General features: G+C 37.4%; 6 protein-coding genes, 1 long non-coding RNA gene and 1 other non-coding gene across 15 annotated transcripts; 4 read left to right on the forward strand and 4 right to left on the reverse strand.

Annotated features, from left to right (window-relative positions):
- Positions 1 to 4404: 4404 nt before the first annotated feature.
- On the reverse strand, positions 4405 to 4511 carry LOC127133889 (small nucleolar RNA R71). The gene has a single exon (XR_007807693.1). It is a non-coding gene; the product is annotated as a small nucleolar RNA R71 (small nucleolar RNA).
- Positions 4512 to 20715: 16204 nt separating this feature from the next.
- LOC127127722 (uncharacterized) lies at positions 20716 to 22799 on the forward strand. Of its 2 annotated transcripts, none has more exons than XR_007805436.1 (3): positions 20716 to 20931; positions 21585 to 21776; positions 21873 to 22799. It is a non-coding gene; the product is annotated as an uncharacterized LOC127127722 (long non-coding RNA). The 2 variants fall into 2 exon arrangements; XR_007805435.1 differs by having other exon boundaries at positions 20726 to 20931; positions 21928 to 22799.
- A 3681-nt stretch (positions 22800 to 26480) lies between these two features.
- On the reverse strand, positions 26481 to 27292 carry LOC127131301 (uncharacterized). The gene is made up of 2 exons (XM_051060230.1): positions 26610 to 27292; positions 26481 to 26502 (listed from the first exon to the last, which is right to left on the reverse strand). The coding sequence occupies exons 1-2, from the start codon at positions 27290 to 27292 to the stop codon at positions 26481 to 26483; spliced, it is 705 nt and encodes a 234-aa protein (XP_050916187.1).
- A 9654-nt stretch (positions 27293 to 36946) lies between these two features.
- Positions 36947 to 64271, reverse strand: LOC127127723 (uncharacterized). 5 transcript variants are annotated; one of them, XM_051056984.1, is made up of 4 exons: positions 63996 to 64271; positions 63557 to 63637; positions 63342 to 63419; positions 37643 to 47304 (listed from the first exon to the last, which is right to left on the reverse strand). In XM_051056984.1, exon 4 carries the CDS (start codon positions 39111 to 39113, stop codon positions 37785 to 37787), a length of 1329 nt encoding a protein of 442 aa, XP_050912941.1. In that variant the 5' UTR covers positions 39114 to 47304; positions 63342 to 63419; positions 63557 to 63637; positions 63996 to 64271; the 3' UTR covers positions 37643 to 37784. The 5 variants fall into 5 exon arrangements, 4 of the variants coding, with proteins under 4 accessions (XP_050912941.1, XP_050912940.1, XP_050912942.1 ...); XR_007805438.1 differs by lacking the exon at positions 37643 to 47304 and adding an exon at positions 36947 to 37584 and having other exon boundaries at positions 63342 to 63637; XM_051056983.1 differs by lacking the exon at positions 63342 to 63419.
- Positions 64272 to 66015: 1744 nt separating this feature from the next.
- On the reverse strand, positions 66016 to 70347 carry LOC127127724 (uncharacterized). 2 transcript variants are annotated; one of them, XM_051056988.1, is made up of 5 exons: positions 70160 to 70347; positions 68136 to 68354; positions 67981 to 68034; positions 67666 to 67717; positions 66016 to 66430 (listed from the first exon to the last, which is right to left on the reverse strand). In XM_051056988.1, exons 2-5 carry the CDS (start codon positions 68219 to 68221, stop codon positions 66245 to 66247), a joined length of 378 nt encoding a protein of 125 aa, XP_050912945.1. In that variant the 5' UTR covers positions 68222 to 68354; positions 70160 to 70347; the 3' UTR covers positions 66016 to 66244. The 2 variants fall into 2 exon arrangements, with proteins under 2 accessions (XP_050912945.1, XP_050912944.1); XM_051056987.1 differs by having other exon boundaries at positions 68136 to 68313; positions 70160 to 70344.
- Positions 70348 to 88776: 18429 nt separating this feature from the next.
- Positions 88777 to 89429, forward strand: LOC127127725 (uncharacterized). Its single transcript, XM_051056989.1, has 2 exons — positions 88777 to 89098; positions 89188 to 89429. The coding sequence occupies exons 1-2, from the start codon at positions 88796 to 88798 to the stop codon at positions 89326 to 89328; spliced, it is 444 nt and encodes a 147-aa protein (XP_050912946.1). The 5' UTR covers positions 88777 to 88795; the 3' UTR covers positions 89329 to 89429.
- Positions 89430 to 91807: 2378 nt separating this feature from the next.
- On the forward strand, positions 91808 to 93825 carry LOC127127727 (uncharacterized). Of its 2 annotated transcripts, none has more exons than XM_051056990.1 (3): positions 91808 to 92060; positions 93256 to 93459; positions 93557 to 93825. In XM_051056990.1, the coding sequence occupies exons 2-3, from the start codon at positions 93262 to 93264 to the stop codon at positions 93611 to 93613; spliced, it is 255 nt and encodes an 84-aa protein (XP_050912947.1). In that variant the 5' UTR covers positions 91808 to 92060; positions 93256 to 93261; the 3' UTR covers positions 93614 to 93825. The 2 variants fall into 2 exon arrangements, with proteins under 2 accessions (XP_050912947.1, XP_050912948.1); XM_051056991.1 differs by having other exon boundaries at positions 91899 to 92060; positions 93251 to 93459.
- A 3785-nt stretch (positions 93826 to 97610) lies between these two features.
- On the forward strand, positions 97611 to 100489 carry LOC127127728 (uncharacterized). Its single transcript, XM_051056992.1, has 6 exons — positions 97611 to 97989; positions 98325 to 98564; positions 98751 to 98862; positions 98976 to 99150; positions 99512 to 99752; positions 99987 to 100489. Exons 1-6 carry the CDS (start codon positions 97806 to 97808, stop codon positions 100265 to 100267), a joined length of 1233 nt encoding a protein of 410 aa, XP_050912949.1. The 5' UTR covers positions 97611 to 97805; the 3' UTR covers positions 100268 to 100489.
- Positions 100490 to 144179: the final 43690 nt, after the last annotated feature.

The raw sequence follows: 144179 nt of genomic DNA on the forward strand, positions 1-144179 counted from the left end.
AAGTGTTTTGAAGCATTTGATTAAAAAAAAGGATAAATAATGACCTAAGTAAAAGTTTATTATGAAAGTGGTTATAAGAAGGAGAGAGAGATAGAATCCTAAGGTTTAAATTGAGGGGAACCTAAGATTGTATCTAGAAGTTTTTGGATTAAGGGGAAGCAAAGTTGTATAGAATGCAGATGAACACACACATGCAAAATGACAAAAATGCCTTTCCCTTGGATATAAACAATAACAAGGTTGAACATGCATTAACATTAAGGCATAAAATATGGCTGAATACAATGGAATTTGGAAGTTTGAGGTTTGGAGAATTTGCTACAATGGAGTTTTTGTGTCAATTCTGGTGTATTGAGTTATGACGATTGTCTCTCTATTTATAGAGGATCCATATGGTTCATGTAACTTGCAGAAATCAATCTTAGTTCAATTGGAATGCTAGTTTGGTGACTTGGTTTCATTTTGCACAAAAAATCATAATGGATCATGATGAAAAGGTGGAGTGAAAGAAGGAGTTTAGAGGTACTTTTAGGATGTTGCTTCTGGTTTAGAGGTTAAGTGTGATCAGAAGAAACAAGTTAGAAGTTCAATGCAAGAGTGGTTGGAAAAGTTGGCCTTTATCAAAATGGATATGAAGCTTTTTGCAAAACCTTCCAAATATGGCATCAAGACTTGGTTAATGACTCAATCCCTTGTGTAATGCATCAAAGGTTTGTGTAATCTTCTGATTAAGGTGAGATTTAGAAGCAAGATACCCTGTAAAGCAAGATCATGTAGCTTTGGCTCAACGTTACATGATGAATTTGTCATGAAAATGACCCAAAACTCAGATTTGGAGATCCAACTTCAACTCTTCGAAACTCCTAGCTCAAATATGATAATTTCACGATCTTGGACATTTTGGAAAGCTAAGACCATCCTATATAACTTTCATGTTATGAGTTTTACTTGAATCAACGTGTATCATGGTGAAAAGTGATGATCAAGTAAGCCACTTTTTGAAGGCAGATTTGGTTGAAGATTTTTCTAAGTGTTTTAAGTTCATGGTACCAACTTCATGGCTTCATAACTTGAAATCCTTACATTTTTTGGGAATTAATCATCAAGAACAAAGTTTAAGTATAAAGTAAGACCTTTAATATGATCATTCGAGCAAAGAAAATGGTGGCCTGGATCACAAGTTATGGCCTTGGAAAGATGGGTACTTGAACATGTATTTTTTCATAACCAAATCTTGCCCCTTTTGCAAGTAACCTCAAATTTCTGGTTTACTCTTGATCAAATGCATCCATCAAAAATATTTTAATTATCCTTGAGTTGAGAAGTCCATGGTTGACCAAAAATGTCAAAAGTAAAACTTTGACTTTGCCTCAATTGACTTTGTATCAGATGAATCTAATTCTTGCAATCTTTAATGAATGAGATCTCTTAGGCATATTGGATGATGTGAATGAATCACTTATGATGTATTTGAAGTATTTGAACCATACTTCAAGCTTTGGGATCATGCGTTGGCTAAAAAGTCAACTAGTTGACTTTGGGTCAAAACCCTTGCTGAGGGTATCAGATGAACTCTGGCCTTGATAAATTTGAGATGGAATGATCTTGAAATTGATTCTTATTGGTGGAAGTCACTTGATTACTTGGGAAGGATGAGGGGTTTGAAATGTTAAAACTCATGCCAAGTCTTGATTGATCAATCTTTGAAAGCTCTTGGTGCAAAACCTTAGCTTAAGACAAACAAAGTAGAAAATCTTTTTGTATTTTCAATAGGTTAGTAGTGCAAAGATGCTAGATGTCATGCAAATGATACAAATGATGGTGGCATCTTAGGGTTGAAAATTAGGGTATGACAGATGCCCCTATTTAAGTTTCTTCAATCTGGAGATAGGAATATTGGAATTTTCATCTCGACGTGATTAAAGAGATTTAAATACAAACATGCACGGTTTTTGGCCCTAAGAGGCCACCAAATGCTTATGATATGATATGCATGCAGGACTCAGGAATTCTGTGAGGAACAATGTCACAGGGGAGTAATACTAGTTGATAAAACATATAGGGATAAAGGAACACCACTATGGGGACAGACAAAAGGAAATTCCACCGAGGAAAAGATTACAACTTCAGTTTGCAAATTCCAATGGATCCGGGCTCCCTGGGGAATAGATCATTCCAAATGATCATGACTTCAACTGAAGAAATATCTTTGCAACAGGTTTCTCAAAGGTAGAGATGACAATCTGTTCAAATAACGAGTTCTAAATTTCGCAACAGGTTTCTCAAAGCTAGAGATAACCTTCTGTTCAAATAACGAGTCTAAATAAGCTTACTGATCACACTGAATCATACCGCGTTTTTGACTCGGATTTCACATGTTTATTAGGTCTTTATTATCATTTTGCTTGTGTTATGCTCTCTTTTATGTTGTTTTCATATATTTAGCTCTTTCGGGACCTTTATAGAAGAAACGAAGCAAAAAGACCAAAAATTAGGGTTTTTCGGCAAATATTGTACACATGGCATTATGCATGGCGGCCGCTATAGGAGAAGTCATGACACACCAGCCCTCAACCAGGAGGAAACCACCACGATCCCATGAACTTTCCCATTCACACACATGGCGGGCGCCACCTTTTCATTTCACGTTCCCACTAAGGAGAAGTTGAAGGGCATCATGGTCTTTGCATGATGCTGAGTTCCTTTATAAATAGGTCGTTCTAGTTCATTTCCAAATCATCCAACTTAGTTTACAACACTAAGACTATATTATCATTTGTAAAAGCGGTAATCCGTCACATAGAGGGGTTATCCCACCGTAGTGTAATTGAGTTGGAGCACTTTGATTTTGCAGTCGTCTTTATCTTCAAAGTCAATGGTTTATCTTCCTTGTACCAGATTCAAAGCCTCTGTTTGGAGCAAGTTCTAATTTAATCGCTTTTATTTATTTTACTTGTCATGCTTTACTTTATTTAATTACTTGTCCTACTTTACTTTATTTAATTTCTTGCCACACTTTACTTTATTTAATTTCTTGTCATGCTTTACTTTATTTAATTCCTTGTCATTGTCTTTATTTTATTTAAACTTCCCGCCATTATCTTTACTGCTCGTTTTAATTGTTCTACACGCTTTACTTGTTTTTCACGCCTTGCATTCTAAACTTCTTTTCATCATGTTCAAAATCGTTGTATTTGTTTGTATTACCATGTCTGGTTAAATCTTTCAAAGGTTAGAATGTAAGGATCGCGGTTAAAAAGATGTTTCACATATTGCATCTGTAGAAATGCTTTAAAGGCTGTTTTGATTTTTAATTCGAGTTTCTTGAAACAAACTTGGTTAGTTTTAACTACTCAAGGAGTGTGAAAGTGTCCAGGCTTAGTTAACTAGGAATATTTATCACTTTAAGGAAAAACGACTTTTAAAACTATTTTCGGACGCGTTGATAGATTTAAAATCAGGAAACTCCTTAGGTAAATTTTCCAAATCAAAATTACTTTTCAACTAGGTTTTTTAGTCTCATTTCTTAAAAATAAGTTTACTACTTTAGCGTTCTGTGCACCTTTTATAAGTGACAATAAAAGGCCTTAATTTAAGGGTAAACTCGGTTCTGAATACGCGAAAGCGACAATTCCTGTTAAATGGGTTCTTTTCAAGAGTAGAAAATATTACCCCATAAGTAGTTTTATTTAGACAATTGAAACATCGTTTAACTGACGTGAATTACATTCAAGCCTATTTTATCTACACTATATTTTCCTTTATTTACTGTTATTTTGCGACATCAATATCTCTCTTGTACCGCTTTAGATAAACATCGTAACAATAGAAATCAATAGATTGACAATTTGGTCTCTGTGGGATCGATATTCTTTTATATTACTCTGACGTGTTACACCGTCTAGACTAAGGCATTATCAGCCGGTAAATGCGAAGAACCCGTAGTACCGGAAATTTAGTAGATCCTTTAGCGGAACCCGAACGTTACACTCGTACACGCCTCTTACTCGTCTGAATTAAGAAAGCTATGGCCGAGAATCGCGATTGGAGACCTCTTAAGGAATTTGCCCAACCCTCTGATAAGGAACCTAGTTCTAGTATAGTAAACCCCCTCATTCCTGCATTTCGAACTAAAACCATCTTTACTACAATTAGTGCAACAGAACCAATTCAGGGTCTTGCTACTGAGAACCCAAATCAACATTTAAAAGTATTTATCCAACTGGCCGACACTTTTAAGTCCAACGGTGCTTCACCTGATGCGATTCGTTTAAGATTATTTCCTTTCTCCCTCAGAGATAGAGCACGTTCATGGTTGGATTCACTTCCAGCTAACTCAATAACTACCTGTGAAGACCTTAGAAGAGTATTCCTTGCTAGATATTTCCACCTAGTAAGACTACTGTTCTTCAAAACCAAATAACTAGATTTACTCAAAACCAAGGAGAATCACTTTTTGAAGCTTGGGAGAGATACAAAGAGCTATTAAGAGTCTGTCCACCCCATGGCCTAGAACAACGGCTGATCGTTCATACCTTCTACAATGGACTCCATTATAACACAAAGATGAGCATCGATGGTGCCGCTGGTGGCGCGTTGATGAACAAACCTTACCCTGAAGCTTGTGACCTAATTGAGGATATGGCCCAAAACCATTACCAATGGGGAACTGAACGAGCATTAGTAGAGAAAAAGGAGACCCAAGGTGGAATACATGAGGTAAGCTCTATGGACATGATGCAGGCGAAAATGGACGCTTTATCCCTTAAGGTCAAACATATTTCTACAAACATTAACACCACAACGGTAGTCCACACAGAGTGTGAACTTTGTGGATCTAAAGGACACGAATCGCCGGAATGTAACCTTTTGAACGACCTGAACATCGACCAAGTGAATTACGCCCAAGGTAACCCATTTTCAAACACTTACAATCCTGGATGGAAGAATCACCCGAATTTTTCCTATAAAAACCGGAACCCTATCCAAAATTATGCACCTCAGAGACCACAAGGTTATCAAGCCTAAAAACCAAATCAACCTATGCAAGTTGTGCCCCAGAAGTCTAACCTTGAGAAGATCATGGAGAACTTTATATCAGGCCAGACTCAGCAAAATAAAGAATTCCTAAACCAGAACATTCACGTAAACAAATTGATAACGCAATTAGGGACCAAGGTTGATCAGATAATCACTCACAATAAGATGCTTGAAACCCAGATCTCACAGGTAGCACAAAACCAAGCCCCACAAACTACACCTGGAGGTGAATTCCCTGGACAACCTCAACTCAACCCTCGAGGGCAAGCTAACGCTATCTCATTACGAAGTGGGACCGCTTACGAAGGGCCTCATAACCCAGCAATGAGCGAGTCCAAAGCTTCTAAAGAAAATATACTTACAAACCAAGGAGAAGAACCAGTGGAACTCGAAAAACAAACCGACCAAGAAGGAGAAGCCAAGGATAAAACTTACAAACCACCAATCCCATATCCGCAAAGACTTAAACAACACAAAATCAACAACCAATATCAAAATTTTATAAAAGTAATAGAGAAGCTTCATGTAGAGATTCCTTTCACCGAAGCCATCACCCAAATTCCATCTTACGCCAAATTTCTTAAAGACATCTTAACCAACAAGCGTAGGCTTGACGATCCCAAAACCTTGGAATGCAACTTTATTTCTTAGAATAAACTTTCTAAGAAGGAGAAAGACCCTGGGAGTTTTTCTATACCTTGCATTTTAGGGAGTCATGTGATCGACAAAGCTTTCCTAGACTTAGGCGCTAGTGTGAGTTTAATGCTCTTATCTGTGTGTAAAAGGTTAAACTTAGGAGAATTACAACCAACTAAGATGTCCCTCAAATTAGCCGATAGATCTGTTAAGTATCCTGTAGGCATATTAGAGGACATCCCCGTTAGGATCGGTCAACTTTATATCCCGACAGACTTTGTGGTCATGGATATCAAGGAAGACGACGATATCCCTATCATTTTAGGTAGACCATTTTTATCAACAACCGAAGCTATAATAGATGTTAAAAAAGGAAAATTAACTTTCGAAGTAGGAGATGAGAAGATAAAGTTTATTCTTTCAAAGTTCCTGATGGCACCAATCATAGGAGACGTATGTTACGCGATTGATATCATAGATGAATGCATAAGGGAATTTGATCAAGAAGGACCTACGATCAAACCATTTTCAAACCCGAATGAAAAGGATGACGAGCTAGAGGAATTGGAACCTCACCCTAACGAATGTTTGGATCTTACTCCAGCCCTTTCACCAAACTCTCAAAAACCAGCTCAAGAACTTAAGGAATTGCCCAAGAACCTAAGATATGACTTTTTGGATAAAGAAATGAACCGCCCAGTAATAGTTAGTGCCACCTTAAACCAAGACGAGACAAACTGACTCTTGAATGTTTTAAGAAGATACCCCTCTACCTTAGGAAATAACATCTCCGATTTAAAAGGTATAAGCCCATCCGTGTGTATGCACGGGATCTCAATAGAGGAGGATTCAAAACCTTCCAGAGAACATCAGAGAAGGATCAACCCTGTAATGAGTGAGGTGGTAAAGAAGGAAGTCCTTAAATTGCTAGAAGTTGGTATAATCTATCAAATCTCTGATAGTAAATGGGTAAGTCCTGTACATGTGGTACCTAAAAAGGGAGACATCATAGTCGTGCAGAACAAGAAGGGAGATCATGTAGCAAAACGTATAGAAGGCGGATGGCGTATGTGCATAGACTATAGGAAACTCAATAAGGCAACTTGGAAAGACCATTTCCCCATTCCATTCATAGATCAAATGCTTGAGCGTCTTGCTAGACACTCTTACTTTTGTTATCTGGATGGATATTCTGGATTTTTCCAAATACCCATACACCCCGAGGATCAAGAGAAAACAACCTTCACCTGTCCTTACGGGACGTTTGCTTACAGACGAGTGTCGTTTGGACTCTGTAATGCGCCAACTACTTTCCAACGTTGTATGATGTCAATCTTCGCAAATTATCTCGAAGGAATTATGGAAGTATTTATGGATGATTTCTCGGTATGTGGGTTCAACTTTCAGAATTTCCTCATTAATCTTGAGAAAATCCTAGAGAGATGTGTAGAAGTTATCCTTGTGTTAAATTGGGAGAAGTGCCACTTTATGGTTAAAGAAGGCATAGTGTTAGGACATATAATATCTGAAAGAGGCATTGAGGTCGACAAAGCAAAGATAGAAGTTATAGAAAACCTTAACCCTCCTAAGACAGTTAGAGAAGTCCGTAGTTTTCTTGGACACGCCGGTTTCTACCGACGCTTCATCAAAGATTTCTCTAAAATAACAAAACCCCTGACCGACCTTCTGATGGTTATGTTGAATTCATTTTCAATGAAAACTGTATCGAAGCCTTTAATCATTTAAAACAAGCGCTAATTTCAGCACCCATTTTACAAACTCCGGATTGGACTCAACCCTTTGAAATAATGTGTGATGCTAGCGATTTCGTTATAGGAGCTGTTTTAGGACAAAGTAAAGATAAGAAATACATGTAATATATTACGCTAGTAGAACCCTAGATGCCGCTCAACTAAATTATACAACAACAGAGAAGGAACTCCTAGCTATAGTTTTTGCAATTGATAAATTTAGGTCTTATCTTATCAGATCTAAGATTATAGTCTATACAGACCATGCAACTATCTGTTACCTTCTAAGCAAAAAGGATGTGAAACCTAGGTTACTCAGATGGATCCTTTTGCTACAAGATTTCGACTTAGACATTCGAGATAAAAAAGGAACAGAAAACGTAGTTGCTGACCATCTTTCCAGACTAGAGTATTTGAAGCCAGACCATTTACCTATAAATGATGATTTCACCTATGACAGATTGATAGCCAAGTTAGATACCGTTCCTCTTGAACCTGATAGAGACAACTTTGGGACAGTTTCAGAAATTAGCAGAGTACCATGGCACGCTGATTTTGTGAATTATCTAGCCGCTGATATCATACCACCTGACCTCAATTATCAACAAAAGAAGAAGTTCTTTAAATACGTAAGATTTTTCTATTGGGACGAACCACTCCTTTTCAAAAGAGGAACAAATAACATCTTTCGACGTTGCGTCCCAGAAGAAGAAGTTAGAAATATCATAGAGCATTGTCATTCTTCACCTTATGGTGGACATTCAAGCACATCCAAGACATACACTAAGATCCTTCAAGTTGGTCTTTATTGGCCAACACTATGGCGTGATGTCCATACTTATATTGTCCAATGAGACCGGTGCCAGCACGCTGGAGACATCTCAAGACGCGACAAAATGCCTTTGAAGAACATCCAAGAAGTGGAATTATTTGATGTTTGGGGTATTGATTTCATGGGACCTTTTCCATCTTCGATGGGAAACAAGTATATTTTGGTAGTCGTCGACTATGTGTCCAAATGGATAGAAGTTATAGCCGCACCTACCAACGACACAGGAGTAGTCACCAAGATGTTTAAAAATAATATTTTCCCCAGATTTGGAGTGCCACGACTTGTCATAAGTGATGGTGGATCACATTTTATATCCAGGATATTCGATAAACTCTTAAGAAAGTATGGAGTAAAACACAACGTAGCAACACCATATCATCCCCAGACTAATGGTCAAGTGGAAGTATCTAACAGAGAGATTAAGCAAATCTTGGAAAAAACTGTTTCAATATCCAGAAAAGATTGGTCTGAAAAGCTAACAGAAGCATTGTGGGCTTACAGAATTGCTTACAAAACCCCTATTGGAACTACACCATACCAGTTAGTCTATAGAAAGTCATGCCACTTACCTTTTAAACTTAAGCACAAAGCATATTGGGTCATCAAGACCCTGAATTTGGATTACCTAGCATCTGGCGAGAAGCGAATCCTCGATATCCACAAATTGGAGGAACTCCGCCAGAACTCTTACGAGAATGCCATTATATACAAAGAAAGAACTAAAGCATGGCATGACAAAAGGAATGTGAAAAAGGACTTTAATATAGGCGACTCTGTTCTCCTTTTCAATTCCAGATTACGACTTTTTCCAGGTAAGCTGCGTTCGAGATGGACAGACCCCTTTAAGGTTTCCAAAATCCTAAAATCTGGAGCATTTGAAATCCAGAACAATTCCTGTAATCCGTTTGTGGTAAATGGACAAAGACTGAAGCAATATCAAGGAGGTGACATCCCCACAGAATGCCCTGGCCATACTCTGATCGACCCTCCGATTCCTACCTCTGATATATAAAGTTCGAATCGTCAAGCTAACGACGTTAAACAAGCGCTGCATGGGAGGCAACCCATGATTTCTTTTCCTTTGCTTTACTTTTACTATTTCAATTTATATTTTCATTTGTTATATATATATATATATATATATATATATATATATATATATATATATATATATATATATATATATATATATATATATATATATATATATATATATATATATATATATATATATATATATATATATATATATATATATATATATTTATGTTTAGACTAACATTTACAATATTTGCGATTTCAGATGTCCTCTGTTTTTAACCTAACTTTTCAGGATGGAGAATTTCGACACTATGCCAATGATCTTTCGTGACCTAGTATAGGAGCAACGCTACTCAATGCTTTCCCAGCGTCCAATGCTGCCCACCAGATATCCTGATTCAAGCTGCATGGAAGCATTAGGCATTGAGCCTAGTGTCAGGCATTTATGCAATCAGTTGCAATGGGATGAGTATATTGATGCGATGCACGTGACTTACAAGAACCTCACTTTGGAGTTCTTGAGCTCGCTGAACTACAAGCCCTATGTTGGTCACGCTTGTGATGGTGGCTACATTAATTTCAGGTTATTTGGGACAGAATACACCTTCAACCACAAGCATTTCGGTGACTTACTTGGATTTCAGACTACTTATGATGCCTCATATGAGCTCCCCATGAGCTATTTCCTAAGTAGAGACGTTGAGAAGTTCTGGAGTGACATTGCATGTGGAGGTAGCCCTGACCCTTCCACCTAAATCTCTAACAAGATCCATAATCCTGCTTTCAGATATTTTCAGATGATTATCGCCCACACCTTCCTGGGGAAGAGTGACACTGATACACATGTAAGTGCTGAAGAGATTTTCTTCATGTACTGTACCACTCAGTCACGCCCAGTAGATTGCGGAGCTTTTTTGATCGAGAGTCTCTATCTTAATGCTCGCTCCGCTGTGAGCCCTATACATACATGTTGGAAGCACGATGACTCATATAGCCTCCGCCCTAGGACTTGATAGAAGGCTTTTTCATCTAACATCTTACTGCAATTATACTTTGATGGATATTGACTTCTGTCTAGATCGTGGCCTCGTGAGGAGATCTTCCTTCCACCCGGATCAATACAGGCTCTTGATCGAGGGTGAGACTATCCATTACTTTACTTTACCAAACCCTCAGGTAACTTGTGTTTATAATCAGGCCAATTGGGCCTATGCCATAGAAGGCCAAGGCGAGAGAGTAGATGAGCAGAGAATCCCACCTAAAGCAGAGCATCATCCAGCACCTACCAGAATCAAAGTCCTCACCAATAATCCAAATCTTCAGTGTCCAAGCATGCATTCTGAGCTTGTTAAGCTTCGTATGGAGATAGCCCAGCTCCACCAGGAGCTCGCTGACGTTGCTTTGCAGGTCGAAGTGTCAGATGCCACACATGCCACTAAAGTTGATATACTGAACAATGAGATCGCCGACCTTTGACACCAGATCGCAGAGCTCCGAGGATACGAAGTCGAGGAGACTTCATTATTCCCTGAGCATCGATGACATCACCGACCGAGAGATGCCGTTTGATTTACCTATTTCCCATTGTTTATTATTTATGCTTATTTTTATTTTTCCTTTTGACTTTATGCTTGCTTTTTCTTTCCTAGGATCTCTCGACCCATGACTTATTACTAAACTATTCATATATATATATATATATATATATATATATATATATATATATATATATATATATATATATATATATATATATATATATATATATATATATATATATATATATTCTTCCATTTTATTTTATTTTATTCTACTTTACTATTTTTTTTATTTTTTTTTGTCAAGCTTAATAAAGAAACAGCATACCATGGAAGCCTATGTACACCCCTTTTTTTGCAAAATGAAGATAAAAGTTGTGGCCCAAGAAGCAATGAACAAATCCGGTCCAAACACCAATTCCGAAGCCATGGCGGGCGCCATGAGGTTTGAACATTTAACGGGACAGAATCCCTAATTTCACCATTTTCACCTTCTTCAACCTCTCAAAACCCATTTTCTCCTCCTTCCAACTCCACCAAAGTCCACGAAAAATCCCAACTTCCTCATTTTAACTCCAAGCCATTACCATTTCCAAACTTCACTCATCCATTTCTCTACCAAAAACCCACTAAAACTCCATTTTTCACTTTCTTTCCATAAACACCCATTTTTCTCTTCACTCACCATCAATGGCCGGAATGGAGTTCAACAATATCATTCTTTGCGGAGGAAAACCCGGAGAGCGTCATAACAAAATTTTACAAAAATTGCAATCACGGGAAATTCTCGCTACCAGGTATGTAGACGGAGATTGTTTGTATACTTTAGGGACATACCATAGTGTTTTTCATATGCTTGATACTTTAGGATTACATGATATTTTTGCTAATAAAGCACCCACCTATGATAGGCTGACTAGGGAATTTTTGAGTTCCCTAATTTACACTATTTATCCTGGCATTGCTAGCACGGTTGGTACCGTATGTTTTAGAATGTTTAATATTGAATATGAGTACACTACTGATGCTTTAGCAAGTTTGTTAGAAATGCCTTACGGAGAGGGTGCCATTTGTGAGACACCCTTAGATGCTGAATGGGCACTTGAAGCATTTACTTTTTGGAATAGATTATCAAATGTGTCTGTCACTTCCTTTAAAGGAATTTTAGCTTCCAATATTCATAACCCGGCCATCCGTATTTTTCGATATCTTTTGGCATATACTATTTTCGGTTGGGAGAATTCTAATAAAGTAAATGCTCGTGAGTTGCTATTTTTACAGGGTTGCCTTACTAATCGAAGGATCAATCCTATTCCTTTTATGCTTACACATATGTCCATCATTCTTAAAAAGGGAGGAACCATTTCTTTTGGTGGTTTAATTACTTCTATTGCTAGAGCGTTAAATCTCAACGCTAAGTTAGCCACCTTAGAACCACTCCCTCACCGCACCATTAACTTAAATTTTTTTAAGGATATGAAATTATGCAAGGTGCGGCGAGCAAGTGGTTATAACCTCATGATCCATGATGTAGCTATACCTAGTGTTGTTTTACCTTGCTCTCAGCGTACACATGTGCGACATGCAAGGAACTGGACGTATGATCTTGATGCTCTACCTTTTACCGGTCCTTTGCCACTTAATGTTCCTATGGACAATGGGCAAGGGACCAATGATGAGTATGACCGGCGCGACCATTCACCTGCTCATGATATTCCTACTGCATCACCTTCACACACTGCACCTTCTTCTTCTGACCATTTTGCAGGTACCACTCCTGGTTTTTACATCACTGAGGAGACGTGGCGTAAGCACCTGGCTCGAGAGGAAAGGTGTGACGCCTTTCTGAATACCATAAACCAATAATTGACAGATAATATGAGTTTTATGGTAGCCTCCCAGCAACGTAGTGAGAAAGCACATCGGACTATCACTGAGTCCTTACTTGCGATCACTAATGAGCAGCATCGCCAGCAACAGGCTACTGAGCGTCACTTCGCACTTATCAAGGCCAACCAGGGGTCTCTCTTAGGTCGCTCTAGGCAGCTGCAGGAAGGACTTAGTACTCGTAGCATGCGTCGTTGACCCAGGCATCCTGACCAGGACGGTGACGGTGACGGTACCGGTGATCACCCATAGTTCTCTCTCTCTCTTCCAGTACCCTATCTCATATCGAAACATTGAGGACAATGTTCGGTTTAAGTGTGGGAGGAGATTTTTATCGCTTTCCTTTATTTTTAGTATGTTTTGTGTGTTTTAGTTGTTTGTTTTTTCTTTTAATAAATAACATGTGTTTGACGAGTCATCTGTGTAGTGTATCCGTACTTTTCCCATTTCTTTAACCTTACCAAAAAAAATATTGTGAGCAAAGAAAACAGTGCATCTTGAATATTCAGGCTATAAGACAGGTTTATGACGGGATGTAAAAGACTTGGGAAAACTTTTTCTAAAAATCGATATTGTCTTAACACCATAGGCTTCATGATTATAAGAGTCGATCCCGATACCCCATATGTTGTGGCCCTAATTTTTGTTCCAAATAAGTCCTTAAGTAGTTTATCCTTGCAGTCAGCTCCGACTTAAGCATGCTCTACGTAGGGGACCGATGAAAATATGTGAATGATCACAAAAATTCCTGCTTTGTTCTCTAGTTATATGAAAATTCGGGCTAGGTGACTCTCACACGGTCATTTAACCCAGCAAAATAAAGACATTTGCGAAACATGCAGAAGAAAAAATATATATATATATAATAATATGCCTATTGTTGGTTGGTTCAGAGGTATCTGGTGCTGAACTTGGTAGGGTGGATTACGATCCAATCCCCCACAACTACAAATTGGGTTAAATAAAGGGGTTACACCAACTTATATACCAGAGCCTCATGCTTAAGATCATAATCACTAACCGGTCACCTTACTATGAGTATGTACGAATAATGGGCTTAATGTGATTGCACCTGAATGAAAAGGACTTGAAAAAGATGAAAAGAAGGCCTGCGTATGGTGGGGTGATGTGGATTAATTTGTATGGGAACGAAGCCTATGACCGCATTTGTGGGAAGTGTCACTACAATATCTTTAGTTCGATTCGTTAGTACCTATCGATACATTCCTTTAATTAACTCTGGTTGATATTGTTTTTCTTGCATGAGCTATAAGGAGTTTTGCTTGAGGACAAACAAAGGTTTAAGTGTGGGAGAATTTGATCACACTGAATCACATCGCGTTTTTGACTCGGATTTCACATGTTTATTAGGTCTTTATTATCATTTTGCTTGTGTTATGCTCTCTTTTATGTTGTTTGCATATATTTAGCTCTTTCGGGAACTTTTTAGAAGAAACAAAGCAAAAAGACCAAAAATTAGGGTTTTTCGGAAAATATTGTACACATGGCGTTATACATGGTGGCCGCTATAGGAGAAGTCATGACACATCAGCCCTCAACCAGGAGGAAACCGCCACGATCCCATGAACTTTCCCATTCACACACATGGCGGGCGCCACCTTTGCATTTCACGTTCCCACTAAGGAGAAGTTGAAGGGCATCATGGTCTTTGCATGCTGCTGAGTTCCTCTATAAATAGGTCATTCTAGTTCATTTCCAAATCATCCAACTTAGTTTACAACACTAAGACTATATTATCATCTGTAAAAGGAGTAATCCGTCACATAGAGGGGTTATCCCACCGTAGTGTAATTGAGTTGGAGCACTTTGATTTTGCAGTAGTCTTTATCTTCAAAGTCAAAGGTTATCTTCCTTGTACCAGATTTAAAGCCTCCGTTTGGAGCAGGTTCTAATTTAATCGCTTTTATTTATTTTACTTGTCATGCTTTAATTTATTTAATTACTTGTCATGCTTTACTTTATTTAATTTCTTGTCACGCTTTACTTTATTTAATTTCTTGTCATGCTTTACTTTATTTAATTCCTTGTCATTGTCTTTATTTTATTTAAAGTTCCCGCCATTATCTTTACTGCTCGTTTTAATTGTTCTACACGCTTTACTTGTTTTTCACGCCTTACATTCTAAACTTCTTTTCATCATGTTCAACATCGTTGTATTTGTTTGTATTACCATGTCTGGCTAAATCTTTCAAAGGTTAGAATGTAAGGATCGCGGTTAAAAAGACGTTTCACATATTGCATCTGTAGAAATGCTTTAAAGACTGTTTTGATTTTTAATTCAAGTTTTCTGAAACAAACTTGGTTAGTTTTAACTACTCAAGGAGTGCGAAAGCATCCTAGCTTAGTTAATTAGGATTTTTTATCACTTTAAGGAAAAACGACTTTTAAAACTGTTTTCAGACGCGTTGATAGATTTAAAATTAGGAAACTCCTTAGGTAAACTTTCCAAATCAAAATTACTTTTCAACTAAGTTTTTTAGTCTCATTTCTTAAAAATAAGTTTAATACTTTAGCGTTCTGTGCACCTTTTATAAGTGATAATAAAAGGCCTTAATTTAAGGGTAAACTCGGTTCTGAATACGCGAAAGCGACAGTTCCTGTTAAATGGATTCTTTTCAAGAGTAGAAAATATTGCCCCATAAGCAGTTCTATTTAGACAATTGAAACATTGTTTAACTGACGTGAATTACATTCAAGCCTATTTTATCTGCACCATATTTTCCTTTATTTACTGTTATTTTGCGACATCAATATCTCTCTTGTACCGCCTTAGATAAACATCATAACAATAGAAATCGATAGATTGATGATTTGGTCTCTGTGGGATCGATATTCTTTTATATTACTCTGACGTGATTCGTGCACTCGCGAAAAGCGATCACTTACATGATCAAAACATGATTCATCTTCTTCTTTACTTAAGTATTCCACTTAGAAAAGGAAAAATAAACTTATCTGCGATTCGGGTCATAAGCCAGCGAATGGGCCTTGGTTTCTTCTTTAACCAAGTCTTTCTCTTGGAAAGGATCAATGAACAAGCTCCTAAAAAGGTGACCACTTGTTGGGGAAAGAGAAGTAACTTCACCAGGTATCTTCGAAGGATGCGGGTCAGTTAATCTTATAAAAATCTGGAATTCTCAAATAAGAGAAAATCACAATAAGGGTCTTCAATAGACTTCCACCGTGATTTACTGGGGAAATTACCATTGGTTGTGACTAACACCTCACTGGTGATATAAGTCCTTGTAACAGAATACCTCACCGGGGATATAAAGTCATGTGATAAAAGAAAGGTGCTTGTAGTAGTCTTCAACAAACTTCTCTAACGAAATTTTGTAGGGAGATGGCCATTTGTTGGAAATAACGTTTGATATGTTGATAACTTCATTGGGGATAAACAAACTTCTCAAAAAGAGGCTGCCATTTGTTATCCAGAATGGGAGTCAATAAGCTTCTCGAGAAAAGATAGCTACTTATTGGGGATCAGAGATCATGAAACAGGCTTCTCAAATAAAGAGACATCTACCTGTTGGAAGTCTTCATCAAACTTCTCTAGAGAGAAAAACCATCTGATGGAAGAAAACTTCTATATTGATAATTCCTTCAAGATAGACAAGCTTCTCAAAAGAGATAACCACTTGTGTTCACACTGGTCAAAAGGATATGTCTTCACTGGCGATAATGAAAAATGATTATCCTGGGGAGACAGTGCAAAATAAATGCACTCTCGGTCTAGGTTTAACAACCTAGAGAGATTCACCATTGATTTCCAAATATTTGGATCACTCCAGGAACAACTTGAGAGGAAAAGAAATCAAGCAATACTCTACCAATGGGGAATGAAGCTCAATTGGGATTTTTATCCTATCCAAAGATGGAAAAGGACAACTAAAGCAACCATCTTCCACGAGGAATGAACTCAATGGGGAATTAGAAAGGATGTAAACTCTCTACTTAAGGTTGACGACTCCTATGGGGAAGGAAACATAACACCCAAGGATGAACATATTCAAAGAAATTGAGGTAAATGTCATCAAGGAATGCAAAAATGGATGTGAATTTGGTTATTCATGATATATGCATGTACGTATATATGCATGTATGCACGTTATGTTTATGCTGACAAAAACAGACAAAACAGACACGTTGGGGACATAATATGTTTCATAGCTCAACATGAGCTTGGCTAATCTCATTAAGGTGGAGAACATCACTGGAGATGAGTTAAAGGTTATCAAAGGAAAAAGTCTCGTCACGAGGTCCAATTCTCTCTAGGGAGAGGAAAATGCTTCGTTTGGGGATGAAATGTGAACCTTTGATGGAGCAAAGATCTTGCTACTGGGTTCCAATTTCTCTGGAGAAAAAGACTTCAGTCAGGAGAAAAAAAATGTAGACTCTACCAATGGCGGGTCTAGATTGGTCAAGAAAACCTTCAAAATGATTCTTCTGGGTACATCATCAAAATTTGCAGCTTCCACCGGGGATAATGAAGATCTTTGAAAAAGCTTGACTATTTATTTTAAAACTTGACAGAAAATCCAAGCTTAGCATTTGTTGGGGAACATTGAGTTCCAACACTTCACAACCTACTCGCCGCTTGGGGATTTAACTATGGACGTTCAGTTTTTTTTGCATTCACAAATCAAAACAAAATCTTATTTTGAAAAAACAAAATTTTCAAATATTCATTTCAAGAATTTTTATCAAAGTAAGGATTACCAATAAATGGGTAAGTCTCGAATTTTATTGATAGAATGGTGATCCGCAAATGGCGTGATCCCATTGTCGCTTACGCAAAAAATACAAAGTCGCCATCAGTTTTTATTTATTCCAAAGGAAAGGGAAAATATCGAGAAAACCCCAAAGAATGGTCATCGCAACCACGAACAGGTTCGGAAGTCGGTTATGCAAGGGGAATGTATCGAATGCTTGCTTGCCAAAGGTTTGCGGAGTGAAGGTAGATTTTAAATTAGTGTGCTCGCCAAGGAATGGATCCTCGTGCCTATGTATGCCCACTTGTTGAAGTGAGAAATCAGAGCCTTCGTAGTTCGTGGTTTTGAAATTGTTTGCTTGTTTTGTTGAATTTATTACCTTGAAGAAGGGTTTTCGATGGTGTCGCCCTAAGGCTCAAACAAAAGGTTTGAATGCGTTGGATTGTTTTTAGGTTTTGAGAAAGTATTATTGATTTCGGATTGCACTAAAGACTATGGATAAAGATGAGTACTTCGAACTATCAAGTCAAACGTCCTGTGTTCGAAGTATTCAGAATGAGTGTGGGAAAGCTCCAGTCTCATCCCTTCTTTATCGCTTAAGGCTCGTGACGTACGATATTAATCGCCATTTATTATGTTTTTGAGTTTGATTTAGAAAAAACCGCTTGACGTTGGATCAAAGGTTTGTTTATTGAATTAGACTTGAAAAAGAGACCGCTTGACGTTAGATCAAGGGTTTGATTATCGATTTTGAATTGGTGAACGTTCCTAATTCCTAAGGAGTAGCTAACAAGCAATAAAAGAAAGCAAGTAAATGCGTACATCGGAAAGGGGAGGGGGTACATGTAAAGTACAAGGGAGTGCAGGAAATAAAATGTCTCATTGTCAGGTAGCCCAAGAGAAAGCCGTGTGTGTGCAATTGTGTCCTAAACTAGAAAGCACATAAAAGATTACAATTTATCTTAATTCTTGAATGCTCCTTCCATGTTTGGGTTGAATATTTGTCCAATGTCTTTTGCAAGGGTCCTAACAACAATCTTTAAGTCCGTTACATGTTTGAGAATTATCTTTTTTATTTTTAAAGTTTTATCCATTTTAAGTCATTTTTGGATGAGATGAATGAAGAATGTACAATGATGTAGCAAAAATAATATAAAATAAAAATAAAAGTGCATAAGGTAAATGACAAAAAATAAAATGTTAGGAGCGGAAATTAAAATGCAAAAAGTAAAAGTTAGAAATTAGATGCGGAATTGTAAAGAATTAGATGTTAGGATGCGGAAATTAAAGGTTAGAGGTTAGATGTTAAATATTAACACAAAGTAAAATAATATTCAATATCAATATCAAAATCTAAATCAAATTCTAAAAATCAAAACAATCATCAAATTATTAAAATCAAATGGAATTCTAGGATTAAAACAAATATCAAAAAAAATCCACAACAATTATCAAGAACTAAATTCTAAAACAATTATCACAAATCACATTAAAATTCCAAAACAATTCTAAAGTATTAAACAATTAACAAACCAAAATCAAGGTGAAAATTAATTCAAATCTAACAAGTCCTAAATTAATGCTAATCTTAATTCTAAAAAATTAATCCTAATATTAATCTAATCATTCACAATTAACCAAAACAGCAGTCAATAATTTCAAAAAGAACAGAAAGGGCCTCACTGCAGATCAGGCCCAAGCCACAGGGGGTGGTGCTGGATGGAGTGTGCAAAACACCAAAACCATGGGCCTAGGATCAGGTTGATCCAACAAAGGAGATCCAAGGTCTCTCTCACGTGCCAGATCACCCGTTCACTTTTAAACCTTCCCTCCAAACTACTCTTACTAGCGACCAAGCATCCTCCGTGCCGGAGCTCATCGTCGGCGGCGGCGGAGCTCCCCACACCAAAACCAACTGCCAAACTGACCGCCACCACCTTAACATCCTAAATCCAGCGTCCAACCGACATTATCCTAAACAATCTAACCAAAATCAAGCTCTGAGATAACAAAAACCTAGAATAACTTTCAGAAATTAAATGAACCACGACGAATATAAATAGCAGGCAGGTTAGGGTTTCAGTTCCTCTAATCTAATACTACCTTATGGTAACCAGTAGGGGTGTGCAAAATAACCAATAACCATGAACCAAATTCTTATCCAAATTGATCCAAATTTTAAAATCCAATCCAAAATTATATTTTGAAATTGGTGATCCATTTATCAAATTGAAAAAAAACCGGTAACCATTATTACAAACCGGTTCAAGTAAACGGTTACCATTTTTCAATAATCATTTCAAATTAACCCAAAACACAAATTTCAGAATCCCTAATTCTCAAAAATCCAATTTTTTTTCATTTTTTTTTCTCTTCATCATTCTTCAAATTCCAAACTCATCAAAACCTGCATCGTATTGTAAATGGTATTGAAAGTTGTGATGTTTGCTTTCATGTTGGTGTTCTTTAACAATGTTCAAGTCAAATTCTGTGAGTAGTAAATTCGTAATTTTGTAATTGTGTGTTGTATTATGGAGTTATTTTTTTTCCATTTTCTTAGCTTTAATTGGTTGTGAATTGTTTCTATTGATTTCTGTTTTTAAAGATTTGTATAGAAAATATAGTATTAGTATACAATTTGTTTTTCAATGTTTTTTTCCTGTATATTTGGATATTTGCAAAGAAAACAAACTGAAAACAAGTTGGCAATTTCGTCCCTATTTATTTGTGAGTTTGAAAAAAGTCATCGAAAATTTTATTATTTTAATTTCTCCTTACAACTAGTCAGTTATTTTTATGACGTGGCAATTACTTTACTTTTTTATTATTGTAAAATTAAATGTGGCATTGTTGATCATTATCCTCTTAAATAAAATTGAGAAGCTGCAAAAAAAACTACGGTTAATAAAACTGCATCGTATAATTTTTTAAACCTGATTTATTTTTATAATTTTTTTAAATTGTTTTTTTTTACAAAATTATTTTTTTTATAAAACTGTTTTTCTAAAGAAAATAAAAAACTGGTTTGAAAAATATCGATTTAAAACTCTTTTTTTAAAATTGATTTTTTTTCTATCTTATAGGTAATTACTTAATTTTGATTTTTCAAATTGAAATTTAAAAATAGTGATTGATTTCAAGAGCGATTGGATAGAGTTAATAAGTTGTTGGAATGAAAATTAAATTTAAGGGAAATTTGGTTTTAAAATTGATCCAAACAAAAATTAATTTTTTTTAGTACAAACCGGTTATTAACCAAACCGATCCAAACATAAACCGATTTTAAAAATATAAACCGGTTTTATCAAAGTGGTTTTAAAAACCAAACTGATCCATATATTTGGTTCAATTTGGTTATGGTTTTGAACCATGCACACCCCTAGTAACCAGACCAAAGCATAACCAGAGAGTTCAAACTGAATACCTGCCGGAGACGGTGTCGGAGATGGCGACAGTGATGACGACGGTCACAGGTACACCTCTTATCCACTTCCTCGTGCTTCTCTTCTTCTTCTATTACTTTTGAAGCCTGCCTCCGTTCAATATCCAAAGCGTGAGAGTGATGGTGGCAGTCGAGTGTTGAAGCTTTCCACAGTGGTTTAGCTCAGCCGAGTAGAGCTTCGAGTGATGAAGCTCCCACAATAATGGAATGAGCGTATACTGAAGGTTAGTGGAAGAATGCAAAATTCGTTTGGATCAGAGAAAACTCGGGGAAGGCTCATGATTGACAATGATTGCTCTTCTTATAGTGTGATCCAAGAGGGTATTTTAGGGAATCGAATCTGAGTTGTTAGATCTTCATTCGTCCAGCTGGAAATTTAGTGAATTCATGAAATGAGAATGTGAGTTTTAATTAGGAATTAGGTCACATGGGATTTAGAAAAATGAATAGCACGTGCTTTTATTCTCTAATTCATTTGCTGCAGACTCCTCAATCCAACTTTGAATATCTAAACTGACTTGCATTGGGTGGCTTGCTTCTTTGGAAATGAACTGATGTGATTATGTTACTGTCATGAACTAAAGTTATCGGATTTGTTTGGCTCTGTTATATTATGTGCAGGAATCGTGAAGTGTCATAAACGGTTTTTTGGACTGATGTTGAACTCTTGTTATTTACTTGTAGGTTATGAGGTTGTTACGGCGAGTTGTTCGTCGTCGCGTGAGGCGGAGTTTGGCTAGGAAAAACGGTTGGACCTTTGGTATAATCGAACGGCGGTGGAGGCTCATTAGTGCAGAAACTTTTGTGATTATTCTCACTTGTCGGCTTGGATGCAGCTGTTAATCTCGGTTCGGCTTGGTTGTCGTTTGTCTTTTGGTAAGTGTAACTTGTTGTTCACCTTTGGAAGTTTTGTTGTGAGATGTTTTGAGGCATTTCTGTTAGATCATGATTTTTATATATTTTTTGATTCAGTTGCCACGTTTGATTTTAAGTTCCTCCTTGCCGTTTTGGATTTCTGGTGTAACAGCTGATTTTTGGAAGTTCGCTACAAGTCGCGTTTTTGCTTGTGAGTCATAGCAGCTTGGCTTGTAGCTGCTTGTTGTAGATGTCGCGGCTTGTGGCCCGCGTTTTGTTTGCTTTTGGTTCCACCAAGTTTTGCTCGCACAACTTCGGATTGTGAGGGCTGTTATTTGGCCTTGCAGCAGCTTGTCGTTTTGGACTTACCAGATGCGGTTCTGTTCGTTTTCGCAGCGTTTTCGTATTGGCAGCTTTCCATTGCTTTTCTCTTTTGCAGCTTGTTTTGCTTGTTTCTCATGGGTAGTGTGTGTTCACATTTCCTTTTTTTGATTTGCAGATGGTTGCATTGCAGGTTTTGGAGGTGGCGCTGCATACCGTTGTAGCTACGTTTTGAATTAGTTTAGCAGCTGTTACTTTGGTTGGCTGTGGTGTTTTGCTGCTTTTGGCCCTAGCAGCTTACGGTAGCAGCTTGCACAGTTGGGAACTTTGTGCTACTTTTGGATGTCGTGCTTTGAGTTGTTGTTGACAACTATCGTTTTGGTGCCTTTGGAGCTTGGCGCCGCAGCTTTTATCGTCATGTTAGTTTGTAACGCATGAGCTACAACAGCTTTCCAATTTCCCTTTTATTTTGTCATGATGTATGACCAAAACCTCTTAGTATTTTCGCTAAGCAGACACAAAGTGAAACAGTGTTTAGGATTGATTAATTGGCCAAAGTGAATATTGAGGCAAAGGATGTACATCCATATTAGCAATAGTAAAATACTTAAACCCAAGCTCTCAAAGTTCAGTAACAATAATGAAGTCCAGGCTAGTTTCCCAAAACTTCCAGATTATTGCTTTCTATCCGTTGTAACATAACACCCTGCTCCATGCCCTCGTCTGGAATGTTACCATTTTGTGTTAAATATTTTCATACATACACGACATACATTTATTACTCACCAGTTACGCTTTGAGCCAGACGGATTTCCTTATGCCAACTGGATATGGATTATGAATGGATTTGGTTGGTAAAAAACGGTTATGGATTTGGTAAAAGTGGATTTTGGATTATGGACATTAAATGGATAGTTGTTAAAAAAATGGTTAAATGGATATTAAAATTAAATTGGATTTTGGATATTTGAACTTGGTTAATTTGGGTTTTTTAGAATTTGGATATGAAATTGACATTGGTTATTATGGATTTTCTAAATGGATTCGAAAATGGATTAAATGCATAATTGGGATTAACAAAAAGAAAATGTCAAAATTTATTTATAAGTAAAATAATATTTTCTAAACTTTAGTCGGCTAAAGATAATGATGAAATGGTTATGAGATCGAAATAATTCTCAAAAGTCGATTTGAATCTCAATGACCAAGCTTTGAATTAAAATTCAATTTGAACCTTTAAAATCCACCCAAACTTCCTGAATTAAATCGAAATCGATGAAATGACTATAGATCATGTGATTAAGGATTCTGAGGTTGATGGTTGACTTTGGTCAAGTGGTTGACCAAAAAGTCAACATAGACAAAATGCATATCTTCTCATGGACAAACAAAAATGGACCACAACATCCTGAACCATCGACTTGTGCCAATGCCATAAACTTTAATCCAAAACCCCGATTTTATCAACCACAAACCCTGAATCCATAATACATGTCAGCAGATGTTAATCATGAATGAATGAATGCACATGAATGAGTATGAATGAGGTCAGACGGTTATCGAGTTACACTCAGATGAAAAAGCGAAAAGTGTTGGTGTAAGCCCTAGAGGCCAATACTTTTGGTACTTGTATCGAATTATTTATTAATAATAAAAGGCTTTTTCTTTATTACGGTTGTTTAATAAAGTCCCTAAAATAGCTAGTCCGTTTAATGCATCAAGTGTGACTTGATCATGAGACCACATTAAACATAAGGACATTATTCTTAAAGTATCTGTAGTCGAGCTTTATTGTGAAGTGGGATAACATTAAAGCATTGAGACTATTATGTTTGTAGACTGATGATCACATCTCATGGATCATGGATAAAGAGTTATCAAGTCTTAAACATAGGTATGAATATTAAGAGTAATATTTATACCGGATTGACCCGCTATGAGAATACTATATAGAAAGTTATGCAAAGTGTCATAAGTTATTCTCATGGTGATAATGGTGTATGTCACTCTTCGACCTGAAACCACTATGGACCCTAGATGTAGAGTCGAGTGCTTTGTTGCTGATCTAACGTTGTCCGTAACTGGATAACCATAAAGACAGTTGATGGGTACTCCACGAAGCATGCTGAGGGACATGAGTGACCTAGATGGAATTTGCCCATCCTGCGTAACAGGATAAATGTCTATGGGCCCAATATTGAACTGGACAAGGATGACACGGTCTATACCTTGTGTTCAATATAGACATAAGGGCAAAAGGGTAATTATACACATAATTATTATCACAGGAGGTTTTGTCAGATCACATGACATTTTTGTGTCTTGGGTAGCAGTGATGTGCTGCTAGATACCGCTCACTATTTATTATGTTAAATGTGTGATTTAATATAATTGTCAACGTCGCGAAAACCTACAGGGTCACACACAAAGGATGGATTGATGAGAAATAGAGTAACTAAGGAACACCGTAAGGTACGGTGCACTTAAGTGGAAGACGAAATATGGTAAGGTACCAAATACTTAAGTGATTTTGGCATATTATGAGATATGGGCCAAAATACACTTAAGTGAGCTTTTTAGCTTGAAGTCCGCACAAGTGGTTCTATAAATAGAACCCTTGGGTAGAAGCATTGTCACTCAGACTAACACTCAAGTGAAGACTTGGAATTTCGTTTCCCCCTCTTCTCACTCAAAGCATTCATTCATAACAGCTAGCACTACGATTGAAGGAATACATTCGTGTGGACTGAGTAGAGACGTTGTCATCGTTCAACGTTCGTGATCGCCACAAGAGGTAACGATTTTATCACTGATCATGCCCATTCGTAAGGATCACTAAATGGAGAAATTTTTAAATTCCGTTGCGCCTTGAATGGCAATTCTCCTTCAAAAAGGAGGGCAAATTTTGGGATATGACACCCATGGATATTTACAAAGTTAGAAAAATGGTAATATGGGAAAAGGCTACATTAAAATACAATGAAACTATTCTCCCTAACAAATTTGAATTCCACATGTATTTGGGCTTCTGATAAGATCCAATTGAGAGCTTTGACAGGCATGCGTTTCTTCAAGTGATCCAATCTGATTTGATGTAGTTACTTGTCATAATCCTTTGTTTTGCCTAGATTGCCTTTTCAGGTTTTCAATCTACCAGGATAATCATTTTCTATTTATGTCTCTAATTTTTGTCTGGACCGCCATTTCGGGTTTTCAGTCCACCGAGACGCTCATTTTTGCCTAAGCCGCCTTTTGGGTTTTCGACTTAGCGAGCTATTCTTTTATTTTTCTAGGCGAAGTATTTCTTGACTGCGTCAGTATTCACAGGACGTGGGAGCTCCTCACCATCCATATTTGTAAGAATCAAGCCCCCCCCCCCAAGAGAAGGCTTTCTTGACAACATATGGGCTATCATAATTAGGAGTCCACTTGCCCCTAGAATCAGATATGAAAGATTGGATATTTTTAAGCACAAGGTCACCTTCTCTGAATACGCGAGGTAGAACCTTCTCGTCGAATGCTTTCTTCATTCTCTGCTGATATAACTGACCATGGCATAAAGTTGTCATCCTCTTTTCTTCAATCAAATTCGGTTGGTCATACCTGCTTTGACACCATTCAGCTTCGGATAACTTAGCTTCCATCAAGACACGCATTAACAAGATCTCTACTTCTATTGGGAGCACTGCTTCCATGCCATAGACAAGAGAAAATGGGGTTGCCCCCGTTGAAGTGTGGACGGACGTACGATATCCATGCAGAGCAAAAGGGAGCATCTCATGCCAGTCCTTATATGTCACTACCATCTTCTGAATGATCTTCTTGATGTTCTTGTTTGCAGCTTCAACAGCACCGTTCATCTTAGGCCTGTAAGGAGAGGAATTATGATGTTCAATCTTGAACTCTTCACACTTTTCCTTCATTATTTTATTGTTCAGGTTTGAACCATTATCAGTGATGATTCTGCTTGGCACACCATAACGGCAAATAAGTTGATTCTTGATAAATCTAACTACCACCTATTTGGTCACATTTGCGTATGAGGTTGCTTCAACGCACTTTGTGAAATAATCAATAGCCACCAGAATGAAACGATGTCCGTTGGAAGCTTTGGGTTCAATCATACCAATCATGTTGATGCCCCACATAGAGAAAGGTCATGGAGAAGAGAGAACGTTGAGGAGAGCCGGAGGTACATGTATCTTGTCAACATAAATCGGGCATTTGTGACACTTCTTCACATACTTGCAACAGTCAGCTTCCATTGTCAGCCAATAGTAACCTGCTCTTAACATTTTTTTAGCCATTGCATGTCCGTTGGAGTGAGTACCAAAGGAACCTTCATGAACTTCTCGCATCAACAGGTCTGTTTCGTGTCTATCCACGCATCTGAGCAGAACCATGTCAAAGTTTCTCTTGTATAGCACTTCTTCATTCAGAAAGAAGTTATTAGCCAGTCTTCTCAAGGTCTTCTTATCTTTGTTTGATGCCCATGTCAAAGTTTCTCTTGTATAACACTCGATGTCATGGTACCATGGCTTGTCATCAGGGACTTCTTCCATTGCAAATACATGAGCAGGTCTATCAAGACGTATAACATCGATCTTAGGCACATCATTCCAACGATTCACAATGATCATGGAAGCCAAAGTTGCCAAGGCATCTGCCATCTGATTTTCCTCATGAGGGATGTGATGAAATTCAATATTGTTGAAGAAAGTAGATAACCTCCTTGCATAGTCTTTGTATGGGATTAGGCCGGGATGACGAGTTTCCCATTCTCCTTTAATTTGATTGACAACTAGAGCTGAGTCTCCATAAACATCGAGATTTTTTATTCTAAGATCAATGGCTTCTCCTAGACCCATGATGCAGGCTTCGTATTCCGCCATGTTGTCCGTGCACTTGAATGTTAATCTTGCAGTAAAAGGGATATGTGAGCCATGAGGAGTGATGATTATTGCCCCAATACCAATACCATAAGCATTAACTGCTCCATCAAATATTAAACCCCATTGAGAACCTAGCTCTGGCCCTTCATTTGGCAGTGGTTCATTGCAATCTTTGGCTTTTAAGTACATCACATCTTCATCTGGAAATTCAAAATTTATAGACTCATAATCGTCGATTGGCTGATGAGCTAAATGATCGTCCAAGACACTTCCTTTGATAGCTTTCAGGGTGTGATACTTAATGTCATATTCGGACAAGAGCATCTGCCAACGAGCAATTCTTCCGGTCAATGCAGGTTTTTCAAAGATATACTTAATCGGATCCATCTTGGATATCAACCAAGTTGTATGATTCATCATATGTTGACGGAGACGCTTGGCAACCCAAGCCAGAGCACAACAAGTTTTCTCTAGCATGGAATATCGGGATTCGCAGTCGGCGAATTTCTTGCTCAAATAATAGATGGCATACTCTTTTCTTTCTATTTCATCCTGTTGACCCAAGATACAGCCCATAGATTCTTCTAGTACAGTCAGATACATAATCAATGGTCTTCCCTCAACTGGAGGGGACAAGATAGGAGGTTCTAGCAAATACTCTTTGATACTGTCGAAGGCTTTTTGACAATCATCCGTCCAACCACAACCCTGGTCCTTTCGGAGGAGCTTAAAAATGGGAGCACAAGTAGCAGTCATATGAGATATAAACCTCGAAATGTAGTTCAAACGTCCAAGGAATCCCCTCACCTGCTTTTCTGTTTGAGGTGCTGGCATTTCCTAAATGGCTTTAACCTTGTCGGGATCAACTTCAATACCCTTTTGACTGACGATGAAGCCTAAAAGCTTTCCTGAATGAACCCCGAAGGTGCATTTGTTTGGGTTCAAGCGAAGTTTGTATTTTCTCAGACGATGAAACAGTTTCGAAAGATACTCAACATGATCTTCCTCAGTCTTTGATTTTGCTATCATATCATCTACATAGACTTCAATCTCTTTATGCATCATGTCATGAAAAAGAGTAGTCATAGCTCGTTGATAGGTGGCACCAGCATTCTTCAAGCCGAAAGGCATTACTTTGTAGCAAAATGTGCCCCAAGGTGTAATAAAAGTTGTTTTTTCCATATCTTCGGGCGCCATTTTGATTTGATTGTAACCGGAAAATCCATCCATGAAAGAGAAGACCTTGAACTTGGCGGTGCTGTCGACCAACATGTCAATATGTGCAGAGGAAAGTCATCCTTAGGACTGGCTTTGTTTAGATCTCTATAGTCAACGCACATGTGAACCTTTCTGTCCTTCTTGGGAACTAGCACAATGTTCGCCAACCACTATGGATATTCTTATGTGACAAAGAAACCTGCATCAATCTGCTTTTGCACTTCCTCTTCGATTTTGATCGCCATGTCCAATCGAGTTCTTCTTAACTTTTGCTTGATCGGTGGGCACTCTGGCCTCAATGGTAAACGATGCTCCACAATATCGGTATCCAACCCTGGCATGTCTTGGTATGACCAAGCAAACACATCAGTATATTCTCGGAGAAGCTCTATCATCCTCTCTTTGACCTTTGGCGCGAGCAGTGCTCCAATTTTGACTTCTCTTCTATCCTCTTCAGACCCTAAGTTGATTACTTCCATAGGCTCTTTGAATGGCTGAATGGTATTTTCTTCATTTTCGAGCAGTCTAGAGATTTCATCTGGAATGTTTTCCTTTTCTTCTTCTTCTGCTTCGTACGCATGGAATTCAAAGTTGCAAGAGGGCATATGATCATTGGTTTTAATGGATATGTCATGAATTAATCTGCACATGTGATTTTATGCTTGTCTTAGAAACAGATAAAAGTGTGAAGTCATGTGTAACTATCTGGAAGTGTTTATTTGTTTTTTATTTATTATTTTTAGATTACCATTTTTCCAGAAAAAAAATAGCAAAATAATAAAAACGACAATATGGAAATAAAATAACATTTTCATTTATTTAATTCTTGAAACATAAGCCCAAACATTGTCACTTTCGCCTTAGGCATAACGAAAGGATTTTTTTTGAAAAAAAAACAGACAACAAAATACTACTTTGAAATGTGAACAACAACAGGAACATCAACAGAGGTCCAGTTTTGGTGAATTACTCCGTGAGCTATGAAATCGGTCGGAACATCTTTAGGATTGTCTTCCACAATGGCATTGGCTTCAGGTGCTTCGTCTTCTGACCCCAGGATGTATTCAACTTCTCTATGATGAGGGAAGTAGAAAGGCACATATTCATCTACTACCTCAAGATCATATTCGAGATCGTCGCAGTATGGTTCCCATGCTGAATCATCATCCTTAATGACGACACTAACTTCTGGCAAAATGGGATTGATGAACCCTCCACTATGGAAAGTTTCTTTGATTGAACGAACAGATCTACTTCTTTCTGCAATCTTCTTGGAAGTAGGAGAAAAGCCTAAACCCTTTCGGTGTTTGTTTTCTGAGAGATCCAAAATTGTTCCCCAACCATCGGTTATACCATCATTTACTAGCCGTTGTGCATCCTTGAATGAAGAGATTGATACTCCTCTCTTGATATCTTTGTCAATCAAAGAAAGGGCTTGAAATTGAGTTCCAACATCTTCTTCAGGTTCAAGATAAGAGAAAGATGATAAGTGACTCACAACTAGTGTTTTCTCCCCACAGACTGTCACTAGCTTCCCGTTCTTCACAAATTTAAGCTTCTGATGCAGAGTGGAAGTGATTACCCCAGCTTCATGGATCTAAGGCCGACCCAATAAACAACTATACACAGCTTCTATGTCCATCACCTGGAATGTTATCTGGAAAGTATGAGGTCCGATGATCATAGGAAGGTTAACTTCTCCAATGACTGTTTTTCTGGAACCATCAAAAGCTTTGACAATAATCCCGCTACTCGACATAGGAGCACCTTGAAAAGAAAGTCTAGAAAGTGTCGACTTCGGCATGACATTGAGAGACGAGCTTGTATCCACTAACACACTTGACAAAGAGTCATTCATACAGTTGATTGAGATATTTAGTGCCATGTTATGATTTCTTCCTTCTTCGGGGAGCTCTTCATTACTGAAACTCAAGTTGTTGTAGACCGTGATGTTAGCGACGATACCATCAAATTGTCCAACCGTCACATCATGGTCTACATAAGCTTGTTCTAAGACTTTCTGCAAAGCTTCACGGTGAGCCTCAGAGTTCATCAACAAAGATAACGCAGATATCTTGGAAGGTGTATGTAGTAATTGTTCCACCATATTGTATTCACTTTTCCTGATGAGCTTCAACACCTCATCATCATCATTTTTCGGATTCATGTTATCAGATTGGCCAACCGGTTCAAAAGGGACCTTAACATGAGCCTGCTTTCCTGCTGCGACATCCTCGGTCCTTTTTGCAAATATACGTCCACTCCTTGTGACTCTGCTTACATCAACGGCGTTAACAATGGAGGGTAGAGGAACATCCTTTCCATTCTCAGTCATTATAGCATTGTACTTGTAAGGAACAACTTTATTACATTGGTAGGGAACTGGTGTAACACCTCAAAATTTGCCCTCCTCTCTTGGGACTAGCATAACATATTACATATCATTGTTAGGTCATTAGGCATTGCATATTGCATATTATGTGGTTACATTGTGCAAGTCATCCTCACAAGTCTTGATCAGAAGATAGGAGGTCATGTGCAAGCTAGGGTTTCATTGGACTGGTCATTAATCATCTGAGGATGTGGAGGTCCAAATTAGGGTTTTGTGATTCTCAAGGAGATTGGTCCTTATCTTGTTTGAAATGATTCATCATCATCATCATGGTTTGTCATCATCAAGTGTTTGATCAAGATTCCTTGAGATTAGGGTTTTGACCACTGGTCAACCCTAATCAGTTGCATTGGGCCAATCAGGGCATGGCAAGGAGATGGGGTCTATGATGGATATGGGGATCATTATTTGGTTTTATGGAGATTATTAAGGCTAGGGTTCGTCCTTGAGCCATTTCATCAGAGGATTGGAGCTCAATTTGATCAATGCATTGCCAAATTCATCTATCAGTTGAAAAAGTCAAATGTGGTCAACTGTGCTTGATTTTATGGATTTGGAGGTGGGAGAGAGTTGGATACACTTCCTTCATGTTGGAACAAGTGTTATTTGACATGTCAAAGCTCAAGAATGAAGAAAATAAAGTCAGAACAAAAATTGCCAAAAATAGAAAATGACTTATAATGGAAGTTTCCAAAAATGGAAAGTTTTTGACCTCAAAATTACATGTCCAAGGAAGCTTCAAACGAAAATTTGTTCAACATGAAAGTTGTAGATCTTGGTCTCACCTTTCCAAAAAGTCCAAGAACTTGAAAATCCCATGTATGGTTGGCAAGTTATGGTCCATTCAATTTCAAAAATGACCCATAATCAAAGTGGCATAACTTTCACATGGAGTGTCCAAATGGGATGATCTTTTTATGAGCAAACTCCATTTAACATGTACTTTCATGGTGCATAATTGGAATTCATCAAAAATGGTCAATGCAAAAAGTCAATTTTCAAGTGTACAATTAAAAATCCAAGGGCAAAATGGTCCAAGTTGAGAAATAATGGGAATTTTGGCATGGGGATTTTTGCAACACCTCACAAATGCAAATTAGAAATGGGTTGAATCGTCATAAACTTCCAAGGTCCAATATTCGGTTAGGCCATTTTTAAACTTGCACTTAAAATACATTTTGTGGCATAGCATAGTGAAATTGAAAAATACAAAACCAATTGCCATGAGACAAGTTGCAACACATCACAAATGGAATTTGGAGGATGTGTGAGCTGTCATACAGCTGTCATGAGCCCTTATGTGAAATGACATTTTTGCCCTTGAATTGAAATTGCACATTATGCTAATTACATTGCATTTGGTTAATTAGTGATTAACAAGGTGATTAGAGCTGGAGTATTTAATCCTAATCATAACTGAATTGCACACACAATCACAAATCTCCAGAAATTCTAACTGATTTTCCCTCCAATTCTCCAAATTCATCAAGAACATTCAAGAACCAAATTCAACAAAACTCCTTCAATTCTTCATCAATTCGAGTGATTCTTCTTGCTGCCTCTTCCATGGATCATGCTCTTGGACTGTTTTGAGGAATCATCACCATAACCTTGCAAATTCGCCACTGTTCATATCTTGTTCATCAAAGGCACTTTGCAATTTCTTCCAATAGAAGCAACATTGGATCAAGCTAAGCATTGAAGTCACCTTCCTATACTTCCTTCTTCATCTGTTTGGAGGAATCGCGCGCAAAAGCTCAAGGAATCCACACTGTCTTCAATTTAAGGTGCCAAATCGAATCTCATCATTTCTTTAATTGAGATATGCGTTTTGTAGTGTGTTTAATGTAGATGAATGTGATGCTTGTGGTTTGCAAAATGATTGAGTGAGGTGAGAGAAATCTCGATTCAAAGTTTGATGTTCATTCCTTTTCATGCTCGATTCGTGATGTATGGTAGGATTTAGGGAAAATCGTTAGCATATTAGTGATGTACGTTGGAAGAGGAAGAGAACGGTATATCATTTGCGTGTTTTGGTCGAGTTTCGCTCGTAACGAATTTTGCTGTTGAAGAACATGAAGAACGCAGGTTGCTGTTTGAATTTCCGTCCAATTCCGTGTGTTTGATCTTCCTGGCTCAGTTTCTTTTCAAATTCGGTGTTTCCCGCCAGGATGGGCAAATCGCGTGTGGACAGCGCATTAAGCAATGCTACGTCGTTTCTGGCCAGGCGAAGATAATTACGAGACTGCCATTAGCTGATTAATTAAATCATTTTAATTCATTAACATCTTAAATAATTATTCAACAAAATTAACAAACTTAAAAAATCATAGAAAATTAATTATTAATCCAAAAATAGTGAGGTTTTTTTTGATAGATCCCAAATTCTCTCTAGTTTTTTATAGGCATGGTAACATAAGTTGTGCATGGAGAAATGTTGACCTGGCCTATTGATCTTTGACTTGTGTGCCTATTTTGTATGTTTTGCCAAATTCAACATGAAATGCTCATACTTGTAAAGAAATGATTGAAAATTTGTGTGCTTATTCTGGACATGTTGATGGTGATTTCCATGTAAAGTTTATGATTTTTGGATATCTGATGATTGAGATATGATTTTTTGAATCTAGGTGTGACAATTTGTGTCACACCTAGCTAGGTCAACTTCATGAATTTATTTGCATGACCTATGATTGTTGGATTGGATTGAAATTTTGCATGTATGATCATTGATGTGTCAAGATAACATGTGATTTTTGCTGGGATTTTTGGTTGCATTTTCAAATTGATTGATAATTTTCTTCACTGTGTGTTCATTGTGAAACATTGTGTGACACATGTTTGTATATCTTTTGTGAAATTCTCATATGGTTTTGGATGAATGTGAAATTTGGTATGTTGATTGTAGACACATTGTGGGACATCATGCTTTTGGTCCCATGCATTTCTTAATTGTTGTCACTGTTTTATGAATTATTGAAGTGAATGCTTGTGTTGATGCTATGAATTGGCTTGAATAATTGTGTCTGGATTTCTTGATTTTCATTGACCTAGTTCCTTTTGTCCAATTGAGCTGAAAATTTACATGCTATACATTGATTGTGTCCTGTTTTGGTGTGAATTATTTGAGGATTTTTGGAATTGTTTTGGTATGCTTTTGAGTGAGATAGTTCTGTTTGGTCAATTGAAGTTGCAAATTGCATGATTGATGTTAAATTGTGCATGAAATGATATTGGTGAATGATATGAGCATGGGACCAATTGCATTTGCTTTTGAATTGTTTTAATGTGATTTTGGTTGAATATTACTTGCTGTTTAGATTTTTTTATCCCTTTTGGACCCTAGGCTTGGCCTAGTGGTCTAGTTTCTCACTTTTGGTTTGGATTTTCAGGATGAAACGCACAATGCTTAAGGAGATTGCTTCAAGGCAATTTGAATTGAGTTTGGTTGATGTTGTCTACTAACATGACTTTGTTTTGTAGGGATTGATGCTTGAGCTTGAGCTTATAGCTTGCACTTGTGTGCATTAACTTGTGTTGCGTTGTACATATTAACTGATTAACAATTTGCTGTTTACTGTTTGTCTGTCTGAGTACTGATGATACTTGATTGATTTCAGGTACATTTAGTCGCTTACAGTTCTTTAAGAACTTGCTTGCTGCTGCTTGGTTTTTAAACCACTTGAGGTAGGACTTCTATTCTTCATGTAGTCTGGAAGACCTGGCCTTGGCCAGGCAACTGTCTGAAGTCCTCCTTAAGAGGCGATGTTTGTGGTTGTTTACATTTGTGCCAAGCAGGTAAAGACCTCTATGAGGCAATTGGTGGATCAAAGGGATATGCAATCTATCCCCCACTATTCTGTGAGTCGTCCCTCTGCTCACACGGCTGTGTGTTGATGCATTGGGACACAAACCCATGATCTTGTGCTGTTGCACAATCGAGTCAGAGTCTTTGAGCGTAGAAGGGTCCCTCCATTCTGGACCCACGCTCCTTTGTCTGAAGCTCTCCCTGGTCAGGGATAAGAGCTGTGAAGTCTAATCTTCACTCACCTTTCATCTGCTTCACCTTAGCCTCGCAATGGCAAGGTTAAGAGCGAGTACTACTGTCATACGGTGAACTGGACTTTTTTGTGGTTTTAATCGCAATGTCGCGGTTAGCAAGAGTCGCCACCGACTTTTCTTTTATCCAATAAGGAAAGGTGGAAAAGAACAGGAAAGACCTTAATTTAGATTTTGGGTTCGGGAGGTACATTATACAAAGGGAAGGTGTTAGCACCCTTTGTATCCATGGTTATCCATGGGCTCTTAATTGCTCGATCACTTATATTATTTTTGTCTGAAAAAAGTGTTTGTGAATTGTTTAGAAAAATTGTTTTTTTGAAAAGAGAATTTAACTTTGTAATGATTCTTGTATGAATGTATACAAAGTGATTATCTCGTTTAGTTTTGAAAATTGTTTAGAAAAATATAACTCGGTAATGATTCTAGTATGAATGTATACCAAGTGGTGATTTTCTGAAGATATTTTGAAAGGTGTGAGGTGTGAAAAAAATGTTTTAGGTTGTGAGCCAGCAATTAAGAGTTATGCCGACCCAAGGTCTTTATGAGTATTTCCTATCCTTATGAGGGTAAAACTGTCCTTATTATTGAGAAATAAGTAGTTTTATCCTTTGGATGTAAAAGGGTCATCGTAGGGTCATCGATTGGTCATTGAAGGCAACAATTACGAGGATACCTTAGCATTCGAAGGGACTATCATCTTTTAACCGTAGGCAACATCGGAGGGTCATCGAGGGACAAAGTTGTATATTCGAAGGCAACATCCGAGGGACTATAATTTATTTTATGATGATTTAACCGAAGGGTCTTTGCTAAGGGTATCCCCACGTTCGCGGGACATGACCGTAATATCGTAATCGTAAGGCAACAAAGAGAGGTCCAAGATCACTTATTCAAAGGCAAAGTTTTACAATTAATTATATAATTAGGATGAAACTCCACATTAAAATTATTAAAAATAATATATTAAAAAATTAATACATTAGAAATTAATACATTAAAAATTAATTTAGGGTGAAACTCCACAAGGGTATCCCACAAATAAAGTGGAATACCTAGCCAATAACCTTTTCCTGGGATATGTGAACCTTTTCGAAACTCAAAAAGAAACATGTCAGAATACCAAATCAGGGTGCAATCGAAGATTACACCGGAAAAATATCGCAACAGTAAATAGGATAGGATGAATAATGCATGGCTATGATAAAACATAAAAAAAACAGACTAGAAAAATCAGGTATTGTCTCGTTCGCCTCTGCCTCGCCGAGCGAAGGTCAGGCGAACGGCCACGGATTTTGAATTTTGAGAAAAAACAGCCCCATGTTAGGAACCTTGAACTTTATGGCATTTTATCACAGGAACAGCATGGTCAAACATTCAGGGTATTCAGGCATATTTAACTTCACATACGAAAGCAAATTATATATCAACATTTAATCATGATGCATTATATGTGTAGATATGGCCAATTGAAAGTATAAACAATAGAGATACGCAAACCTGTTTGCCAATTCAAGGTTGAAGGGATTGACCACTTGTGGTATCGGAATGAGTTAGGCGGCGGGAATTGGGCGGCGATGGCTTCGGGGCGGATGAGCTGCCTTCAGGGTTTCTTTACTCTGAATTCTCCGAGTTGGCAGGGTTCCTATGCCAAAGTTTCTATCCGTCCTTCTCTGTTCTCTCTCTTTCTTTTTCCTCAAGGTTTTGTTCCAAGGAAACCTCAGAGTGTTTTGCTTCTCTTCCTTCTTTCTCCAGTGAATCTCCCAGTGTAAACTCCCAGTCTAACTCCAAGTCCTTTCCTCTACTGAAACTTCAGTATTTATAGACTAATTTCGTGGGTAATGGGCTTGGAATGAGGGAGACCCAAGTCCAAAATAATTTGTTATATTTTATTTATTTATTTATTTTAATTATTTAATTAATTAATTAATTAATTAATTAATTAATTAATTAATTAAATTTTTTTTATTTTTTTTCGTTTTTTTTTTTTTTTCAAGTGCCCCAAGAGGCTTCTGACTTCTTTCTTGTCTACTTTTAGTACTCAGATCGACAGTTTCAATTGACTCCTCATGCGGCTGTATAGTCCTTTCTTCTTTCAGTAACAGTCTGGCAAGTTCTTCAGGTACTTCACAATCTTCCTCACTTCCATCTTCGGCTTGGTAGATCGGATTTTCGAAGTCATAATGAACAGTAGCAGAACTATTATCAACAGGATCCAGAGTGGATGTGGATACGCAATTTGTTACGTGAGTGTGTGCAAGAAAGCATAGCTTATTTGAAAAATGACAGGAAAGATAAAGAGCGCAATATTTGAATGCAAAAAGTCCATTGATTTATTGAATATGAATATGCTTATGAGAATGACAAAACATTTAACCAAATTTGATACATTGAATAAACAACAAACAATTACTCCTGACTAAAGGAAGTTGGAATAGTGTCTTCAGCCTTCCAATTATCCAAGTTGCAATCGTTATTCACATCTTCTACAGCATTAACAGTCTTGTCATGATCGGGCATAGGAGCAGTGATGACATTAGGAATATCCAGAGGATCAAATTCAAATTCCCCAGCGTCGATCATATCCTGAATCTTGTTCTTCAGCGACCAGCAATCATTCGTATCATGCCCGGGGCTATCGGAGTGATAGGCACACCTGGCGTTGGGATTATAACGAGGAGAAGTAGTGTTGGGTTTTGCAGGAGGATCTCTGAGGGTAATTAAATTTACTTTTAGCATACCCTGCAGTGCTTGTGCTAAAGTCATATTGATCTTCGTAAATTGCCTTCTTCCCGGGTTAATGTGCCTCACAGATTTCTTGTCCTTTTTCTTCTTGAGCAAGAGAGTCTTCAGTTCCTCCTGCCCCTTGGATAAGTTCAAGATCATCTCCTGGAGTTGAGCATTCTGAGCCTGGAGATCTTTGACAGTTTGTTCGAGGTCCATTTTTCTGTTTGAAGGAAAACCGTGAGAATACTGATCCTTTTAGAGTACCTGTTATGCAATGTCATGTTATGCTATGCAATGTATGAAATGTTTTCAAGGACTTTTGGAATTTAATTTTGCATAAACTACCAAAAAAGAAAGCCACTTTTATTAATAATATTTGATTAATATTCATTATAATAAGAAGTAAAATACAATAAAAGCTTAGGTCTCCCAGGGACGGCTTCTTTTTGGGCGAAGATATGTATTGAGTCTTCGTTCCTCATTAAGCTGGCCGGTGAGCTCTAACACCTTCTTCCTTGTAGCACAGAACTGGGCTTCAAAAGTATCCCTTTCCTCTCTCAACTGGATCCAGAACTTCTTTAACTCTTCAACATCGGTAGGCATATCTGGATAAGGAACGATCTGAGGAGTACCTCCTTCAGCTTCTGGTTCAACAATCAGTGGTCTGACTGCCAGATATGGCATGACAAGTTCACGAGCCCTTGTGCGGACCCATCTGAGATAAGGTTCCATAGGAATAGAGTTTTTCTGTCCTAAAGTACTTCTTTTCACCATGCCCCAAGCTCGCACAAATCTTTGACGGAGACCTTGGGAATCGTTATCATAGTCAAACACCGTGCCTTGTATAATTATTTCATGTGGACCATCTCTTCGAGCACAACCAAACTGACGTAGGGCTAAAGCAGGATTATAAGTAATACCTCCTCTTATCCCCATGAGTGGTACATTAGGGAATTCTCCACAACGGTCAATGATGATATTGTTTTCTTTGAAATGAGGACACCAACGGATGTCTGAGTGGGAGAGCGACATTATCCTTTGAGACCATCTCAAACTTTGCTCATTCTTCAAGACTGACTGAGGAAGGTGCGAAATAAACCACCTGGATAATAAAGGTATGCAGCACATGAGAGTCCCTTGCCTCTTCATAGTACGAGTGTGAAGGGAATGCAGAATGTCGCCGAGCAAGGTAGGCACAGGGTTACGAGCGAGAAATATCTGAATAGCATTCATATCTATGAATTGATCTGGATTAGGGAATAACACCAAACCATAGATTAGTAATGCTAGAATCTCCTCGAAAGCATGGACATTCATGACTTTTAAGAATTCTCGGGCCTTATTCATCAGAAATTTGGCAAGTAAACCCTTAACTCCACTTCTTGTTACCCAATTAGCTTCAATATCTGACTTTGTCATGTGCAAAGCTGCGGCAACTTTTTCGGACCTCGGAATCTTTTCTAAACCACTGAAAGGCATTTGATCAAGAATAGGTATCCCAAGCAGCTGGGAAAATTCTTCTAATGTGGGCACCAACTGATAATCGGGGAATGTGAAGCAATGATGTTCAGGATCGAAGAACTGGAATAGGACTCTCATCATATCTTCTTTGAAACCAGTGGTAACCAAATCGAGGAGAGAACCATGCTTTTTGACGAACTGAGCCTGATCAAGAAGTTCTGACACTAAATCCTTGAGTTGAGGATAGATGACTACAAAATTTATCCGGATAGTCTTCCTGGGAGCCATAGCCTTACAAAATAGAGCCAAGTTAAATCCCTAAGTCCTCGAAGTGATTAGTGCAATGTCATAATGTTATGATGTTATGATGTTATGATGTTATGATGTTATGATATTATGATATTAAACAAATAACAAGCATAAGCAAGTCATACAACAATCATTCCTAGGTTTTAAGGCTTGCATGAGTTCCATAGGTAAGTACCCTCCCCACTGAAGTTTGGTGGGTTCAACCTGTCTTAGAATAGTAACCGGGTTCTAGAAGGATCTCAAATCATTGACATTTCCTTAAGTCCACTTCAGTGCAACACCAAGTGGTTGACCGAAGCTTCCCTAAAGTCCAATCTCAAAGAGTGTAGTATCGAGTCTCAACCAACTCCAGTCGGAACCGAAGCCAGTTATCTCACTACTTTCTAATGGCCAGGATTAGTCAATTAGGGTTCTAAAGGTCTGGTTAATGCTTTTATGACACCACGCGAATGCCAAATATTTCCTCAACTAACATGAGGAACATCAGGACATCCAAAGTGCCACATTAACCGTAGCCATCATTTTGACCATTCCAGTATACGCCGGACAGCCGCGATGATCTCTTGCTACTTACCTAAGGTACACTAGATCCGGGTGTAGGATCTTTCACTCAAGCATAACATACCCAAGCAATCCCTTAAAAATAAATCAGACAAATTGAATAAGTGATCTTGTTTTTAAGGTAACCTCTCTTTTTAAATATTCCCCAGCAGAGTCGCCAGTTCTGTCATACGGTGAACTGGACTTTTTTGTGGTTTTAATCGCAATGTCGCGGTTAGCAAGAGTCGCCACCGACTTTTCTTTTATCCAATAAGGAAAGGTGGAAAAGAACAGGAAAGACCTTAATTTAGATTTTGGGTTCGGGAGGTACATTATACAAAGGGAAGGTGTTAGCACCCTTTGTATCCATGGTTATCCATGGGCTCTTAATTGCTCGATCACTTATATTATTTTTGTCTGAAAAAAGTGTTTGTGAATTGTTTAGAAAAATTGTTTTTTTGAAAAGAGAATTTAACTTTGTAATGATTCTTGTATGAATGTATACAAAGTGATTATCTCGTTTAGTTTTGAAAATTGTTTAGAAAAATATAACTCGGTAATGATTCTAGTATGAATGTATACCAAGTGGTGATTTTCTGAAGATATTTTGAAAGGTGTGAGGTGTGAAAAAAATGTTTTAGGTTGTGAGCCAGCAATTAAGAGTTATGCCGACCCAAGGTCTTTATGAGTATTTCCTATCCTTATGAGGGTAAAACTGTCCTTATTATTGAGAAATAAGTAGTTTTATCCTTTGGATGTAAAAGGGTCATCGTAGGGTCATCGATTGGTCATTGAAGGCAACAATTACGAGGATACCTTAGCATTCGAAGGGACTATCATCTTTTAACCGTAGGCAACATCGGAGGGTCATCGAGGGACAAAGTTGTATATTCGAAGGCAACATCCGAGGGACTATAATTTATTTTATGATGATTTAACCGAAGGGTCTTTGCTAAGGGTATCCCCACGTTCGCGGGACATGACCGTAATATCGTAATCGTAAGACAACAAAGAGAGGTCCAAGATCACTTATTCAAAGGCAAAGTTTTACAATTAATTATATAATTAGGATGAAACTCCACATTAAAATTATTAAAAATAATATATTAAAAAATTAATACATTAGAAATTAATACATTAAAAATTAATTTAGGGTGAAACTCCACAAGGGTATCCCACAAATAAAGTGGAATACCTAGCCAATAACCTTTTCCTGGGATATGTGAACCTTTTCGAAACTCAAAAAGAAACATGTCAGAATACCAAATCAGGGTGCAATCGAAGATTACACCGGAAAAATATCGCAACAGTAAATAGGATAGGATGAATAATGCATGGCTATGATAAAACATAAAAAAAACAGACTAGAAAAATCAGGTATTGTCTCGTTCGCCTCTGCCTCGCCGAGCGAAGGTCAGGCGAACGGCCACGGATTTTGAATTTTGAGAAAAAACAGCCCCATGTTAGGAACCTTGAACTTTATGGCATTTTATCACAGGAACAGCATGGTCAAACATTCAGGGTATTCAGGCATATTTAACTTCACATACGAAAGCAAATTATATATCAACATTTAATCATGATGCATTATATGTGTAGATATGGCCAATTGAAAGTATAAACAATAGAGATACGCAAACCTGTTTGCCAATTCAAGGTTGAAGGGATTGACCACTTGTGGTATCGGAATGAGTTAGGCGGCGGGAATTGGGCGGCGATGGCTTCGGGGCGGATGAGCTGCCTTCAGGGTTTCTTTACTCTGAATTCTCCGAGTTGGCAGGGTTCCTATGCCAAAGTTTCTATCCGTCCTTCTCTGTTCTCTCTCTTTCTTTTTCCTCAAGGTTTTGTTCCAAGGAAACCTCAGAGTGTTTTGCTTCTCTTCCTTCTTTCTCCAGTGAATCTCCCAGTGTAAACTCCCAGTCTAACTCCAAGTCCTTTCCTCTACTGAAACTTCAGTATTTATAGACTAATTTCGTGGGTAATGGGCTTGGAATGAGGGAGACCCAAGTCCAAAATAATTTGTTATATTTTATTTATTTATTTATTTTAATTATTTAATTAATTAATTAATTAATTAATTAATTAATTAATTAATTAATTAAATTTTTTTTTTTTTTTTTCGTTTTTTTTTTTTTTTTTTTCCAGGAAAAAAAGATGGGTAAATTTTGGGGTATGACAGCTGCCCCTGTTCAATATTCTTGAACCGAGAGAGTTAGGATGGCGTGTATGCCATTCGTGGTCTGGAGGTGGAAGATTATTGAACACTAGAATGCCCCAAAAATTTGTACTTGAGAATCGACAGTTGGTCTTGATGGAGATGGGCTTAAAGATGCCATCCGGGAGGTTTGATGACGAAAGCTTCAGATCGAGCCGTACATTAGGCCAATTTGAAGACATGGGTGCCACACTGGGTCGTACATTAGACCGAATAATGAGTCATCCATTAGGCTGCCGACTTCGCTGGGGAGTCGGAGTGTGTCATATGCTGTTGGGGATAAAGGATCAGAATGGACCATACGCTAGATCGTATCTGAGTTGAAGAGAGAGTCGTCCGTTAGGCTGAATCTGATGATGAAAGGGGTAGTCGTACACTAGACTACACTTCAGAAATGTACCGTACACTAGGTAGCATCTGAGTAAGGGAGTAGCCGTATACTAGACTACCATTCAGAAATGTACCTGTCCGAAGGTAGCATCTGGGAAAGGGAGTAGCCGTATACTGGACTACCATCCAGAAATGTACCTGTCCGAAGGTAGCATCTGGGAAAGGGAGTAGCCGTATACTGGACTACCATCCAGAAATGTACCTGTCCGAAGGTAGCATCTGGGAAAGGGAGTAGCCGTATACTGGACTACCATCCAGAAATGTACCTGTCCGAAGGTAGCATCTGAGAAAGGGAGCAGCCGTATACTAGACTACCATTCAGAAATGTACCTGTCCGAAGGTAGCATCTGAGAAAGGGAGTAGCCGTATACTGGACTACCATCCAGAAATGTACCTGTCCGAAGGTAGCATCTGGGAAAGGGAGTAGTCGTGTACTGGACTACCATCCAGAAATGTACCTGTTCGAAGGTAGCATCTGGGAAAGGGAGTAGCCGTATACTAGACTACCATTCAGAAATGTACCTGTCCGAAGGTAGCATCTGAGTAAGGGAGTAGCTGTATACTGGACTACCATCCAGAAATGTACCTGTCCGAAGGTAGCATCTGGGAAAGGGAGTAGCTGTATACTGGACTACCATCCAGAAATGTACCTGTCCGAAGGTAGCATCTGGGAAAGGGAGTAGCCGTATACTGGACTACCATCCAGAAATGTACCTGTCCGAAGGTAGCATCTGGGAAAGGGAGTAGCCGTATACTGGACTACCATCCAGAAATGTACCTGTCCGAAGGTAGCATCTGGGAAAGGGAGTAGCCGTATACTAGACTACCATCCAGAAATGTACCTGTCCGAAGGTAGCATCTGGGAAAGGGAGTAGCCGTATACTGGACTACCATCCAGAAATGTACCTGTCCGAAGGTAGCATCTGGGAAAGGGAGTAGCCGTATACTGGACTACCATCCAGAAATGTACCTGTCCGAAGGTAGCATCTGGGAAAGGGAGTAGCCGTATACTGGACTACCATCCAGAAATGTACCTGTCCGAAGGTAGCATCTGGAAAAGGGAGTAGCCGTATACTGGACTACCATCCAGAAATGTACCTGTCCGAAGGTAGCATCTGGGAAAGGGAGTAGCCGTATACTAGACTACCATTCAGAAATGTACCTGTCCGAAGGTAGCATCTGAGTAAGGGAGTAGTTGTATACTGGACTACCATCCAGAAATGTACCTGTCCGAAGGTAGCATCTGGGAAAGGGAGTAGCCGTATACTGGACTACCATCCAGAAATGTACCTGTCCGAAGGTAGCATCTGGGAAAGGGAGTAGCCGTATACTGGACTACCATCCAGAAATGTACCTGTCCGAAGGTAGCATCTGGGAAAGGGAGTAGCCGTATACTGGACTACCATCCAGAAATGTACCTGTCCGAAGGTAGCATCTGGGAAAGGGAGCAGCCGTATACTGGACTATCATCCAGAAATGTACCTGTCCGAAGGTAGCATCTGGGAAAGGGAGCAGCCGTATACTGGACTATCATCCAGAAATGTACCTGTCCGAAGGTAGCATCTGGTCAGATGAAGGTCTAACTTGGTCGTGCATTAGACTGTACTTGAGTTGAAGAAGGTCAGAATGGATCGTACGCTAGATCGTATCTGAGTTGTTGAGGGTCAGAATGGATCGTATGCTAGATCGTATCTGAGTTGAAGGAGTCATATGTTGAGCTGAATCAGAATGAACCGTATGTTAGGCTGTATCTGTATACGTTGTACTTGCAATAAATGTCTGGGATGGGCTTAAAGATGTCATCGCTAGGAGGATATCGAGGTGTTGTCAAAATGAATGTTCCCATGAATTGCATCTGGAATATGTATCTGAATCTTGTCTGTGATTGATAAAGGCGTCTGCCTGAATGAGCCTTTTACTTTGACTATATCAGGAGGATAATTAACCTGCAAAGAAAAGTTAGCTTTATGCCATGTCATGATTCATGAGATGTTTTATGCTTTCGAAAATAAATGCGAATGTTGTATGCATGCGTATGCTGTGAAATGATGTAATGAATGAGTTATGCGTATGAGAAGTTCTGCTTGGGGACTCTACTGGGGAAAATAAATCCCCATCTACTGATTTGAGACATTTGTGTCGATGACCCTTTCTCGGTTGGGGATGCTTGATTTATGTCTGATGGTGGAAATATTCAGCAGAGTCGGGCTGGAGATGGATGAGATGATCAGCCTGTCTGGCGATGCCGACCTCTGTTGGGGAATAGCTGGCTGTGCCGGGGAATACTGCCAATTTCTTCTGGGAAAAATAGGCTTGCTGGGGAAGAGAATTGGTAGCGGATTCATTGGAAGCATGGTTAGACCTTATCCTCGATCCTGAAGTCTTGTAGTAATTGTTATTGCTATTCTATGCATGTATTTTGGTAAACATTGGTCATATTCAAATGCATATATTAATTCAAATTAAATCAATGGACGTTTACGCAAACAAAACAGAAAAAGAAAAAAAACAAAAGCATCTTTTGAAAGAAGGTTGTATTGATTTTGAAAGAAGGCCTATAAACAGGCAATTTGTGTACAAGGAGACAGAAATCCTAGTAAGAGGAAATTGTCAAAAACAAAGAGAAAGCTATGCAGAAAAAGTCCTATTGATTTTAAGTCTACTACTGCCATTATGTCTTCAAGCATCTCATCCCCTGCTGTCGGATAGAAGTGATTGGCTTGGTCAATCCCTTGAACTTGGATGAAAGTTGACTGAGAACGGGACATAGTCATACGCTTTAATCCCTAATTTTTGCCTGGACCGCCTTTTCAGGTTTTCAGTCCACCAGGATACCCTTTTTTGCCCAAACCACCTTTTCAGGTTTTCGACTTGCCGGGTGTACATTTTTTTTATATATATCCCTAATTTTTGCCCGAACCCTTTCGGTTCGCCGGGATGCCCTTACTTTTGCCTAGATACGTCGATCTAGCGGGTCTTTTTCATGCGTAGTATTTTTTAACTATGTCCGCGTTCACGGGATGCGGGAAATCTTCGTCATCCACTGTAGCAAGTATCATGGCTCCAACAGAGAATACCTTCTTAACTACAAATGGCCCTTTGTACGTGGGAGTCCATTTGCCTCTGGGATCAGTTTGCGGTAGCACGATACGCTTGATTACCAAGTCGCCAATTTGATACACTTGTCGCTTGACCCTTTCGTTGAATGCCTGGGTCATGCGTTTCTGATATATCTGCCTATGACAAACAGCCGCGAGTCTCTTCAATCAAATTTATCTGATCGAGTCGAGTCTGAATCCGTTCCTCTTCATCTAAGCCCGCCTCTTTCATGATTCTTAGCGAGGGAATCTGAACTTCCACTGGTAAGATGGCTTCCATTCCATAGACTAAAGAGAACGGAGCTGCCCCTGTCGAAGTGCGTACTGAAGTGCGATAGTCATGAAAAGCAAATGGTAACATCTCATGCCAGTCTTTGTACATTACTGTCATCTTTTGTATAAGCTTCTGGACATTGTTAGCAGCCTCCACGGCGCCGTTCATCCTTGGCCGGTACGGAGAAGAATTAGAGTGTTTTATTTTGAACCGCGTGCAGAGTTCAGTAACCGTCTTGTTGTTCAAATTAGCACTATTATCAGTGATAACTCTTTCAGGAGACAACAAGTTTCTCGAATAGATATTTGATAGAACCCATCTTAGAAATCAATAAAGTGGTATGATTCAACATGTACTGTCTTAGTCGGCGAGCAGCCCAAGCCAAAGCGCAGCAAGCTTTCTCGAGCTATGAGTATCTTGTTTCACAGTCGGTACCTTTTGCTAAGGCGGTATATGGCATGCTCTTTTCGACCAGACTCGTCATGTTGCCCCAACACACCTCATTGGATTTTCTAACACGGTCAATACATGATTAGAGGTCTTCCTTCAACTGGTGGTGTCAGAATTGGAGGTTCTTGGAGACACTTCTTGATTTTATCAAAAGTTTCCTGACATTCATCATCTCTTGACTGTCCTCAGTAATTTGAAGATAGGTTTGCAAGTAGCAATCAAGTAGGATATAAACCGGGCAATGTAATTCAAGTGCCCCAAGAGGCTTCTGACTTCTTTCTTGTCTACTTTTAGTACTCAGATCGACAGTTTCAATTGACTCCTCATGCGGCTGTATAGTCCTTTCTTCTTTCAGTAACAGTCTGGCAAGTTCTTCAGGTACTTCACAATCTTCCTCACTTCCATCTTCGGCTTGGTAGATCGGATTTTCGAAGTCATAATGAACAGTAGCAGAACTATTATCAACAGGATCCAGAGTGGATGTGGATACGCAATTTGTTACGTGAGTGTGTGCAAGAAAGCATAGCTTATTTGAAAAATGACAGGAAAGATAAAGAGCGCAATATTTGAATGCAAAAAGTCCATTGATTTATTGAATATGAATATGCTTATGAGAATGACAAAACATTTAACCAAATTTGATACATTGAATAAACAACAAACAATTACTCCTGACTAAAGGAAGTTGGAATAGTGTCTTCAGCCTTCCAATTATCCAAGTTGCAATCGTTATTCACATCTTCTACAGCATTAACAGTCTTGTCATGATCGGGCATAGGAGCAGTGATGACATTAGGAATATCCAGAGGATCAAATTCAAATTCCCCAGCGTCGATCATATCCTGAATCTTGTTCTTCAGCGACCAGCAATCATTCGTATCATGCCCGGGGCTATCGGAGTGATAGGCACACCTGGCGTTGGGATTATAACGAGGAGAAGTAGTGTTGGGTTTTGCAGGAGGATCTCTGAGGGTAATTAAATTTACTTTTAGCATACCCTGCAGTGCTTGTGCTAAAGTCATATTGATCTTCGTAAATTGCCTTCTTCCCGGGTTAATGTGCCTCACAGATTTCTTGTCCTTTTTCTTCTTGAGCAAGAGAGTCTTCAGTTCCTCCTGCCCCTTGGATAAGTTCAAGATCATCTCCTGGAGTTGAGCATTCTGAGCCTGGAGATCTTTGACAGTTTGTTCGAGGTCCATTTTTCTGTTTGAAGGAAAACCGTGAGAATACTGATCCTTTTAGAGTACCTGTTATGCAATGTCATGTTATGCTATGCAATGTATGAAATGTTTTCAAGGACTTTTGGAATTTAATTTTGCATAAACTACCAAAAAAGAAAGCCACTTTTATTAATAATATTTGATTAATATTCATTATAATAAGAAGTAAAATACAATAAAAGCTTAGGTCTCCCAGGGACGGCTTCTTTTTGGGCGAAGATATGTATTGAGTCTTCGTTCCTCATTAAGCTGGCCGGTGAGCTCTAACACCTTCTTCCTTGTAGCACAGAACTGGGCTTCAAAAGTATCCCTTTCCTCTCTCAACTGGATCCAGGACTTCTTTAACTCTTCAACATCGGTAGGCATATCTGGATAAGGAACGATCTGAGGAGTACCTCCTTCAGCTTCTGGTTCAACAATCAGTGGTCTGACTGCCAGATATGGCATGACAAGTTCACGAGCCCTTGTGCGGACCCATCTGAGATAAGGTTCCATAGGAATAGAGTTTTTCTGTCCTAAAGTACTTCTTTTCACCATGCCCCAAGCTCGCACAAATCTTTGACGGAGACCTTGGGAATCGTTATCATAGTCAAACACCGTGCCTTGTATAATTATTTCATGTGGACCATCTCTTCGAGCACAACCAAACTGACGTAGGGCTAAAGCAGGATTATAAGTAATACCTCCTCTTATCCCCATGAGTGGTACATTAGGGAATTCTCCACAACGGTCAATGATGATATTGTTTTCTTTGAAATGAGGACACCAACGGATGTCTGAGTGGGAGAGCGACATTATCCTTTGAGACCATCTCAAACTTTGCTCATTCTTCAAGACTGACTGAGGAAGGTGCGAAATAAACCACCTGGATAATAAAGGTATGCAGCACATGAGAGTCCCTTGCCTCTTCATAGTACGAGTGTGAAGGGAATGCAGAATGTCGCCGAGCAAGGTAGGCACAGGGTTACGAGCGAGAAATATCTGAATAGCATTCATATCTATGAATTGATCTGGATTAGGGAATAACACCAAACCATAGATTAGTAATGCTAGAATCTCCTCGAAAGCATGGACATTCATGACTTTTAAGAATTCTCGGGCCTTATTCATCAGAAATTTGGCAAGTAAACCCTTAACTCCACTTCTTGTTACCCAATTAGCTTCAATATCTGACTTTGTCATGTGCAAAGCTGCGGCAACTTTTTCGGACCTCGGAATCTTTTCTAAACCACTGAAAGGCATTTGATCAAGAATAGGTATCCCAAGCAGCTGGGAAAATTCTTCTAATGTGGGCACCAACTGATAATCGGGGAATGTGAAGCAATGATGTTCAGGATCGAAGAACTGGAATAGGACTCTCATCATATCTTCTTTGAAACCAGTGGTAACCAAATCGAGGAGAGAACCATGCTTTTTGACGAACTGAGCCTGATCAGGAAGTTCTGACACTAAATCCTTGAGTTGAGGAGAGATGACTACAAAATTTATCCGGATAGTCTTCCTGGGAGCCATAGCCTTACAAAATAGAGCCAAGTTAAATCCCTAAGTCCTCGAAGTGATTAGTGCAATGTCATAATGTTATGATGTTATGATGTTATGATGTTATGATGTTATGATATTATGATATTAAACAAATAACAAGCATAAGCAAGTCATACAACAATCATTCCTAGGTTTTAAGGCTTGCATGAGTTCCATAGGTAAGTACCCTCCCCACTGAAGTTTGGTGGGTTCAACCTGTCTTAGAATAGTAACCGGGTTCTAGAAGGATCTCAAATCATTGACCTTTCCTTAAGTCCACTTCAGTGCAACACCAAGTGGTTGACCGAAGCTTCCCTAAAGTCCAATCTCAAAGAGTGTAGTATCGAGTCTCAACCAACTCCAGTCGGAACCGAAGCCAGTTATCTCACTACTTTCTAATGGCCAGGATTAGTCAATTAGGGTTCTAAAGGTCTGGTTAATGCTTTTATGACACCACGCGAATGCCAAATATTTCCTCAACTAACATGAGGAACATCAGGACATCCAAAGTGCCACATTAACCGTAGCCATCATTTTGACCATTCCAGTATACGCCGGACAGCCGCGATGATCTCTTGCTACTTACCTAAGGTACACTAGATCCGGGTGTAGGATCTTTCACTCAAGCATAACATACCCAAGCAATCCCTTAAAAATAAATCAGACAAATTGAATAAGTGATCTTGTTTTTAAGGTAACCTCTCTTTTTAAATATTCCCCAGCAGAGTCGCCAGTTCTGTCATACGGTGAACTGGACTTTTTTGTGGTTTTAATCGCAATGTCGCGGTTAGCAAGAGTCGCCACCGACTTTTCTTTTATCCAATAAGGAAAGGTGGAAAAGAACAGGAAAGACCTTAATTTAGATTTTGGGTTCGGGAGGTACATTATACAAAGGGAAGGTGTTAGCACCCTTTGTATCCATGGTTATCCATGGGCTCTTAATTGCTCGATCACTTATATTATTTTTGTCTGAAAAAAGTGTTTGTGAATTGTTTAGAAAAATTGTTTTTTTGAAAAGAGAATTTAACTTTGTAATGATTCTTGTATGAATGTATACAAAGTGATTATCTCGTTTAGTTTTGAAAATTGTTTAGAAAAATATAACTCGGTAATGATTCTAGTATGAATGTATACCAAGTGGTGATTTTCTGAAGATATTTTGAAAGGTGTGAGGTGTGAAAAAAATGTTTTAGGTTGTGAGCCAGCAATTAAGAGTTATGCCGACCCAAGGTCTTTATGAGTATTTCCTATCCTTATGAGGGTAAAACTGTCCTTATTATTGAGAAATAAGTAGTTTTATCCTTTGGATGTAAAAGGGTCATCGTAGGGTCATCGATTGGTCATTGAAGGCAACAATTACGAGGATACCTTAGCATTCGAAGGGACTATCATCTTTTAACCGTAGGCAACATCGGAGGGTCATCGAGGGACAAAGTTGTATATTCGAAGGCAACATCCGAGGGACTATAATTTATTTTATGATGATTTAACCGAAGGGTCTTTGCTAAGGGTATCCCCACGTTCGCGGGACATGACCGTAATATCGTAATCGTAAGGCAACAAAGAGAGGTCCAAGATCACTTATTCAAAGGCAAAGTTTTACAATTAATTATATAATTAGGATGAAACTCCACATTAAAATTATTAAAAATAATATATTAAAAAATTAATACATTAGAAATTAATACATTAAAAATTAATTTAGGGTGAAACTCCACAAGGGTATCCCACAAATAAAGTGGAATACCTAGCCAATAACCTTTTCCTGGGATATGTGAACCTTTTCGAAACTCAAAAAGAAACATGTCAGAATACCAAATCAGGGTGCAATCGAAGATTACACCGGAAAAATATCGCAACAGTAAATAGGATAGGATGAATAATGCATGGCTATGATAAAACATAAAAAAAACAGACTAGAAAAATCAGGTACTGTCTCGTTCGCCTCTGCCTCGCCGAGCGAAGGCCAGGCGAACGGCCACGGATTTTGAATTTTGAGAAAAAACAGCCCCATGTTAGGAACCTTGAACTTTATGGCATTTTATCACAGGAACAGCATGGTCAAACATTCAGGGTATTCAGGCATATTTAACTTCACATACGAAAGCAAATTATATATCAACATTTAATCATGATGCATTATATGTGTAGATATGGCCAATTGAAAGTATAAACAATAGAGATACGCAAACCTGTTTGCCAATTCAAGGTTGAAGGGATTGACCACTTGTGGTATCGGAATGAGTTAGGCGGCGGGAATTGGGCGGCGATGGCTTCGGGGCGGATGAGCTGCCTTCAGGGTTTCTTTACTCTGAATTCTCCGAGTTGGCAGGGTTCATATGCCAAAGTTTCTATCCGTCCTTCTCTGTTCTCTCTCTTTCTTTTTCCTCAAGGTTTTGTTCCAAGGAAACCTCAGAGTGTTTTGCTTCTCTTCCTTCTTTCTCCAGTGAATCTCCCAGTGTAAACTCCCAGTCTAACTCCAAGTCCTTTCCTCTACTGAAACTTCAGTATTTATAGACTAATTTCGTGGGTAATGGGCTTGGAATGAGGGAGACCCAAGTCCAAAATAATTTGTTATATTTTATTTATTTATTTATTTTAATTATTTAATTAATTAATTAATTAATTAATTAATTAAATTTTTTTCTTTTTTTTTTTTTTTTTTTTTTTTTTTTTTTTTTTTTTTTTTTTCAGGAAAAAAAGATGGGTAAATTTTGGGGTATGACAACTACCCATGTACATATGACTTGCTTCGGCAGTCAAACCCATTGTTTGAGCCTCACTTGACTGGTTATAGTGTGTGCTATGTGAATATTTGCTTGAAATGCTTGTTTTGATCTGTATGCTTGTATGCTTGCTTTCTTCCTGGATAGGATTAGCTTGTAGTTGTGCAAGTAGGTAGAAACCTGAACATAGGGTAATGATGCATGACAACACTAGGCTCGAGTCCAGCTCCCTGGTAGTGTGTCTTCCCGTGGTTTCTGGCTAGATTTTCTTTCCCTTGAGGGGGAACTACATCGCCCTGATCCTCGTTCCAGACGAGGTATGTAGGCAGGAGACCGTGCGAGGTCTCTCTGGGCACTTTTTTTTCTTTTTGGGTGTGTTTGCTTGTTATTTTCTGGTGTGTGTTTTGGTTCAGATGCCGATGTAAGTCCATTGATTGGCTTTCGGGCTCCACGTTTGCCTTCTTGTGTGCGTTTTGGTTCGGATGCTGATGTAAGCCCAGTGATTGGCATTCAGGCTCCACGTTTGCCTGTTTGGGTGCGTGTGTTGTTTGGCGTGCGTGAGCCGAACTACAACAGCTCTGATTCTCGTTCCAAACGAGATATGTAGGCATAGGATGCGGTGTCCTATCGAGCTCCCTTCTCTTAACCCCACCTGCGTTCCCTGTGTGTGTGTGATGTTTAGCAACCTTTTCTTTATTTTAGAACGTGGATCTCGTCGAGTACGACGGACGTGAGGGGTGCTAATACCTTCCCCTTGCGTAACCGACTCCCTTACCCTTTCTCTTTGGTCGCGAGACCATTTCCTTTCCAGGTTTCTCTGAGCGTTTCCTTTCCCTATTTTGGGATAAATAACGCGCAGTGGCGGCTCTGTGTTGTTTTTCTGTTTTAGCCCGCCGGTTGTTTTTTTCGCGGATGCGACAGCTGGCGACTCTGCTGGGGACCACGGATGTTGACCTGTGCTGGTCCATCTTCCCTAAGCGAGTCCTTCCTAGCGTTCTGGGATAGTTTAGGTTGCTTGTTTTGCTTGATTTATTGCGTTTATTATTCTAACCAGTGTATATATTTGCATAAATATTTGCATGCATCATACTATCATGTTGCCGTCCTCTGTGCAGGTGGTTCCTCTGTTTGGGGTGGGTGTTCTGAGTGGGGCTAAAACCCAGGCCCGAGTATACACCTAGGATTAGCGTGGTCTCACGTCGCTCACATGCCGGTTGGGCACATTGTTGCGACGTGACATACCACAAGCCGGACGAGGTTCATCTGAGAAGTGCTTTTCCAGTGGGGTTTTCCACTTTGGTTGGGTTATCTCTTTTGAACTATTGACTCCGGTGACCGATCATTTCCTGGATCTTTGGTTCAGACGATCTTAAGGGAGCTACAATGGCACACCCGAAAGGGCAAACCCATTGAGTATCTCTGCCCGATCGTCGAGACTATTATCCGCCTTAGGATGACCTGATTAGAATTTACCTGTGAGGGGAGGGTGGTTCTGTCAGATGCATGTTCAGATGATGGTGACTTTTTTGTTCCGCGGATCAGAATCCTATTTATAAGTCGGATTTATGGTCGTTTATTGCCGAGACGCCGGAGTGTTGTCCGAGGTATTTATCAGTGGGGATCCGTTTATTTCAGGATTCCCCGGGCCGATTCAGAGATCAGGGTTATCTGTTCAGAGATTGTTTGATGATGATGATGATGATGATGGTGTATCTGTCTTCCGTTTATTTCGGAACCTTTGAGTTGGATTTGTGGTTACATATTCCCTCAGATGGTTGTGATCGGTTCAGAGATCAGGGCTGTGATTCAGAGCAACCAATGATCAGATGACTTGGAGGATGGCCCAGTGCATTGCATGCATCTGCATCATTCTCATTTTGCATTCATCTGCATCGAACCTACATCTAGCCATATGGGGAGTATTATGGATTGAGAATCTGGTTGAGAGACATCCGGATGTCAGAATGTTATTGGTGAAATATTATCCGTCTCGATGAAACCAGAATCAAAGGACGGAATCTTCCTCATATGGGTAGATGTTGCATTCATGCATATTAACCCATTTGCTGTTTTGTAGGTGTCAACCGGTGCGCATAGCTTGTTTGCTCAGATATCCTGCTAGGGGCAACAAATCCAAACTGATGGATCTTCCCAACGCCGACATCCTCGAACTGAAAGAGATGGTGAGGGATTTGTTCAGTGTTGTGCAAGGGCTTGCCTTGGGGCAGAAAGCCATGGCCGAGAGATTGGAAAGGATTGAGGGCTGGATGATCAAGGAGAAAGTTCAGGGAAAGGCTCTGTCATCCGAAGTAACAAATCCCTCTGGCTCTGTAGTGAAGAAATCCCTTGACAGTGGTCAGCCCAAGAAGAAGGTTGAATCAGGTGGTGCGCAGACTAAAAGAGAATGCGGTAAGGATCGTTACCACCCTTATGCTGCCACCGTAACCATTCCTGTTGGTGATTCATCTGCACAACAGCGGCAATCACCACCTCAACAGAGGACATAGAGAGTTGTGGGCCAAGTGAGAAGGAGGACGACAAATCGTTATTTCGATAAGCCGCCTGTGACTTACGCCTCTCTGTTTAAGAGGTTGAAGGATCTTGGGTTGGTGCAGCCGAGGATATTGGTTCCAGGGAAACCGGATCAGAGGCCTGCCAGTTACGATGAGAATGTCAGGTGCGAGTTCCATGCTGGGGCACCCGGACATCATGTTGAGGATTGCAAAGCTTTTAAGCATGTGGTCCAGGACTTGGTGGATTCTAAGGCAATCAACTTTGCACCGACGACAGATGATAGTGCTAACCCCGTGACAAGGCATGGTCCTGTAAAAGTGGAGATGATGTCGAAGGACAAGAAAGGGATAGAGGTGATTGAGAAGGATCAGTTAAGAATGCCCATGTCTGTGGTCCCAAAACGCCCGACGAAAAATGGAGCTTTCCCTCGTGTTGATGATTGTTGTGCGGCCATCGCTACAAAGGGGTGTGTAGTAATTGGGGAATCGGTCCAGAGAAAGATGAAAGTAGAAATGGACGATGTAAGGTGTAAAGCACCCAGACTGGCAGGTGAAACCATCAAGGTGAAAAATGTCGTTGGTGTTGAGAAAGAGAAAAAGCCGTTCATTTCTTCTTACAAACAGGCGGTGGAAGTGGTGAGAAATGGAGGGATCCCAGGCTGGGGACAGATCATAGGCATTGTGGTAAAGGCGGATATGTTTGGGATTGGTTATCATCCGGGTCAAGACTCGTCTGAGCAGAACAGAGGACGTCGTCCGTCGTTCACCTTTGTCAGTGCTGGAATGCTAGATTCAGATCACGCCTATACAGTGGGTGAAGAGATTGATAGTGACCGCGAACTGGAATCGTGGATAAAATCGTGCGTACCAGGAAGCTGGAAGGCTTAAAAGATCAACACTGACACTCATCCGGAAGAGTAATGATTTCTGTTTTGATTTTATCTGCATGAAAGCCATGTGTGTTGCCCGACACGTAATGGTTCATTGTAAGGGCCATCTCATGTCTCATTTGCAACATTTCTGCATCATTAATAAATGGATGTTTTTCAGTCAAAAAGCGGTGTTCCCTGTTTTTCATTTATTTTTGCAGTTTAAAAACAAATAAAAATGGCAATGTTTATTTTCATTTTTTTCTTTTTTGATTTGTCTTGTGCCGATATCGAACAATAATTCTCCGGATCTCGTTGATAACAATTTGGTTACACCTCATATGACTTCGACAATCCAATCTATCTTGCTGAAGAAGAAGACGAAGAAGATTGTGATCTGCTGGAATTAGCCAGGTTGTTGAAACAAGAGGAGAAGGTGATTCAGTCGCAGGAAGAGCGAGTTGAGATTGTTAACCTGTACACTGCCGAGGTCAGAAAGGAAATGAAAATTGAGGTCGCTTCAGAGGCAAGTCGAGAGCAGAATGGTAGCCTTGTTGAAAGAGCATGTGGATGCCTTCACCTGGTCGTGTCAGGATATGCCAGGTCAGGTACCAATGTCGCTGCGCGCAAGCTACCATGGGGAGAAGACTGTCCTCTGGAGAAGCAGAATGCCGATGTCACGTATCAGAGTGACTTTGTTTCATGATATGATTCATCATGAAATTGAATGTTATGCTATGACATGATAGCAAAGTCCAAAACAGAAGAGGGGCATCTGGCAGATCTGGCCAAGTCGTTTGACCAGTGGAGATAATTCAAACTGAGGTTGAATTCAGATAAGTGCGCTATTAGAGTGCGATCCGGTAAGATGTTGGGGGTTTATTGTAAATAAAAAAGGAATCGAGGTTGATCCTGCTAAAAAAAAAATGCCTGAACCGAGAACAGAAAAAGAGGTTCGTGGTCTATTAGGTAGATTGAACTACATGTCATGGTTCACATCTCATCTAACAGCCACGTGTGAACCCATATTCAAGTTGGAAAGGAAAAGATCAAACGGTCAGGTGAAATAATGATTGCCAAGGGGCATTGAAAAATAAAAGAATAAGTTGCAGGAACCTCTGATTCTGATACCTCCTGTGGAAGGAGCAATTGTTAATCTGGTACTTGACGACCTTCGAGGGGTCTACGAGGTGTATTGGGTCAGCATGACGAGTCTTGTCGAAAAGAGCATGTAATTTACCTAAGCAAAAAGTTTACCGACTGTGAAACAATACATTCACTGCTCGAGAAAACTTGTTGTACTTTGGCATAGGCTGCTCGCCGACTGAGACAGTGTATGCTGGTTCATAACACTTTGTGGATTTCCGAGATGGATCCGATCAAGTATGGGTGTGAGAATCCAGCATCGACCGGATGGGTTGTGAGGAGCAAAATAATGTTGACTGATTTGTGGTGCTCTCAGAGAGCAATCAAGGTGTATTGTCTGATTACGTCGCTCCGCAACCCATTGAGGATTGTCAACCGATGAAGTTTGAGTTCCCTGATGAGGACATCTCGAGGTGCTCTGATCGAAAGATTGAGAGTAACCGATCCCGGAGGAGGGGCCTGACCCTGAATCCGAACGGATTCTGATGTCTGATGGGGAGGTTAAGGTGAATGAACTTTTGTTGCCCGGATAACGTTTGAATGCACCGATGGTGGCTAAGTATGAAGATCGTATCCTGGGTATCGAACATCGGTGTGTACATCTACTGGGGCAACTCCTTTCTCATTGGTATATGGAATGGAAGCTGTGTTACCTGTTGAGGTTCAGATTCCCTCTTTGAGAGTCCTGATGGACGTGAAATTGCAAGAGGCTGAATGGGTAAGGACCCGGTATGAAGAGCTGAGCCTGATTGAAGAGAAGAGGCTAGCCGCCATCTGTCATGGGCAGTTATACCAGCAGAGAATGAAGCGTGCTTTTGACAGAAAGGTACGACCTCGGGTATATCACGTAGGTGATATGGTGCTGAAAAGGATCCTTCCTCCTCAAAACGATCGTAGGGGCAAATGGACACCGAATTATGAAGGTCCGTTCGTGGTCAAGAAGGTTTTCTCTGACAGAGCCTTGTTGTTAACGACCATGGATGGCGAGGATTTTCCATCCCCTGTGAATGCGGACGCAGTTAAAAAATACTTCGTATAAAGAGACCCGCTGGACGAAAAGAACAAAATAGTCCAGGCAAAAATGGGCATCCTGGCGAACCAAAAACAGAAAGAAAGGTTCGGGCAAAAATTAGGGATAAAAGTGAAAATTGTACACCCGGCAAGTCGAAAACCTGAAAAGGCGACTTGGGCAAAAATGGGTATCCCGGTGGACTGAAAACCCGAAAGGGCGGTCCAGGCAAAAGAGGGATTGAAACGAACAACTGCGTCCAGCATGATCGTTTGTGCTTTGATTAAAGCATCATGGATAATACCCGGTAGGGATCAGTTGGAATTGTCTTGTTCAGAAGGCAGAAAGCACGGAGAGTCTGAGGACATATGGGGTGTAACCGAGTTGGAACTCGATGAGATCGCGGGTTTCACATTGCCATTAGGATAGATTTTTCCTTTTGTGCCATTAGGATAGATTTACCTCTTTTCAGGAATTTACCTCTTTTCATTTGTATTTCTCGAAGTCTGGTACTTTGAATTTATGCGGAATTTGAACATTAGGAACCAAGCAGAGTTCGGAAGCGGTCTTGCCAAAAATATCCTTACCTCGAAGAGCGTTGATTTCCCTTTGCATTTCTAAGAACTGATCTTGAAATCCCTCTAACCTTTCATCTACTCCCACAACTTCGCTTGGAGCAGCGTGAAAAATGTTTTCTTCATTATAAGGAGTTGTATGCACCACATGAGGAGGTACAGACATCACAACAGTCACTACTGGAGTTTCAACGTTTTAAGGGTGGTATCCTGTTGGCATATAACCGTGAGGCATGCCCTAAGGGAAACCAGGTGGCATGTGATATTGTTGATCGTTGACGGCCGCCACTGGAATGGGCGTCGAGACGTTCTCAGAGATTGCTGTTCGTTGCAATGGATCTTGAGAATTGTTCGATGACTGATTCTGAGCAGCCACCAAAGTGTCCATCATAGTAGTAAGTCTTTCTAAACTATCTTTCAAGGTGATTACTTCCTCCCTGAGCTCTTGGTTTTCTTGTTCAAGTTGACTCATCCTTCTCCGGCGACTGGCTCGAGTATTGTATTAGTGATTCAATTTGACTATTGGAGGGAGAAGACACGTGTAAGTTTCTTGAAATGCAGGAACTTGTGCTTGAATGATGCATGATATGCATATGCAAAAGATGATTTTTAATTTTTAAGAAACTCAATAATTTATTGCAAATATTATAGAGATAAAATTTGGTATAAGATGAACAAAAACCTCTTTTTGTTAAACAATTGAGGGATTACAAAGGGTGAAATACAATTTCAACGATCCATACAAGAGGGAAACAACTAAGTCTATGAGTCCTAAGGAATCTCATATGTAGAAGGTCCTGCTGCTGGCTGATGCTTTCTTTTCTACCTCTTAAGCTGAGCATTCTCGATCATAAGCTTGTCGACGATTCCCTTCCAAGCACCTGAGGTGGGAGGTATGATGGAGTATTCATGAAAAGGTTGGACTTTAGAGAGAAGTAAACCTTCTTATTCCTCTTGTTTCTTCACAGCTTGTTGTTCCAAAATCTCAATCAAATCATCCTTCTCCTTTAGTTGCTGCTCCATCTTCATCTTCTTATCATTCAAGACATGGTACTTGCCTTCCCAAGTGTCTCTTTCCAATTTAAACCTATCCAAAATTTCTTGAAACTCTTCCCTATTCTCAATAGGAATGCGACAATTACCTCATCGTCGGATGAGTTTCGTTTATATGCGAAGAAGGTGGAGTTGACGGCATTTACGGGTGACGATCTGGTTGCATGGATCACTCGGGCAAAGACGTACTTTGAGGTACAAAGAAATTCACAGGATGTTCGTATTCAGTTGACAAAATTGAGAATGGAAGGCCCTACTATCCATTGGTTTAACCTATGACATGATTCAATAGAGGAAATTTCATGGAAGAACCTCCATGAGGCGATGGTGTTTTGATTTGGAGGTGGGCGTTTGGAGAATCCTTTTGAGGAATTAAAGGAACTAACAAAATCGGGATCAATAGAGGAATACATTGCTGAATTCGAACTGCATTCTTCACCAGTGTGGTCGTTTTCCAGAGCAACAGTTTCTTGGTTATTTCATTTGTGGTTTACGTCATGATATCCTCTCTCGTGTGCGTACCTTCAAGCCTCGTAACCGTTACCTAGCAATGCAATTGGTCACGATGTTGAAAGTGAATTTGCAGTGGCTTCTGGTCAGGGTTCTGGAGCACGTTACAAACCGAGACATGGCTCCTGGATAAAATCTCAAAAACCTAATTGGGCTTTTCACGAAGGGGAAGGGAACGGGTCTGTAATTCAGACCCAAACTAATAATTATTTGGGCAAAACGTGTACTGGTTCGGGTTATGGATATCAAACCGGGTCAACATCATTTTCTCGCCCAAATTTAAGTGACAATTCACATCGTCAGTCTTGTGGTGTTCGTCATCTACCAAGTGCAGAGGTTAATGAGTGTCGTGCAAAAGGACTTTGTTTTCGTTGTAACGAACGATGGGATCCTCTCCATCAATGTGCAACAAAACAGTTACAATTGATTATCTTGGGGGATGATGAAATTGTCAATGATGAAGGAGAGATTGTGGCGTTGTAGGTTGAGTCGGAAGAAGAGCTCACACAAGAGGAATTAGAATGTAAAACCATGAGACTATTTGGTGTATCCACTAATGCAAACCAGGTCCAGACGATGAAATTGGAGGGAAGTTTACAAGGTGCATCTATTTTGGTTCTTATTGACAGTGGAGCCACACATAATTTCATATTCCCTAAGGTGGTTGAAGCCCTTGGATTTCCTATGGTGCCTTCTAATCCTTAGGGTGTTAACTTAGGAGATGACCATCGTGTCCTAACTAGGGGTAGATGGAATGGAATTCAGATGAGCGTGGGAGTGGTGAAGATTAGTTTTGATGCTTATGTGCTGGAGTTAGGAGGCGTGGATCTGATTTTGGGAGTTGTGTGGCTGAAAGCTTTAGGGAAGGTGACCATGGATTGGAAAGAAATGTTTATGGTGTTTAACCATAAGAGCAGTATGGTGAAATTACTTGGTCAGGTTGTAGATGATAAGACAGCTACTTTTCAAAGCATTATCACTCCTTCTAGAATGATAGCAGGCTGTGAATACCCTACCTTGATGGAGGTGTTAGGGTCACAGGTGTCGCGTGTCTCTGATCAACAGACTAAAGAGTTGGAAGGATTGTTGGAGCATTTTGTTATTGTGTTTAAAGAAATCCAGGGTCTTCCTCCGCCAAGAAACACTAGTCATTCAATTGAACTTTTACAGGGTACTGGTCTGGAAAGTGTGCGGCCTTAAGAATATCCTCATTTGCACAAGGATGAAATTGAAAAACAGATTCCGAGCATATTGCAGCAAAGGGTGGTTAGAAACAACACCAACGCTTTCTCTAGTCTCGTCATTTTGGTCAAGAAGAAGGATCAATCTTGGCATATGTGTGTAAATTACCGTGCACTCAACAAGGTAACAATTCAGGACAAGTACCTTATTCCAATTGTAGATGAATTGTTAGATGAGTTACATGGGTGTAGTTATTTCTCTAAGCTTGATCTTAAATTGGGTTATCATCAAATTCGTATGAAGGAAAAGGATATTCATAAAATTGCTTTTCGGACTCATGAGGGTCACTATAATTTTTTGGTAATGTTGTTTGGCCTCACCAATGCTCCTACAACCTTTCTATCGATGACGAATGCAATTTTCAATCCCTTTCTAAGGAAGTTTGTCCTGGTTTTTTTTATGATATCCTAGTATACGATAGTAGTTGGGTTGGACATTTGCAACACTTGGAGGTGGTTCTTAATATTCGGAAGCAACATCTGTTTGTGGCAAATCGGAAGAAATGTACCTTCGGTCAGCACCAAGTGGAATATTTAATCCATGTCATTTCCAAAGTAGGGGTTGTTGTTGATCCTGCCAAGGTTGTTGTTGGGTTTTGACTTTGAGGTGGTGTACAAGGTAGGAGTAGAAAATAAAGGGGCATATGTGTTATCTCGACAACACGAGGATGTTGAGTTGCAAGCTATTAAATCCTACCCTATTTGGCAGCAAAGCAACCAACTGCAACAAGAAGTATCAAATGATCATTTGCTTTAAAATATTGTGGAAGTTATTCAAAAGGATCATAATGCTTAACCTGGTTTTACTTTATAAGGTAGCATCTTATTCTACAAAAATAGGTTAGTTATACCTACTAACTCACCACTTATTGAGGAGTTACTCAAATATTTTCATTGTTTTCTGTGTGAGGGTCACTCCGGCTACCTACGCACTTATAGGAGAATGACATGAACTTTATATTGGCAAGGGATGATGTGAAGGGTGCAAGATTTTGTGAAAGCTTGTGACACTTGTCAACGACAAAATATGTGGCAACTACTCATAATGGATTACTACAACCTCTTCCTATTCTGATTTTGGTGTGGAGTGAGATATCTATGGATTTCATTACGTGTTTGCCAAAAAGTAATGGATTTAAAGTTATCTTAGTTGTTATGGATCGTCTCTCCAGGTACAACCATTTCATTCCTCTTAAACATCCATTTACTACTCACTCAATAGCTGCTATTTTTATAAAGGAAGTGGTTAGATTGCATGGAATTTCGAAGTCCATTCTTATTGATCGTGACCCCTTGTTTGTGAGTATTTTTTGGAAAGAGTTGTTCAAGTTAGTAAGAACGGTGCTTAAAATGTCCTCGACATACCATCCCCAAACGGATGGCGAAATATAAGTGATTAATCGTTGTTTATAGGCCTATCCACATTGTTTTATTGCAGAACAACCTCAAACATGGGCACACTGGATTCCGTGGGCAGAAGTGTGGTACAATACCACATTACATGTGTCTACATGGTTCACCCCTTTCAAGGTGGTGTATGGCAGAAAGCCTCCGGTGTTGGTACATTTTTTGGAGGGCGAAACTAGAGTAGAAGTTGTAGCGTATGAGTTAAGGGACAGAGATGAGGTGTTGCATCAATTGAAAACTAATTTACTCAAAGCCCAGGAGTATAAAAAATACAAAGCTGACAAGGGACGCATGGCAGTGCAATTTGAGGTTGGTGATTGGGTTTTCCTCAAATTACATCCTCATCGATAACAATCGGTTATGCCAATAATCCATCAAAAACTGGACCCTAGATTTTTTGGACCTTATCAAATCATAAAGAAGATATGGAAGACTGCTTATAAGTTAAAGTTACCACCAACATCTAAAATACATCCAACCTTTCATGTGTCACAATTGAGGAAAGCAATTGGCAATTATACTGCTACAACTCAGCTACCAATCAGTTTAGAGTCAGAAAAGTGGGACATTACTCCAACTAAGGTTTTGTTATGGAGGGACAAGTTTGATGTTGGATAGCATAAGAGAGAATGGTTGATTCAATGGGAAGGGATGGATGTTGGAGATGCTACCTGGAAAGAGAAAATGTTGTTCAAGAGTCAATTCCCTGACCTACGCCTTTAGGACAAGGCTAATGTGGCAGGTGGGGGTGATGATATGAATGGATCGGACCCCACACACTACAAGAAAATTGGTAAATTACAACGGTTCATTTTGGTAGGTTACCACGGTTAGAACCGCCGCAATTTGCATATTTACGACAGTTAAAGCTTTGCCCTATAAACGTGCGTCGCAAGGCTATATTACGACGGTTGTCAAAACCGTCATACCAACCATGGTTATCTCTCACGATGGTTAGGGAACTAACGTAACCTGAATATTGCGACGGTTACCAACCGTCGTGAAATTTCGTTTTGATTTTTGTTTTCATCGTTGATTGTGATGGTTTTAAACTATCTTAAGTGTCACATCCTGACGGTTCAAACCGTCGTAATGATGTTTATTATTAAGATTAAAATCACGGGAAGAAATCATGAAACCAAGTAACTATAGAAGCATAATTTCTTATTCCTCTTTAAGAAAAAAGGCAAAGGAAGAGAATTCCCTTCAATTCTCATCACGCCTCATAGAACATAGTTACCACCAATATTTTGTTCAAAGAACAGTTAGGCAAAGCACAAAATCTTCTCATCACATATCATTAAAGACTAAACACTATCATTTAGGAAATAAACCAAATTCACTATTGTAACGAGATCGCTTGAAGCAAACATGATATTAATGCGAAATCAAAAAAACTACCTACAAACTATAAATTCTCAAGAAGGCAATTAAGCGAGAAATGTATTACCCATCATTGCAAAATCTTCCAAAAGACACGACAAAAACACAAGTCAAACCTTACTGGACCAAAGACGAAGACATACCACTGCCCATGGTTTGAACAAAGTATTAAGATCTTCTAACTAGATATTAGGGTTTTAACCATGGAAAATTCAAAAATCATTCCCATAAAAGTATAAGAAAATAATTATTTATGAACATGTACTCATACTATGAACTTACAGTCTAAAAGTAGGAACTAACTCAAGTCTCTCTTTAAAGCTTGAAGTAAAGATTTCTTCTGAAATCTATCTTGAAAAACCGCTGCAAGAAGAAACATTGGCATGTTAGAATGAACGAGTAGAACAACAACATCCATATAAAAGAAAGAGGTCAGATTGCCTTGGGATGACTCTCATGCTATCATGAATATACGTAATCAATTGATGAATCAAACAATAGGAGTTAACTTCTAGAGAGGAAAACCCTAAATTCTAATGAAACTAAATGTGAAGAAAAATCTAGAGTCTATTTATACATATTGATTTAGCGTGACAGGGACGATTAGTGAAGGTTACAATTTGCAATTTGAGAAGGTTCCTCTAAGAGTTTGTGAAACCCTTTAATGACTTGGGATTGTGAAATCGATGAGATATAAAGAATAGATTTCTGGTTCACTTACCCGATGGAGAGCTACTCGTGTAAAGAAGAGGATTGCGGTTGTTTACGGTGGATTGAGACCAACAAAAGCTATGAATGTATGCACTGGAAAACAAACACTGTGAATCCCCACACTTACCCACCACAACGTCAAAATGGTGAATCCATACACGAAGAATCGATGAACAAAAAAAAGGCTGAGATTCGAGAGTTAGAACAAATCACATTGATGAACCCTAAGTTTGTTGTGTCTCCCTAAGTTTGGTGATTTTTATTAATGGGTAAGGTTAACTTGTGCTTTGGGAGACAAGTTAATAAATTCACAAATAAAAAATTTGTATTAAAAAATTAATAAAATTAACTTGTGCACCGTCATTTAATAGGAATATATCATTTCGCCATATCATATCAATATTTTAAAAATTTCAGTCTGATTTGACCGGATGCATGGTAGTTGATAATATAAAATAAATTTAATATATCATTTTATTTGAAATATTTATATTGTTTTATTATCTTTGAAAAAAATTATTTTAATTTTTTAATTATTGAAATTTTATTTATATTTTAAATTAATTTGTGTAATATAAAAAAAATGTGATTTTAATCAACTTTGTTATAAAGATCTATTTTTAATTTTAAAAAGATAATAATAAAAAATGAGAAAAAAGACTATGCACCGACATTGTAAAATATTTTTATACTGTCAACAATGAGAGACGTGCATCCCGCCAAATCACACATTTAATTTTAAAATACTGCTATGACATGGTAAAACGTTATAATTCTATTGGATGATGGTGTAAAAGAAGTTTACACTGACAGTGAACTACCTTTAATCTCATAAAAAATATTTTAAAATTTCAGTATGTGTTGAAAAGTTTAGAGGGACGACGGTTGGTTCACCGTCGTGACCTTTGATGATTTTTTTTCAGTTTTATTAAGGTTGCAATTTATGTTACTAAGTTTAGGGGGGTGACGGTTGTTGTACCGTCTTAACCTATATTTTAGGGCGGTTTTTGTGACCGTCGTAACCTATATTTAAGGGCGGTTTTTGTGACCGTCGTACATTTGAATTTAGGACGGTTTAATAATAATCGTTGCAATATTTATTATTTTTTTAAAAATATAAGGGCGGTTGTTGTAAGCCATCGTAATTACTGTCTTTACGAGAGTTACGACGATTATCAAGTAATTAAAATCCTAATTTTCTTGCCGTGACAAGTGATGATGGATAATGTTGGGCATAAACAGTGAAGAGTATATTTGAGAAAGAATAAGCCAACTTTAGAATGAGCCACCTCTAGTCCAAGGAAGTACGTCTTGACATTATCATCCAAGATCTTAATTTTCTTAAATTCGTCCAAAGATGTGCCAACTAATATTATATTATCAACATACACAACTAATGCAGTAAACTCATTCTCAGTTTGAAGCATGAAGAGGGAATGGCCTGATGATGATTGGCTGTAGTTTTTTTTAATAGAGAAGTCAATTTCTCATACCATTTTTTACAAGTATGTTTGAGACCATATAAGCTTTTGATAAGTTTACATACTTATTAGACTTGGTACATGTGACACCTTAAGGCATGTCCATGTAAACATATTATTGCAATTTTCCACAGAGAAATGCATTATTATCATCTAGCTAATGCAAGTTCCAATTTTTTATTGAAGCAATTGCAAGAACTCTGAACTGGATAGTTTAGCAATAGGTGAAAAAGTATCAAAGAAATCTAATTCCTCTACTTTGTTATATCCTTTAGCAACTAACTTAGATCTGGTACCATGTTAAGAGTTATGAAAACTAGAACAATCCATAACAAAAATCTTTAACAGAATAGAAAAGAAGTGCAGAATTGATCACTTGCATTAATGGTGAATATCAATCGTCTATTTATACAGGCATCTAATGTTCATGCTAAGAACAATGCACACAAATGCATATGATTCTAAACTGTTAGCTATGTGTCTTAGGATTCAGAATAATTTGACATATTTATAAATTACTTTAAACTAGTTTCAATAAACATTCTAAAATAGCCTATGAAAACATTTTGAACTTTATTATCAAAACTCAACCACATTTTCGCTTTCACCATATAAATGACTTATACATAAGTAATTGAGGATAAATGATTATTGACTAAGTGTTAATTAAGTTGTTTTCAAATGCATCACAAGGCTACTATCATAACTTAAATAAGTTAAGCATTGGTGAAAGAGTAAAACACAAACTGTTCCCGGGAAGCAAATTCTATGTCTTTCATCATTCTTTGCTCTCATCATGGAAGAGGGAAGGACTTTTGTTGAGGATGAAAGCTTTACACTTGTTGATTTTCAAAGATGTCACAAAATCGCGAACACCCTCATCTAGAGCACTCTGCAGCGTCTGCAAGGAAAACGCCTGTGGGTTTTCAGCAGCTTTTATGGCTGATGTAACACCAAGGTTTATCTGCAGAAAAATGTGGGTTGTGTAAGCTAAATGATGGAGTAACAGTTCTACCTAAATCAATGTGCCGTAAGGGTAAAATAGTTGTCAATAGTTAGTTGACTGGGGAAGCATTCTCATATTCTAGTTCATAAATCATCAACACTATAATTTTATTTTGAACTAAAAATAGCTATAGATACCTGTGATGCCTTCTGGTGCTTTCTATCTTAATGCTTGTAGTATTCCCTAATGAATCTATTATTATTGCCTTTACCATTTAAGCTTATCGGCAACCCGTAATTTAGTATTCCATCTAGCCATCTATTACAATAATTTCGAACAATATTCGATCCTCCAACTTAATCAATTCCTAACCGTATCCAAGCTTTGACAAATGACAAAGTCCAAAACAAGCAATAAAGAATATGGTTTCCCTTCCTATAAATATTTTAGCTCAGAAATTAAATATCAACCCATCATAGCCCTATCCATTACATTGTAGTTGTACACAACTTTCACCAACTCTAGACCAAAAGGAGTCAGGTCCCTAAGGTTATTAAGTTATATTATGAAATTTCTAATCATGTATTGATTCTAAAAATTCTTGATGTCCCTTACCATGGCAAATGGCTTCTATTATTTATAGCAACACTCTAAAGAGTCTTACATAACACAACGTGGTATTCACAAAGTTGAGGCATATATACTAGGTATTGCATGATGAATCCATCAGACTCACTGCAAAGTACAATAACACTCCTGTTGAAAGATTTTATATTTGCGAACAGGACCTTCTTTTATAAGGGAACAGAAGGGACACTCCAAACCCACACACAGATAACCTAATTAAACCACAAATAGAGTCAATAAGACATGTACTTACTGCCACCGACTAACAGGTACTCTTACAGTCGTGCAATATCATATAGTGCAAAAATTGTCATAATTTATTTATATACCAATTGAACATGCACATAACTTATTTATATTTAAAAAATGTCATGTTAGTTGTGTCTTTTAAAACAGGGGAAAATCTGAAAACCCATTAAGAATATCAGATATTACTTATAAAAACTTATCACTATAAGGGAGAGATGTAAATATACAAGCTATAAGAAGTACAAATCAAAATGGGCATGCCAAGAACAAAGTATGCAATTAATTGATTGCTACAAAAAAATTATGGAGAAAATTAGTAAAGAGAGTAACAGTGAAAATCAAAGTAACACATCTAACAATGATAAAGTTCATCTTACCGACTGTGAGGTCATCTGCACCAAACTTTTGGCAAGTGGGAGTATGCAAAACCTTTCACAAGGATAACCAAAGTAAAACAATTAGTAAGTTCAAAAGAAAATTTGTTGTTTAGCAGCTTTAGGTTATGCCGCAAAAATGCCAGAGAAAGAAAAGAATTCATATTCTTGTCATTTCTTTAAGAAACAGTCTACCCACTGAACTGCAGATGGCTTAAAAATATGTGATAAAGCTTCTTTTTTTTCTTCTAAGTAACATTGTCTTGTTAATTAATAAACTAGATAAAAAAGATTTAAAAGAACAGGGAAATATCTTACATTCCTCGGCCACCAACAAGTGCTTCCTCTGCTGGATGTTTCCATTCATCAATTCTGTTAGATAGTAAGCAATAGTGAATCACCATAATACTATTTATCAAATATAGTGGCAACAAGATTAATAGATATGACAGAGAGAGTAAGAGAGGGATTACACCCATCCATAGCGTTGGTCAAACAGAAGCCGCTTTGAGGATTGTCTAGAACTTTGAACATTGACTGTGGAACTTGTGGATTCCATCTTTCTTACTTCTTTTCTGTACTGAGTCTATGAAGGGCTTAAAGATAAAATAAACTCTTGCCTTGATAGCCAGAAACAAAGGTCACCTGAACCTGAAAACCATTTAAAACTCATTGCGTTGATTGAGGAAGACCTAGAAAGATTATAAGAGAAGTTATTAAGAAAGATCTCGAGATTAACGATTTGGATAGAAGCATGGTCCAGGATAGAACATTATGTCAAAAGCTGATCCATGTAACCGACCCTACTTAGTGGGATAAGGCTTGGTTGTTGTTTCAAAATAAATGTCAACCTAGTAATATAAAGTCTTAAATGGTACAGAGATTACAACTACAAAAAAGATAAAATACGCAATCTCATTAAAACTATATCAATTTAAAATGTTATTGTGCTAACAATTTTACTGACTCAATCATGTGTAGGGGTGTTCAAAACCAAACCAACCCAATAGAAAACCGCAAACCAAACCAAACCAAACCGAAATCGCATAAAACCGCATTTGATTTGGATTCGTTTGGGTCATTTTTTAACAAAACCGCACGGTTTGGTTTGGTTTGCGGTTTGTATTTTGCAAACCGAACTAAACCAAACCAAACCGCATTATGTTACAACCCAAATTTTACTTATCCCACATCCAACCAAAACATCAAACCTAGTATGCCTTAACCTTACAATTACAAACGATTTTCTCTTACTCACGCTTAGGATTTCAATTTCAACCTTCTTAAATCTCTCATAGTAGTATCACACATTCTTATCGCCTTCTTTTCCATGTTGGTTTCGCCTATTCTACTCTAATAAGTCATCTCTTATGTTCTTTCTTTTTCATCTTTTATGTTACTATTTTCTCTTTTAATTACATTTTTATCGCACCTTTTTTCTCAATCTCGCATCTCTAATGTTCTTTTTTTCATCTTCTCTAATCTCTCATCTCATATGTTTTTTATGATTTAATATAATGTTTTCGATATTATTTTATGCTACTATTTATATATGTTTTTTATTCCACTTTTGTCTAATCTAATTTTTTGTATATTGAATGAAACATTTTTGTCTAAATATGATGAGTTTTGATGTTATTTAGTCATGTATGAATGACTAAATATAAAGCTATATTGTTCTCTATAGGTGTATGTATGGCACAATAAAAATATTATAAAAAACCGAACCAACCCAAACTGCATTGGTTTGGTTTGGTTTGGTTTGATTTTATTTCTAAAAGCCAACCGAACCAAACCAAACCGCATGCTTTTTTCTCTTGCGATTCGGATGATTTTTATCGCCAAAACCGCACAAACCGCACCGCAAACACCTCTAATCATATGTGGTTAGAATACATAACTTTGCTTAAAGTTCTCACCTTACAGTTAAACCTTGACACTATAATTCTTCAAAATGACTCACTTAACCGATAATTTACAGTTAAACCTTGACACAATAATTCTTCAAAATGACTCACTTAACTGATAACTTTGCAAACAAAGCATGGTAAGATGCAAAAAAACTATTCTATATATGAGTTAAGAAGCAACACATTTCAGCTTAGAAACACTATAAGCTATTCATGAATATTTAACATTTAGCACATATCAGTTTCAGCCTCATAAAGAATTCAAACAAACAAGAAAGCAGCAATTGTATCTTTGTCACGCAGGACCTGATTTTTCCATAATTTGGTTCAGTTAATTTTACAAACACCTTACACTCGTTCGTGAAGAAGCCTCACACAAATAAACAAGTTTTTTAGAACAACTATACAAATCAAAGAGTTACTAATCATAAGAGTTTAAAGCTACTAAACATAAGTAATTCTTGTGCATATTTCAATACCATTTCTTTCTGAAAATTTGACATTGACATTTAAGTAAAAAAAAAAAAAAAAGCTACTTCTTGATAAAAGAATTGAGAAAAACGAAAGTTAAGCAGGAAAAATGGTACCTTTGATTAAATAGTAGACGGTTGGTGTACAGATTGAAGGTATGAGAAGAAAGATGTGAGGAAATTGCGCAATGAACTTTTATCTCTCTGTTTCTACTTTCTTGCTTTTTGAACTTTTATTTATTTTTTATTTGGAAAATCAAAAGTGAAGTAACAACTTTATTGTTGTTGTTTATTGTTTATAATGTTTATTTGATAGAGTTGAATGATAGAAGAAAGTTTTGATAGGAGAATATCTTTTAGATAATGATCAAAGAATTGTAGGATTGTCACTTTCTATGTTTTTTTTCTCTTTATAATACTTCAATTAAATTTAGATTTTTTTACCAACTTTGGTTGCATTATTCATATATTTATTTTTCAATATTTTCAATTGTAGTCTAAAAATCATCTCAATAAAATCAAATGAAAAAGTCAAAAATGATTTTAGACCTACTGGAATTGAAATGCATATTTTAATATCTGCAATGTATTCATTAAAGTGAAAGAGATCTTAGTGTAGTTGATGATTTTGTGAATGATATATGATTTTGTGAGTTTATGTATTGGATTGTGTTAGTGTTGAATCAATCTTCCTTGTAAGAGAAAGAGGTTGATGTCAAATATTGGGGTTTCTTTCTTCCATCAATTTTTAAAATATGTGATGATTTTCTATAATAGATTATACGATAACACTTATTCATGTTGTTGTTATTTTGTAGATTGATGTGAGAGAGAGAAAGATATATTTGTAAATATTTAAGGATATCTATGTTGCAAGTAGTGTAAGTAAAATCTTATTTTCACTTTTAAAAATTAGTTGAATAGTTTTATTTTTTATTGTTGATGAAAATATTCTTATTGCTTATAAGTTTTTACTATAGCCTTTTTCTATTTCAAATTTTATTAAATAACCGCATACAATAAACTATTTTACTGTAACAAGTTGAAATTTTGAAATTTATCACAGAGAGAGAGAGAGAGAGGGAGAGAGAGACAGAGATATTACAACAAAATCCTAACCAGAACAAAGAATTAAATTATCCGTAGAAATTCACTCTAAAAACACTAAGGGAAAAAATTATATATATATATATATATATATATATATATATATATATATATATATATATATATATATATATATATATATGTGTGTGTGTGAACATGATTACTTTGTAAACATCTCACCTTCTATGTCTTTTTCTCCTCTCTCTTGTTGATCTTACTAATACATAAGTGAACATGATTATTGTTTGAAGCAGTACTACGAAGATGATTCCATCATGTATTTAAATAAGTAAAGTAATTTTTACAAGGAAAGAGTAATTATTTTTATTTTTTTGCTCTTGGTATATTTTTGGGCAACAACAAAAAAATCCGATCTAACCTCTCAATTTGATTTTTTTAAATAATCATAATTTCTAAATTAAATACTGAAATAAACATTTAAAAAAAACGAAAATAACCATCTTTCCAAACAGATGCGTCAGTTTATCTGACGCATCCATTTAATCCTAAGAGGAGGCGCCAGCTCCCTTGGCGCATTTTACCAAAGCATTGCATGGAGGCGTCGGAGTTGTTGGCGCATGCATGTCTCTTTAGCACATGCGCCATGCATCCGGCACATGCATGTGCTTGTGCGTGTGGCGCCTAACCCTTTGGCGCATGCATTTTCTGTTTCATCTATAAATACTCTGTGCACCTCCCATGTTTTTTCACACAACTTCTTACCCTCCAACCCCATTTTCTTTCATTCTACTTCAATCTCCTTCAATATTTTGTTCTTTAACCATGATTGAATACATTCACAAGAGAAATCTCCTTCAATCTCCAATCCTTCCTTTGTCAAATTGCATCTTAATCGATCCACACGACACGACGAACTTAAACGCATACACGTTTCGGAATGGAAAACTGTCTCCTTCACAGCTTTTCGTATGTTTGAAAACCCTCCAATCTTTTTCAATCTTTCTGAAGATCCTTACTATGAATTGAAAGACAAGGACTGTTTCTATATAGTTGGTTCCTGCAATGGATTAGTCTGCTTGTATGGTGAATCTGATAGAGAGAATTGGCTCCGTATTTGGAACCCCGCCACGAGGACAATATCAGAAAAACTACCATGTTGCGGAATGTTGTGAAGGAGACGGTCTTCCATTCCAAAACGTGTACGCGTTTGAGTTCGTCGTGTCGTGCGGATCGATTAAGATGCAATTTGACAAAGGAAGGTCGGAGATGAGAGAAATTAATGTCTTACTCACACACCTCAATCGAACCACTGATTTGAGTGGAAGAAAGGAAAGCACGTCGACAATGAGGTCGTCGGGGAGATATATCAGTGCGTTGGGAGGATGCTCCTGCTGAAGATTTATGTGGTTTTGTGAGGGTTTTGCAGTTAGAGAATTGTAATAGAAAAGTTGAACCCAGATTATTACTTTTTTGATTCAAGGTTTTTTTGGTTTATAAAGAGAAAGTATAAATCCTAATTTCACACAGTTAAATCAACGGAATACACGATTATTTTCTATTCGATTAATATCCTTTATAAGGAGAAACCATGAACCCTAATTTACAGAAACTTTTGATATTTTCAAAATCGATTAATATCTTTTCTCGGTAAAATCAAATTTTTAAAAAATACATTAAATCAAATTTTTTTAATTTGTACGTTTTTTCATCTTAGTTTATATTTGGTAAATAATACCTACACAACACCATATTCCATATCATGACATTCTAAGTATAAAAAAAATTGATGATGTAGTAACCGCGTAAATTTATTTAAAACGGTCAATTAATATTAATTATATATTTTTTAAAATTAGATTGAAAATTTTAAATTATTTAAATAAAATATAAAATAATATATTTTTATTAAATGATAGTGTAAAACTTTTTTATATTATTATAACTTTATCATTAAACCCAAAAATAAATTGACAAATGTGACAAAATATATAAATTTTAGTGAAAGTGAAGAATTATTTTGAAAATTATAAAATTATGGGTTGAATCATTTTTGGATTTAAAAATTAAATGATTAAAGTAAAATTTGTGCATTTTAAATGATATATAATTTACTACTTGCTAAAATTTGTGGAACCCGCCACGAGGACAATATCAGAAAAACTACCATGTTGCGGAATCGTTTATTAACACCATATTATTTTCATCATTATCAGATTCCTTCTATGAACTACAATGAGATTGATCAAAGAAATCCTTATCAAAGTTATCATTCTAACATTCTTTACAACAGAAAAACCTATCAATTTCAGATAGGGTGGGTTTGTGCATTATCCACAAATCACTTAAAAAATTCAGCTAAAACTGAATTTTTTAAAAGATTATATTACTAAATTATACAAGTTTCGCTTGGATTAAAAGTTTCAAAGGATATTTGTGCCTATTTATCACCTAAACTGCAATGAAAATTTAAAGCAGCATAGTCCTTTAAAATATAGATGCATGTTTTTTAATTTGAAAATAAATTAACTGAGCACTTTGGATTTTGATTTTAATATTTACAACCCACAAAAATGAGATTAATCTTGCAATAAAGCAGTTTAGAACAAAAGCTTTGATCTTCAACATTATATATAAACCTACCACATATTATAACTAGAACATTAGATATACATTTTGTTGATATTTGTAAATATATAGTGTCAAGAATATTTATATATAGAAATAGTCACACATCGATTATATCATGTAATTAGTTATAATCTTTTTATATATAATAAAGTTTTTGTAGTCCTTCTCAAAACACACGATTTATTCAAATGTCTCTTAGTCTCTTGTATCTCAACAAGGTATCTAAAGGGCAATTCTTTCATCGTTGTGCTTTACCCGGTTGATCCACTGTCTTCCGGTGAGAATTTTTTATTTTTTTTGCAAATCGTGTTATCACTCCGGTTTGCCTCCCACTTTCAAAATTCTTCGGTAACCACCTTGTCGCCATTGTCGTCATTATTGTTCCGGCAAACCTTCCGGCAACGTTTTGGAAAACTAATCCCACCATTCGATCCGACCGTCGTCCCTTTTCCGCCGCTGCCCCGCGCATGCCTGTCTGTCTGGCTACCATCCAGTTCAAACAGAGCCTTTTTCACCCGGTTCACGTGATATTTTCTCTCTTCAGATACTCATGGCAACTCCTCATAATTTTACGCCAAACTGCTATGATTTCCTAAGGTGGTATCAGAATTATCAGAACTTAGATTCTAGTGCTTCGATAGCACACACTAATAATTCATCTGCTTGTCTCTCTCAATCATTTTTTCTTGGTGAAGGAGAATTGCGATCCAAAACGCAGCGGAAATTAAAATTTTCTCCTTTAGAGATCCTTACGAATGGTCATGATCAGTGATAGAATATTTACCTCTTGTGACGATTGAAACCTTTGGTGCAGATCTCTTGTGACGATCAAAACCTTTGATGCAGATCCACAGAGCGATCACGAACGTTGAACGATGACAACGTCTCTACTCAATCCACACAAACGGATTCCTTCAATCTCAGTGCTAGCTGGTACAAATGAAGGCTTTGAGTGAGAGAGAGAGAGAGAGAGAGAGAGAGAGAGAGAGAGAGAGAAAGAAAATGAAAATAATGCAACCGCAAAATGAATGCTTCTGCACAAGGGTTCTATTTATAGAACCACTTGTGTGAGCTTCAAGCTAAAAAGCCCACTTAAGTGTATTTGGCCCATATCTTATAATATGCCCAAATCACTTAAGCCCATGGTACCTTACCATATTTCGTATTCTACTTAAGTACACCGTACCTTACGATGTTCTACAACTCACTTAAGTGCACCGTACCTTACGGTGTTCCTTAGTTACTCTATCTCTCATCAATCTGTCCTTTGTGTGTGACCCTGTAGGTTTTCGCGGCATTGACAATTATATTAAATCATGTATTTAACATAATAAACAGTGACCGGTATCTAGCAACACATCACTGTTACCCAAGACACGAAAATGTCATGTGATCTGACAATCCTTCTGTGATAATACTTATATGCATAATTACCCTTTTGTCCTTATGTCTATATTGAACACAAGGCATAGATCGTGTCATCCTTGTCCATTTCAATATTGGGCCCATAGACATTTATCCTGTTACGCAGGATGGGCAAATTCCATCTAGGTCACTCATGTCCCTCAGCATGCTTTGTGGAGTACCCATCAACTGTCTTTATGGTTATCCAGTTACGGACAACGTTTGATCAGCAGTAAAGCACCCGACTCTACATCCAGGGCCCATAGTGGTTTCAGGTCGAAGAGTGGTATACACCATTATCACCATGAGAATAACTTATGACACTTTGCATAACTTTCTACATAGTATTCTCATAGCGGGTCAATCCGGTATAAATATTACTCTTAATATTCATACCTATGTTTAAGACTTGATAACTCCTTATCCATGATTCATGAGATGTGATCATCAGTCTATATACATAATAGTCTTAATGCTTTAATGTTATCCCACTTCACAATAAAGCTCGACTACGGATACTTTAAGAATAGTGTCCTTATGTTTAATGTGATCTCATGATTAAGTCATACTTGATACATTAACCGGACTAGCTATTCTAGGGACTTTATTAAACAAACATAATAAAAAAAAGCCTTTTATTATTAATAAATAATTCGATACAAGTACCAAAAGTATTGGCCTCTAGGGCTTACACCAACACTTGGACCTTGGGTCCTTGATTCTGGTGCATCTGATCATGTTACCGGTAATAAAAATCTTTTTTTTCTCTCTCTACATCTGGTTTCTTACCTACTATAACTTCTATCAATGATTCTCAAACTCGATCCGAAGGGACTGGTACTGTTCAAATTCTATCTTCTCTCTATGTTACTTTTGTCTCTATGTACCTAATTGTCCATTTAATTTACTTTCAGTCAGTCGTTTAATTCGTTCTCTTGATTGTAGTGTCACATTCACTAACAACAATGTTACCCTGCATGATCGAAGTTCGGGACGGGCGATTGGCGTCGGATTTGAGTGTCAAAGCCTTTATTACCTCTTAGTGTCATCTCAGACATGCTCAGTCAAAGACTCTCCACTCACTATCAATTCTCAGTTAGGTCATCCTAGTCTTTCCAAACTACATAAGTTAGTGCCAAATTTATCGAAGGTATATAATTTACATTGTGAGTCATGTCAGTTAGGGAAACACACTCGTGGTCAGTTTCCCAATCAAGTCAATAAACGAGCTTCGTCCCATTTTGCTTTAGTTCACACCGATGTTTGGGGTCCCTCGTGTACCTTCTCTACTCTTGAATCTAGGTATTTTGTCACCTTTATTGATGATTTATCACGTTGCACGTGGTTATTTTTAATGAAGAATAAATTTGAATTATTTTCTAGTTTTGAACAATTCTATCAAGAAATAAGAACTCAATTCGGTGTGTCTATCCGTACCTTAAGAAGTGATAATGTTCGTGAATATTTATCCCAACAATTTCAAAAATTTATGCCACGCAACGGTATTCTCCATAAAACATCTTGCCCTCACACACCTCAACAAAACGGGGTAGCCAAACGCAAAAATTGGCATCTCGTAGAAACCACTATGACCCTCTACTTCTCCATGGTAATGTTCCACTTTGGTTTTGGGGGGATGTTGTGCTAACAACATGTTACCTTATAAATCGAATTCCCTCATCTATCCTTAACAATAAAATCCCTCATTCAATCCTTTTCCCATTTCCCCACTTCACCCAATTCCTCCCCAGGTCTTCAGGTTCACATGTTTTATACACAATCTTTCTCCTGGTCTTGATAAACTATCAGCTTGATCACTAAAGTATGTCTTTATTGGTTATCATCAATCCCAAAAAGGTTATCATTGTTATTCACATACTCTATAATGATACCTCCTATCGACCGATGTTACCTTCTTCGAGTCTGTTCCATATTTCGATTCTAGTCATGTAACTCCAGAGCCCATTCAAGAAAGTACTCTCATACCTTTTGTGGCATTTATTAATGTCCCGCCTACCATTATCCCCCATCAGTCTGTGCTTCATGACCCCCCCCCCCCCCCCCCACTTCTCAACCACTTCAAACATATCAGCGTCGTCACCCAACGCCTGTTGTCATTGTCCCTTAGGTCATACATATCCATGAGGTTATCGCAGACTCTCCTCTAATGCCTCCGCCGTCACCATATCTGATCTGCAACCTGAGTTCGATCTTCTAACTGCCATTCGAAAAGGTATACGTCAAACACGAAATCCTTCTCCATATTATATTGATTTATGTTATCATCGTCTTTCCCTTTTGCAATATACTTGTTTGTCTTCTTTGTCTTCTGTTTCTATTCCTAAAACTCCAGGTGAAACATTATCTCACCCTGAGTGGAGGCAAGCAATGATTAATAAAATGTGTATTCTTCAAAGCAGCCGTACTTGGGAATTGGTTCCTCTACCCCCTGGGAAATCTTTAGTAGGTTGTCGTTGGCTTTGTACAGTGAAGGTTGGTCTATATGGTAAAATTGATCGATTTAAAGCTCGCTTGGTAGCCAAAGGATACACTCATATTATTGGATTGAATTATAGTGATACCTTCTCGTTTGTAGCCAAGATGACATCTGTTAGACTTCTTCTAGCCATTGCAGCCATTTGACATTGGCCTCTTCATCAACTTGACATCAAAAATGCTTTTTTACATGGTGATCTTGAAGAGGAAGTATATATGGAGCAATCACCTGGGTTTGTTGCTCAGGGGGAGTCATTGAATATGGTGTGTAGGTGAAGGAGAATTGCGGTCCAAAACGCAGCGGAAATTAAAAATTTGCTCCTTTAGAGATCCTTACGAATGGTCATGATCAGTGATAGAATATTTACCTCTTGTGACGATTGAAACCTTTGGTGCAGATCTCTTGTGACGATCAAAACCTTTGATGCAAATCCACGAAGCGATCACGAACGTTGAACGATGACAACGTCTCTACTCAGTCCACACGAACGGATTCCTTCAATCTCAGTGCTAGCTGGTACGAGTGAAGGCTTTGAGTGAGAGAGAGAGAGTGAGAAAACGAAAATAATGCAACCGCAAATTTTTGCTTCTGCACAAGGGTTCTATTTATAGAACCACTTGTGTGGGCTTCAAGCTAAAAGCCCACTTAAGTGTATTTTGGCCCATATCTTATAATATGCCCAAAATCACTTAAGCTCATGGTACCTTACCATATTTCGTATTTTACTCAAGTACATCGTACCTTACGATGCTCTATAACTCACTTAAGGGCACCGTACCTTACGGTATTCCTTAGTCACTCTATTTCTCATCAATCCGTCCTTTGTGTGTGACCCTGTAGGTTTTCGTGACGTTGGCAATTATATTAAATCACGTATTTAACATAATAAACAGTGAGCGGTATCTAGCAACACATCACTGCTACCCAAGACACGAAAATGTCATGTGATCTGACAATTCCTTCTGTGATAATACTTATGTGTATAATTACCCTTTTGCCCTTATGTCTATATTGAACACAAGGCATAGACCGTGTCATCCTTGTCCAGTTCAATATTAGGCCCATAGACATTTATCCTGTTATGCAGGATGGGCAAATTCCATCTAGGTCACTCATGTCCCTCAGCATGCTTTGTGGAGTACCCATCAACTGTCTTTATGGTTATCCAGTTACGGACAACGTTGGATCAGCAATAAAGCACTCGACTCTACATCTAGGATCCATAGTGGTTTCAGGTCGAAGAGTGGAATACACTATTATCACCATGAGAATAACTTATGACACCTTGCATAACTTTCTATATAGTATTCTCATAGCGGGTCAATCCGGTATAAATATTACTCCTAATATTCATACATATGTTTAAGACTTGATAACTCTTTATCCATGATCCATGAGATGTGATCATCAGTCTACAAACATAATAGTCTTAATGCTTTAATGTTATCCCACTTCACACTAAAGTTCGACTACGGATACTTTAGGAATAGTGTCCTTATGTTTAATGTGTTCTCATGATTAAGTCACACTTAATACATTAAACGGACTATCTATTCCAGGGACTTTATTAATCAACCATAATAAAGAGAATGCCTTTTATTATTCGATACAAGTACCAAAATGTATTGGCCTCTAGGGCTTACACCAACAGTAGGTTAGATGTAACACCCCTTTTTCTATCCAAATTATTTAGCATACAATCAGAGTAAATAAGCACGCATATAAAGAAAAGGGCGTCACATCAACGTTTTCGAAACTTAAAACTTTCAAAAACCAACAATACACCTGGTCATTCAAAATAACACATTTCACTCATCATGAATATTCAAGCAATATGCGTTCGCAGCGGAAAATAAAGAATACTCATGTATTTCATAAGATGATCCATGTCCCATACCATGATCAAATAAAATAAAACAATTAATGACATAAAGCATATCCAAATAAGATACGAGTTCAATACCACTAATCTACCCAGTGTTACATGACCAGAGCATTGACTCATTACCTAATTTCAAACTAAATACGAGAACTCTCCAACTATTCTTGAGCGAGCTACCGTCCGCCTACTCCAGCAATACTACTCGGTAGTATCTGCACGATACCCATGTAAAGGTAACATTCAAACATAAAGGGTGAGAATTCCAAATCATTATGAATATAGCATAATAAGGCATAATGAATTAAAACACAATTTAAGAATTCATCACACTTGGTATAATCACATCAATAATATTAATCAACAATCATCTCACATATTTCAAACGTACATCACACTCACATCAATACATGCATTCAATGATCACATAACTATAGACGACTCAATGCAAGACAATGTGACTCTATGCATGTGGTACCGCAATGTGAACTCAAAGTTTCACCGCTTTCCGATTCAATATCTAGAATCCAAGCCACGCTTCCGATCCGGACAAGACCAAAGCCCTACGTCTGTTTCCAATGAAGGATCACCGCTTAAAACTACGCCTAATCCCAATTAAGGATTAACGTCTCCTACGTCTGTTTCCAATGAAGGATCACCGCTTAATACTACGCCTAATCCCAATTAAGGATTAACGTCTGCTACGTCTGTTTCCAATGAAGGATCACCGCTTAAATACTACGCCTGATTCCAATTAAGAATCAACGTCTGCTCATGTGAACCCACAGTTTCACCACTTCCACAATGAAGTCAACCATGCTATGAATGAATGCACACATACCAACACATATGCAATTAAGATCTATACCATCTTAACATTCCACATACCACCATAACTCACAATTGGTACATATACACATTCATCACCACACATCATCTATGATTACATATACACATCCATAACCAGAAATCATTCACAATCCAATAATGGTATACATACACATTCATACAATATTTTATTTTCATCATGATAAAATTCATGGCATTTATAAATCACATAATATTTTATAACATGGAACAATAATAATAATCCTTTACGTTATCTTTAGTCATGTTATTTCACAATCAAACATATCAACCATGTTTAACACCCATCAAAATAAAATTCATAGAATTTGTAAGACGCATAATACACTATAATATGATATCATAATAATAGTCTTTTTCATTATCTTACCAATGCATCCGTCCGCATTCAAAACGGAGCTATAATGCCCAATTAATTATTAATCTATCTTAATCAAGATTTAGATTAAGATTTATTCATTGCATAAGTATTCAACAACAATCTCTCTAGCCTAGTGGTAAGGTATGTACAGATTCAGGGAGGTCCTGGGTTCGAACCCTATTTCTCTATTGCTTTCAGTGCCCAAGTGAATTCTAATTCTCACTTCCTTCACTCTTACTATTTATAATAGTATTCTAGTTGGACTTAATTCATGATATCCATCTAATTAACCACTCACTATGCACTCTTACATTAGACAAGTCTAGACAAAGAAAATGTATACGTGTTATTTAAATATAACTCTTTAATCTCAATCACTTGTTTAAATTTAACAACTATAAATATCCATCTCATTCTCTTTATATATATATATATATATATATATATTGTTTTTTTTTAAATTATGTTTTTCAAAAATAATACTAAAATAACTAATATTTTAAAATATTTACCAATTTAATCACTTTTCTAAAAAAATGAACCAAAGCGTCATTTGCATTGGTGCATGCAATGATTATGTTGAACATAGGCGTCCCTTAGAGTGGCGCATGCATGTCTAACACGCCACATGTAATGGCGCATGAATAATCCACTCGGTGGATGCACCAATGCATGTGGCTACTGCTTCTTTGCACGTCTATAAATATAACATCACCCTCCCATAATTTTTCACATATCTTCTTACTATCTTCTTCCATTTTTCTTTAAAATGTCTTCATATATGTGTCCTTATATTCACAAGAGAAATGTCGATTTAATTTTTTCAGCAGTGCAGTCTTCAATGAAGATCCGACTTTGGAATGTAGATACGTTCGAACATCTTAACAGGGTCTTGAACCGTTGGTTAGATGGAGAAATTGCAGATGGTGAAAAGATCAGAAGAATTCAAAGGGTTGATATCACGTTCAACAAAAATGGAGAAGTTCGTTTCTAGGTGAATGTTAAAACTGACAAAGATGTTCACATGATGATGTATAGTTCTTACAAAATTGTTTTGATGGTTGTAATCACATAGTTATTTGTATTTGTTTGTGATGTTATTTTATTGTTGTAGTTGTTTGTCTTGTTGTTTAATTATTATTTAATTGTTGTTTAAATTATTGTTCAATTATTGTTTTCAAGTTATTCTAACTGAATCTTATGATATTTATGAAATGAATGTTGTTTTTAATATAAAGCAAAAGGGTTAGAATAAAAATTATGCTGTTGTGTTTGGTCCAACACTAGGATGGTTTGTACGATTATGACCGGACTGGCGACATGAACTACATAATCTCACCATTTTGTTCTCCGTATCCATTTCAGCTTGAATATGGGTGTTGTTTGGACGACCCTTTTTTTCTTTCTTCTCATTATTTCATTGTGCCAGAGTATGTCTCCTTGATATGCAGGCAAATAATCCTCTTTTGCTACCACCAAAAAGCTAATTTTATAAACATTGCATAGGTTTATTATGACTTTATAAACGACGGATAGTAAGTTAGAAGGATCATGTCATACCTTTTAACATGCCACTATGACATGGGAGCAGGGCATGCGAAAGGCTTGGAACTTTCTACATTCACATCAACCTCTATCTAGTTCCACTCGATAGTGTTCCCTCGACATGCCTTCATTGTGATCCATTGACACAGCAACATTGTATCAACCTTTAGTACGGTTAAACATTGTGACCACATGTGTGTTAGCTTTGGCAGTTTCCTCTTTAATGAATTTCATTGAAGCATCACTGGACAGTTGCCCAGATTGTAACACTGAACTTAATTTGGAATGTATGATCTCAAACAATGCCCCTAACCTAAAATAGGTTGCTCGCACTAAAATGGTTACTGGTAAGTTTTGGATGCCTTTGAAGACAAAGTTCATTGATTCCATGAGATTTGTTGTCATGTGACCTCATCGTTGACAATTATCGTATGCCATAGTCCACTTCTCCAATGGAATATTGTCGATCCACCTTACATCATATGCATTTGACAATTTGTTGTCTTTGCGAGAGTGTTTGAAGGAAGGTTCTGTTAATGCATACCATGCGTTGACAACTTTCTTCCACAACGTTTTATCTTTGATCTCCCACATGAATTTTTTAGCGATATGTCTAATGCAGGAGACATGCGTCGAATAAGGATTTTGTCAGTCGTTATCAATGTTTTTATAGGCACTCGTAATTGATGGGTGTCTGTCTGAGGTCAAACATAAGTTAGGATGAAGAGCAACGTGCAATCAAAGATTTTTTAGGAAAAAATTTCATCCTCCGACAGTCTCCCCTTCAACTAGTGCAAAAATGTTATTGTTGTCATCTTGTGTCACTGCCATGAGTAGTGTTCCTTTATATTTCTCGTACAACCATATACCATCAATTTGTATAATAGGTTTACAGAAAGCAAAACTTTTGATGCATGATTTATATGCCCAGAAGAATCAGTGGAATATGCCATTACCACTAACACAAGCCCCGTCTGGGGTATATGCCGACAACGTTTCCAAATTGACAATAGTTCCTAGAGCATAATGCTTAAGTGCCACCAAGTATTTTGGAAGTTCTTTGTATGACTCCTCCCAATTGCCAAACACTTTTTCAACTGCCTTAGTCCTAGCTATTCATGCCTTCCTGTATGATGGAGTATAATTGTATTGTGTAACGATATGCAAGATTATCATACTCAGCTTTATTTCCTGAAAATACTGGTAATATGGTAAATATTAGGTATTTGTCGTTGTTACAAAACATAAATAAAGTAGGCACATATAGTTTGAGTTCAACTGTTTTGTCCTATCTATATAGTTCGTTGTGTAAAAATGCAAAAAAAAAAACACTTGTACGTTTTATTCTTGCGCCTATTTGCTGCAAGCATGGGATTGGTCGAGAATGTCGTCACTCGCCCCGGTCAACAGAAGCCATTCACATTCCCCTACGCAACAAAGTAAGTTTATCTTAAATCTTATAACTTGTTAGACTTTATACTACAACTGACTGTAACTAATACATTTCCAATCTTTTTGATCTAGGTGGTCAATTCAGGGGATGAACTACAACAGGTGCCCCAAACACGTTGTAGTAGTCTATCACAAAATTTTAGACCATATTGGACCAGACGATGTATTACTACTAAACACCTCTACTTTTGATTTTAAAAAAATTATCAAATTAAATATCCTTTAATCATGTCAATTTCTTATACATTTTATCTAGAGGCCGTATTTGGGTCTTGACCATCAGGTTAACGACGATGACGCTGAAATTTGGACAACAAAAACACCAATCATCATGTTCACCACTGTGGAGATGCACCAGAGTGACCGTGTGAAACTGCAGTTCTGCATGCAACAACAAATTCCAGAATCTTCGACGTGTTTGGGAGATTGACATCAACAAAGAGTCGATGGTTAGTGGAATTATTCTGATTTGAGAGACTTCACTAAAGAGATGTGTCATCATTAGAGGAATAGACGTCAACATATCTTAAATGAACCAATCATACATGGTGCTAGACCAACTCAACATTATATGGCTTGGTTTAGATCGGTTACAACGTCATAGTTTGTGTCTGAGCCAAGGTATTTGATTGATCCATGCTAACGAGCTTCGTCATCACACGCCAACAATAAATCCCTGTCCAACAACCAACCCCACGTCATTACCAAACCCAAGAGCAATGTCCACCCACCCAAATCCAACAACCAACCTCACACCATCACCATACCATATACACCCAACCACCAAACACCCAATCTCGCAACCAATTCATGCCACACACCCAAACTCAAATCCAACGACCAACCATACACAACCACCATATTTGTCTATAGCTTAGATGATTCATACAATTCAACCTCATCCCATAATAGCCCCCTACCAATGAATATCCAAACATCCCACCGCCACAACATCCAAGCATTGTTTGACTTTCTTACGCCACATGAACCATTGCTTCGTTTCTAAAATGATTCAATGTCCTAATTCAGACAACCATATCATCCAAAAACAACCCAACCACAACGACCCAACTACGACAACATGGGCACCAAACTCAATTACGGGAGCACCGTTGGCGGAAACTCTCCTAGCTATTGGGGAGAAATGATGACAAATTTGTCAAATAATGTTGGACTTTCCATCGGAACTTCACATCAGCCACCATTGCATCATGTCAGCACTCAAAGACCTTAAACACCTTAGGGAAATCGTGCGAGACCTCAAAGGCAAGCTAACGCACCAGGATGTCGAACATGGGGCGTTTCAATCTGGCAAGTCATTAACTTTCTTGTCAATTATTGTGTATTTTAGCTTTATATCATAATATTATTAATTATTTTTTATTTATTTTTTTAATTCAATTTTATATAATTATAACATAAATATTTTTTAAAAAATAATAAATAATCAAAGCATGTCCACATGCAATGACACGTGCTCTTAATGTCATAATGCATGCGCCAATTACATTGGCTTGATCTACATGCTATCACCATGTGCATTGGCACCTTGGTGCAAGTACTACATGCATGTGTCATACCAACTGACGAATGCTTTAAAAGGGGTAATTGAAAAGTGGTTAATTTGGTAAATATTTTGAAATATTGGTTATTTTGGATATTTTTGAAAAACTTGATTATTTAAAAAAAAAATTGTTGATATTGTTGTACCCCAAAATTTTCCCTCCACGATCCATCTTTTCATTCAATTCTTAACTTGAGAATAATCTTGCATATCCTCATGCTATATGCATTCACGATCATCGTGGATTCAAAGTTGTTGGCTTGTAGAACTAGGACTTTGGAGTGGATGAAACCCTAAAGGCTTGGCTTAGGTGCACATCTAATGGTAGGGGATGCAAAACCTTAATGACTTGATTTGTGAAACTCAAATTTCCATCATCATACTCCTCAAAGAGGGTCCAAAACCTAATTTGCTAGTGATTTGGGTGTAAAGATGCATGATTCGTTCTTTGGGCCTTATTTGGACTTCTAAAACCCTAGTTGGGGGATCATATGCTAAAGACTTGATTGAGGAGCATCTTACTTCATCCAAAGGCTTTGATTAAAAGATTGTTCTTGAAACCCTAACTTCAGGTACATGAAGGCCCACACAGGTAAGTGATTGATTGAGGCATCTTGGTTGGGGCAAGACCCTAATCTATCTGAGAAAGTTATTGCCCATCACCTTATCCACCATCCACAGTGTCATAGCTTGTGCGAAGTCATTACTGATCATGGTTCATGGATTCATGCTTGCATCATTTCACTGGTCCTTTATGCTTTAGGTCATTCCCGGGTCGTCATTACGGATTCATCCGTGTTTAACCAGGATTCGTGCCAACCTACACAAATTCATACAAAAGAACCTTAGTCCGATACCTACATTTGATTTTGGTCAACTATTGACTTTGTGGTCAAATAGTTGACCAAAGTCAACCCATTTCCATAAGTCATTTCAGACAGTTCTCCTTCAACCATTGAGTTTGTTTTATTTATACGGGCTCCTTAATCCATTGTGTGTTGCTTTTATGTCCATCATGGATTAATTTCAATTGAATTTTAATTTCAAATTAATTTCAATTTTAAATTAATTCTAATTTCAAATGAATTTTGAAATTTTGAATCTGATTTGAATGGATTTTAGTTTCAATTGAATTTTGGAATCTTAAAGTTGATTTTAATTGATTTTAATTTCATTTCAATTTCGGAAGTTTAAATTTGATTTTAATTTCAATTAAATTTTGGATTAGATTTTAATTGATTTTATTGAGATTTTAATTTGTGATTAGATATTATGTCATTAAACCAAATATCCGGTTAATCAATATCCGTTTGTTAAATCCTTAACTCACACTTTTAACAATCAGATCCATTTTCAATAACCGTATCCAAATACATTAACCCCAACATGAGGAAAATTTTACCTTGTACCCCTACGATTAATCCCATACCCCTACAAAAATTTAAAAATTCCCATTTTACCCTTAATTGGTTTTAACCAATTTACCATTTCATTTTTACCATTCAGTTGAAAATTCCAAAAATTACACTTTCACACCCCTCGCACCGGAACACTTGCAAAAAGACTTCCGGTATGTATTTTTCCAAACCGGAAGACTTTTGGGAAGACTTCCGGAACACAAAAAAAAACAAACCGGAACACTTAAGGAAAGAGTTCCGGTTCACATAAAAAAATTTCAAAAAAAATTTGCATACCGGAACTCTTTGGAGAAGAGTTCCGGTTTGCTTTTTTTGTGTACCGGAAGTCTTTCTTTAAGTCTTCCGGTACGTGTTTTTTTTTTTTTTTTTTTTTTTTTTTAATTTTTTTTTTTTATTTTTTTTTTTTTTTTTTTTACAGAAATGGAAAATCTTCCCAAAATATGTGTAGATACTACTGATGCGTTTATGACGACGGAAAGATTTGGTACACGAGAAGAGGTTATCAGATGGATTAAAGAGGTTGGAATCGACAATAAAGTAACTGTTATTATCAGTCGTTCAGATACTGAAACGGGGAAGAGAGGGAGAAGTAACAAAATAATATTTGGCTGTGATAAAGGTGGGAAACACAAGATTAGTGATAGTGGTACCCAAAGTGCGTCCAAGAAATGTGGATGTCCATTTAAAATCAGGTCGACTCCGGCGAAAGATGGATCTGGTTGGAAGATTGATGTAAAATGTGGGTTACATAATCATGGTTTACCTGATAGATTAGAAGGTCATTCGTTTATTGGTAGGTTGACCACAGATGAGAAGCAACATGTCGCTGATTTGGCAAAGAGACATGTAGCACCTAGAAACATTTTGCTTTCCTTGCAAGACAAGTTTCCTGAGAATGTCACTCGTATTACGCAAGTATACAAGCATAAGAGTGTGATAGAAAAAGAGATAAGAGGTCCAAGGAGTGAGATACAACATCTGTTTAAGCTTATTGAGGATGCAGGATATGTGTATTGGAGTAGAAAAAAGGATGACTCGGAAGTGGTGAGAGAGATATTTTGGGCACATCCTGATTCAGTGAAGTTGTTGAATATATTTCCGATTGTGTTAGTTATGGATAGCACCTACAAGACAAACAAATATAGACAACCTTTGTTTGAAATTGTTGGCATGACATCGACTGAGTTGACTTTTGCTGTTGGATTTGCATATATGGAGTCTGAGCAAACAGAGAATTTTTGCTGGGTATTGGAGAAATTAAAAGAGTTGTTTGTGAAGAAAGACATGTGTCCACAAGTGATTTTGACAGATAGAGATCTTGCTTTGATGAAAGCAATTGAAGTTGTGTTTCCCAACTCGATTAATTTGCTATGTAGATTTCACATTAACAAAAACGTTGGTGCCAAATGCAAACAACATGTGGTGAATGACCTGCAAAAGACGATAGACACATTATGGATGGAAGTTGTCTGGGCTAGTGATGAGGTTGAGTATGGTCAGCGGTTGCATCAACTTGAGCAAGCATGTGTTGATTATAGTGGATTTATTAATTATGTGAAAGACACATGGTTGACTCCACATAGGCATAGATTTGTTGGAGCATGGATTAATCGAGTCCTACATTTGGGTAACACAACGACTAATCGGTACGTCTTATAATTTTATATTTGATTTTTTTTTTTTATGTTTTTTGATGTGTTATTTTCAATATCTGATATTTTTAATACTTGATATTTTCAATATCTAATGGTATTTTTTATATCTGATATTTTTAGGGTTGAATCTGCTCATTGGAAGTTAAAGCAGATGTTAGGAAACAGTATAGGTGACATGGTCAAATGTTGGGAAGCCATGAATAACAACTTGAGGTTACAACCATCACAGACTTCGAAGAAGATCAAATTATCAAAGAAGAAGATCAAATTATCAAAGAAGCAACCACAATTCATTGTTCAATTTCCTAATCATATTAGGTCATACATTGAAGATGTAGTTAATGTTGAATCAGATGGTAATTGTGGATTTAGAGTCATTGCATTATTGCATGGATATGGTGAGGATGGTTGGTCAATGGTTCGCAGAGAGTTGGGGTTGGAATTAATAGACAAGGATAGGTCAACTTTGTATGACAAGTTATTTTCTAATCGGTTGTCAGCTGTGAGAGAATCTTTGATGATAGAATCGTTTGGTTCACAGCCACCTGAAAAATGGATGAGTCTACCAGATATGGGTTACTTGATAGCCAATCGTTATAATGTTGTACTTGTCTGTTTAGGCAATCCGTGCATCACTTTCTTTCCGATGACAAGTTCACATTCACCAAATGTCTCTATTTATTGCATTGGTTTTGTTAACCAGAATCATTGGGTTCAGGTATGTATTTTTATGTCTAAATATTTTAATTATTCCAGTTAATATTTTATGTTATATGACTTAATCTTTTAATTATTTTACTTTATCAGGTTAACATGAAAGAGGGGTTTCCATTGCCACCGGTCACATTAGATTGGAAGAAATTTCGTTCTCATATAGCAACTACTTGGATGCTAGGATTTGCAGGACGTATGCAACATTGGCAATTACTTACACCTGTATTAGCATGATTATGTAATCAAAACATAAATATGTAATCAAAACATGAAATCTATATTATTATGTCTATTATATTCAAAGCTTAATACATATAATCAATGTGAACGAGAAATATGCAAAGCTTCAAATAAATCAGAAAACTGTGGATCTTCCTCTTCAGCATTAACCTGTCTCAGATAGCGACGAATCAATGTAGATACACGAGCCCAATCAGGATCAGATGGCCCGGCGTCATATACAGGAACGGGTACCTCTCTAGGAGCGTCACGATGGGGAGGGACCAACCGTGGATGGGAAACACGATAATACCACTCCAGATAACCGTCTACTACCTCAGATGGAGTGGTGGCCACGGAAGATGAACCGATCACATCGACAACACTCTGATGGTAACTGATCCAATCAACATCAATATCCGTCGCCATCATACAATCCAGAGGTGGGGATGGAACATACTGTCTATACCCGAACTGACGTAAACATCTATCAGGCAAGTATGGAACAACTGTTTCACCCCACTTCAAACAGCCCCTATAAAGACATATCTCATCAAATACACGCCATGCTCTATGATCCTCAAATGGTCGCCAGATGACGTCGGTAGGTGTCAGCTCGTCCAAAATAGGTCGTAAATCATCGACCTTCAGGACTCCCTGTCTAGATGACGTCGGTAGGTGTCAGCTCGTCCAAAATAGCTCCGAACATGTGACTGTGCCTGACTCTGTGACACTCCTAGGTAGTCCACAGCAAGTTCAACAGCTAGCTCTTCAGTCACATCCTGAGGACTCCAAAAGATACCCCTAATGGGCAAGTGAAGTAGACATGCGACATCATCTAAAGTAATGCTCATTTCACCAAACGGCATGTGAAATGAAGATGTCTCTAGATGCCATCTTTCCACAAATGCAGAGACAAGATTTGTGTCTATCTTGTTCAGACTCGTTCTCTGCAGTGAAGCTAAACCGGATCTAGATACCCAACTCTCCATCTGTGGTGGAAGAGCCAATGGAACCCTAGAATTCAACTTCAGTCCATGTCCGGCAACCTTCAACTCTTTCTTTGGTCCTCTTTCCTAAAAACAATTAAAACACATATTAGAAAACAAATTATAAAATATTCAACTATTATTCATTTTCAAATATAGTCCGTTTACTTACCTCACCGAACCATATATGTCGAGCAACATGATGCTCGTACTTCACCAAAAGCGATGTATCGTACGGCCCTCCTGGATATCCAGTCGGCTCAGCTGCAGCTGCAGATGAAGATGCACCCCGGTCTAACGTGCGGACTGGAATCCGGCCATCTGCACCTCTTCTTCGAACCACTGCAAAAATAATGTAAAAAAAAATAATTAAAAAAAAAAAAAAAAAAAAAAAAATTACGTACCGGAACACTTCAAAGAAGAGTTCCGGTACACATCATCCAAACCGGAAGACTTGAAGAAAGTGTTCCGGTATATAAGTATACAAACCGGAAGACTTTCTAGAAGACTTCCGGTTCAGTGTCCAAAAAAACAACAAACCGGAACACTTAAGAGAAGTGTTCCGGTATACAATTTTCAAACCGGAAGACTTACTCTTAAGTGTTCCGGTATACAATGCAAAAACGCCAAAAAATTTTCTTCTCCGGAAGTCTTCAACGAAAATGGTAAAAAAATTTTGAAACGGAAAATATACCCTATTTATATGAGGGTATTTTGGTCAAAAAAATTTAAATGTAGGGGTATGGGTACAATTGTAGGGGTATAGGGTAAAATTTTCCAACATGAGAAGCTTAAGCCCGCATCCAATTCCAATTACAAGGTCCATAATCCATAGCTTCACTGGTCCAATTAAAATGAGATCTTTTATATATATATAAATATATATATATATATATATATAAAGTCAGTTGAATAAATCTAGAAGCCTCATTCTAATTTTAAAAATAAATTAAAAAATAATAATTTAAATAATTAAAAATAACATAAAAATATAATTATATATTAATTAAAAATAAATAAATTATAATTATAATTATTTAATTCATTCTATTTTTTTATGTATTAAATTTTTATGATAATATTTTTTTATTTTGTTGAATTTTAATAATATTCTTTAATATCTATTAATATTAATGAAAAAATTACATGTTTTAAATTTTAACCATTATATAAAGGTTGGGCCATATATATATATATATAATTTTAAAATAAATAATACATTTGACAGTATAAATTTATTTTATATTGTCAGTATTATCAACCATACATCCTACCAAATTAAATTAAAAATTTTAAACTATTTATATAATATAATAAAATAATTTATTTCTATTAGACGACATCATCATTAAAATAAGTGATGTCACGTTTAAATTTTTTTTACATTATTACAATAAAATAAAGATGCATGTGACCGAGTCACTTAAGAATATCTTTTTATCTCAACTACTGTCACGTAAAAATCTCCTTGTCACTAGATATGACCGTATATCAAGGAATAATATCAAATATTGTATAAAAAAGGTAATAATATCAAATCTTTATTCAAATTTAAATGATTCCTCTTTATTATAAAAACAAAAATAAAAACAGTATTTAAATTCAGATTTAAGAGACCAAATTGTGTTCCATTCCACGAAATACCACTCTTCTTTTTTTTGTTCTATCAATCCGGATTCCGAACGAATCCTACAATAGTTAATCTAAAATCCTTGCCGTATTTTCCACATCTCACCAAAATCTTTACGCTGATCCAAGGTAAATTCCTCTCAATCAATGTTTGATTTTATATTATTATTTCATCTATTATGCTTCAATTGTTCTAGATTCAAGTTTAATTTTTGTTATTAACTTAACCTCCCTTAAACCCTAACTTTAGTTTTTTTTTAATGCGTTTTTTTTTATAAGAAAACGATGTTAATAGTCATAGTTCTATTCTCTTTTATTTCACCTGTTTTTGTTCTAAATTTTGAATTTTGGGAACCAATATTTGCTTATAGGCATTTAGGTTGGTGGAATGTTTTTTTTTTGTCTGAGGAATATCATTGTCAACTATGTAGCATGTTTTTGTCTTTTGGTAAGTTGATGATTTATCATCTTCCATGGTTACCAGATTTTCCTGCAAAATTTGTTGTGCTAAGGTTAAATTATTTGCCTCCACTTGCCTTTTAGATGTCAAATTTTCCTTTTCTCTCTTGCCATAGAATCTGAAATCATCATTTCTTTCTTGTAATATTCACATTTTTATTCCCACAACAAGATATTTCTCTGTTTCATGGTTATTCCACTTGTTATCAGTGCATAATGAAAGACATCAATTTTGATTATAATGTGTGTAACTTTTTAAATAATAGATGGATAAATAAATGTTAAATAATATCATATCATATATGTAGCAGTGTCGATATCCCATCGGTATCCTATGTTTTTGACATAATTGGGATCGGAGTGTCCGAGTTGTGTCCCGTGTTGGTGTCTGTGTCGCAGTCTATGCTCCATAGTATTAATAAGCAACTATTTTGAGATTGTAAAGCATAATGTTAATGAGGTTACTGAAATATGAAATTTTAAGTTTTCTCTTATACATCTTATGAAGTTATGGGTTTTAATATGACTATATCAGCTTAGGCGCAACCGCCATGATCATTTTCCTGAACAAGATCATGACTTGATTTAGTGTTAATTGCACTGCATATATTTTCATGAAAAGTAACTTTCTTTGGACTAATCGGTAACTATATTAATTGCTGGGATACATATGGGACTGTTAGCTTCCGTTCTAAGATACACTATACTCTTTTATCATTGATTTATTGGTACATAAACGGGTATGTAAGGAATTTTTGAGGCTGTTTGTTTGTTTCTTTTTTGGTGGATGCAAGACCTTTGTTTTACAATGTGCAAACGAGAACTTGATTTTGGTTTATTTACCGTTGATGTTTGGTTAGTGCAGTGAAAGATGGATTCCCTTGATCAAATGATGGAAGATGGTGCTACTTATTCTCAGGCTGAACCACAAAAACCAGTATGGTGTGAGAGAAAACAAGCCGTAGTACAAGAAGAAATATGGAGAATGAATCAATTACCTGCAAAAAGTACCTATGTTGCACATCGTCTAAGGGTTCTTAATAAAATTCTGCAACTTATGTCAGTTCAGGTAAGGCATTCACTCTTTGTATTACTTACTAGATTTTAAAATAATGACTTTCCTTCAAAAGTGATTAATTGTATTACACTGTTACCTTGTATTTCAGAGAACTGTATCTCAAGAGAAGGAGTTGGAGTTGCTTTTTGCTGGTCTGTCATTGTGAAAGAATCATAAAATGCAGGGGATTAGCAGAAGCGTATTAGCAGAAGCGTATTAGCGTACTTCCAATAGTATATTTTCCGGAATTTCGATAGTACTATATTTTAACATATTTGAGAATATAGAATGTGGATCGAGAAACTACCTATGTATATTAAAAGGAGATTCGCGTTGAAGTTATTAGTATTTTCAAGCACCATTGGTGTTTGTTTTGTACTTCTTTCATATCTATATCTATATATATATATATTTGGTCTTTGTGAAAAAAAAACAGTCCTTGTATCTTCTTTTTTAGTTTGGATCCTGGAAAATCAGAAGTTGTCACTTTTGGTCCTTGACGGCTACTGTTATTACAGAAACTTGTATTTTTAGTTGCAGTTTTTTCATTGTTGAACATTTCGACAATCTTTAGCAAATACGCCATTTTGTTGAACATTTAAAAGATACTTTGCAATAGAATTATAAATTTTGTCAACAAAAATTATAAATAAATGTTAACCGTCTCCGCCTGGATTATTGTTATTTGATCAAGACTAAAGAAATCATACTTGAGTTTAAAAAAGAAAATGAGATAATATGTAGAAACATTTGTTGGTTTTGTTAACTAAGATAAGAATTACATAAAATAAGTATCCTGTAAAATATCTAACAAAGAAAACGATTAGGCCTCATTCAAATATTTTGTCTGTCTTTGTGTGATTAATTATGTCTAAACCCATAAGGATATTCCCATATATCATGACTTTTTTTTAACAAAAGTAGTTGCACACAATGTCTTTCTACACAACCTTTTTCGTCAAATTACAATCTCCAATATCATGGAAGAAGTCACAATTGACAAAGATTTGAATGAATGTTAAAATACTCTAATCACAACAAAGCATACCTTATGTCTAACTTATTTATTGACAAATTATTTAAAATTGTTTATATGTTTTTCATGGGGAGATTATTGAACCAAAGGTGATTTAAAGAATTATAAAAAAGGGGGAGATTATTGAACCAAAGGTGATTTAAAGAACAATAACCTCTATTGGTAGAATTTTGATGATAATAATTGTTGTAATTGTATTTATGTGTGACTAATATGATCACACATCTTGTATATTTATATGCAAACGAGATATACATAATAGGTCGTGTTATAGTTTACACTTATGACTAATTGATTAACAATCAATATTAATTGGTTAACATCAATACTAATTGATTATATACGGATTCTCAACACTCCCACTCAAACCAGATCGTATATATTGTATGATCTGAGCTTGCTACAAAAATAATTCACTCGAGAACCCTTGGGAGACTTGGTGAACATATCAGCCAATTGATCTTCAAACTTGATAAATTATCTGGTTATTTCTCCTGACAGTACCTTGTCTCTTACATAGTGACAATCTGTTTCTATGTGATTGGCTCGTTCATTATAAACCGGATAGGATGCAACGTGAAGTGTCGCTTGATTGTTGTTGAAGGTCTCCCAACCTAAGTTCTGAGACCAAATTCTTAAGCCATGCAAGTTCCTTCTATGTTGCTGCCATAACACGATATTCAGCTTCAACACTAGATAGTTCAACTGTACTTTGTTTCTTGCTCCTCCATGAGGTCGTGTTTCCTCCGATAAGAACACAATACCCAGAAGTAGATCTCCCATCTGACGATGATCCTGTCCAATTTGCATCTGAATAACACATGATTTTAGCACCACCTTTATCTTTGTATAATAGGCATCTTCCTGGTGCATTATTTATATATACGAGAATCTAAATAACTGCATTCCAATGAGTATCAGAAGGAGCATTCAGGAATTAACTCATAATGCTCACAACAAAAGTAATATCTGATATGGTGACTGTAAGATAAATGAGTCTACCCACTAAACGTTGATATCTTTTCGGGTCTTGCAACAACCCCCCTGACCCAGAATAAGCTTGATGTTGGAAACCATATGGGTATCAATCAGACGACAGTCAAGCATACCAGTTTTAGTTAGGATGTCTAATGCATACTTACGTTGGTTAATTGCAAATGCCTAATTAGGACTAAACAACTTCAATACCTAAGAAGTATCTGAGTGAACCCAAATATTTTGTTTGAAAGTTTTTGAAATGAGTTTTGAGTCGCTGGATACCCTCTGTATCGTCTCTAATAATAACAATGTCCTCAACATAGACCACAAGAAAGATGCGCTGACCGGTAGAGGAATGAAGGAAGAAAACTGAGTGATATGCTTCACATCTAGTCATACCAAACTGTATCAAGGCAGAACTGAAGCGGCCAAACCAAGCACGTGGAGATTGTTTCATCCCATTAGAGACGATGACGGGGGGATTTACCCGACTTTAAAGATTCTAGCCACCAAAGTATCCAGATTCTCCATAATATACCACCCTTGTTTCGCCACCATAACCATATTGAAAGCTTTGAAAACTCTAAATCCAAGACCACCGTCCTCTTTGGCACAAGTCAATCTATCCTAAGCAAGCCACCTAATTATTTTATTATGATTACCACCCCCTAGCAAAAATAGTTTAACATCTTCTCAATATCATTAGCAATATTATCTGGAATCACAAATACACTCATAATATACGAAGGTATAACTTAAAACATTGATTTAATCTTGATCTCTTTCCCTACTTTAGACAATGACTTTCCTCTCCAAAAATTAATTCTCCTCCAAATTTGATCTTTTATAAACGTAAAAGTATTTTTCTTACTTTTATCAATCATCGATGGCAACCCCAAGTACTTTCCGGTACCTAATACACAACGAACTCCCATTAGACGCGCAAGATCTTACTGGACTGGACCACTAATATTACGACTGAAGAATACTTATGACTTGGACATATTAATTTCCTAGCCTGATGCTTTTGCATACTTATGGAGAATTTTCATGAGATGATTCACTTCAGATAAATTGACCCTGCAAAACAAAAAACAACCGTCAGCAAAAAGTAGATGGGACAACATTGACACCGCTCTACTAATAAGAGTGGAAAGTCCTTCAACAACTAGGATGGAGAGATACGGAGACAAATGATCTCCTTGTCTCAACCCCCCCGGATGAATTGGTCTGACTCTATCCATGTTAACTAGAATATAGTAATTCACCGACGTAACACACATCATCATCCAATGAATTAATCTATCTGCAAATCCCATACGACTTTGGACACTTCCCATAAAACCCCAATTCACTATATCATAAGCTTTGCTTATGTCAATCTTAAGAGCTAATTCCTTACCCTTCGTCCTTCTCTTCAACGCATGTATAGTCTCGATAACTATCATAGCGTTATCAAGAATATATCGACCTTCTAACTGCTCCTCTAACACACACTTAGATAAACATTTTTTCATTCTGTTAGCAAGAAGTTTTGAAACCATCTTCTACACCACATTAAATAATGATATAAATCTCAAATCCTTGATGTTATTAGGATTCTCGCACAATAATATTTTCTTAAAATATTGACATAATTAGTCACTAAGTCCCTTAACTTAACTTATTGTTCCGCTTTAGTCCCTTAAATAAAAAAACGTTACAAATTAGTCTTTTAAGTTCCCTTATGTTACTCTATTTGGTCCTTTCCGTCAATTTGTGAAAAAAAACGTTAAGTTCTGGTGATGTGACATGACAACAAGACCGTCGGTACAAATCTGAACTATCACATATAGTTAAAAATTGATACATTGTTTAAATGATAAAATCAAAATCATCGCAATTTAAACCGTGTATCATTTTTTAATTATATATTTTGATTCGAATTTTAACAAATGACCTTGATACATCAAATCAGAGAATTTAACATTTATTTTTAATAAAAAAATTAATAGACTAAATAAAATAATAAAAATGAAATTAAATAACTAACTTTAAAATTTTTTAATTAAGAACTAAGGCAAAGATTAAATTAAATTAAGGGAGCAAAACATCTATTAACTCTAAAATATTAATATTTATAAAATTATTTGAAAACGCCTCGTAGAATCATCCGGAAAAAGTAATCATAACGCGCCCAAAATGACGCGTATCTAAAGGGGAGAAAAAGTCCATACACAACAACATTCTTCCCTTCTTTCGTCACTCGTCCTCTTCCTCTGCAACCTAACAAAACCCCCCAAATTCATTCTCCCCAACACCATCTCCAAACCCTAATCCGATCACCTCAAAACAAAATCCACCGATGTGGGCTGCTTCGTGCTTGGCGTCATGCTGCGCCGCCTGCGCATGCGACGCTTGCAGGACCGTCGTTTCAGGCATCAGCCGTCGTTCAGCCAGGATCGCTTACTGCGGCCTCTTCGCTCTTTCCCTCTTCGTTGCTTGGATCCTCCGTGAAGTCGCTGCTCCTCTCATGGAATCAATTCCCTGTAACTATTCCCTCCTTCAAACCCTAATTCTTTTTTTTTATCCTTTCTAATTTCGAATTATGAAATAAAATTCTTTATTCTTCAATTGGAGGATTGTATGTAAAACACCTCTTTAAAATTATTAAGCTATCTGTTTAATCTGGAATGTTTAACTTTTTAATTTTTAATTTTTACCTTTTTTTTATTATGAAAATTGTGTTGTTGTAAAATTACCATGTTTCATACGGATAATACACGTACAGTTTTTACAAGTTAATTTAGTGAATTTAGATGAGGATATAATTGGGTTATTATGGACTTGAGGATGAAGCTAATGTATTTGAAAAATGGTGCAGGGATTAATCACTTTAAACAAACTCCGAGCCGTGAGTGGTTTGAGACAGATGCAGTTCTACGTGTTAGCTTTGGAAACTTTCTGTTTTTCACTATTCTGGCTACTATGATGGTTGGTGTTAAAACTCAGAAGGATCCCCGTGATGGCTTGCATCATGGGGGTTGGATGATGAAAATTGTCTGTTGGTGTCTTATGGTTATCTTTACGTTTTTTCTTCCGAATGAGTTCATCAGCTTTTATGGTGAGAATGCTTTTCAGTTTGCATTTTGAAATGGATTCATTTTAGTTTATTGCCATACATATTGAGTTTAATGTTGTTTATACAATCATTGAATTTGATTCAAAAGGAAATAATGTAGAGATGTGTTTTCCTATGCGTTTGACATATAATTTTGTTAACGGGGGGATGAATTTTGTTTATTTGCAGAAACAATATCAAAGTTTGGCTCCGGTTTGTTTCTTCTTGTTCAAGTTGTGCTCTTGTTGGATTTTGTTCACGGATGGAATGACAAATGGGTTGGATTTGATGAACAATTCTGGTCAGTTTTAGGCTTTGCTATATTAATTTACTTCTGTAACATATTTTTGATTACTTTCTATTATATATGTTTTAATGACATTTCAGTATTTAATTGTTTCTTTGTTGAAACAGGTATGTTGCTTTATTTGTTGTTTCACTTGTTTGTTATATTGTCACACTTGTATTTTCGGGAGTTCTCTTTCACTTCTTCACACCATCTGGACAAGACTGCGGAATCAATGTCTTTTTTATTACTATGACCCTGATCCTCGCATTTGTTTTTGCCATAGTAGCTTTGCACCCTGCGGTAAGTTCATTTATTGAATTTCACTGTATCTAACTTCTAAAAATTGTTTTCCTTATTTTTTAGATGTAGAATTTCACCAATGTTGTTTTTATCCTATGAAATTGAATTGTCATTGCTTGGAAGTTATAAATGATACATTTTCCACTTGTTTTAACTTATGCACATCGTGAAAATGTGACTGCATATAGATATTCATCTATAACCTGTTAGTTAGTACCAAATATAGTTTGTATCTGCATTGTCTTGATTATATGTTTCTAATGGAATGTTAAGTTGTTTATTATGATTTATGATAATATATTATATTCTTTTTCTGCTTTAAAAATATAGAGAAGCTTATACTGCACTTATGATTATACAGGTAAATGGAAGCATTTTGCCTGCTTCAGTAATATCATTATACTGCACTTATCTTTGTTATAGTGCACTGGCCAGTGAACCCAGAGATTATGCGTGCAATGGTCTTCACAAACACTCAAAAGCCGTTTCCACTGGCTCTCTTACTTTGGGATTAGTCACAACTGTTCTATCAGTTGTGTATTCTGCTGTTCGTGCTGGATCTTCCGCCACAGTGCTTTCCCCACCAAGTTCTCCCCGTGCTGGTAAATTATCAAAACCCAACGCTTCTTTATATTGTTGAGATATGCTAAATTCACAGGTCTAGACAACTGATATCTGAACTTGAAATCTACGAATATTTTTGTGGTCATGAAGTGTGATCTTTTATTTATTTTAGTGCTATGAAGAAAAATAATGAACTGTCATGTTAATTGATTAGCAAAAATATCGTGCGTGCAAATAATATTAACAAGCTGCCATTTCTTGTTATTCTGCAGGGAAGCCGTTGCTCCCATTGGATGTTAAGGAGGAAGAAAGTAATGAGAAAGCAAAGCCAGTTTCATACTCATATGCCTTCTTCCACTTGATTTTCTCTCTTGCTAGCATGTATTCTGCAATGCTTCTGACAGGTTGGTCTACCTCTGTTGGAGAGAGTGGTAAGTTGGTTGACGTCGGGTGGCCTTCAGTTTGGGTTCGGATTATCACTTGCTGGGCAACTGCTCTGCTATACTTGTGGTCTCTCGTAGCTCCCATCATGTTCCCTGAGAGGGAGTTCTGAGTGGTTTGCTCCTCAATTTCTCATGGTTCTGATGAAGGTTGTGTGTAACCTTAATTACTATGCCTTTGTTTGCAGTTGTGCAGTGTATATCATATAATATGCATCTATATCCACAAACACGCAAAGAAGTTTGTTATGAATGACAATTCCAATTGGCTTGTTTTAATTGTATAGTGAGATTTGTACCCTGAATAAAATATATATGACCATATAGTTTGTGTATGCATCTTCCATTACAGTTTCGATTGCCGATCTTTTTATCAGAATATTGATTTTTTGTGTTGACTTTGAATTTGACTCTTACTGAAAATGCATTTGACAAAATTTTAATTCTATCAATAGTTTAAGTTTTGTATTCCCTAACATTCAATTGATGAAAAAATAAATAAAAACTATATATGAATTTTCCTTATCAATCTATGTATGGATTTTATCTACAATAGTATACTACTCTGCTCATTATTCTAAATAAAAAGAAAGTACATTAAATCTTGATTATGTTTTTAAGCAAAAATCAACTATTTTAAAATCATGTAATGCTATTATTTTATATTTGTTCTTAATTGAATTAAAAGATATTTAATGTAGGTAATTGAGCGAGTTTCTCTACTAAATTTTAAAATAAAAATAAAATAAATTTGAGTTATGCTTAACATGAAAGCTAAATTAATTATGCTTAACATGAAAGCTAAATTAATTATGCTTAATCAAACTTATTAATCATTCTTAAAATAGTTTTATTTATTTATAATAGTGATAGGATGTACTCAATTCCCAATTTGATTATGAGATCCTGGTAGATTTGTTTAAAAGATGTAAAATATTCTGATATTAAAACTTAAAAGGTTACGTTTGTGAAGGTAAAAATGTGAATTTTTTATTAAAATAATCCAGATTTTAATTTTTTTCTCCAAAAAAACCCTGATTTTTTTAAAAAATTCAGTCTACCCAATTTTTAATAGAAGGTGCCAATCCAATTGACGTCTCCTCTGAAACTTAGAGAGGAGGCGCCAATTGAATTGGCTAGGGCACATGGTGCTGCCAATCCAATTGGCGTCCATGTGTAAAGGTTAAAGAGAGACGTCAATTGGATTGACACCTCTATGTGTTTTGTAATTTTTTTTTCAAAAATAGTCTATATGATACATAAAGTCGAAATCAGACCAATTCATATTAATATTAATTTTCGTTTACACAAAAAAGATCAATGTTGATGATCGGGATCACCTAACCGATTTTCGGTCCCACATCCCCTAGCTACCCGAAAATCCACGTTGATGATTCACCCCAGGTGTTTGAGCATCTGAGGGCCCAGGAACATCACTACCAACTACATGAGATTGCTTGTTGAGATAGTAAGACAAATCAGCGTAGCCTTGTGTATGCATCGAAGGTGTACCGCCATAGCTGAGTTTATGATCCATGCCAGAGTAGTTGGGTTGTGTTTGACTTGTTGGTGGGCGATCGGGACGATTGAAGGGAGACATTGGTGTGAATGATTGTCAAGGAAAGGTTGGAAAGATTGTTGTGGTGTTTGGTAGATATATGGTTGTTGAAGGTTTCAGTTTTGAGATGTTTGGGCTTCTTGGCCATGGTAGGAGGAAGGACGATTGATGTTAAATGATCGTTGGGTGTTTTGGCTAAGGCGACTTTGGTAGGGTGATGTGTTGGGTGCGAATCGATGTTGGGTCTCTGGTTGATGATCTAGTTGTTGGTGGTGGTACGAGGTATGCTCTTAGTATTGTGGTTGGGTGTATGGCATGTTAGGGTTGTATGTTTGTGTGTTTGTGGAACGGAATGTTTGACGGATAGGGGGTTGTGTGTAGCCGGTCTGACAATGTTGTTAGGGGTTAGATGTTGAGACGTCTGGTGTGTAAGTTGCATGGCATGGGTCGTATAGGTACATATCCTCGGCGATGAACTCAAAACCAACCGATATGTACCAAGCCATATGAGCACGACTTGGTTTTTCTTCAGTTGGCATCACATCGTCAGTTAAGACATGGTCATGGTGGTGCTTCCATTTACGACACTCAGATCTAGCGAAGCTTCGCCATGGGTTAAAGTTCCATTGGTTGTTAACTTTGCGTAGATGCCATTCTCCTAAGTTTGCTGGGGGATCTGGGATGTGTTGAAGCATACCGAACTGCAATTTCACACGATCACCGTTGTGCATCTCCACAGTGGTGAATCTTATGATCGGTGTGCATGCAGTCCATACGATTGCATCTTCTTCATTGATTTCATGGTCATGATCCAAATTTAGGTATGGACGTCAAATGAATTGAAATGTGAACGTATGTTAGCTTATAAATTTGGTAGAAGAAATTAATAAATTATTACGAAATAATTAGGTTATTATCCATACATCTGTCGGTCGAAGGTGATCCAAGAGATTGTGATACTGGGTAATACAGTGTCTAGGAAATATGTTATAACTCATACCACGTGCCGACCATATGCACCATAAAGGTAAAAATATTAGTTAGAGATAATAATCGATAAAGTAAGTAAATATATACCATTTTAAACAACTTACTTTTGTGCATACAGGAATGTGAAAGGGTTGTTGTTGACAGGCGCTAGGGACGGTAGTCTTGACCAACCCCATGCTTGGAGCAAAATAGCACATCCAGAAAAAGTAGACGTGTCTTTGTGTGATTTTTTACACAAAGAGCTATAAAGATAGGTCAGACAAGCGGATCCCCAACTGTAACTTCTTATTCTATCTACATGTCTTAGTAAAGGTAAATACATAACATGCATACTAGAATCACTACCTTCGGGAAATAAAAAAGAACCAATTAAAAGCATAATGTAACACTTAGTTTTTATTATTCAAGCCTCTTCGGTAGAATGCTCATCTAAATGTAAGCTGTTATAGTATGCCTTAAGGCGTGAAAGGAGTATACCTTGACCTATTGAGTTATCATCTAACAAATCAGCATCCAAGAGGTCCATGCAAATTGAATTCACATAGTTGATTTTACCATTTATAGCTTTACCTTCGATAGGCAGTCCCAGTAGCATGTAGACGTCTTCTAACGTTACGGTACACTCACCGGTTGGAAACCAGAATATGTGTGTCTCGGGACTCCATCTTTCACATAACGCAAGAATGAATTTATTATCCACCAGCCAAGACATTATTTTGCTTATATGTCCAAAATTGGCGAGTTCAACATACGGTTGAATCATCGGGTCCATGTGTACATATTCGTGGATCCGAGTACGGAATCTTGAAACATCCTATAAAAGAAACAACAAAACATGTTACTAAGTTGCTATGTTATTAAAAGGCATTCTAGACAAATAACAAAAGAATTAAACGCTTACGTAAGTTGCTATGTTTGGAACTGTTCCTCTGTGCGTTCGCCCATTGTGAGGATAAACATCTTGTCGGAGATGAAAGAGGTTGGTGCAGATGAAAGAGGTTGTTACAGATGAAAGATTTGACGTTGTTGAGGAAGTATTAGGTGTTGGTGTGAGAGAAATGTGAGAGTCTCTTGCCTATTTATAAGGTGTGACATGCAAAAGTGTGGAAGCTTGAAAAAATGTGATTGCATGTGCTAGCCAAATGAATTGGTGCCCATTGCATTTGCTACATGCTAGCGCCAATCAAATTGGCGCCTCCCTAGGCTCATGCATGATACATCTAGACCTAGCCTGGCGCATGCATGGCTCTGCATGCTTGGTTACGAGGTCTGCATGCAATACATGGTGTCTCCAATTGGACTGACGCCCATGTGCAAGCATTGCAAGAAAGTGCCAATTGGATTGGAGCTAGGGCTTGCATGTGTGACACATGGCTTCCCTCTGGCTTGCATGTTGGACACATCACTTCCTCCTTGCTTGCATGTTTGACACATGATTCTGAGTTTCTTGCATGTTTGACACATCACTTTGGACTTGCTTGCATGTTAGACACATCGCTTACCTATTTAAGTGTCTTACTATCTACATCCAACAATCAACACACATTCATCTACAACAGGAAATTAATTTTCATCTGCACAAGAAATATTACAATGTCATCTTCACTGAAATATGAGTCTGAGTTATACGGGTTTTGTTTTCGAAACACCGATACCATCCGACTTATGATCAAGAGAAATTAAAATTTTTTGCATATGAAAAAACGAATTGAATCCTGCATAGAATCTGGTATTGTGTCAAAGATCACGTATCAAAATCCATTTTTTTAGAACAATCAATGCAATTTTTTCTCGCTAAAGGTACGGGATGATGAAGATGTTGAATATATGTTTGTTAGTCACGAACATTCTGGTTGCCATTGTATTGAGTTGTATATTACTCTTCAACCAAGTATACCATCTCAACAATCTCAAATAACTAATCAGGATGAATTTGATGAATTTGATTCATAATACTCAAATGACGTGGCCCCAGAAGCAGAAACAGAAGTCAACATCGTTGATGAAGAAGAAGAGACCGAGACACAGGTCGATCATATGTTGAACAACAACATTGAAGGTGATGATCAACCAACGCCATTACCTCCAAGTCATGTATACAATCCGTCTCAACATATGACAAACATGGATCTGCATGATGTTGAAACATCCAACAATGTTTTTTATAACCCGTATCCACGATCATAAGGCGAGTTAAAGGTGAGAGACATGTTCCGCACAAAAGAAGAGTGTGTGCGAGCTATAAAAAATTTTCACATGAATAACTATGTTGATTTCGCAGTGAAACACACTGATTCGAGAAGGTATGTCATCGAATGTCGTAACATCCTTTGTAAGTTTCGGTTGACCGTGTCTCACAAAAAGAAAAGCGACTATTGAGAGATAGCTTCAATAGACCCACCTCACAGTTGCATTGCAACTAACGTCGAACAAGATCACCGTAAATTAAGCGCCACATTGATATGTCAAGACATTTTCCGCTTGTTAACAAATACCCATCAGTGAAGGTGTATAATAATATCTCATACTAGAACAAATATAATTATACTCCATATTACAAGAAATCGTGGATTGCAAGGACAAAGGCTGTTGAACAGGTATTCGGCAACTGGGAGGATTCATACAAAGAATTGCCACGGTTTTTATGGGTCCTAAAAACATACGTACCAGGAACTGTTGCAATTATGGAGGCATTGATAGCATTTACGCCAGACAGAACCTGTGTTGTTGGAAATAGAATCTTTCATCGTCTCTTTTGGGCGTTTGACCCGTGCATCAAAGGTTTTGCATTCTACAAACCTATTATTCAAATTGATGGAACATGGTTATACGGAAAATACAAGGGTACTTTGTAGGTGTTTAATTGGCTGCATTGTATGGTAAAACACTAGCTGGATTCTAATGTCTTGACTGATGTCATGACATGCTGTGGAGGTGTTTGTTTGAATGCATTGTATGTTATAATATCTAGCTGTACTCTGATGTTTTGGCTGATGTCATGATATACTTGAGTAGTATACTGCAGGATTAGCTAATACAGGATTTATTGAATGTCAAACTGGATGTTATGACATTCATCCCTGTCAGCAGATATTGAGGAATAGAACAGTTGGTGTTCTGTTAGAACTCAGTATTTATTTTCAGTCTGGTTATCAAGGAAATACCAGACCTGGCATAAGGCCTACTGTCTGAATGTCAAACTGGATGTTATGACATTCATCATTGACAGCATATACTGAGCAATAGGCAGAGTGGTTTTCTGCTACACTTCAGTATGTATCTTAGTCTGTTCTTCAGGAGGATAACAAACCTGACATAAGGCTAATTGTATAAATGTCAAATTGGATGTCTTGACATTTATTAATGTACGCTGATACTGAGGTGTGGACAGATTGGTCCTGTATAGTTCAGCAAATTTGTACAGTTTGTTTTAAGGAAAAACAGACTTAGCATATGGTCCTTGATTTGGATGTCAAACTGAATGTTGTGACATTCATTCCTGACAGCGTATGCTATATTGTAGGTTGTTTAGTTTTTCTGTTTCAACATTTTTCTCAGGCTATTCTTCAGGGATTCAACAACTGAGAGAAAATCCAGGAAACCAACAACCAAGCTACAATTAATGAACCTAACAAATAGCCTATTTGTTAGTAACCTAGATGTGGAATTTAGGGGAACTCGCGTGACCTTAATTTCAGGAAAATACAAGTACAAGGCCCAAGTGCTGCAATATAAAAGGATGGCAATCCTTCATTCAGAACTAGGGATTTTAGGCGTGAAGATTTAGTGTGTCCATCATACTTCACTGCTGTATTTTTGTGTGTCTTGTATTAGACGTATCTTGTAAGCCAAGCTATTATCACGTAGATGATTGCATTGGTATAGGGTGTTCATTGAGTTGTAAGTGTTGTGTCACTCTAAGCTTTTAAGCGTGAGTGCTGTGTATCTTGATTAAAGCTGTTAAGCACAATCAAGAGTTGTTTGAAGTGTGACTTAATAATTGTCTTTAATATTGATTAAAGGTAGTAATCACTGAGGTGATTGAGGGGGAGTGAGTAGGAACTTTGATCTTAGTGTAAGATTGAAATTGCATTGGGTAGGTATTAAGTGATAGGGTTAAACAGTTGGTTTAAGGTATGAATTAATACTACTAATAGTGGATTTACTCCCTGGCTTGGTAGCCCCCAGACGTAGGTCATGTTGGACCTAACTGGGTAAACAATTACTTGTGTTATTTACTGCACTTACATTTTAAGTTCTGCATAATTCTTGTCTGCGCAGAATTGGATGTCATAATAACCCTTGTGACATCGGAAGTCTGTTAACTAGAATTTCAATTGGCATCAGAGCAGGCACCCTGCCTGTTAATTTCTGGGTGAGATCTAGGGAAGTTACTTTCTAGTACCATGGACAAGGATGTAGGACACTCAAATAGACCACCCATGCTGGATGGTTCTAACTATGATGACTGGAAGCCTCGTATGATAGCCTTCTTAAGGTCTCTAGATAGCAAAGTCTGGAGAGCTGTCAATAAAGGATGGGAACATCCAACGAAGACAGGTAACGATGGAGTCAGTATGCAAATCCCTGAAGAAGAGTGGGACAAGGAGCAAGAGGCATTAGCCCTTGGAAATTCTAAGGCCTTGAATGCATTGTTCAATGGAATAAGTAAGAACATCTTCAGACTGGTGCACCACTGTGAGCTGGCCAAGGAAGTGTGGGATACCCTTAAGGTAACTCATGAAGGTACCTCCAAGGTGAAGATGTCTAAACTTCAGATGCTGACCACCAAGTTTGAAAATCTGAGGATGAAAGAGGATGAGACTATTCATGACTTTCACATGAATATTCTTGAAATTGCCAACACCTCTGGTGGCTTAGGTGAGAAAATGGCTGAAGAGAAACTTGTAAGAAAGATTCTCAAGTCTTTACCTAAGAGATTTGCAATGAAGGTCACTGCTATAGAAGAGGCTCAGGAGATCTGCAAGATGAAGGTGGATGAGCTCATTGGTTCTCTCCAAACCTTTGAGATGGGCTTGGGTGAGAATGTTGAAAAGAAGAACAAAAGCATAACTTTTGTATCGAATACTGAAGAGGAGTCAGAAGCTGGATATACTGGAGGTGATGAAAGCATATCAGAAGCCATAGCCATGCTTGGGAGACAGTTCAACAAGTTCATGAAGAAGATTGATAAAAGAGGTAGACCAAATGTCAAGAACATCCCGTCTGACATAAGGAAAAGATCAACTTCTGAAGAAAAGTTCAACCAAGGCAAGGGAATCCAATGTCATGGATGTGAAGGCTATGGACACATTAGAGCTGAATGCCCTACTTACCTCAAGATGCAAAAGAAGGGGCTAGCTGTCACATGGTCTGAGGGAGATTCTGAGAGTGACTCTGAAGGAGAATCTGCTAAACATGTCACTGCACTAACGAGTGTTTGTGCCACTGATGATGACTCAAGTGCAGATGAACTGACCTTTGATGAACTTGCTGCAACATATAAGAAGCTATGTGTCACCAATGCAGAAGTGCGTGTACAAGGAGAAAAGCAGAAGAAGCTCATCAAGGAGCTGGAAGATGAGAAACAGAAGCACCTGACAGTCATAGAGGGTCTAAATGGTGACATAACCTTGCTGACCTCCAAGCTGGATCAAACGACTAAATCCATCAGAATGTTGAATAAAGGAACTGACACCTTGGAAGAGATCCTAAAGGTGGGACAGAAGTCTGGAACCATGTCTGGTTTAGGCTTTGTGAAAAAATCCTCAGCTGAACTCAAACGCTCAAAGGCTAAAGTTCAGAAATTCAAGCGGAGGTCACACCCAATGTCTCAACATCAGGGAACCAGGATGAATAATCATCAGAAGAGGAAATTCCAGAAATGGAGATGTCACCACTATGGTAGGCTTGGCCATATAAGAGCCTTCTGCTACAGGCTTCATGGTTACCCTAACCAAGCCCCTCATGCCAGACCTAAGCATAAGACATATAGGCACAATGTCCCCATCAAGAAGCGACAATGGTATGCTAGGTTAGCTCACACAGCTCTAAGGGCATCTACCAGAGAAGACTGGTACTTTAACAGTGGCTGCTCAAGACATATGACTGGTATGGAGAATTTATTGGTGGATATACAACGTCACTCTACCAGCTATGTGACCTTTAGTGATGGTGCTAAAGGAAAAATAAAAGGTATGGGTAAGTTGGACTGCTCTGGAGTTCCAGAACTGAATAATGTGCTGTTAGTAAAAGGACTAACGGCAAACCTCATCAGCATAAGTCAGTTGTGTGATCAAGGGTTTTATGTTCAGTTTACTAAGGAGCTATGTGTTGTGACAAATGGAGACAACCAGGAAGTTATAAGAGGATCCAGATCTAAAGATAACTGTTATCTGTGGGAACCTAAAGTCTCAAACTTCTCCACAATTTGTTCCTCAGCCAAGGAAGAACAGGAGGTGAAGCTGTGGCATAGACGCCTTGGACATCTCCACTTACGGGGAATGAAGAAGATCATATCCAAGGAAGCAGTCAGAGGAATCCCAAAGCTGCTTATTGATGAAGGAAGAGTCTGTGGGGAATGCCAGGTCGGCAAGCAAACCAAGATGTCACACCCTAAGCTGGGACATCCTACTGAAGGTGAGAAAAACAAGAAAGGGGGGGGGGGGGGGGGGTTGAATTGTTTGGAAAATAAGCGCTTTTTCAAAATAAAAATCACACAAGGAATTTATACTGGTTCGCTTATAACACAAAGCTACTCCAGTCCACCCGGCCAAGGTGATTTCGCCTTCAACAAGGACTTAATCCACTAATCTTGAAAGATTGATTACAAACAACGTCTAAGAGAAAGATCTCTTAGTCCTCTCAAGTATACAGACTGCGCAGAGTCACTTGAGGAAATAAAACAAAGATAAAGACTTATGTAATCTAGAGTGCTTCTAAGATAAGCAAATATTACAACAGTAAGAACAAAGTATTTCACATTTTTAAGCAAAAGCTTTGTGAAGATTGAGAGAATAAAACGTTTTTATGTGTGTTGATGTTTCAGTATATGCTTATGTTGTTAATGTTGATTTGCAGTCCTTTATATATAGGAGTGAAGTAGTCGTTGAAGGTGATGGCCAATAATTTGAATTAGTGCCATAACTAATATAGCTTCTTGCCAAGACAACTTTCTCTCCTCGAATGACTACTTTCCAAATATAGTTCATTTTCATTTGAATTTGGAGTTTAACGTCTCTTTCTGTATTAGGAAATCCATTTCCAAGCCTTTATTTGAAGTTAACGTTACCCTTCCTTTATTTAGCAAATCCATGATCAGAGTCTTCATGTTTCTGAGAATCTTAGAATCTTGGTATCTTACTTCTGATGTTGATCTCTTTTGAGTTCTGATGGTTTCTTCAGATAGCGCTGAGAGCTTCTGGAGTTTGACATACCGTTGTTCAGAGTCAGAACTTCTAGAGCGTACTTCTTGTTCAGATGCTTCTGATATTTTGCTGTTTTGCTCAGAGTTAGACTTTCTTGAACGTGTTTCTACTTCAGATGCTCCTGGTCTTCTGATAATTTGTATCTGATATGTTTCTGTATCTGGTGATTTCTTCCTTCTTTCCTTAGAACCCTGCACACTTAGAAACTTTTCGTTAGGGTGCCATTTTTGGTTTCATCCTTTGTTATCATCAAAATCATGGAATCTGTTGTAGAACAATTTTTGTTCTTACAATCTCCCCCTTTTTGATGATGACAAAACAAACTTAATTAGCAGATGAAACATAAACAATATCAGATCAGATAGACAAGAGCTCCCCCTGAGATAGGCTAGGGAGTTCAGAAGTTCTTACCAGAGCTTCCAAGCAATGAGGTTTCTTGATACCTTCTGCAATTTCTTAAGTCTAGTGTTAGATAAATTTAGTTTTAAGAAAAATATGTTGCAGAGTGCTTAAGGTATTTAGACAGTATTTTCATCACAGCTATTAATGACTTCTCCCCCTTTTTGTCAGAATCAAAAAGACCTAGCAAAAAAAAAAATTCAAGAGAAAAACATTATATTCAGATAAAAAGCAACAGAGACAAGGTCAAAAAGAACAAGTAAACATCAGAAACAAGCAAAGCAACAAGCAAACAAAATCCTAAGTGCCTAGGGGTTGGGAGGCGGAGGCATTCTCTGAAGCAATTGAGCCAGCATGTTTTGAATGTTGTCATTGACAGTGTCTTGTTTATCCATTCTGGCACGGAGTTCCTTCTGATCTTTCTTCAGTTCTTCCAGCGTCTGGAGAACCATAGGAACAACAGATGAGGACTCCCCCTGAGTCAGAGCCTGCTGTGCTTCAGCAGCGGCCTTTGCTTCAGCTTCAGCAGCAGCCTGTGCTTCAGCTTCGGCAGCAGCCTGTGCTTCAGCTTCGGCAGCAGCAGCAGCATCGGCCAGAGCTTTAGCTTCAGCTTCCTTTGCCCTTAGGATTTCAGCTTCCCTTGCTCTTTCTTCCTCCAGCCTTCTGGCTTCCTCTTCAGCTTCTCTAGCAAGTCTCTCCTGTAGTCTTGCCTCAGCATCTCTGATGTAGCCATTTCTGACTTGCTCAGAGATGTTCTTCAGTTTAAAAGCCTCAGAGGTCATCCAGCCAATGACTCTGTTCCAGTGTGTCCTTACAGAGTCAGGATCATCACTGACTTCAGAGTTAATGGTCAGAGACTTGACCTTTTGTACTGAAGCCCCTGCGACCAGCATTATGGCTTCCTCAAGGGTAGGGACGGAAAGGTTAGTTTCAGAGGTTTGAGGTGAAGAGGTTGGAGGGCTAAGGTTTAATGTTAGAGGTTCAGGTTCAGCTTCAGGTTCAGGTTCAGCGGAGGTGTTTGGAGGGGTGATATCAGAGGTGTGTAGGTCAGAGGGTTGAGCTTCAGAAGGTTGGTCTTCAGAAGGGATGTTGGTTGTTTGTTCTGGGGGAGGTGAAGTTACTTCAGATTGTGTTGGTTGTTGTGAAGCGAGGTTTTGAGCCTGAATTTGGGCTAGGGTTGGAGAGTTAGGGTCAGAGTATTCTGGGTCAGAGGAGAGGATAAGGTATGGAGGTGATTCTGGGTCTGAAGATGATGAAGAGGAAGTGGTTTGGTTCATTTCTTCAGATAGAGGTAGTGATTTATGGGCAAGATTAACTTTGGGTAGAGGTTGTGAGGTTCTGGTTGTAGAAGGTGGGGTTTCAGAGGATGTGTATATAGGTGGTGTTGGGAGAGGATTAGAAGAGGAAGCCACAAGAGGTTCAGAGGGAATAGAGGGAGCAGACGTACCAGTAGTTACTTGCAGAGGCGCTGGAGATCTGGTTCTAGAAGTTTCTCTTAGCCTTGCTCTGTTTGCCTTTGAAGACTTCTTTGAAGAGGGACCTCTTTTGAACCTGACAAAATCTTCTTCTGAATCTAGACAGTCATCCAGTCTGAAGTCGGAGATGTCGATTCCTTCATCCTTCAGACGCTGCATATAAAAGAGGATAGCGTCTCTGGGTTCATTCTTATAGAACCTTGCAAGACCATGAGGCAGCTTCCTCTGAACTTTCAAGGCATCCCAGGAGGTGTCCATAGTGGGTCTGACTTGAATCTTCTTCAACATTCCCATGCTCTTGAGATTTCTGGCGTTCAGGGGCTTTCCAGTATCTATTGCCAGATCTTCCATAAGCTTGTTCTTCTCTAGATGATCTACAAGCCCATTTTCGATGAAGACATCAGACAGAAGTCTTCCCAGGGGGATGTAGGTTCTGGGTTTCATGTTGTTTCTTGTCTCCCTTACAGAGTCTCTGAGATATCTGAAGAGTAGTGCAGGAAGGCAGAGCTTCAAACCCTTGTGAATGCAATACAAAATGCACTTCTGATCTGTATTGATGTAGTCAGAGGAGTTTGATGCTGGGCGATGATGAATGGTTCCCAGAATGATCTTGAGCCATACTCTGAGGTTCTGATGAAGTTCTTTGTTCTTTGAAGGATTGCCTTCAGTGTTGAGTTTGAAAATGGTTGGATTTATTTCCTGAGCAACGCGCCTTGACCTAGGGTTGATGTTGTAAATCCTTATTCCTCCATCTTTCTCCATGTTCAATAAAGAAGCAATTGACTTTTCAGTAATTACTATCTTTACCCCCAATACGAAGGAGACGATGAAATGGTCATCAGCGTCAGCAAATCTCCAGAATTCTTTGATGAGATTTGGGTAAACAGGGCCATAAAGCCTTTGGAAGTAGTTTTCCCACCCTTGTTGACGGAGTTCTTCAGTAAGATCTACTCCATTTCTCCTCATGTTGTCGAAGTCCACCAGTGTTTCACATAACACATCCAGTCCCTCAAAGGGAGTTGCTAGGTTGATATGAGGTTGACGATCAAGAACATGGGGCTCCTTGTACACTGGAGTAATGGAAACCCCTGTAACGGTTGGAGTGGAAATGCTTGAACTTTGGGCAGTGGGGTTGGATTCCATTTGTTGAGAGAAGTTGAAAACTTGTTGTTGTTGAGCATCCATAGTTGATGAAGAAAAAGATGAAGATGAAGAGTTTGTAGAAATGCTTCAGAGAGGGTTTGAGAGTGAGTGAGAGTGATAAGTGTGTGAAATGTGAGAGGAGTGTTTAAAATACCCTAAACGAAAAACACATGCAAAACGACACATAATTCAGCGTTGGCACAAAACACAAGTTAGCACGCTTGGGGAAAAATGATTAAGGCTCATTAATGAATGTCTAATCCCAACAGTATGCACACTGCTCGAGGAGATCTTAAAACGTTTGCCCTTTGATTTTTCTTCTGGACAGCTGTCTAGAAGTTCTAGGGTTAGACGCTAAGTGCTCCACGTGTTTTGATGTATCTGATCTTCAGGAATACCAAAGGATTGGTTCCTGGAGATTTCTAACTCAGATATCTTCTTAACTGGTAGAAGTATCAGAGTCAGAGGCAGAAGCACATTTGTTTATGTCAGAGTCTCATTTTACATCTTCAGAGCCACACTTCATTCGGGGCAATTTTGAATGTTCAGATTTTCTAAGATGAAAAGAAATCTATCTTCAGCTAGAGGCTTAGTAAAGATATCTGCCCATTGATGATCTGTATCAATGAACTTCAATGTTACTATCTCTTTCTGAACATAGTCTCTGATAAAATGATGTTTTATTTCAATGTGTTTAGCTCTGGAATGTAGAATGGGATTCTTACTTAGACAAATGGCAGCAGTATTATCACAGAAGATAGGAATGTTACTCTCGAAGATTTGCAGATCTTCTAACTGATTCTTCATCCAGAGCATCTGAGTTGTGCACAGTGATGCTGAGATATATTCTGCTTCTGCAGTAGATAGAGCAATAGTTGACTGTCTCTTGCTAGCCCAGGATATCAGATTGTTTCCCAGAAGCTGGCAATTTCCAGATGTGCTTTTTCGTTCTAATCTATCTCCTGCATAATCTGCATCACAGTAACCCGAAAGTCTATACTCTGATGTTTTCTCATACATCAGGCCCAGGTTAGGAGTTCCTTTCAGATACTTGAGAATTCTCTTAACTGCTGTTAAATGAGATTCTCTAGGATCTGATTGCAATCTGGCACAGAGACAGACACTAAAGAGAATATCAGGACGAGTAGCAGTCAGATAGAGAAGAGAGCCTATCATACCTCGATAGAGCTTCTGACAAACCTTTTTGCTTACTTCTTCCTTTTCAAGAATGCATGTCGGATGCATGGGAGTTTTTGCAGAGTTGCAGTCAGCCATATCAAATTTATTTAGAACATCTTTAATGTATTTGCTTTGATGAACGTATGTAAATTCTGAAGTTTGGTTAATTTGAATTCCCAGAAAGAACTTTAGTTCTTGCATTAAGCTCATTTCAAATTCTGCCTGCATTAACTCAGAGAATTCTTGACAAACAGAGGCGTTAACTGAACCAAAAATAATATCATCAACGTATATCTGGCATATCATGAGATCATTGTTAAGGTTCTTACAGAAGAGTGTGGAGTCAACTTTCCCTCTGATAAAATTGTGTTCCAGAAGGAAATTGCTTAAACGTTCATACCAAGCTCTGGGGGCTTGTTTAAGTCCATATAAAGATTTTTTAAGTTTAAAAACATGTTCTGGAAAATTTGGATTTTCAAAACCTGGAGGTTGGTTGACATACACTTCTTCTGAAATATAACCATTAAGGAATGCACTCTTGACATCCATTTGATATAATTTGATAGAGTGGTTAATAGCAAAAGATACCAGAAGACGAATAGATTCTAACCTTGCGACTGGAGCAAAGGTTTCATTATAGTCAATACCTTCTTGTTGACTATAACCTTGAGCTACCAGTCGAGCTTTATTTCTGACGACTTCTCCTTTCTCATTCAGCTTGTTTCTGAATACCCATCTGGTTCCAATAACGTGAGTGCCTCTGGGCTTTGGAACAAGATCCCAGACATCATTCTTTGTGAATTGATCTAATTCTTCTTACATGGCTGAAACCCAGTTGTTATCTTGAAGTGCTTCATCACAGGACGTAGGCTCAATCAGAGACACTAGTCCCAGAGGAGTATCTTCAGAAGTCCTGAAGGTAGATCTGGTTCTGACAGGTTCGTCCTTGTTTCCCAGAATCAAATCTTCAGATACGTTGATACGACTTTTAACTTTCTTTGGGATTTCTGGGGATTTAATTTCTTCAGAGTTTCGAGTGACAGTTACTTCTGGAGCTTTATCAGATCCTGCAAGAGTGATTTCTAAATCTGCAAAATTTTCAACTAGCTTTGACTTTTCAGGGTCAAGCTTATCATCAAATCTGACATGAATTGATTCTTCCACAATTTTGGTTTCTGTGTTGTATACTCTGTAGCCTTTAGAGCGTTCTGAGTATCCTAACATAATACCTTTCTGTGCTTTGGAATCGAACTTGTTCAGATGTTCTTTAGTGTTTAAGATAAAGCAAGAACATCCAAAAGGATGAAAATATGAAATGTTTGGTTTTCTTCCTTTACACAGTTCATAGGGAGTCTTTTCCAGAATAGGTCTTATAGAGATTCTATTCTGAATGTAACACGCTGTATTTACAGCTTCTGCCCAAAAGTGCTTTGCCACATTAGTTTCATTGATCATGGTTCTGGCCATTTCTTGGAGTATCCTATTCTTCCTCTCTACAACTCCATTTTGTTGTGGAGTTCTAGGACAGGAGAAATCATGGGATATTCCATTAGAGTCAAATAATTCCTCAAAATCTTTGTTTTCAAATTCCCCACCATGATCACTTCTGACTCTAATAATTTTAGAGTCAAATTCTTTTTGCACTTTGGAGCAGAAACTAGTGAATACAGAGTGAGACTCACTCTTGTGCTTTAGGAATTTCACCCATGTCCAGCGGCTATAATCATCAACAATGACTAGTCCATACTTCTTTCCATTGACTGATGTTGTTTTCACAGGACCAAATAAGTCAATGTGGAGAAGTTCCAGAGGCTTAGAGGTAGAAACAACATTTTTCTTTTTGAAAGACGTTTTTGAAAATTTTCCTTTCTGACATGCCTCACATAGAGCATCTGAAGTAAACTTTAGTTTAGGTAGGCCTCTGACTAACTCGAGTTTATTTAGCTGAGAAAGTTTCCTCATGCTAATGTGGCCCAAGCGTCTATGCCATACCCATTGCTCTTTATGAACCGACATCAGACATTTAACATTTTGTTCTTTTAAATCAGAAAGATTAATTTTATAAATGTTGTTTTTCCTCTTGCCTGTGAAAAGGACAGAGCCATCGTTCTGATTAATGGCTTTACATGTTTTTTGATTAAAGATTACATCATAACCGTTATCACTTAATTGACTTATGGATAACAAGTTATGCATTAATCCTTCTACGTAAAGGACATCAGATATAGAGAGAAGAGTACCATTACCAATAGTTCCAGAGCCTCTGATCCTTCCTTTCTGATCTTCTCCGAAGCCTACAAACCCAGCGTCTTTAAGTTCCAGACTTTGGAACATAGACTTTCTTCCCGTCATGTGTCGCGAGCATCCAGAGTCCAGGTACCATGACTGGTGTCTGAACTTTGCTGCATAGGATATCTGCAACATAAACAATCTTATCTTTCGGTACCCAGAATCTCTTGGGTCCTTTCTGATTAGTTTTCCCAGAGTTTCTTATAACTTTGGGTTTTCTAGCATTTTCAAATTTTTTGTTCTTGTGTGTGTGTATAGTGATAAGAAAATGGAGATTTAAGTTGGTCACTAGTAGAAGTTTTATCTTCCTTAGGATCATACCCAATTCCCTTTTTATTGTTCTGACTGACTCCATAAATCATGGATGCCATAATACTCCTACCTATTCCATTTTTCAGAAATTCTTGAAAGGCTTCTTCGTATTCATAAATTAATTTATTTGAAGTTTGTGGTGCTTGAGACAACGCTTCTTCTAATTCTAAGCTTTTTCTTTTTGCTCCATCTCTTTCTAATGTTAAAGATCTGATTGTATCTTCCCGCGCTAGAATTGTCATCTCAAGCTTGCCACATTCTTCAAATTTTGCTTTAAGACAACCTTTTATGTTTTTAAGCTTTTGTTTTAATTTCTGATATGAGCTAAGAGTTTCTGACAAGCATGATTCTAGATCAGATCGAGAGAGTTCAGAAAATACCTCTTCAGATTCTTCATCTGAGCTGCTCCTGGATGTGATAGCCATAAGTGCCACGTTGGCCTGTTCATCAGAGTCAGATTCTGATGACCCAGATTCACTATCATCCCAGGTAGCCATTAATCCTTTCTTTGTCCTGAAGGTATTTTTCTTGAAGCTTTCTTTTCTAGAATTGTCTTTCTTTAGCTTGGGGAATTCATTCCTGTAGTGACCTGTTTCTTTACATTCATAACAAGTAATATCTTTGTTAGTTTTACCTTTTGAGGTTGATTCTGATCGATCCCCTCTGGGTCTTGGTCTTCTGAAGTTGTTGTTCCTCTTTTTCCAGAGTTGTTTAACTCTTCTGGTCAGAAGGGACAATTCTTCTTCATCATCAGAATCTTCTGGTTCAGAGTCATCAGTATCTTCAGTTTCTGCCTGGAGAGCTTTGGTTCTGTCAGGTTTGCGTCTTTCATATCTGGACTTTAATGCTACGGACTTGTTTCTTTTCTGAGGCTCATCTTCCTCTAGTTCTATCTCATGGCTTCTGAGGGAACTGACAAGTTCTTCAAGACTGATATTGTTCAGATCCTTTGACAGCTTCAGAGCAGTAACCATGGGTCTCCATTTCTTTGGCAGACTTCTGACTATCTTTTTGACGTGGTCTGCAGTTGTGTATCCTTTGTCTAGAACCTTGAGACCTGCAATCAGAGTTTGGAATCTAGAGAACATTGCCTATATGGCTTCATCATCTTCCATTTTGAAAGCTTCATATTTCTGGATAAGCGCCAGAGCCTTTGTCTCTTTGACCTGAGAGTTTCCTTCATGAGTCATCCTTAGAGAGTCAAGTATGTCTTTGGCTGTTTCTCTGTTGGTGATCTTTTCATACTCGTTGTAAGATATAGCATTGAGGAGTATGGTTCTGGCCTTGTGATGATTTTTGAAAACTCGCTTCTGATCATCTGACATCTTACTTCTGGGAACTTCAGCTCCATCCTCTGTGACAGGAGGTTTGTATCCATCTGTGACAATGTCCCAGAGATCAACATCATAGCCTAGAAAGAAACTTTCAATTCTATCTTTCCAGTAATCGAATTTCTCTCCATCAAAGACAGGAGGCTTAGCATTGTAACTATCCTTTTCATTTGTGTGGGCCATAGTTTTTCTCGTTCTGGATCTCTCTACACTGTTAAGTGTTTGATTAGAAAATCAGTAACAGAGCCGGAGCTCTGATACCAATTGAAGGTGAGAAAAACAAGAAAGGGGGGGTTTGAATTGTTTGGAAAATAAGCGCTTTTTCAAAATAAAAATCACACAAGGAATTTATACTGGTTCGCTTATAAGACAAAGCTACTCCAGTCCACCCGGCCAAGGTGATTTCGCTTTCAACAAGGACTTAATCCACTAATCTTGAAAGATTGATTACAAACAACGTCTAAGAGAAAGATCTCTTAGTCCTCTCAAGTATACAGACTGCGCAGAGTCACTTGAGGAAATAAAACAAAGATAAAGACTTATGTAATCTAGAGTGCTTCTAAGATAAGCAATTATTACAACAGTAAGAACAAAGTGTTTCACGTTTTTAAGCAAAAGCTTTGTGAAGATTGAGAGAATAAAACGTTTTTATGTGTGTTGATGTTTCAGTATATGCTTATGTTGTTAATGTTGATTTGCAGTCCTTTATATATAGGAGTGAAGTAGTCGTTGAAGGTGATGGCCAATAATTTGAATTAGTGCCATAACTAATATAGCTTCTTGCCAAGACAACTTTCTCTCCTCGAATGACTACTTTCCAAATATAGTTCCTTTTCATTTGAATTTGGAGTTTAACGTCTCTTTCTGTATTAGGAAATCCATTTCCAAGCCTTTATTTGAAGTTAACGTTACCCTTCCTTTATTTAGCAAATCCATGATCAGAGTCTTCATGTTTCTGAGAATCTTGGAATCTTGGTATCTTACTTCTGATGTTGATCTCTTTTGAGTTCTGATGGTTTCTTCAGATAGCGCTGAGAGCTTCTGGAGTTTGACATACCGTTGTTCAGAGTCAGAACTTCTAGAGCGTACTTCTTGTTCAGATGCTTCTGATATTTTGCTGTTTTGCTCAGAGTTAGACTTTCTTGAACGTGTTTCTACTTCAGATGCTCCTGGTCTTCTGATAATTTGTATCTGATATGTTTCTGTATCTGGTGATTTCTTCCTTCTTTCCTTAGAACCCTGCACACTTAGAAACTTTTCGTTAGGGTGCCATTTTTGGTTTCATGCTTTGTTATCATCAAAATCATGGAATCTGTTGTAGAACAATTTTTGTTCTTACACCTACAACCTCCAAAACTCTGGAACTTCTGCACATGGACTTAATGGGACCTATGCAGGTTGAGAGTTTGGGTGGAAAGAAGTATGCCTATGTGGTTGTTGATGACCATTCCAGATACACTTGGATAAGCTTCATCAGAGAAAAGTCAGATGCATTTGATGTCTTCAAAGAATTGTGCATCAGACTTCATAGGGAAAAGGACAGTTGTGTTGTCCGAATTAGGAGTGACCATGGGACGGAGTTTAAGAATTCCAGGTTTGATGAGTTTTGCTCATCTGAAGGGATAAGTCATGAGTTTTCCTCTCCTATAAATCCTCAGCAAAATGGGATAGTTGAAAGGAAAAACAGAACTATTCAAGAATCTGCCAGGGCGATGATTCATGCAAAGAAGCTTCCCATGCACTTTTGGGCCGAAGCGATGAATACAGCTTGCTATGTTCACAATAGAGTTACCTTGAGAAAAGGAACCTCCTCCACTCTGTATGAAATATGGAAAGGCAGAAAGCCCACTGTGAAGTACTTTCATATCTTTGGAAGTAAATGTTACATTCTCACAGATCGTGAACAGAGAAGAAAAATGGATCCCAAAAGTGATGAAGGTGTATTCCTAGGATACTCAACTAACAGCAGAGCTTACAGAGTGTTCAACTACAAGACCAATGTCCTGATGGAATCCATAAATGTTATTGTGGATGATAAAGAGGAGGGAATCGATGTCATAGAGGATGTTGGAACATTCCTTGATACTTTAACAGACATATCAGTCAAGTCTGAAGAAGTACTGGAGACTCCTCCTGAATGTGAGGTAGATGCACCCACCAAAATGCCATCTATCAGAATTCAGAAAGACCACCCTAAGGATCTTATCATAGGGGATCCCAATAGTGGTGTGACTACCAGGTCAAGGGAAATTAGCTCAAACTCCTGTTTTGTATCCAAGGTTGAACCAAAAAATGTGAAAGAAGCCCTGACTGATGAATATTGGATCAATGCCATGCAAGATGAACTGGAGCAGTTTAAAAGGAATGAAGTATGGGAGCTAGTTCCACGACCTGAAGGGACTAACATCATTGGTACCAAGTGGATTTACAAGAACAAGTCTGATGAGAAAGGAGTAATCACTAGAAATAAAGCAAGACTAGTGGCTCAAGGATATACTCAAGTTGAAGGGGTTGATTTTGATGAGACGTTTGCACCTGTTGCTAGACTTGAGTCAATCAGATTGCTGTTAGGTGTGGCCTGCATTCTGAAGTTCAAATTGTTCCAAATGGATGTGAAGAGTGCATTTTTGAATGACTACTTAAATGAAGAAGTCTATGTGGAACAACCTAAAGGGTTCTGTGATCCTAACCAACCTAAACATGTGTACAAGTTGAGGAAAGCCTTGTATGGGTTAAAGCAAGTACCTAGAGCTTGGTATGAAAGGTTGACTGAATTTCTGACCTCTCATGGGTACAGAAAGGGTGGGATAGATAAGACCTTGTTTGTGAAGGACACAAATGGCAAAATCATGATTGCCCAAATTTATGTGGATGACATTGTCTTTGGTGGAATGTCAGAGCAAATGGTGAAACATTTTGTTCATCAGATGCAATCTGAGTTTGAAATGAGTCTAGTTGGGGAACTAACTTATTTTCTTGGAATGCAAGTTAACCAAATGGTGGATTCTATGTTTCTCTCCCAGAGCAAATATGCCAAAAACATAGTTAAGAAGTTTGGTATGGATAATGCTAGGCACAAAAGAACTCCTGCACCTACGCATTTAAAGTTACCCAAAGATGATGGAGGTCCCAATGTTGATCAATGCTTGTATAGAAGCATGATAGGTAGTCTACTATATCTAACTGCAAGTAGACCTGATATTTCCTATGCAGTTGGAGTATGTGCTAGATACCAGGCAGAACCCAAAGTGAGCCACTTGAATCAAGTCAAGAGGATTCTCAAGTATGTCAATGGGACTTGTGACTATGGTATGCTGTACTCTCATGGATCTGAGCCTATCCTATCTGGGTATTGTGATGCTGATTGGGCTGGGAGTGCTGATGACAGAAAAAGCACATCAGGAGGATGTTTCTTCTTGGGAAACAATCTCATATCATGGTTCAGCAAGAAACAGAACTGTGTATCTCTGTCCACTGCAGAGGCTGAATACATAGCGGCTGAAAGCAGTTGTTCCCAACTGGTGTGGATGAAACAGATGCTTACTGAGTACAATGTCTCTCAAAATGTCATGACATTGTTCTGTGATAATCTCAGTGCCATCAATATTTCCAAGAATCCCATCCAACACAGCAGGACCAAACATATTGACATTAGACATCACTTCATCAGAGATCTGGTGGAAGACAAAGTGATTACCTTGGAACATGTAGCCACTGAACTACAACTGGCTGACATATTTACAAAGGCTCTGGATGCTACTCAGTTTGAAAACCTAAGAGGCAAACTGGGAATATGCCTCTCTGAGGACTTATAGTAACCAATGATGTTTGGGATGTATTATTTAATATCTCAACCGATTAAACAATTGAAAGTGTGCTATGACTGGACAACAATTCACAGCTATGTTACTTACTGCAAGTATAGTAACAAGATGTTAAGGGGATATCCTAACATAGGTTGGCCTATGTGGCTGCTAGACTTCAAGAAAGTGTTCATGCAGGAGGGGTTCAAGATGTCAGACTCAAAGTCATGGCATCTGATATGGGTGTAAAGCAAGAATGTGTAACTACTTGATCAAAGCTGTGAAGCAAGATCAAGTGGATGATGTCTTGATCAAAGCTGTAAAGCAAGATCAAGAGGGGGTATGCTTGATTGAAACTGTGAAGTTAAACCAAGTCTGTAATTCTGTCATTTATGTGTAATTCTGTTTATGTTATGTTGGTCTGATATTTAAAGTGTTGCTTTGGCAACATTTTTGACAAAAAGGGGGAGTAACACCTGTGATGCATGCCCCCGGGACAACAGAGTGTTTTGTTAAAACAGATATTCAAGACAGATTCAAGATCCTCTACTCTGCAGCTGATGTTCCACTTCTATGAGAGTGAGTATGTGTATGTGTGCTGCAGTTAGAAGTTTTTTAACTTCTGTATGTGTGCTGCAATGTGAAGTTTTTATTTAACTTCCATATGTGTGAGTGTGCTGCTACTCTGAGTGTATTAGCTAGGTTAATTTCCTGCTAGATGTGTGTTTTCCGCTGCTATGGACTCTGTTGTGAGACCAAAGTGTTTTAGCCAAAAATTTGCCAAAGGGGGAGTTTGTAGGTGTTTAATTGGCTGCATTGTATGGTAAAACACTAGCTGGATTCTAATGTCTTGACTGTTGTCATGACATACTGTGGAGGTGTTTGTTTGACTGCATTGTATGTTAGAATATCTAGCTGTACTCTGATGTCTTGGTTGATGTCATGATATACTTGAGTAGTATACTGCAGGATTAGCTAATACAGGATTTATTGAATGTCAAACTGGATGTTATGACATTCATCCCTGTCAGCAGATACTGAGGAATAGAACAGTTGGTGTTCTGTTAGAACTCAGTATTTATTTTCAGTCTGGTTATCAAGGAAATACCAGACCTGGCATAAGGCCTACTGTCTGAATGTCAAACTGGATGTTATGACATTCATCATTGACAGCATATACTGAGCAATAGGCAGAGTGGTTTTCTGCTACACTTCAGTATGTATCTCAGTCTGTTCTTCAGGAGGATAACAGACCTGACATAAGGCTAATTGTGTAAATGTCAAATTGGATGTCTTGACATTTATTAATGTACGCTGATACTGAGGTGTGGACAGATTGGTCCTGTACAGTTCAGCAAATTTGTACAGTCTGTTTTAAGGAAAAACAGACTTAGCATATGGTCCTTGATTTGGATGTCAAACTGAATGTTGTGACATTCATTCCTGACAGCGTATGCTATATTGTAGGTTGTTTAGTTTTTCTGTTTCAGCATTTTTCTCAGGCTATTCTTCAGGGATTCAACAGCTGAGAGAAAATCCAGGAAACCAACAACCAAGCTACAATTAATAAACCTAACAAATAGCCTATTTGTTAGTAACCTAGATGTGGAATTTAGGGGAACTCGCGTGACCTTAATTTCAGGAAAATACAAGTACAAGGCCCATCATACTAGGGATTTTAGGCGTGAAGATTTAGTGTGTCCATCATACTTCACTGCTGTATTTTTGTGTGTCTTGTATTAGACGTATCTTGTAAGCCAAGCTATTATCACGTAGATGATTGCATTGGTATAGGGTGTTCATTGAGTTGTAAGTGTTGTGTCACTCTAAGCTTTTAAGCGTGAGTGCTGTGTATCTTGATTAAAGCTGTTAAGTACAATCAAGAGTTGTTTGAAGTGTGACTTCATAATTGTCTTTAATATTGATTAAAGGTAGTAATCACTGAGGTGATTGCGGGGGAGTGAGTAGGAACTCTGATCTTAGTGTAAGATTGAAATTGCATTGGTGTAACACCTCAAAATTTGCCCTCCTCTCTTGGGACTAGCTTAACATATTGCATATCATTTTTAGGTCATTAAGAATTGCATATTGCATATCATGTGGTTACATTGTGCAAGTCATCCTCACAAGTCTTGAGCAGAAGATGAAGAGGTTATGTGCAAGCTAGGGTTTCATTGGACTGGTCATCAATCATCTGAGGATGTGGAGGTCCAAATTAGGGTTTTGATTCTCAAGGGATTGGTCTGCATCTTGTTTGAAATGATACATCATCATCATTATGGTCTTGATATCATCAGAAGATTCAAGAAGTGTTGAAGCAGACTCCTTGAGATTAGGGTTTTGACCACTGGTCAACCCTAATCAGTTGCATTGGGCCAATCAGGGCATAATCAGGAGATGGGGTCTATGATGGATATGGGGTTCATTCTTTGATTTTATTGTACATATTAAGGCTAGGGTTTCATCCTTGGGCCATTTCATCAGAGGATTGGGGCTCAGATTGATCAATGCATTGCCAAATTCATCTATCAGTTGAAAAAGTCAACTGTGGTCAACTGTGCATGATTTGATGGATTTGGAGGTGGGAGAGAGTTGGATACATTTCATTCATGTTGAAACAAGTGTTATTTGACATGTCAAAGCTCAAGAATGGAGAAAATCAAGTCAGACAAGAAATTGCCAAAAATAGAAAGTGACTTGTAATGGAAGTTTCCAAAAATGGAAAGTTTTTGACCTCAAAATTACATGTCCAAGGAAGCTTCAAATGAAAATTTGTTCAACATGAAAGTGGTAGATCTTGGTCTCACCTTTCCAAAAAGTCCAAGAACTTGAATTTCCCATGTATGGTTGGCAAGTTATGGTCCATTCAATTTCAAAAATGACCCATAATCAGAGGGGCATAACTTCCACATGGAGTGTCCAAATGGGATGATCTTTTTATGTGCAAACTCCATTTGACATGTACTTTCATGGTGCATAATTGGAATTCATCAAAAATGGTCAATGCAAAAAGTCAATTTTCAAGTGTACAGTTAAAAATCCAAGAGCAAAAATCCACAAATCTCTTCCAATTCTCCATCAAATCACGATTTTCTTTTTGATTCAATCTCCAATCACCTTCTTCTTCAACTGTTTTGGAAGATCAACATCAAAATCTCCACGAATGGCAACTGTTCATGTGAGGTTCAACCATGGCATTTGAGGATTTCTTGCACTAGAGGCAAATTCGAGCCAAGCTACAAGTTGCATTCATCTTCCTTAACATCTTTCTTCATCTGTTTTGAGAAGCCACGCGCAAATACTACAGGAATCAGCGCTGCCATCTCAAGGTACTTCAAAATCGAATCTCATGAATTGATGAATTGCTATATGCTTTTTGAAGAGTGTTCAATGTAGATCGTTGTGATATGTTTAGTTTTTGGAATGATGAATTGTAGAGAGAGATATTTCGATTCAAAGTCTTGAATGCAAAACCTAATTCAATCGATTCGTTTCATACGTGAATTTCTGGACGTTTTTATCATGATATTTGGACTCTACTCACTCAGACTTTTCCAATGACTATCTATTTGTGAATTTTCATGGAGTTTTGTTGTTCTTGATGTTCATGTGAAATCTGGAAAAATACGATGATGATGATGAGAATTCTGGAAATATTTGTGTGTTTGATCCATGTTGTGCCTTGCTGCGTTTGAAATTGTGTTTGGCGCCTGTTGTAGCCAATCAAAACATTTCCTGGCCGCGTCTCAATACGACGTCGTTTTGGCCTTTGTGTTACAAATTTCAAAAATGCCACTGATCCATTTAATTATTATTAATTCTATTTTCTTTTTCATTTCTTATTTCATTTTGAGGTTTGATCTTAGAAAATTGATAAATCACTCATTTCTTATCCAATTTTGGTGAGATTTTTTGTGCCATGCTCATAAGGATGTGTAGAATTTAATGATATTTTTTGTGGATTTTTTGCATGTGTAGAAAAATAATGAGCCTAGGGTTTGTAGAATGTATCACATTTTTGTACATGTTTCCATTTTCATTGTGAAATGCTCATACTTGTAAAGAAATGGATGAAAATTTTTGTGCTTATTCTGGACATGTTGATGGTGATTTCCATGTAAAGTTTATGATTTTTGGATACTTGATGATTGAGATATGATTTTTTGAATCTAGGTGTGACAATTTGTGTCACACCTAGCTAGGTCAACTTCATGAATTTATTTGCATGACCTATGATTGTTGGATTGGATTGAAATTTTGCATGAATGATCATTGGTATGTCAAGATAACATGTGAATTGTTCTGGATTTTTCTATGGCATTTTCCAATTGATTGATAATTTTCTTCACTGTTGGTTCATTTTGCAACATTGTGTGACACATGTTTGTATATTGTTTGTGAAATTCTCATATGGTTTTGGATGAAGATGAAATTTGGTATGCTGATTGTAGACACATTGTGGGACATCATGCTTTTGGTCCCATGCATTTCTTAATTGTTCTCACTGTTTTATGAATTTTTGAAGTGAATGCTTGTGTTGATGCTATGAATTGGCTTGAATAATCTTGTCTGGATTTCTTGATTTTCATTGACCTAGTTCCTTTTGTCCAATTGAGCTGAAAATTGACATGCTATACCTTGAATATGTCCTGTTTAGGTGTGAATTATTTGAGGATTTTTGGAATTGTTTTGGTATGCTTTTGATGGGAGTCATTCTGTTTGGACATTGGATGTTGCATTTGACCTAGTTTGTGATGTTTTGGTCATGAAATGAATATGGTGAATGATATAAACATGGGATCAATTACCTTGGCTTTTGAATGGTTTTAATTTGATTTTGGATTGGTTTGGCTTGCTGTTTAGATTTTTTTCTCCCTTTTGGACCCTAGGCTTGGCCTAGTGGTCTAGTTTCTCACATTTGGTGTGGATTTTCAGGATGAAATGCACAATGCTTAAGGAGTTTGCTTCAAGGCAATTTGAATTGAGTTTGGATGATGTTTATAAACTAACTTGACTTTGTTTTGTAGGTTGTGATGCTTGAGCTTGGGCTTATAGCTTGCACTTGTGTGCATTAACTTGTGTTGCTTGTACAGATTAACTGATTAACTATTTGCTGTTTACTGTTGGTTTGTCTGAGTACTGATGATACTTGATTGATTTCAGGTACATTTAGTCGCTTACAGTTCTTTAAGAACTTGCTTGCTGCTGCTTGGTTTTTAAACCACTTTAGGTAGGACTTCTATTCTTCATGTAGTCTGGAAGACCCGGCCTGTTACTTGGCCGGGCAAATGTCTGAAGTCCTCCTTAAGAGGCGATGTTTGTGGTTGTTTACATTTGTGCCAAGCAGGTAAAGACCTCTATGAGGCAATTGGTGGATCAAAGGGATATGCAATCTATCCCCCACTATTCTGTGAGTCGTCCCTCTGCTCACACGGCTGTGTGTTGATGCATTGGGACACAAACCCAAGATCTTGTGCTGTTGCACAATCGAGTCAGAGTCTTTGAGCGTAGAAGGGTCCCTCCATTCTGTTCCCACGCTCCTTTGTCTAAAAGCTCTCCCTGGCCAGGGATAAGAGCTGTGAGGTCTCATCCTCACTTCACCTTTCATCTGCTTCACCTTAGCCTCGTAATGGCAAGGTTAAGAGCGAATAATACCCATGTACAGATGACTTGCTTCGGCAGTCAAACCCATTGTTTGAGCCTCACTTGACTGGTTATAGTGTGTGCTTTGTGAATATTTGTTTGCTTGTATGCTTGTATGCTTGCTTTCTTCCTGGATAGGATTAGCTTGCAGTTGTGCAAGTAGGTAGAAACCTGAACATAGGGTAACGATGCATGACAACACTAGGCTCGAGTCCAGCTCCCTGGTAGTGTGTCTTCCCTTGGTTTCTGGCTAGATTTTCTTTCCCTTTAAGGGGAACTACATCGCCATGATCCTCGTTCCAGACGAGGTATGTAGGCAGGAGACCGCGCGAGGTCTCTCCGGGCACCCTTTTCTTTTTTGCGTGTGTTTTGTTTGGCAGCTATCAGGCTCGAGTTCCCGACTCCCTGTTAGTCTGTGTGTGCCGTTTCTTCTGACGTCTCAGCGTCTCTTCTGGCTTGCCTGATGACTTGTAGGCTCGAGTTCCCGACTCCCTACTAGTTTGCATGTTCTTCCTTTCCCTTTAAGGGGAACTACACCGCCCTGATCCTCGTTCCAGACGAGGTATGTAGGCAGGAGACCGTGCGAGGTCTCTCCGGTCACTTTTTTTTCTTTTTGTGTGTGTTTGCTTGTTATCTTGTGTTTGGTTCGGATGCCGACGTAAGTCCAGTGATTGGCGGTCGGGCTCCACGTTTGCCGTTTTGTGCGCGTTTTGGTTCGGATGCTGATGTAAGCCCAGTGATTGGCATTCAGGCTCCATGTTTGCCTGTGTGTTTGTTTGTTTGTTTGGCGTGCGTGAGCCGAACTACAGTGGCTCTGATTCTCGTTCCAGACGAGATATGTAGGCATAGGATGCGATGTCATATCGAGCTCCCTTCTCTTAACCCCACCTGCGTTCCCTGTGTGTGTGTGTGATGTTTAGCAACCTTTTCTTTATTTTAGAACGTGGATCCCGTCGAGTACGACGGACGTGAGGGGTGCTAATACCTTCCCCTTGCGTAACCGACTCCCTTACCCTTTCTCTTTGGTCGCGAGACCATGCTTTTTCCAGGTTTCTCTGAGCGTTTCCTTTCCCTATTTTGGGATAAATAACGCGCAGTGGCGGCTCTGTGTTGTTTTTTGTTTCAGCCCGCCGGTTGTTTTTCGCGGATGCGACAATTGGGTAGGTATTAAGTGATAGGGTTAAATAGTTGGTTTAAGGTCTGAATTAATACTACTAATAGTGGATTTTCTCCCTAGCTTGGTAGCCCCCAGACGTAGGTCATGTTGGACCGAACTGGGTAAACAATTACTTGTGTTATTTACTGCACTTACATTTTAAGTTCTGCATAATTCTTGTCTGCGCAGAATTGGATGTCATAACAACCCTTGTGACATCGGAAGTCTGTTAACTAGAATTTCATACTTTGCTTATGGCGGTTGCACAAGATGGAAACAACAGTGTCATTCCCATTGCCTTTGCTCTAGTTGAAGGTGAAACTGCTGGTGGTTGGGGTTTCTTTCTTCGATATCTCAGAACACATGTGGCTCCACGAGCCAATCTCTGTTTGATTTCTGATAGACATGCTTCCATTGAGAGTGCTTACAATAACCATGACAACGGATGGCATGATCCTCCTTCTATCCATGTCTATTGCATTAGACATATCGCACAAAACTTCATGCGTGCAATCAAAGATAAGAACCTTCGCAAAAAAGTGGTGAATGTTGGGTATGCTCTAACTAGCCGTCATTTCAGTATTAATGTGATGAAATTAGACTGTCTAATGGAGATGCAGGAATATGGCTGGATAACATACCAGTAGAGCAGTGGACAAAGGCATTTGACGGAGGCTGTCGATGGGGCCACACGACAACAAACCTTGTGGAATGCATGAACGACGTATTCAAATGCATTAGAAATCTACCAATAACCGCCTTGGTCAGATCAACCTATTATAGGTTGACTTCTACCTTCGCAACCAGAGGTGAAAGATGGAGTGCAGTGTTAATGTTTGGGCAAATATTCAATGAGTGTTGCATGAAAGTGATGAAAGAGGAGAACATAAAATCTAGCACACACGCGGTAACCATTTTTGACCGTCATAGGCAAAATTTCAGCATACAGGAAACAATGGACCACAATGAGGGGAAACTAAATTTATCCTATGTTGTCAAACTAAACAGAAGTTGGTGCGACTATGGAAAGTTCCAGGCCTTCCGCATTCCTTGCTCCCATGTCATTGCAGCATGCACACATACTCGCCAGGATGCTTACAGTAATCTATCTGATGTTTACAAGGCCATTACCATCATGAATGTGTATAACAAAAGCTTCTAAGTGCTACCAATGAAGGAATACTGGCCTCCATATGAAGGTGACATAGTTTGGCACAACGATGAGATGCGAAGAAAGAAAAAAGGATGGTCAAACAGCACGCGTATTAAAACAGAAATGGATATGACTGATAAAATGATAATACTATGTAGTATATGTCGTCAATTAGGACACAATAAGAACAACTGTCCCAATCGAGGAGCAACATCTGCGTCATAATCTTTTTGTAACCTTCAATTTTTATATATCATTAACTTTTTATTACAACAAGGTTAACAACAAACATCACTACAACATAAGCAAACTTAAAACAAAATATTTCTAACTGATTACAACAATCAAACTGATGTCATCTCGTCCAAACATCATTTCCCTAGCATCCTTATCAGTTTTGGTTCGCACCCAACTAAATATACTGTCGAGTCTCTCAATACTTTTAATTTTTCCCCTTATGGTATTTTTCCACCTAACCAACGAACCAGCTCCCTCTTCAGTTGATCGAAACTAGTGATGTTCCAGAAGAGCATCAACATCTGAGGTTTGTATCTCGAATAAATCACCTTTCTATAGCGGTGACGAACACCAAACATGTTCGCAAAATGATTCACACAACACCTCTATTTATAACAAAAACAATTGCACTTTACACTGAGGCGTCATACCAATTGACGTCTCCTCTCAAAAGTAACACATGGGCGTCAATTGGATTGGCAGCACTATGTGCCCTGGCCAATCCAATTTGCGCCTCCTCTCTAACTTTCGAAGCTGACGCCAATTGGTATGACGCCTCCTCTTAAAAGTGGGGTAATTTGAGATTTTTTTTGAAATCAGGATTATTTTGAATTTTATTTTTGAACATTAGAAATATTTGAATAAAAAATTCAAAAAATGTTAGCATTACCAAATTACATGCAATAACTTTTTTTATTTTAAATCCGTGTTCTTTGTGTACAACTTTATGCAAAACTGTAGAACTAATTTTTATGGATGGGAGAGTATAGCAATCGATGTAAAAGAGATTAATATTCCTCTCCATAATTGACGGAGGATCACATTGAATGATAATTGATAATTTCTTCTTCCACCTTAAGCGGTAGTGAAGCAATCTAAGTAAATCCGAAAAAATTCTTATAAATTTAAATGAGCATTTTTAAACTCATTCATTTTACACCAAACATATTCTAAATGAGACACACCTCTTTTTTTTCTTCAAAATATGGTTCGATAATGTATTTCCGTACACCTTTGCCATATTTACCTCACTCATGATCAAAAACACAAATTTTGTTCAAATCCTATTAGAACCTCCTTCCACACAAAATCAAAGTTTATACTTTAAAATAACATTTCTATATTTTTTCACATCAAAAATTATAAAAAGAAAAGAAATTTTAGGTGATATATATATATATATCTATATCTATATATATATATATATATCTATATCTATATATATATATATCTATATATATATATATATATATATATATATATATATATATATATATATATATATATATAAAAGTATATTTCTGGATTAATTCAGAATTCAATTTAGAATTTTTGTATGTGAATATTTTATGTTTTTATTTGTCTTAGATATGATGCACTTTGATGTTGTCTCCAAAGGTATTGTGTCTACGAATGCCAAATTTGTTGATGTCAAAGTAGATGTTGGCAACCAATTTACAAATAAATAAGAGTTTGTTGTTCATGATCATATGCTCCAATGAATCTGCACGGAGGCTGCCAAATTGGAATTTGGCATTGTAATAAGAAGGCCAGATAATGGTATAAATAAAAGACTTGCATTTTTGACACTGAGATGCAAAAGAAGTGGGAAGTACACAACTCTTATTCAAAAGTTGAAACGAGATGACATCGGTTCGACAAAATGTGAGTTTCCTTTTAAGTTACGTGTATATCTTTTGACAAATAATAAATTGAGATTTAATGTGATTTGTGGTACACATAATCATGACATGTATCACAAGTTATCCGATCTTCCCATTGCATGTTGCCTTATGCTTAAAGAGAAGGAAATTGTTTCTGACATGACATTAAACATGGTGCAGTCTAAAAACATACTTGCAATTTTAAAACGTAAAAGAAAGCAAGTATACAATGTTCACATTCAGAGGGGATATAACTGAAATGCAACAATTGTTGAAACTTCTTGATGATAACCATTATGTATCTAGGTACCGAGTGTGCAAGGATGGAGAAACCGTTTGAGATATATTTTGGACTCATCTTGATACCATAAAGTTGTTCAACACACTTCTCATTGCACTCATTATTGATTCAGCGTATAAGAACTACAAGTACAAGTTTCACTATTGGAAATTGTTGGTGTTATTTCTATGGAAAAGACTTATTCTGTTGAGTTTTTATTTTTGGAAAGCGAAAAAGAGAACAACGTTAATTGGACTTTAGAATTGTGTCAGACAATGCTGAAGGACAAAGAAAACACGTTGAAGATCATTATCACCGCAATACTGCATCGATGAATTCGATTGCAATTTTTTTTCCTATTTCATGCTCATTACTTTGTAGGTATCAATCACATCACAAAGAATATAAGAAGTAGACTTAAGCTTGTTGTAGGAACCAAAAAATAAATGGTGAAGATGGAAAATTGGTCAAAGCTAGTGTGATAATAGGAAGAATAATGAATGCATGAAATGTTATAATAAATTTTTCTACTGAAGAGTTTTATGTCAATTCCGTTATACTCTTCAAGAAGGTATGTGAGAAATATCCAGATTTATTGAAATATATTGAAAGCATAATTCTAGACCAAGTCAGATACTTTCGAAATACAATAACTAACCAAGTTGAATTTGCCCATGCTACACTAAAGAATTGGTTGGGAATAGTAAATGTGATTTGTGTAGAGATTGAGACTATGTGAACCAAATGATCCAAAATCAGCATAATAAGATGCAAACATCATTTGGTCGCAACATTACAGTATTGAAACACAAATTCAGAGACAACATATGTCAGAGTATGGTTATACACTTAAGAAGACACATGCTCTCCCATGTGCTTGTTTAATCTCAAAGAAGATGGAACTTCATAGTCTAATACGAATGGATGAGGTTTGCACTTACTAGAAAAGGTCCAGGTTTGATGATGTGATCGTGTGATGAACTACGTTAAATCGAATATCTCTATCTTGACCAAATGGGAAGTGAGACAAGAGAGATTTTTGAAAGTCGATGACAACATGAAACTCCACATGAAAGAGCAAATGACGAAGATTGATTATCTATAAACCACATATTTAAAACCATTGTCTCAATCGTTAAAAATAAAAGATGCACCTAAGAAGGTTAAACCAACACCGAATGACAATTTAACAACACAATCACCTTCCTATTTTGAACATGTTAACAAACTTTTTCCGGCACCAACTTCAAAATCTCAAAAAAAGTGTTTTAAAATGAGATCACATTAGCAAACAACCTCCTTCACCATATTTACCCAAAATGATATACTTAAAAGAAATTCCGCTTTTTGTTCACAAATACATTGAACGGATTGTAAATGTTGATGGTGACAATAACTATGGTTATCAAGTTGTTTCATCTTTTCTCAACAAAGGAGAGGAGAATCATACACTTGTTCGCCAACAATATATCAAAGAGTTGAAGACGCATAAAGAATCATACACACTGCTATACGGGAAAAAACATTTTGATGTAGTTCATGAATCTCTTATTCCTTGTGTTAACGGTCCATCACCGAAATAAAAATGGATTATTTTCCCTAAAATGGGACATCTCATAGCAAGTGCATATAATAGGATGTGTATTGATCTGACAAGATACGAGTTCTCGAAAACATTTTTTTTCCAGTGCATAGTCCCCCACCTCAAAATCTAACTAATCGATTTTTGTGTATTGAATGACTTTCTAAATCACCGCATTTTGTTCAAGTTAATTTGAAACCGGGATGTCGTATCCCACTGACATCACCATAGTGGACAACTCATTCAACAAAGGAAGCTTAAACTTGTCCGAAACATTTTATGGATAGGATGCATGAATTCACCAAGTTAGGTGATATTTAAAGAGAATTAAATAAACAAAAGTCAAAGGCGGAACCACCCATGGATATGAATTTAGGCGGTAACACATGTTTTGATTCATTTTAGTTTTTCTCTAACAATGTATTTAAGTGGTTAGACATGTTTTATACGTAATGTTGGATTAATATTAACGATGTTAAAGGTATACAGTTTCATAGATTTTAATGTATGTTTTAGTTTTCTAGAATTTTCAATATTGTTGTGAGTTATAACATGTTTTATTTTTGACATAGGTTTTGTGTGAACAGTAATGGGTGAATCCGGATATATATTTTGGGACGCACCCCAATTTAAAAAAATGATAACATGGGTTTATTCAAAAGTCTACATCCGGACCCACCCTGTATTGTTAAAAAAATACAACAAAGGTTTATTCGGAAATGCATTTTCGAAATCACCCTAGTTTTACTAAACAAAGCAGGGTGTATGCGAAAGTACATCTCCCTAATATCTCCTAAGACATGATTGGGTTTCTAAGATTCATATATATCTAAAACTTGTATAAATACGAGCGTCACTATACTTATTAGCACAAACACACAAAGAACATACAAAATGTACCAGTATGCATATCTCGCTTTCGTCTACTTCAACAGAGAGAAACACCTTCTTCAGTTATGTTCTCAGAGATCACTGTCTTGTTGATCCGAAATCAAAACTAGTGAATTTGTACCCAAATAATCGAAGAGTTGTGAAGCTTTATTATTGTTCACCCTCAATTGACAATGATGAGAAGATAAATTCAAGCGAGTTTGAACTGAAGACGGATGAAGATTTAACTATTATCTAGAGTACATTTCACTGTTAAAAAACAAAAGGTTCAATCGAGCTAGATGTGAATATTGCAAGATTGACCAAAGATATTCTAAAGATGTTGACGCGTCCTACTCGATAATGAAATGTATTGTTCAATTTAAGTTAAGGATTATCTATGTAATGTTTCATTTTTTTATGTATGTCATAACAATTATTGATGTTAATTTATCTTTGCTTCTGCACCTGTTTCATTTCTGCATCTGCTGTTGGTTCAGTAGTTCCAAAAATACACTTCCGAAAGTTATACGAAGATGCATTTCCGTATCAATTTTTGTCATACATTAAGGTCTGACTTACTTACGAATGAATTGTGGTAGTTTTAATTTTTCACTAGGGTGAGAGAGTAACGCTTAGGGTGGGTAGAGCAACTCTCATGACAATTTAATAATAATTGTTGTCATACCATAATTCGAATCTAGGATCTAAGGTTAATCCGAAAGAGATTCATTACCATCTTATCCAAGTATATTTAGTATTTTTTGTGTGTATAAGATTATTGTTGTGAAAGCGATGCCCTGAAAACAGAGTATGATCGATTTTTTGATTAACAAGAAAACCACAAAATAAAATAAAAGAGGGAAGAGAAGAGAAAGACAATTCAAAGTTGTATATAAACTGGATTCTTGATTCAATTACATATTAGGGAATAATGTTTACAATTGAATCTCAACCACACCACTTTCTCCCTCTGATAAGGATTATAAGGGATTGGAGAAATGATGACTAGTATGTTATTTATAAGAAAACTAAACTCTAGCTTTAAAATAACATACTAAATAATTAGCCCAACATATTGGTTAAATTCGGCATGCTAACTTAAACAATAAGCTAACATATTTTAACAACATGCTAGAATAAGCTTCGACTACCTTGGTGAAAGGCTCAATCATAACCCCGAGTATTAGGCCTAAGTGGTAATCGCTTGCAAGTCATAAATACTTTATGTTTTGCCAAAAATGCAAATGGGTCTCCTTCGCAACAAATGGAAAGAAAAAGACTACCTGGGTGAAAGGTCAAGTCATAGTCCTAAACACTAAGCCCAAGTTGTAATATCTTGCAAGCTCAAGTGTTTGTCTTTCATTCGAAACATTTATAAATATTCAAACTTTTTTGCAATAAATGGAAATAAAAAGACTACCGGGGTGAAATATATAGTCAGAGTCCCGAGTATAAGACCCAAGTGGTAATCACATGTAAGTCATGAATACTCGTCTTCCAAGCCAGAAAAAACTTAAATAAATCAAACTTATTTTCCTCCCTTGCCCGACTTCGAAAACTTTTTTCATAAACGAGTATGCTTTATCCATATCGACGTGAAACAAACAAAGACTCTAGTCTCCAAGAGCGAGTAACAATCAAAGGTTTAACCACTCGATATGTCTAAAGGATCACTCCTTAAAAGCAACCAACAAATAGTTCTTTGCTACAAAGAACTACATAGTCCTGAGTTTTCCATCGCCCTTGGAGATACGTAGGAGCAGAATTTTGAAATCTTGTCAGACACATTAATTAAAAAGCCCTAAAAAAATTATTTTCTTTTTTTTTTCTCGCTCAATAAGTAGAAGATTGTAAACTGACACACTAACATTCAATCATAAATCTAACTAAAAGGTTTCCGTTAAGTAACAACGGACGTGAGGGATGATAATACATTCCCCTTGCGTAATCAATCTCGAACCCGAATTTGGTTGCGATGATCATTTCCTTTTTATTTTAAGGATTTTATCGATATTTTCTCTTTCTTCTTTGGAATAAATAAATTTAGATGACGACTCTTTTCAAATCATTTTTCCGCGAGCGCGCGAGCGCCTCGCGAAGGATCATATTTTTTGAGATACGACACTTAGTTGCTCAATCATTTTCATTTAAATCATTCATAACATTTTTGCATCAAATACTTGCAAGTTGCATCTTTAGGTTAGAAAAAATTCAAGGATTTTGATGAAGTAATTGATTCATCAAATGCTACAATCGATTGATCATAATCTCTGCCAAGAAAAATTTGAAAAACATACAAGTGACAATCGATTGAAGGGATCAAGCAATCGATTGATCAATGCAAACTTTTCAATGACAATCGATTAAAGGGATCAAACAATCAATTAATCTAGTTCACTTCTTCAAAATGTTTGAATGTTGGATGTGAAGCAATTAATTGACATCCTACACCAGTCGATTGACATCTATAACATCTTGAAAACTTCTGAAACAATGCCATACCTTTTCATTGCATATGATCATGATACCTTTTCCAAAACATTGCAATTTTTCATGATCATTTTTCCAATCATTGTCACTCTTTCTAAAGGCATCTTGTAATGTATTTATACCAAGAATTTTTCACATTACAATTCATCTCTTTCATCATATTTTCAAACAATTCTTACTGTTTTTCAAGTGTTCATATACAATGATAGAGAAACTTTTTACTACATAAATTTCATTCATTTGAGAAAAAGTTTCATAAACTATTGAGCACTTAAATTTTTATATAAAGTTGTTTGTATTCAATTTATCTATCTAGTATAATTTTTTTACCAAGTGTGTGGATATCTTGTCTGTAAAGAAAATGTTTGTACTTTCTACATGTGTTTATAAATAGATAGTAGTGTTCTTTCTGTTTGTTGAAAAAATATCCTTTGAATCAGGGATATTCAAAGACTCGACTGCCATTATTTAAAAAGGGGAACCAAGATGTATGTAATAACTTTAATGCACTTTATTTTTTTCACAATCATTCATAAATTCATCATTTGTTCTTCTAGAAGAAAATAAAATAAAACATTTGCAAAATAAATTGAAAATTTCTTAAAATTGAATTCACCCCTTTAAGCGCACTTTATATTTACATATGTATGAGGGTTTTTCTGGGTTTCGTATTAAGATATGAAGAGAAGTGGAGGAAGGTGTTTGTTTTTGGTAGAATGTGATATATATCTTGGTTGCTTAATGAAAGATTTCTGGGTTTTAGATGAAGTTAGGTGTAAAACCGGGTTTGGCATGAAGTTGTTTTCGATTACGTATGAAGATGTGAGGAATAACTTGGTTTTTGGGTGACGGTGTTCTTGAATTGCGTTTGAAGGTATAAAGATTTGTTGATATATTGTGATGAATTTCTAGGTTGACGTTTGAAGATATGAATGTGAGAGATGAATGTGTAGAGAGAATCGAAAGAATGGAAATAATGAATAGAGAGAAAGATTTTGGAAATATGAGAAAATTACTTGCTCTTTTGATTATCTCATAAGGAGTTGTAAGGATGATGTGAAAACACACTTAGCATGGTTGAAAATTACTTAAGCAAATGAAATTTTCTCGATTTCACTATTAATTCACTTCCAATTGCATTATTAACGGGATAAAGATTAGTATGCCATCCATTAATTTGTTAATAGTCCTATTATGAAAAATATTTGATTTTAATCATAACAACGATTAAAGTCATATTGCTATTAAAAATAGGGATTAATTACTATACACTGTCAGTGTAAAAAGTTTTACACTGTCAATTCATCACCATCACCCGTTTGTATTACTTTATAGATTTTTAAAATAAAAGTCAAACTTGTTTTAATATCCAACGTCTATAATTAACTGACGGTGTAAAACCCTTTTATACTGTCAGTGTATTTCAATTAATCTCTTAAAGGTATTTAAATAAATGAGATTCTAAATGTAATTATAACTCATTTAAAGTCAAATTGAAATGGTATAAAAAAAGGAATTAATTACTATTCATTGTTAGTGTAAAGAATTATACACTGTCAATTCATCATATCACCCGTCTGCATTACTTTATAAATTTTTAAAATAAAAATCAAATTTATTTCAATATTCAACGATCATAGTTAACTGACGGTGTAAAATCCTTTTACACTGTCAGTGTATTTCAATTAAATCTAAAAAAATCAATTTAAGAATAAATAGATTAAGGGTAGTGAAGTTGTTGGTACCAAATATTAAAAAAAAATGGTAATGTTGCAACTTGCATAAATACAAAACTATGATCTATGTGTAATGCTAAAGGTAATGAAATTTCTAAACATTTTCTTGAGGGGAAATATTATATGAATTCTCAAGTAAAAAACAGAAAATTTTCAAGAGACATATTGCCATGGAACTGATTTACATCTCATGCTCTTATAGATCGATCGCTTCAAATAGAGTAGAGTTTGGCGAAAAAAGGACTGGAGATGAGATCCCTCCAACACTTACAGACAATCTTCAAATGTAACAGTTTTTTCACGGGAAGATAGCAAAACACTTTCATGATGAGTTTTTTCGGGAGAATTGCTGGCGACGCCGCGGTTGCGTTGGTTGGCGTAGTGGTTTTGGCGGTGGGGGATTCTTGATTCATTGTGACTTAACGATTGAGTGCGGTTGAGAGGTTGAACCCTAATGCAATAGTTGTAGCGTAACAATGTGTATGTGAATTGGGAAATTGCATATAAGTAGTGGGTGCATACATTGGGTTGGGTTGTACCATTTTTTTAATTAAATTTGATTCCCATTAATTCCGTTTGGTTAATCAAATCAAAATAAATCGTTTGTAATAAAAAAGTAGGAAGAAAATAACACAGGTCAATTGTTAACCCAATTCGGTGCAATGCCACCTAGTTAGGAAGGAAATCCACTATAACAGTATTAGTTTGAAGTTCTAAACAACAAACTTCTCACCTATTCACTACCCGTGGAATTTCTATCTAAGACTCTCATAGATATGAGACTCTTCTCACTTCCCTTCAATTACACAACAATGATAACAACTAAAACACAATCAAAGAACAGAAGACATACTTCCAATGAAACAAAATTCATTCTTGCTTAAAAGCTCATGAGTGATTCACAATTACAACCCAATAAACTCAGTCCAATTTAAGTATCATAGAGATACTAGAATGACTCACAAATGACAAAAAACAACTAAATCCTAACAATGATAATTTCCAGCGCAACCTCATTTTCTATCAATTAGGTTTAGTAACGTCCTCTTTAAATAGCCTTAGGTAAGCATGGGCTTAGGCATAAAAATAAGCATATCCAAAACAAATCAAATATGATGTCTCCTTAAATGTTTTGACATCTGTTCTGCATAATATTTGATCAAATCAAATATGATCTCTCCTTAAATGTTTTGACATCCATTATGCATAATCAAATTTGATGTCTCCATAAATGTTTGGATATCTAGTCTACATAATCAAATCAAATGTTTCCTTAAATGTTTTGACATTTGTTATGCAGAATCAAATCTGATGTCTCCATAAATGTTTCGACATCCTGTATGCACGTCTTCTGCATAATCAAATCTGATGTCTCGATATCCAGTATGCAAAATCTTCTGCATAATGAAATCAAATGTTTCCTTAAATGTTTCGACATTTTTTATGCAGAATCAAATATGATGTCTCCATAAATGTTTCGACATCTGTTCTGCAGAATCAAATATGATGTATCCATAAATGTTTTGACATCCAGTATGCACAATCTTCTTTAGAATCAAATCAAATATGATCTAATATTTCCTTAAAATGTCTCAACATACTTTTTTTATGAAACAAGTGCACAATTGGAAACGAAACAAGAGTTCCTAAAATAAACCTTTTTGGACAGTCATATATGATAGCTAAATATCAGAGAATCTTCAGACATCTCATAATAAAAAAAGTCTTCCAAGAAGTAAAACAAAACATGAAAAGATGTCTGATCAACATGTCACAACATGTTTCTCAACATCTTGTTGTGATACAAGTTTTAACAAATTTGTTGCCAATCATAAAAACACAAAACTAACAATCTCCCCCTTTGCCAAATTTTGGCTAAAACAACCTTTGTATCATATAAGTGGAGAAAAGATAAAACAACAACAATAATCACAAGCACAAAAACCAAACACATGGTATAGCACCAAGACATATCAAAGGCATATGTGGCAGAAATAAGTAGTAGAAACCCAGCCTCACAAAAAAGACATAGAGAGAAATAAACTCTCACACTCCAAGCCTCCTTTAGAAACAAAATGTCAAGACATTCCGTTTGACATCACAACAAGCACATAACAACCTAAGTACAAACATAATTCTCATAAAACAAAATGTCAGGACATTATGTCTAACATCACAACAAGTGCACAATAACCTAAGCACAAACATAATTCTCTGAAACAAAATGTCAAGACATTCTGTCTGACATCACATCAAGTACACAATAACCTTGGTACAAACAAATCAAACTCCTCCTGAATGTCATGATCAATAACACATAAATAACTCCCTATGTCACATAAGAAACATACTCCCCTCAAAGAAATAGCCTTTGTAACACCCCGATAATAATATGGTAATTATTTAAATTAAGTTAATAAAATATTTATTAATTTAATTAGATAATTGGATTATTATTATTATTATTTTGGAATTATTGAATTATTATTATTATTGGGATAATAAAATAAAGTGGAAAATATATAAGTGTGAAATAAGGAAAAAGAGTCCCATTTGGTAAAGAAAAGGTTTTCACGTGAAACAGAGAAGCGATTGAGAAAGAGGAGAAAGGGCAAAGAGGCAGAGCAAGAGTAAGAAGATTGGAGAAGAGAAGAGCTTGGAGCTTAGAGATTGCCGGATTAACTCAGGTAAGGGGGGTTTATCGTCGTTTAATGGGTATTATGGGTTAGCATGTAATGGGTAGTGATAAACCGTTGAATTGACCCTAATTGGGATTGTTGAATGCTGAAAATTGTGATGGATATGTTGTGTTGAATCTGAAATTGAATCCGTAATTGTGTGAGTCGTGTTTTCCCGAACGTATAGTTTTCTACGGAATTGGAATCGGAGGTCCGGAAGTCCTCTAACGGCGGAAAATGCGGAGAATTCTGCATTCTGCTTTGTGTTAACGCAGGAACTGCTGTTTTGTCTGCGTTAACCGGTTAACCCAGGGTGTTAACCGGTTAACACTGTTACGAATTGAGAATTAGTGCTGTTTTGCCTGCGTTAACCGGTTAACCCAGGGCGTTAACCGGTTAACACTGATAAGTTTTGGGCAGTAAGCGTGTTTTGCCTGCGTTAACCGGTTAACCCAGGGCGTTAACCGGTTAACACTGTTGCAGTATGGAAAAATTGTTAATTTAAATGTTGTGTACATAATCGATGTTTGGCCTATAGTGGCGTATGATGTAATAGGGATTAATTCCCGCTATTTTGAGCAGTATAGGTATTAGTAGAGTGTGCTAATACTGTGGTTAATTATTTAACATGATATGATGTTTTGATACATGTTTTGATGAGGTTGATAGTATGCATAATATTGTGAATGTACATGTTATGTATGCAATTGTGAATGGACTGTTGTATGGCTTAGAGTGTGAGCATATGTCCATTGTGGATTTTGTTGTTGATGTTGCATTGCTAGATGATTAGCATGCATATTGTGGCCTTTAGGGTGGTAGCTAATTCCCATGGTGAGGAATTAGTGAGTTAGTCATTTTGGACTGTTGTTGATGTTTGCATGCTAGGTGATTAGCGTGCATAGCATGGCCCATTTGGGGTGGTAGCTAATTCCCATGGTGAGGAATTAGTGAGTGAGTCACTAGGTCTCAAATGAGTGGGACTAGTGGGCTTGGTAGCCGTGCCTGGATTTGGACGGTGAGGTTGAACTATATGTTCACAAATAGTCGGTACCGCATGCATGGAGTCTCATTGCATAATTGATGTATGGCGTATAATATGAATGGATGTATTCCAGTATTATACGTGTGTTGTGTGTTGTGTGTTGTGAGTTGTGTTGATGTTGAGTATGATTGAGTTGAGATTGCTGTTACTGAATGTGTAACCTGATTTGGGTGATTAATGTGTTATTTACTTAGCATTACATGATATTTCATAATGCTTATTATATCGATTGAGGAACTCACCCTTACAACTATTTTTCAGGTAACGAGCAATGAGCTGAGTAGAAGTTAATGCTTGGAGTCTAGTGTAGTCTCCTTAGTGGGTCGTGCTCTGATAGATGTAACATCGGGATGGGATGTTTTAACTTGTTTTAAATGTTTTAATGTTGGTTGTGAACCATTTTACACGTAATGTTTTACATGATTGATGAGATTTCTACCCGCTGCGTCTTATGCAAATGCTTATGTTTTGATTTAATAAAAGAGCATGACCGTTATATTGGTGATTGGTGTGAAGTAACTGTGTGACACCCTTGATTGCATATTACTCTGATTGACATATTGTTATTTTAATTAAATAATTGGGGTATTTTAGAAGGGTGTTACATTAGTGGTATCAGAGCATAGTCGGTCGAGTCGAGTCGTAATTATTCTGTTTCCCCTGTACGGGATAGGTGTTGTGTAACCCTATCAGTACTTATTGTTTAGCTTGTTGGGTTTTCAGAATAGAGATGGCTGGAAGAGGTAGAGACGATGCTGCGATTGCTGAGGCTCTGGGTATGCTAGCTGGAGTTCTGGGAGGAAATCCGAATGTTGTGGGAATGGGAGCTGCTCGTCAACTGAGTGAGTTCCAGAAGAACAATCCTCCAATGTTCAAGGGAGCATACGATCCAGATGGCGCTCAGAAGTGGTTGAAGGAGATAGAGAGAATCTTCCGAGTGACTGAGTGTGCCGATAACCAGAAGGTCAGGTTCGGTACGCATATGCTGTCAGAAGAGGCTGATGATTGGTGGGTTGCTACCCGCACTGAGTTGGAAACTGCTGGGAATGCTGAAATCACTTGGGCTGTGTTCAGAGAGAGATTCCTGAGGAAGTACTTTCCAGAAGATGTCAGAGGAAAGAAAGAGATAGAGTTCTTAGAGTTGAAGCAGGGTAACAAGTCTGTTACGGAGTATGCTGCTAAGTTCACAGAGCTGTCGAAGTATTACACTCCCTATAATGAGGCTGCTGGAGAATTTTCAAAATGTGTGAAGTTTGAGAACGGGTTGCGTCCCGAGATCAAACAGGCTATTGGATACCAACGGATCAGAGTGTTTTCTGACTTGGTTGACTGTTGCAGGATTTTTGAACAGGATACCAAGGCCAGAGCGGAGAGCTATCAGCAAAGGGTTGATAGGAAAAGCAAGAACCAGAATGATCGTGGGAAACCGTATGCAGCTGGCAGAGGTTTCCAGAGTCAGAGTGGGATGAAGAGGCCTAGTGGGGGAGACTCTAGTGCCCCTGCTAAGTGTTACAGATGTGGTCAGGCTGGACATCGTATCCATGAGTGTACCAGTAATGAGAAGAAGTGCTTTAAGTGTGGA

The sequence above is a fragment of the Lathyrus oleraceus genome, chromosome 3, assembly GCF_024323335.1.
Source record: "Lathyrus oleraceus cultivar Zhongwan6 chromosome 3, CAAS_Psat_ZW6_1.0, whole genome shotgun sequence".
Taxonomy (NCBI): domain Eukaryota; kingdom Viridiplantae; phylum Streptophyta; class Magnoliopsida; order Fabales; family Fabaceae; genus Lathyrus; species Lathyrus oleraceus.

Excerpts from the sequence above, each read along its gene's own strand:
- LOC127127723 (XM_051056983.1), bottom strand. The coding sequence starts at position 39,113 with ATGGCTCCCAGGAAGACTATCCGGATAAATTTTGTAGTCATCTATCCT.
- LOC127127725 (XM_051056989.1), top strand. The coding sequence starts at position 88,796 with ATGGTTCGCAGAGAGTTGGGGTTGGAATTAATAGACAAGGATAGGTCA. Across the intron at positions 89,099-89,187 it reads ACCAGAATCATTGGGTTCAG|GTTAACATGAAAGAGGGGTT; the intron begins GTATGTATTTTT and ends TTACTTTATCAG.
- LOC127131301 (XM_051060230.1), bottom strand. The coding sequence starts at position 27,292 with ATGCTCTTGTCCGAATATGACATTAAGTATCACACCCTGAAAGCTATC. Across the intron at positions 26,503-26,609 it reads GTCCCTGATGACAAGCCATG|TGCTATACAAGAGAAACTTT; the intron begins GTACCATGACAT and ends TGAATGAAGAAG.
- LOC127127727 (XM_051056990.1), top strand. The coding sequence starts at position 93,262 with ATGGATTCCCTTGATCAAATGATGGAAGATGGTGCTACTTATTCTCAG. Across the intron at positions 93,460-93,556 it reads TGCAACTTATGTCAGTTCAG|AGAACTGTATCTCAAGAGAA; the intron begins GTAAGGCATTCA and ends CTTGTATTTCAG.
- LOC127127728 (XM_051056992.1), top strand. The coding sequence starts at position 97,806 with ATGTGGGCTGCTTCGTGCTTGGCGTCATGCTGCGCCGCCTGCGCATGC. Across the intron at positions 99,151-99,511 it reads TAGTAGCTTTGCACCCTGCG|GTAAATGGAAGCATTTTGCC; the intron begins GTAAGTTCATTT and ends ATGATTATACAG. Across the intron at positions 99,753-99,986 it reads ACCAAGTTCTCCCCGTGCTG|GGAAGCCGTTGCTCCCATTG; the intron begins GTAAATTATCAA and ends GTTATTCTGCAG.
- LOC127127724 (XM_051056988.1), bottom strand. The coding sequence starts at position 68,221 with ATGGAATCCACAAGTTCCACAGTCAATGTTCAAAGTTCTAGACAATCC. Across the intron at positions 68,035-68,135 it reads GACCAACGCTATGGATGGGT|AATTGATGAATGGAAACATC; the intron begins GTAATCCCTCTC and ends ACTATCTAACAG. Across the intron at positions 67,718-67,980 it reads CTTGTTGGTGGCCGAGGAAT|GTTTTGCATACTCCCACTTG; the intron begins GTAAGATATTTC and ends TCCTTGTGAAAG.